Source organism: Acomys russatus, chromosome X (assembly GCF_903995435.1).
Source record: "Acomys russatus chromosome X, mAcoRus1.1, whole genome shotgun sequence".
Lineage (NCBI taxonomy): Eukaryota > Metazoa > Chordata > Mammalia > Rodentia > Muridae > Acomys > Acomys russatus.
Genome location: NC_067169.1, coordinates 41,852,557 through 41,996,735, shown reverse-complemented (window position 1 = coordinate 41,996,735; position 144,179 = coordinate 41,852,557). Strand labels below are relative to the sequence as shown.

General features: G+C 35.7%; 1 protein-coding gene across 1 annotated transcript; it reads left to right on the top strand.

Annotated features, from left to right (window-relative positions):
- The first annotated feature begins 119,179 nt into the window (after window positions 1-119,179).
- Window positions 119,180-119,497, top strand: LOC127185679 (60S ribosomal protein L36-like). The gene has a single exon (XM_051142167.1). The coding sequence runs from the start codon at window positions 119,180-119,182 to the stop codon at window positions 119,495-119,497; it is 318 nt and encodes a 105-aa protein (XP_050998124.1).
- Window positions 119,498-144,179: the final 24,682 nt, after the last annotated feature.

The following is a 144,179-nucleotide window of genomic DNA, read 5'->3' as shown; positions in this document are numbered from 1 at the left end:
CAATTTTACCAGGCAGGATTGGCACACTCTACCAAAACAAGCCTGTCTAGGTATTGAGAGAGGTGGTCTCAACCTTGTAGTCCCTGAAGGCTGTTGGCCTCTGAGGTTTCAAGTAGAGCTAGTGCTCAGGAAATGGTACATAGAGGACATGGGGCAGACCTCTGTTGGGTTTGCCTGGAAGAACCCCCAAAGTGTATTTACTTATTAGGCCACTTCTTTCATCTGAGGCTGACTACAAAAGTCCAACTGTCAACATATTGAAGTCCACCAATCAAAAGTGCCATTTGGCTCACCCAATTAAAATGGCCAATGAAAATTAAACACCTCAACCTATCATGGAGTTTCTTATACCTTGATAAAATATCATTTTTTTCTGTGCCATGTCTGTCTCCTCTCTATCCAGAGACAACATTTTGTCCTTTTCTCCTCTGGGAAAATCATCTTTACCCCTATCCCTTACCTCTTTTCTCATCTCTCCTTTGTTCCCATCCCCTTCTCCCTGTTGCTCTATCTTCCTGGGACAAATAAATGTCCTTTGTGCTGAGAGCTTGGTCTTTCAGGTCCTAAGCCTATACTTTTCCTTACAAAATTGTACTGTGACTCAAATTCCACCTATAGAACCACTGCCCCAATAGCCCAGTACTCATACATACAGACCTTCAGGTACTATCATTCTCCACCTAAAGATGCCTAATTGGTGAGCTTTCCCTAAAGCTCTGTGTACTCCAACATCTGATAAGCACATTCCAAAGAGTTTGCTGTGGTTGGCAAATTTTCTTTCATTTTTTGTGGTTTTGCTCCAGGAATCAGGAGCCCTTCCCCTCTGAAAAACCCTATTGAAAGGTCTGAAATTCTTCCTTCTTTGATAATGACCTACTTCCTCCCAGAGAGCTCTCCTCTTGGCCTCTCAAGAGACATGAGTGCCCTCTGTCTCCTGTCCTTCATCCACAGGCCTCCATTAGTGGTAGAAAGTCTTTATCCGACAAAAAACTCCTTATATTAATGGTTCACTTTAGCACACAGCAGTAGCTTTGGCACCTGAATAAATCTGCTTTCTTTTCTGTCTCCTCTCTATCCAGAAGTAGTCTCGCCCGTCCAGAATAAATACTCCTGACCCCTTACCCCTTTTCCTTCTCCTTTTCTCTCATACTCTATCTCTAGTCTTTGTCTCTTATTCCCCGCCCTCTGTTCCCTTGGAGCAAATAAATCCCCTTTGTGCTGAGAACACTGCCTTGGGGATCCTGAGCCAATACTTTTCCTTTCACAAGGTGCTCTAAATCATCATGATTAAAATTCATATGAACTCAGAGACTGAAGCAGAAGCAGCATGCACATGGCTTACATAGGTCTGAACCAGCAGGTCCTCTTCATACATATTATGACTTTCAGTATAATATTTTAAAATTTCTTTTTAAATTTTTAAAATTAATTTATTCATATTACATCTATATTTTTATCCCCTTGCTTGTCACCTCCTGTTCCTCCCTCCCTCTTTGACTCTATTCCCATTCCCTAGGTCTCTAACAGAAGGGGACCTCTTTCCTCACCATATGGTCACAGCCTATCAAGTCTCATCTTGGTAGCCTTCCTATTCTTTCTCTGAGTGCTACCAGGCCTCCCCATCAAAGGAATGTGGTCAAATATGGGGCACAAGAGTTCATGTCAGAGTCAGTCCCTGCTGTCCACACAACTGTGGATAATTTCCAGTCCCTTGGCTAGATCTGAGTAAGGGTTCAATATTTAATGTATGTATTGTCTTTGGTTGGTGCAGCAGTGTGAGCCAACCCCCCTCTGTCCAGATTCTTCCATCATGATGTAATTATAGGATAATATGACCCTCTGGTTCCTTCTATTTCCCTATTCTCCAGTACTTTTCTCACCTAGAGTCACAATAGGAGGTCCCTGCATCTATCCCAATCTCCTGGTAAGTGAAGACTTTCAGAGGACATACCTGTTGGGCTAGTGTCCAATTATTAGTGAGTATATACCATATGAATCTTTCTGAGTCTGGGTTAACTCACTCAATATGATCATTTTTAGTTCAATCCACAAATTTCTGGATTTTCTTGTTTTTAATAGCTGAGTAGTATTTAGTTTAAATGTACCACAATGTCTTTATCCATTCTTCTACTGAGGGACACTTAGGCTGTTTCCATGTTCTGGCTATAATGAATAAGGCTGCTATGAACATGGTTGAGCAAAGTTTCTTGTTGTGTGCTGGAACATCTTCTGGGTATATTCCAAGGAGTGGAATAGCTGGGTCTTGATGAAGCCCTATTCCCAGTTTTCTGAGAAAGCGCCAGATAGATTTCCAAAGTTGTTATATAAGTTTGCATTCCCACCAGTAATGAAGTAGTGTTTCACTCTCTCCACATCCTTGCCAGCATGTGCTGTCACTTGAGTTTTTTATCTTGACCATACAGATGAGTATAACATAGAATCTAAGGGTCAATTTGATTTGCATTTCTCTGATGACTAAGGACATTGAGCATTTCTTTAAGTATTTCTCAGCTATTAGATGTTCCTCTGTTGAGAATTCTCTGTTTACTTCTGAGCTCCATTTCTTGGTTGGGTTTTTTTGTTTGGTGGTGTTTAATTTCCTGAGCTTGTTATATATTTTGGATATTAGACCTTTTTCTGATGAAAAGTTGGTTAAGATCTTTTCCCAGTCTGCAGGTTGTGGCTTTATTCTGTTGACAGTGTCTCCTGCCTTACAGAAGCTTCTCAGCCTCATAGGTCTCATTTGTTAATCACTTACCTTAAGGCCTGGGCTGTTGGAGTTCTGTTCAGGAAGTTGTCTCCTGTGCCAATGAGTCCCAGGCTCTTCCCTACTCATTTTTCTAACAGATTTAGTGTCTCTGGTTTTATATTGAGGTCTTTGATTAACTTGGACTTTAGTTTTGTGCATGGTGACAAATATGGATCCAATTGCATTTTTTTTACACTTAGACATCTAGTTAGACCAGCACCATTTGTTGAAGATGCTATCCATTTTCCATTGAATAGATTTGGCTTCTTTGTCCAAAATCAAGTGACCATATATGTGCGAATGGGTCTTTGATTCGATTTCATTGATCACCCATCCTATTGATATTCCAGTACCATCCTGTTTTAATTACTGTTGCTCTATAGTACAGTTTGAGATCAGGTATGGAGATTTTTCCAGAGGATCTTTATTGTAACGAATTGTGTTTGCTATTCTAGTTTTTTTTTGTTTTTCCACATGAAGTTGAGAATTGATCTTTCAATGTCTTTAAAATTGTGTAGGTATTTTGATAGGGATTGCATTGAATCTGTAAATTGTTTTTGGTAATATGGCCATTTTTGTTACATTAATTCTTCTGGTCCACAAACAAGGGAGATCTTTCCATCTTCTGATGTCATCTTCAATCCTCTTCAGATATTTGAAGTTTTTTTACATACAAGTCTTTCACTTGCTTGAAAAGAATTACTTCTAGATATTTTATGTTGCTTGTGGCTATCATGAAGGGTGTATTTTCTCTAATTTCTTGCTCTGTACAATTGTCCTTTGTATATAGGAAGACTACTGAGGTTTTTTTAGTTAATTTTGTATCCAGCCAATTTGTTGAAGGTGTTTATCACCTGTAGGAGTTCTCTGGTGGAATTTCGGGGGTCACTATTTGCACTATTATGTCATCTGCAAATAGGGATAATTTGAATTCCTCCTTGATGATTTGTATCCCCTTGATCTCCTTTTGATGTCTTATTGCTTTGGCTAGAACTTCAAGAACTATATTAAAGAGATATGGAGAAAGTGGGCAGCCTTGCCTGGTCCCCGATTTTAGAGGAATTTTCTTGAGTATCTCTCCATTTTCTCCATTTAATTTGATGTTGTCTGTTGGCTTGCTGTATATAGCCTTTATTATATTTAGATATGTGCCTTGAATCCCTGATGTCTCCAAAACTTTAAGCATGAATTGATGTTAGATTTTGTCAAATGATTGTTCTGCATCTAAAGATTGTGTGGTTTTTCTCTTTAAGTGTGTTTATATGGTGGATTACATTGATGAATTTCAGTATATTAAACCATCCCTGCATGCCCGGAATGAAGCCTACCTGGTCATGCTGAATGATATCTTTGGTGTGTTCTTGTATTCATTTTGTGAGTACTTTATTGAGTATTTTGCGTCAATGTTCATAAGAGAAATTGGTCTGAAATTCTCTTTCTTTGTTGAGTCTTTGTGAAGTTTAGGTATCAAAGTGACTGTGGCCTCATAGAACGAGTTTGGTAATGTTCCATCCATTTCTATCTTTTGGAGTAGCTTGAAGAGTATCGGTATTATCTCTTCGTTGAAGGTCTAGTAGAATTCTGCACTGAAACCATCTTGTCCAGGCCTTTTTTTTTTGTGGGGGCGGGGAGTGTGGGCTAGGAGACTATTAATGACTGCTTCTATTTCTGTAGGGGAAATAGTACTATTTAATTAGTTTATCTGATCTTGATTCAATTTTGGCAAGTGGCATCGATCAAGAAATTTGTCTACTTCCCTTAGATTTTTAAATTTTGTAGCATATATGCCTTTGAAGAAGGATCTTATGATTCTTTGTATTTCTTAGGTGTCTGTTGTTATGTCTCCCTTTTCATTTCTAATTTTGTTGTTTGGATAGTGTCTCTGCCTTTTCATTAGTTTGGCTAATGGTTTGTCTGTCTTGTTGATTTTCTCCAAGAACCAACTCCTGGTTTTGTTTATTCTTTGAATTCTTCTCTTCGTGTCTCATTTATTGATTTAATCCCTGAGTTTTATTATTTCCAGATGTCTACTCCTGTTTCTGCTTCTTTTTTTCTAGGGCTTCCAGATGTGTCATTAAATTGCTTATATGGGATGTTCCCAATTTTTTTTATAAAGGCACTTAATTCTATGAATTTTCCTCTTAGCCCTGCTTTCAATATGTTCCACAAATTTGGATATGTTGTTCGTTCATTTTCATTGAATTTCAGGAAGTCCTTAATTTCTTTATTTCTTCCTTGACCCAGGTTTCATTAAGTAGAGAGTTGTTTAGTTTACATGTGTGTGTAGGCTTTTTGTTATTTCTCTTGTTTTTGAAGTTCAGCCTTAGACGATGGTGATCTGATAGGATACAAGGTATTATTTCAATCTTCTTGTATCTGTTGAGGCTTCCTTTGTGACCTACTATGTGATCAATTTTGGAGAAGGTTACATGGGGTGCTGAGAAGAAAGTGTAATCCTTTGTGTTTAGGTGAAAATTTCTGTAGATATCTGTTAGATCCATTTGATTCGTGACATTGGTTGGTGTTGTTAGTTCTTGATTTAGTTTCTGTTTCAATGACCTATCATTCGGTGAAAGTGGGGTTGTGTGTGGGGATCAATCTGTGGTTTAAGCTTTGTTAATAGTTCTTTTTCAAATGTAGGTGCCCTTGTATAGGGAGCATAGATGTTCAGAATTGTGGTGTCATCTTGGTTAACTTTACTTTTGATGAGTATGAAGTGTCCTTCCTCATCCCTTTTGATTAATTTTGGTTGAAAGTCTATCTTGCTTCTTGTGTCCCTTTGCTTGGAATATCCTTTTACAGCCCATTACCCTGAGGTAATGTCTGTCCTTGTGGGTGAGATGTGTTTCTTGAATGCATAAGAATGTTGCATCTTGTTTATGCATCATGCAACCAGTCTGTGTTTTTCATTGTAGAACTGAAACCATTGACATTTAGAGATATTAATGACCAGTGACTGTTAAGTTTCTTGATTTTGATGTTGGTTGCAGTAGAGAGTTGGTGTGGTTGCATTTTTGTGGCAGTGTCGCTATTTCTCATGCAATTTTTATTGTAGCTTGTCCCTTTGGGGTGGAGATTTCCTTCTAGTAATTTCTGTAAAGTCAGATTTGTAGATAGGTACTGTTTAAATTTGTTGTTGTCATAGAATATCTTGTTTTCTCCATCAATGTTTATTGATAGTTTCACTAGGTATAGTAGTGTGGCCTGGAACCTGTGGTTTTTATGTTTTGCAGGTTCTCTGTCCAGGCCCTTCTGGCTTTTATGGTCTCTGCTGAGAAGTAGTATGTAATCCTGATAGGTTTGCTCTTATATATTACTTGGCCCTTTTCTCTTGATGCTCTTAGTATTTTTCTATGTTCTGTATATTTTGTGTTTTGATTATTATGTAACTGGAAGGTTTTCTTTTCTAGTCTATTCTATTTGGTGTTCTGTACGCCTCTTGTATGTTTATAAACATCTCCTTTTTAAAATTGGGAAATTTTTCTTCTATGATTTTGTTGAAAATATTTTCTGGGCCTTGGAGTCAGGCATTTTCTCTTTCCTCAATGCCCATTATCCTCAGGTTTCCTCTTTTCATGGTGTCCTTCATTTCTTGGATGTTTTGCATGAAGAATTTTTCAAATTTAGTATTTTCTTTGATAGTTGCTTGAAGATCTATGATTGCATCATCTATTCCCAAGATTTGTTCCTCCATCTCTTGGATTCTGTTAGAGAAGCACACCTCTGTGTTGTTCACTTTCTTCTCTAAGCTTTCTCTCTCATTTTTCTTCTGTCTGTGTCTTTTTCATTGTTTCCATTTTCATCTTCAGATCTTGAACTGTTTTATTGATTTCCTTTATCTGAATGTTTGTGTTCTCCTGAATTTCTTCCAGTGCCTCTTATAGACCTCTTTAATGTCCTACACCTGTTTGGCTGTGTCTTCCTGCATTTGTTTATTGATTTTATTTATTTCCTCCATTATCATCCTCATTACTAAGGATTTGAAGTCATTTTCTTGTATTTCAGTTGTTCCTGTGTTCTCCAGGTTGCTTTCTTTGGGATAGATGGGATATGGAGATGCCATATTATTTTGGTTTTTGTTGTTTATGTTTTCTATGCTGGCCTTTAGTCATCTTGCTGTCTCTGATGTTGGGACGTAGCTTCTGGTGTCTTTCACTGGTCATTGAGAGCAGTTTTTTGGAGAGTGATTATAGTGGTGGTAAGGGAACTCTTACCTGGCATAGGCTGGAGACCTAGGGAGCAAAGATGGTAGTGAAGATGATATGCAGTGTCTGATCTACAGGGGGACCATGGACTGCAGGAGCTGGGGATCAATGGGTGAGAGAGATACTCGCAGTGTAGACCATGGGTGAGTCAGATCTCTGGTCTTCCATTGGCCCATGGAGGATGACAGCCCAATCCCTGGAGCCTAGACCAGGCACAGCCTGAGAGCTATGAGTTTTGACCTTGCTTGGCAGCATGAACTCTGTATTTGGGACTGAAATCCTGGCAGGGAGGTATCAGAGCACCTGACATAGGAAAATATTGGGGAAATGGGTGGATCGGTCCCCAGAACACCCCCCCAACCACCCTGTGCCAGTCCACAGAAAGTCCAGGTGTCACAAGGGGACCCAGACTCCTGTGGCATGTTGTGCAACCACAGTGGCGTGGTCTCAGACTGGGGACACCCACCACAGCAGCACAGTTTGAGACCAGAAATGATACCAGGAGTCACGGACCACAGCAGCTATCTGAGCAGGGCTGGGCAGGAGCTTAACTGTTGTCCCCAGAGGACTGCCCTGGCATAATTGCTGACAATGGACCCAGCTTAACCAGGCTTCACAGCCTAGTATGGACTCTTGGGAGAAGCTGCACAGGCCAGAGGGGATAGGGCAAAAATCTAGCCAACCAACAAGAATCAGAAGTCAGTAGCTGTTCTCTCCCTGGCAGGGAGAACCTGTTTGGAGCAGGCAGAAACCTAAACAACTTCTAGAAGCCAGCAGTGGTTCAGGCACTATAGTGTGATCTCAGCCTGGGACCCAAAGCTCCACGGACAGAGGGCAGGGTATTCAAACCCAGCCAAAGACAGGATAACTGGCTCTATATACACTACCTCAAACTGATACTGGAGCTGCAGAGTACCAGCACCCACCTCAGCTGACTCAGTGGTGATCCCAGGGTGTTGAACAAAGTCTCCAGGAACCTGTTTAATATTTTTATGCAATGGTGATTGCCAAGTCAGCATATGAGTAGATTTCTGATTCTGTGCCTTTTCTTGGACCCTTTTCCTTCTGTTTATATCGTCCAACTCTAATGAGATTTTTTGTCTTATATTGTTATGTTTTATTTTGTTATACTTTATTATTAAAAGCTTATTATCTATTCTTAATGATAAACAAATTTGGATCTGGATAAGAGAGGTGGTGTGGTAGAACTTGGAGGAGTAGATAGAAGGGAAACTATAATTAGGATATATTATGCAATAAAAATATTTTTTTGATAAAAGGAAAAATCAATCATGAGGAAAGTGCAAAAATAATAACAACTTTTAAATCTCACAGGATTTTGATATACTTTTCTTTTCCGTTTCATAGTCAGTCATCAATATCATGATTAGAACCAAAATTTTTGAGGTAAATGAAATATAAATATGAATCCAATATACAATTTACTCAAATACAGTGCTTAAGTGGTCTTGGTGATTGAAACTGAACCAATCTTCACATACTTTGTAATTTTTGTTTAAAAATATGTGCTTGCTCTTGAGTCCTATTATGGCTGCCAGTCTGTGGCAAGAAGAAGAGTACTGGGCATTGGTTTCCACAACATAGAGGTCAAAGCTTCATACTTCAGTATATTTGAGTCTTCTTTTTTTCCTTTAATGTAATCAAGGCTGTTTGCACTTGGCATGGCTGATTGTTAAGTAGTGGAATCATTGATTGTATTTTGTCATCCCAAGGAAAACTCACCCAGAAAACTGTAGACTATAACTTCTGGCTTCTAACCTATTTTGTTTATTTAAATTAACATGTTTATTTACTCATTCACTTTACATTCCAATCATAGTCTCTTCCCTCCTCTCTTCCCAGTCCCACTCTCTCTCTCTATCCCTTTTCCTTGTATGCCCCTCCACTACCTCTCAGAAAGGGGGATACACCCCCACCTATACAACCCAGCACATCAAGTTGCATCAAGACTGAACACATCCTATAACTGGGCGGCTAGTCAAAGGAACCCCTCCTGGGGACAGGGTCAAAAAGCAGGAAAATAAGTGCATGTTAAAAAAATCCCCTGTTCCCATTTCTAGGGGACACATATGAAGACCAAGCTGCCATCAGGTACTTATGTTTAGGAGGTCCATACATGGTCCGTGGTTAATATTTCAGTTTCCCCAAGCACCCTGAGCCCTCATTAATTGACTCTGTTGGTCTTTTTGTGGAGTTCCTGTTCCTTCTAGGTCCTTCTAGCCTCCCCCCAACTATTCCACGAGGCTCCGTATGCTCTACTTAATGTTCGGCGGTGAGTCTCAGCATCTATTTTGATTCATTGCAGTATGGATTTTCTTAGAAGACAAATATGCTATGCTCCCGTCTGCAAGCATAGCAGAGTGTTGTTAATAACGTCAGGAATTAGCACTCTCTCATGGGATGGTCATGCACTCATTTAACATTGCCTCAATCTCTACAATTTCTTTATCCCTTTACATATTGTAGATGGCATAAATTTTGTGTCAACGTTTTTGTGGGTGTTTTGTTGTTCCCCTCCCTCTACTAGGAGTTCTGTCTAGAGGGAGGCTCTTGAGTCTCCATGTTTGCCACTAGTAGTGGTTCCAACTAAAGAAACCTCCATATCCCCCCAGGAACCTACCCAGTTGTAGGTCTCTAGACTGTCTCAAAGATGACGCAGGCCATAATTTTTTTCTCTCTGTAAGCCCTCTGTCACCCACTCTCTCCACATCAGTTCTTCAACCTTGTTTCCCTCAGCACTCCATTTCCTTTTCTGTTCCTTCTCTTTGAGTACTTCCTCTGTTTATTCTGTTTCCCCTTCTCAGTGAGAATCACGCATCCTCCCTTGGGCCCTCCTCATTACGTAACTTCTTTGTGTCTGTGAATTGTAGTACGGTTATCTTGTACTATATGGCTAATATACACTTATAAGTTAATACATACCGTGTGTGTCTTTCTGGGTCTGATTTACCTCATTCAGGATGATATTATCAAGTTCTATCCATTTGCCTGAAAATTTCATGATTTCTTTGTTTTTAAATGAACCACAGTTTCTTTACTATTTCTTCAGTCGAAAGGCATGTGGGTTGTTTACAGCTTCTGGCTATTATAAACAAAGAAGGTATGGACATAATTGAGCACATGTCCTCATTATATGATGGGTCATCTTTTAGGTATATGCTCAGGAATAGAATAGCTGGGTCTTGAGGTACAGCTAGTCTCAGTTTTCTAAGAAGCATCCAGATTGATTTCCAAAGTGGTTGTACAAGTCTGCACTCCCACCCGCAATGGAAGACTGTTCCCCTTGCTGTACATCCTTGCCATCATGTGCTCTCACCTGCATTTTTTGAAAATCTTAGCCATTCTCATGGGCGTAAGATAGAATCTTAGAGTCATTTTGATTTGCATTCTGATGACTAATGACACTGAGCATTTCTTTAGATGTTTCTAGGCCATTCGTGATTCCTCTGTTGAGAATTCTCTGTTTAGCTCTATATCCCATTTTAAATTGGATTATATTGGTTTGCTGGTGTTTAATTTCTTGAGTTCTTCATATATTTTGGATATTATCTCTCTGTCAGATGTAGAGTTGGTGACAATCTTTTCCCAATCTGTAGACTGCGTTTTGTTCTGTTGACAGTTTCCTTGTCTTACAGAAGCTTTTCAGTTTCAAGAGGTCCCATCTAATAATTGTTGATCTCAGAGTCTGGGTTGTTGGTGTTCTGTTCAGGAAGATGTTTCCTATGACAATGAATTCAAGACTCTTCCTTAGGTTTTCTTCTAATAGATTTTGTGTTTCTGGTTTTATGTTAAGGTCCTGATCCACATGGACTTGAGTTTTATGTGGGGTAATACATAAAAATCCATTTGAATTTTTTTCTACATTTAGACATCCGGTTAGACAAGCACCATTTGATGAAGATGCTATAATTTTTTCAATGTATAGTTTAAGCTTTTTGCCAAAAATTAAGTGTCTATAGTTGTGTGGATTTATTTCTGGGCCTTCAATTCAATTCCATTGGTATAGCAGTCTGTTTCTATCCCAGTACTCTGCAGTTTTTATTACTGTTGCTCTGTAGTACATCTTGGAATCAGGTACGGAGATAACTTTAGGACTTCCTTTATTGTACAGATTTGTTTTAGCTATTCTGGGATTTTTGTTTTTCCATATAAAGTTGAAAATTGTTCTTTAAACATCTGTCAAAAAGATGTTGGCATTTCGATGGGAATTGCATTGAATCTGTAGATTGCTTTTGGTAAGACAGTCATTTTTACTATGTCAATTCTATTGATCCATGACCATGGGAGATCTTTTCATCATATGGTATCTTCTTTAGTCTCTTTCTTCAAGACATGAAATTCTTGTCATACAGGTCTTTCACTTGCTTGATTAAAGTTACACTAAGATATTTTATATTATTTGGGGATATAGTGAAGATTAATGTTTCCATAATTTCTTTCTCAGCCCATTTATCCTTTGTATAAAGGATGGATTCTGATTTTTTAATTGAGGTCCAATAGATGGAGGGTACAGGGTACTAGGCTACTCTGCTGTGTTTGCCTTGTGGCCTTGTGGTCTCTGGGGCGGGCGGGGCTGTAGGCCTTTGTCTTCCCCAAGTGACAACCAAGGGCCTCCAGTGATCGAGGCCCTGGATGAAGACCAGGAAGTAGTGGCGTCGAGAAGGGGCAGGTCTATCTGATGCTAGGTTTTCTAGGAAGACAGAAAAGACTGGGAATTATGGTGCACAGTTTCTCACTTGGTCCTTGGGGTCTACTGGCCTCTAGGAATGCAGGTAGGGATGAGTTCTATTAGATGGAGGGTGTAGAGAGCTGGGCATAGCTCACCACTGCTATGTTTGCCCAGTGGTCTGGCGTAATCAGGAGGATGGATTATAGAGATCTCACCTGTCTTTACCGGGTAGCTGCCAAGGGCCTCTAGGGATGGGGCACTGGACTCAGACCCAGAATCACAACCTATTTTCTTTTCATAAATATATTATTTGTGGGTAGAATTACAACTTGTAGATATTATATAGTGTCAAATAGAAATAGTCTTTTGATTGTAATCACTTTGAACAGATTTTATAGGATAATTATAACAATAGCACCTAACCTATATAGTATTTGTGACTTTTTTCTCTGGGAAGATATCAATCTTTGTATTGTGTGAGTTTTGAATTTAATAATAATGGTAGAGGACATTTGGCACTGTATTTAATGGAGGAATTATGGCTAAATGAAATAAAATACATAGAGGACTGCAAAGTATTCTATTTCCTATCATTCGTAATCAATAGTTAACTATTGACATGTTTTCTGAGAACACATAAGATATTAAACTGTTAAGATGATTGGATTTCTGTGGGAAATGTGAAAGCCACAAACTGCTGTCATGGCTTCTGTCAAGTGTAAAGAGATGATTGGCATACACATTGGGAGTGGAAGTGTACATGGAAGAGTGTTAAACAATGTTTCATTGTAATTTGTGACCAGGTGAAGCTTGTACATATAAACCAAAAATTTGTAAAGTTAAAAGTGAATATGTAAGATATGTACAGAGCATTAGCTGATTCTCTTTCAGAAGAAAAAAGCAATTTGACTAGGAAAGGTTTTAAATGATGACCTAAAGAGCAGAGATTTAATCTTTTTGGCTCTGCAGCCAGATTTTAAGAGGTGATAACACATTCTCACAATCTTCATAAATCTCTAAGACAATTTTATGGTACTATAGTTCAGTTGCTGAATTTGATCCATTACTCAAATGAAGAATTCCCACATGAGTTTAATGTTCTTTCTTTTACCTTTATTTCTTTCATATATTCTGCCTTACAGTCCTGACCTGATGATTTAAGGTAACAAATATGCCAAAGTAATGCATCATGCTAGTATATAAGAAGGGACTAAAGGAAAACAGAAATGCCCTAAGACTTATAGTCAGTAAATATTGGCAAGGAATGGAACAAACAGACCCAATAACATAGCCCACTGGAACTCCACAAGTTAAACAAGGTCTCTGGGAAATATAAACCTGCTATTTCTAGACTGTCATTAAAAGTAGTGTCCATTAATCTGTATTTAAACATTTATTGAGTGCCAAGTATATGCCAGTTATAAGTAGTTCACACTTTCATGCAAAATGTTCTTTGAATAGGTTTACAAGAAAAGTAGCATTTACTTAACTCACTTTGTTCTCTTGTTAGTCTATCATTGTAAAATAGCTAAGCAAGGTAGAGAAAATGCAATATAATAGAGCTGATAGGAACCTATTTATAGAATATACATTTACATTAGTGAATATTATTTTTATTTTGTGATATCCCCTCTTTGCAACAAACTTAATTTGCTTATTATGATCTTTATGCCATCTGACGATTGTTACGGGGTTCTTCTTTTTAACAGAGTCATTTTTCTTTGCTTTTATATACTACTAATCTTAGTTTTTACCTATAATTTGTATTGTTAACAGCTGCTTTGTCCTTAAATATTCATTTATATCATAATTAAAAATTTAAGATACTAATGTGATGGCACACATTTGAAACACCAGTACTTTGATGGCTGAGTCAAGAGTATCACTTTCTCTACATCAACTTGGTCTGATAACAAGACACTGTCTCAACAAAACCAAAGTAAACATAACAACAACAACAATAACAACAACAACAGGCTACATTTATTTTTTAAGCATTGAATTTATTTTTTGATTATTTATTTTATTGACTTATAGCCTGATTGCAGTCTCCTCCCTCCTCTCCTCCCAATCTCACCCTCAAATCTTTCCTCTCCCATCACTCCTTTTTCTCAGGGGAGACCTTCCACCATGGGTAACAACCCATGGTGCATCAAATCACAGCAGGAGTGAATGTATCCTCTCCCACTGAAACCAGACATGGGAGCCCACATATGGGGAAGGAATCCAAAGATAGGCAATAGAGTCAGAGACAAACCCTATTCAAATTATTAGAGGACCCACATAAAGAACAAGCTGCACATCTGCTACATATGTGTAGGGACCTAGGTCTAGGTTATGCAAGCTCTTTGGTTGGTGGTTCAATCTCTGTGGACCACCATGGGCCCAGGTTAGTTGACTCTGTGGTGCTTTTGTGATGCCTTGACGCCTCTGACTCCCCCAATCATCCCTCCCACTCTTCCACAAGACTCCCTGGCCTCCTCCTATTGTATGGCTTTGAGTCTTAGCACCTGCTTCCATCCACTGCTGGATGGAGGCTGTCAAAGGATAGTTGTGTTATGCTCCTATCTGCAAGCATAGCAGAGTATCAATAACAGTGATAGGGGTTGGATCTCTCCTATGGGGTGGGTCTCAAGCTGAGCCAGTTGTTGGGTGGTCATTCCCTCAATCTTTGCTCCATCTTCAACCTTCATCTTAAATTTTCTCTGAGTAGTGTCCGACAAGAAAAATTCAGTATCAAATAAAATAACCATCTCTTAGTAATAAATAAAGTGACTTGGAGATGATCAAATACATACCGTAAACAAAAGTGGCAGGGATTTTACATATTAACAGTTTGGTTACTGAAAGAACAACTATGAATTATTTTCTATAGATTTATTTCTTCTTTTAAAATTTGATGTGTGAGGGAACAAAAAATGTATATATATATATATATATATATATATATATATATATATATATATATATATGAATATTTAATGGAGAGATGGGAAAGATAGAGGAATGGTGCAGTGAGTGAGAAGTAGAGAGAGCCTGACCTAGATTTATGAAAGAAGGATGAAGTGGATGGGTGAACATGTTGCTGAGTAGGGCTTACAGGGTGTTGTGCAGCAGCCTGTAGCTTGCTCTCTAACTCGTTTTCCAAATGTACCATGTAGCTGCACAATCACCCTTGTTCTGAGCAGCAACAGGATGTCCAATATAAAGAATGGTTCATTTTCTTGATTTGACCTCTTTGAAAGACCATTTAGTTTCTCTGGAAGCCACTTTAGTATCTATGGTCCACTGCCCCAGGCTTTGTTGCAGTCAGAGGTCCTGTAGATGTCTGTGGTCATATAGCAACTGGGAGCCATGTGATGTCCCTGGCTGGAGTTACCACTGGACCATCACCTAAGGCCATGATGATGTCCATGAGCCATGCTACAGCTGATGGCCAAGCCTGAGTTTGTGGTCCTACTGCAGCCAGGGTCTGTATTGATGTCCATGTCCTGCTTTTCCACTGAATTCTATGTGGATGCCTATAGTCTCTGCTGCATCCTGAAGTATGTTGATGTCCATGGGCTGTGCCGCCACCAAAGGCTATGTTGAATTAAGTGGACTGCATTGCCACCTGAGACCCTGTTGATGTCCTTGGTCTTTGCTGCCTACAAGGACTATGATGGTGTCTGTGGCCCATACAGCAGCAGAGGACTGTGTTGATGTTCTTTGTCTGAGGACTGTGTTGATGTTTATTGTCTGTACTGTTATTGTCCCTGCTTTTGCCAGAAACCATGTGAAAGTCCATGATCTCTGCTTCTGTGGCTTTTAAAGGACAAGGAAGCTAATTCTGGCATGGTAATTGATGACTGAGGACTCATATTTGAGAAAGAGAGACATAGAAGGCTTCTGTGACAACCCCTACCTTAACCCCATCCCATGCCCTAGAATAAAAGTAACAGAATAAACAGAAATCTATTGAAGGGAATGCTTTAAAATGGGAAAAAAGATGCTCTTCCCCAACTGATGGCTTCTGGTGGTACTTTGGGGATTGGGGGAAAGAGCTGAGGGGAGAAGAACAGTTTTCTTTAAAGGGTTTGCCATGGGGAGTTTGAACATGGTCCAGTTTCAATTGGAGTAACAGTTTATGGGCAACACATTGGAATATATTGTCTATCTATCTATCTATATCTATATCTATATATATGTATGTAACACCTATCTATTATGGTTTCTCCTTCTTTGGGGGGTAACAAAAGTTATGTGGTAGTTCTAGGAAGGCTGGGGAGTGAGTGTGCTTGGGGTTCATGATGTAAAATTCCCAAATAATCAGTAAAAGAATTATGAAAATCATGCCTGTGCTCTTGCATGAGTTTATGTGTGCCACATGCATGTAGGTTTTCCTGAAGTCAGGAAAAGAACACCAAATTCCTTCTTAACAGTTTTGTGCTACCTGATACAGGCTCTAGAAAGCACACCTGTAGCATCTGGAAGTAATCTCTAACTCTGGGCCATTCCTTAGTCCCCTGAATAGTATGCTTTATGAAACAAGCTACTAAACTCTAAATAGAAAATAATTAAAGAAGTAATTTTTGAACTCAGATACATTAAATAAATTGAAAATATGAATATTTAAATCAGAAGAGTTATTAAGATAGAGACAACCATTTGAAATTGAGTATAATGGTAGCTGAAAGAGAGAGAGCTGAGCAAAGAAACATAAATAACAGGGCTTTAGAATGACATATGAATAGCTGTTCAAATTGGTGTTTCATAGGGTATAATTGCTGTAGAGTACTATGCTTCCAACTTGATCTGATCTTCTGAGAGAAGTTTGTTTAGTGTTTAGAAAGTAAATATATAGGTAAATGAAAGCATAACATATGGATATTCCCTTTTAGAACATTTCGAAGTCAGTTACCTAGGACTGAGAATGAGCCATGGAATATAGGGAAATTCAGCATAGGATACCATTTGGTTTTTAAACTTGAGTAATGAAAGCACACTATGCCAAAACAATCAAATAAGAATTGATTACATTCCATTTTAACTTATTATTTAAAGTCTTAAACAGGGTCCCTGTAGTCCAAGCTAGCCTGGAAATCTGTATAGAATCTGGTATAACATTAGACTCAATTTTTTTGTCTCACTTTCCAAAGGTAAGCCTCTAATATACTGTTGCTCTTCTGATAAGACAATGTGCATTTTAAAAATATTTCTCTACTTCAATCTTTTTAAATTTTTATTAATTTGTTCAATTTACATGCCAATTGTAGCCCTGTCTCTTATCTCCTCCAGGAATGACCCTCCCTCCCTCTTTTACTTTCCCCTGTTCCTCAGAAAAAGGAAGCCCACCTACTTTAACATCTGACCTCAGCATATCAAGTCTCACCTGGACTTCCTGTATCCTCCTCCTTTGTGACCTCACAAACCTGCCCTTCAAGGGAAAAGTGATCAACAAGCAGGCACCAGAATAGTAGTCTCTATTGTGGTACCCACAAGGAGACTGTGCAGTCTATCTACTACAACTGAACAGAGGTTCTAGCTCCTCACGATTCATGTTCCTTGAATGGTACATCAGTCTCTGCAGCACTGCCTCCTCCACCTGGATTTGTTGGCACTAGGTACTATTGGTGTCCTTGTATAGCTCCTGTCCTCTCCAGGTCCTTCTATCCCTCAACTCTTCCATATTGTTCTCCATCTCAAAGTTGGGCTATGAGTCTCAGCATCTGATTGTATCTCCTGCTGGATGGAGTCTTTTAGTGGACCTCTATGGTAGGCTCCTGTCTTGTTCCTTCTCTTCAACTGCTTCCAGTGTCTATTCTGTTTGCCTTTCTGAATGAGAATTAAGCATTGTTCCCAGGGTCCTACTTTTTTATTTAGCTTCTTTAGGTCTGTGTATTGTAGTGTGATTATCCTACATTATGTGTCTAATATTTGCTTATAAGTGAGTACATACCATGTGTGTCTTTCTGGGTCTGGGTTACCTCACTCAGGATGATCTTTCTAGTTTGATCCATTTGTCTGCAAATTTCAAGATTTCCTTGATTTTAATACCTAAGTAGTATACCATTGTGTAAATGCATCACAGTTTCTTTATGACTTCTTCAGTTGAGGGACATCTAGATTGTTTCCAGATTCTATTATGAATAAAGCTGCTATGAATGTAGTAGAGCAAATGTCTTTGTTCTATGGTGGAGCATATTTCAGGTATACGCTCAGGAATGGTATGGTTGGGTCTTGAGGAAGCCCTATTTCCAGTTTTCTGAGAACGAGCCAGACATTTCCAAAGTAGTTGTACAAGTTTTCATTCCCACCAGCAAGGGAGGAATGTTTCCCTTTCTCCACATCCTTGCCAGCATGTGCTGTCACTTTAAGTTTTGATCTTAGCCATTCTGATAGGCATAAAATGGAATCTGAGACATTTTGATTTGCATTTTCCTAATGACTAGGGACATTAAACATTTCTTTTAAGTGGTTCTTGAACATTCAATATTTCTTTGTTGAGAATTCTCTGCTTAGATGTATGCTCCATTTTTTATTGAAATATTTGGTTTGGTGGTATTTAATTTCTTGACTTCTTTATATATTCTGGATATTAAACCTTTGCCACATGTAGAGTTGGTGAAGATCTTTTCTCAGTCTCTTGGCTGCTGTTTTGGTCTGTGGACAGTGTCCTTTGCCTTACAGAATCTTTTCAGTTGCATGAGGTCCCATTTATTAATTTTTGTTCTTAGAACCTGAGCTGTTGGTGTTCTGTACAGGAAGTTGTCTCTTTGCCAATGAGCTCAAGTGTTTTCCTCATATTTTCTACTAACACATTTAGTTGTCTGGTTTTATGCTGAGATCTTTGGTATAACTCTAAACAAGCAAGTGAAAGACTTGTATGAAAAAAACTTCACGACTCTAAAGAAAGAATTTGAAGAAGATATCAGAAGATGGAAACATCTCCCATGCCCATGGGTTGGTAGGATTAGAATAGTAAAAATGGCCATCCGACCAAAAGCAATCTACAGATTGAATACAATTTCCATCAAACTACCAACACTATTCTTTATAGACATTAAAAGAACAATTTTCAACTTCATATGGAAAAACAAAAATCACAAATAGCTAAGACAATCCTATTTAACAAACGATCTTCTGGAGATGTCTCTATTCCTGATCTGACGCTGTACTATAGAGCAACAGTAATAAAAATGGCATGGTACTGGCATAAAAATAGAAAGGTGGATCAATGGAATTACATCAAACACACAGAAATAAACACACATGCCTATGAACATTTGATTTTTGACAAAGAAGCCAGAACCATACAATGTAAAAATGATAACAACTTCAACAAATGATGTTTGTTTAAATGGATGTCTATGTGTAGCAAAATTCAAAGGGACCCTTATTTATCACCCTGCACAAAACTAAAGTCCAAGTGGATTTAAGATCTCTGCTACTATTCATGAATTATTACCAAAAGGATAAATGTAGAAATATTGAAGTCACCTTATTGCTATGACTTACTTCATTATAGTTTTGATGTCCATTTTATGAATTAAAGTTTTTGTTTCATTCTGTTTATTATCAAAATTTGACAATGTTTCTCCTCTCAGCTTCAAAAGACATCATTATAATTGGTGTTTTTTCTCAATTTGATCAGACTTACTTTTACTTCTACTCTGACAAAAGTTATTAATATTTATTTGACTGTGGAAAGCTCAAGAGTCTGCTAGGAAAAACTGTCATGATTTGGAAAGATGTTCCAAGTACCAATAGCAAACAAATTCTTTTTAAAAACATATACTATTAAATACCTAAACTATTAAAATTTTTCTTTGTATTTTTCCTAACTAGGATTTTTTAAAATTTCATTTGTGTTCCGTTTGGTCTTTGTTTTGTACCATTTGACTTTCATATTTGTATTGAATGTCACTCACATATAAAATATTACCTATAAACACTGAAATGTATAAATTGAAATTAATGTAAAGTAAACTATATATTTGTAGTTATTAGATTATAATATTAAAATAAAGTTAAGCATTTTATAAAGAGTACCATAATATGCTCAATGTATATTGTTAAATATATGCCAAATTTCTTAACTTATAACCAAAATGTACACATTTATAAGATTAGTGGTAATAGAATCAAGCATGCATCCATCTGCTCTTTTAAAAAGTAAACATGACTTTTGAATTCTCTTTAGGCATTTCCTTCCTGCTATCTAGCTTCATTAGCAGCCACAAACATAAGCCTAATATATAATCAGCTCTATCCTTTTTGGGGCTTTTATCATATAAATTTTAAGTTCTAAAGTAAATTTCTTAATTTTGCAATCTAGAAATCTCTGCATTAATTAAGTCATAATTCTCTACATATTCATAATTTCATTTTCCCCATTGTTTCATAAAAAATTGTGTTATTATTGGTATTATATTTAAATAATATTTCTTCTTGTCTATCAATTAAGTATAGAAATTCATCAGGTCTGGTGACATATACCTGTGATATCAGAACTGAAGAGGCAGAGAAGTAGGATAATCATGAGTTTTATGCCAGCCTGAGTTCTATAATAAAATTTTGTCTCGAAAAAACTAAAAAAATAAATGAATTGTATTCATAATACTCAAAATGGGAAATGTTTTAGATAGAATTAATATTTAAAACTTGCAGAAAGGAACTTATTTTCAAGTAAAAAGTTTTTACTATTTATTTTTCAAAATTAACCGTGGGGCATAGATATAAATATGCTTTTATTTTGATCCCAAGTATGGGATGTGAAACAGACTTGTATGAAAGAATGTAGCATTTCTTCCACTGGAAACAAATTTGGAAAAGAACAGGTGATTTTTTTTCCATTAGAAGATGAACTGCTTCTTGAAAGGGGCATGGTCTTTGCCAACTAATAAACATCCAAGTACGGACTCTGAAAGGATATATATGTTGAGCCCCAAACAAGAGGCTGGGCTTTTTTGGGCTTTTTGGTCTTGGTTGTTGGACATTTTTGCTTGTACCTCAGTGCTTAGATAACAAACATGTACATCATACCTAGGTTATTTTTTAATGGAGTATATCTTTCAGTGAGTCCTTAGAAACAAAACAATTATTATTATTATAATTTATTCACATTACAACCTGATTGTAGTCTCTCCCTCCCATCCTATTGTTACTCCCTTCCATTTTCTGCTATATTCCCCTCCCCTAAACCTCCCCCACTGTCTAACCACAACTTATCAGGTTCCATCTGTATAGCCTGCATCCCATTCCTCTATGTTCTCATAGGACTTCTACCCTAAGGGCAGAAGTCAAATCAAAGGCACCAGAGTCTTTGTCAGAGGTAGTCCCCTGCTCCACCCTACCCCTGCCACGTGGAGAATGAGCTGTCCTTTGGCTACATCTGAACAAGGGTCTAGGTCCCTTGCTTGCAATATCCTCAGTTGTCTATCAGTTTGTGCATGCCCCCCTGGGTCCAGATCTGCCATCCTGATAGCCTCCTTGTGGAGCTCCTGATAACTTCTCCCTAACACCCACTCCTGTCTTTCTATCCCCTTATTTTTCCATATAATTCACAGTTCTTCACACTAAGTCCAGCTGCATGTCCTAGTATCTGTCCAGATTCCCCATTGTGCAGAGTCTTTCAGAGGGCATCTATGATGGGCTAATATCCATTTAGAAGTGAGTATATAGTATGCCTGTCTCTCTGTGTTTGGGTTACCTCACTCAAGATGATCATTTCTAGTTCTATCCACTTGCCTGCAAATTTCAAGATTTCCTTGTTTTTGATAGCTGAATAGTATTCCATTGTGTAAATGTACTCTACGGTTTCTTTATCCATTCTTCAGTTGAAGAAAATCTAATTTTTTTCCAAATTGTGGCTTATATGAAAAAAATCAAGTCTCTAAAGAAAGAAACTGAAGAAGATATCAAAAAATGAAACATCTCCCATGTCCATGGATCATTAGTGTCAACATAGTAAAAATGGCTATCTTACCAAAAGCAATCTACAGATTCAATGCAATTCTCATCAAAATTCCCACACAGTTCTTTACAGTCTTTTAAAGATCAATTCTCAATGTGGAAAAATTAAACACACGCACACACACACACAAAACAAAAACAAAAACAAAAAAACAGAATATCTAAAACAATCTTGTACAATAAAAGATCTTCTGGAGGATCTCTGTTCCAGATCTCAAGCTGTACTATAGAGTAACAGTAACAAAAACAGCATGATGCTGGCTCAGAAATAGGCTGGTTGATCAGAGTAATCTAATCAAAGACCCAGAAATAAACCACATACCTAAGGACACTTGATTTTTGACAAATAAGCCAAATCCATACAATGGAAAAAAGATAGCATCTTCAACAAATGGTACTGTTCTAACTGAATGTCTACATGTAGAAAAAAGCAAATAGATGAATATTTATCTCCCTGCACAAAACTAAAGTCCAAGCGCATTAAAGATATCAACATAAAACTAGACATAGTATATCTATTCAAAGAAAAAGTAGGGAATAGCCTTGAATTCATTGGCACAGGAAACAACTTCAGGAACAGAACACCAGCAGCTCAGGCTCTAAGATCAATGATTAATAAATGGGATCTCATGAATCTGTAAAGCTCCTGTGAGGTAAAGGATACTGTCATGAGAACAAAATGAGTGCCTATAGTCTGGGAAAAAAAAAATCTTTACCAACTCTACATAGGAAAAAGAGCTAATATTTAAAGTATATAAAGAATTCAAGGTATTAAATTTCACCAAACCAAATAACCCAATTAAAAAATGGGATATGTAGCTAAACAGAGAATTATCAACAGAGGAATATCAAATGGCTGAGAAACACTTAGAAAGATGCTCAACATCTATAGTCGTCAGGGAAATGCAAATCAAAATGACTCTGAGATTCCATCTTACACCTACCAGAATGGTTAAAATCAAAAACTTGTACAATCATTTTGAAAACAAAGAATATTTTGTTCTTCCTGCCTATCAGGTTTGGCTAACAACTGCTCATTCCTTACATGTCAGCTTATATACATAGTTTGTTTTTCTTGGTTACATATGTTTGTTATATACCTTTTGAATACTTAAAAATTTACCTTGATATCATTACTTTACAGAGTAATCTTTAAACTAATTTTAAAAATTTCACCACTATACCATAAACTTCACAATGGCATTTAAGTTTTATTATCTGCATTGTTTGGCATAGTGCTCATTATATACTGGTCAAGTGAATTAAATGAATACATTATTTAGTGGTTTGGTTATAGTCCTTGAAGCTTTTCAGATAAAAATCTTCAAGTTTCAGAATTCTATTGGTACTTCAAATTTACTTCAAATGTATTTTTATAGCATCATAAAACAGATAAGTATAATTTCTCATGATATTCTTTAGATCTTCGTCATTATTACTATGTTCGTGAATGTGTTTTATAATAAAATTCTCCTAGTTTACAAGGGTTTGTAAAATATATTGATATATTAATTTAAATTGCTGAATTTCTGTGATGTAAGTTTATGTGGTACTTGTTTGAAGCAGAAGCTGAGAGTTTGGGGCATGGGTTGTTTATAAGATCTAGAGATTATGAGAGGAAGAAGGCAAGGTAGAAAGAGAAGTCCAAACTGACAAAGCCTAAGCTAATCAAATAATTTTGCAATGAGTCATGTTCACCAATATGTCTCATACTGACTGAAATGGCTCCAAGTAGCTCACAACAGCTGAAGATTACCTTGAAAAAACTGCTTCCACACAGACCCAGACACACACACACACACACACACCACCTAGAAAGGGCATATGCAGATTGATCTTGGAAAATTGAAATTATGCTAATCCTCCAGCTATTATCAAGAAAACTTCAAAGATTGAAAACTATTGTATCAATTTAATTCTTCATGAAATCATCTATTTCTGACTCAAGTAGTATTCTCTACTCTAAGCTAATCTATTTTAACTTGTTGGTTTCTCTTTTATGTCAGTCTGTTGGAACAATTGTTCCTCTTACTTAATTCTTCCAGAATCTTCAGCGTTTTTTGAGAGTATGTAATTTCTGGTCATAATAATGCTTCTGTTCTACCATACAACACTTCATATATGCTTCTGCTCCCCCCGTGAAGTCATCCTTTACTCAGTTATTTTTAGTGTTGATGTGGCCATGTCTTACAGGAATTCCACTCTTCCCACTTTGGATGAAAAGATGAGCTGGTGGATAATACCATGAAATATGCACAATAGCCACTTGTCTTGACTCTTACAGAGTTGTTGGTGAATCAAAATGCCTGTTAAATTTACTCCTCCCTCATGTTGAGTTCCCTCTCAACAGGATTATATCATTATTTACATGTCATATTTTATCTGATCCTAGCACTTCACCTGAGTGTCTTAACATTAGTACCTATAGACAGGCTCAAGCTTTGTGTATTAATTTCTATTATAGTAAGTTGATTCTATGATAGAGGAATGATGCAGACCGGAAGTGTCCTCAGAACCAAAACCTCTGTTAAAGACTGAATTTAGCCATAAAAATTAAGTAATGAAGGAGTGAAACTGCAATGCACTTAAAAGAAAAGCCTCAAAACAACTTGGAGAGCTCAGAGCAGCAATGCCTCTTGAGTGTTTTTCTAAGTGTTGCAATTACGCTGGGTCTTTACCTATGCAAAGATGAGCCTTTGACTGCATGGACTATATCCTTAGGTGACATATTTTCCATTGGCTGAGAATATCTGTGGTAAACTGCCATTAGATAGCTTTATGTGTACCAGAATGAATGATTGCTGAGCTTCTAAAGGGACACAATCCAACATACTATCCATGTAGTGGGATTAGTAATATAAATTACCTGCTTGTCCCGCAGTTTAAATGTTTACATCCTGATTGTAGCCCTCTCCCTCATCACCTCCAGATCCCACCCTTCTTCCCTTATCCCCCTCCCTCTCTTCCATAGTTCTTAGAAAGGGGAGCCCACCTCCATTAACATCTGACCTCAGCTTATCAAGTGTCATCTGTATTACCTGTGTCCTCTTCCTCTGTGGCCTGAGGGGGTAAGTGATCAATGTTGGAAGGCCAGAGGGGAAGTGATCAATGTTGGAAGACCAGAGAAAATGTCAAAAGTAGTCTCTACCACCCAGATTGCAGGATGCACAAGGAAACATGCTGCCTATCAGAGCAGAGGTTCTAGGTCCACATCATACATGGACCTTTGTTGGCACATCAGTCTCTGTATTTTAATATGGTCATCCTGTATTAAGTGGCTAATATCTGCTTATGAGTGAGTATATACCTAGCATGTCTTTCTGGGTCTGGGTTACCTCACTCAGGATTATTATATTTTCTTTGTTCAGTTCCTTGTCTCTCTTTTCATCACTCAAAGCTGCAGATCTCTGGCAAATCTAAGGCCAGTGAGGAAATAAAAGATATAGAGTTGAAGAATAAAATAGGATAGCTAATCCTTTTACGTATTCATATATAAAATACTTCATTAAAAGCTGGGACTTTGAGACAATAGTCAATTTTGGCTATGAGGAAGAGGAGAAGGAGGAAGAGGAGAGTGGGAAAAATGAGCAGAAAGAGGAGGAGCTATAATGCCCCTGAAAAGGCTACTTTTAGGTAAAATTTTCATTCACACACAGTGTTTTAAGTAAAGTACTTTTAAGATTGATGATGGTAAATTCTGTATCAACTTGTCACACAACGAGGTATCTAGTTCAATGCACAAATATATATTATATTATTAGTATGGCTTATCATTTAAAACAGAAATTTATAGAATTAATATTAATTATTGGCTAATCTTTCATGATCTACTATCCTTCTTTAATCATTCACAAAGCTACTTAGCTTTCTTCTTCTTAATGCATCTAAATTTGATCTTTTTATTTCCTTAAATTATTTTAAATTTCTCTCTCTCTCTCTCTCTCTCTCTCTCTCTCTCTCTCTCTCTCTCTCTCTCTCTCTGTGTGTGTGTGTGTGTGTGTGTGTGTGTGAGAGAGAGAGAGAGAGAGAGAGAGAGAGAGAGAGAGAGAGAGAAAGAGACAGAGAGAGAGAGAGAGACAGAGAGAGACAGAGAGACAGAGAGACAAAGAGACAGAGAGAGACAGAGACACAGAGACAGACAAGTTGGTTTTTGTCACTGGTGTTTGATCACAGCAATAGAAACCTAAACTAGGATGTTCATACACTGAGATATTCTGCCAGTCCCCCTTTTAATTTCCAAGCTTACATAACATATGTTGATATTGATGTTATCAAACTTCCTATGTTACCAAATATATGATGAAAAGAGCTTGAGTTTGTGCAGGGTGAAGAGGTCACACAATGGAAGACTGAAAGCCAAGAAAGGAAAAATCTGTGTCAGTAAATCTTTTTCACTCATTATTTTCTTCCATTAACTCCTAACTTATAAGATGATATCTCTCATATGCAGTTGGATCTATTCCAAATGTCGATTCTCTCTATAAAGATTCTTCCTGGTCAAATTAAGGAAGAGGAAATTAACACAGTTTTGGTTTACTAATATTAGAGCTATTTGTTGCCATAAAAATTATTTTCATGTTAGTTTTAAAGTATATGTTAAATAAATTAACAATTTCTTCATATATATTAACATGCTAATGTTATATGTTATAATGTTATATATACATTATATAATATATGTTTATATATATACATATATATTAACATGGAGGTAGACAACTCAAACATTTTCTTTACTTATAACTTTAGCAGAACACAATATCAAGCTCATGTTAGATAATTTGAAAGTATATGTATCTTCTTTCTCAGAACAGTAGGTTTTGTTGGGTACCTTAAATTTGTTTATATTTCTCCTGGCTAAAATTATGAAAAGTCTGCAGTTATTGAAAATAATAGTGATATAATTTGGACAAATCTTTGCTTGAGAATCTGGGTAAACATGAAATAGTGGCTTTCATCTTCAAAAGGATGCTGCCTGTATCAGTTAGATTTTTGTCAACTGGACACAAACTAGAGTCACCTGGAACTAGATAATGCCAACTGATGATAAAACTGCTCTGAAAAGGATCACCCAACTGTGGGTAAGACATCCATAAGCAGATAAAAAAAAATAGTTTAGAATGAGCCAGTGTGTGTGTGTGTGTGTGTGTGTGTGTGTGTGTGTGAGCAAACCAGTAATAAAGAATTCTCCATAGATTTTATGTCAAGTTACTACATCAAGTTATTTCCTGATCTTGCTCAAAAATGGAATGTGACCTGTAAGGGTAAGACAAAATAAAGACGTTCCTCCCGAAGTTGTCTTTGGTCATGGTGCTTAGCTCAGCAAAAGAAAGCAAAGTAGAACACTGCCACATCTGTTTATAATATTTCAAATTTTGATAAACATTTTAGTTCTTCAACTAGAAGTTACATAGGTGAATTAAATATATATGTAAATATATGTACAAAACAATAACTTACAGGAAATAAAATTAGTCTAGTGATATTGGAAGCCATAGCTTTTATAAATAAGCATTATGTATTTGTGGTATATGTGATTTGTAGTTATACATACACACATATATACATATACAAATATGTATATATGCACATATATATACATAGTGAGTTCCAGGACAACTAGTGCTACACAGTGAAAGCATGTCTCAAAAATAATGGTATTATGATATGCACAGTAAAAACTAAAATATATTTATTTACATTATTTTATTTAGTTATATTTTAACCAAGAAGAATTGAAATGCACTTACTAATGTTGAGATATATTTCTTATGGCATAGCTCTTACTGCTTTGATGAATGATATTATACACTTTCAGCCACTTTTAATTATCCCTAATAACCCCAAAAGGTTTAAAAGTGTTTTCAACTCTATTCAAAGAGGCTTGATGGTTATTAATGGCTGAGTGCCTCTGGCTGAGAGGCATCTTGGCTTCTAACATGGGTAATTATAGACATTCCTAAGGCTATTAAACTCATAAGGCTGTTAAAACATCTAATGTTTCTTAGCATTGATTATAAGACATGAAATTGCTTGGCTGGGTTAGAGTGTGTTGTATTAAGTATTTAGGTCAAAAGTTCTCTAGACAAAAGCTTATCTATGTCCTGTGATGTAAAACTACATTTCAGCTATTCCATAAACATTAACTATTTGCTACTTTTTGAAGATATAATGTGTCCTTTCATTCTATGGTTGAACAACTTACTCATGTAGCATTTCAATACTTAATGAATAATTAAATAGTATATTTGGATTACATTAATTTCCTAATTATATATTATGAAAAAGTATATATAACATAAGACATTTTAATTTATATATTATATTGGTGCTTGCAAATTTAAATAAGGTGGGCTTAGGATGTAGATAGCTTTTAGAGTGCTTGACTGGCACTCACCAGGTACTAAATTTCATCACTAATATCACACACAAAAACATATATGCATTAACCAGTAGATTATATTTTTAATCTGTGTGCGGCCTTATAGGTAATCTAGACCAATTCTCTCTTTTTCTGAGCATCTGAGCTAGATACTGTTTACCTAATTTAATAAATTTAAACAACTACACAGAAGCATATTCACAACATTAAAACTATATGGAATTATAACTGCTCCTTTTCAATAAAGAAAATAAGCCCATTATGTTAAATAACCCATTCCATATAAAATAACAAAGTATTACATTTTTATTTTCTCCTAAGTAAATTTATTACAGTGGATGATTCAATTATTACTATACCTAAACATTTTTATTCAGAAAGTACATATATAAAACTAATAGTAGTTTGTGTTAGTTCTAACCTGTCAAATTGCTGCCTCTATTTTACAACACATTTATTCTTTATGAATCTCAAATCATCTTGCTCTCTCTCTCCCCAAATATTCTAAACCTGAAGTATCTAATGAATAACATAACTTGATATAAAATAAGGGTATATTGCCCATTATCTTCATTAGGTAAGAGTCTGAGTATAGCTTCTTCTTTCTCCAAACTTCCTGTGAAAAGATAAGAGTAGAAGGAACCAATCAATTTATGCAATAAAAATCTGAAATCAAATAAAATTTTACCATGCTGGTATAATTTTTTTATCCTATGGAAATAGGATAAATATCAGCAAGTCCCCCTCAGTCACAGTCATAGGGAGGGGAGTAAGGGGAAAGTGGGAAGGAGGGATGAATGGGAGGATACAAAAGAGGGGATAACCATTGAGATGTAATATGAATAAATTAATAAAATAAAATTTAAAAAATATCTCACCTGCTAAAGAGAAGCAATTCTGTATTAAATTCTAAAATTAGTAAAGATGAAAATCTAAAATAACTATGGAATATCATATGTTTAATACATAAAATATTGCATAATTTTATGTTTTTCATCATCTTTTTTGCTGTGGTTCCAAGGAGAAAACGCTAGGACTTCACACATGAAAGGGAATTGCTGTACCATTGACAGATACCCATATCCCAGAAATGATATTCTTGTGTCATTTATTTATTCACTCTCACCTCCATAAACAGTTATTTGATCCTGTAATAAATGGTTTGGGGTTTTTAGGTACTCAGAATAAAATGCATGACAACAAATGCCATCAAGTAACAGCGTATCTGGACTAAAGTATATATAATACACAATGACATACATTGATATGTGACATCAGAGAATAGTGACAGTACTTACTATTTAGGACACTTGATTGTGAAAGAACAAAAATGTGTTAGGTCTTCATTCATATATTTCCCTTTCATAAAAGTTAAATATTTTAGAGTGAAGAGATTGGTATTTAAGAAATAATAGTCTAAAAGTTGTTCTTGTTTCACTACCTAGAAAAGGAAGTGACTGAAACCCATGTCATAGAGAGGGACAGTCTTAAGATATGAGTGTACTATCCTATAAGCATTTTCCAAAATAGAGAGTTTATCAAACATGAAGCTACACAAATACTTAAGCAGGATACAGAGAAAGAATTATGAATCCAATGTTCCTTAATTATATGGCATGCTATTATTAAGATATTTTCTCGAAGATGAAGTATAAATTCTATGTAATGTCAGTATCAAAGTTTTTTTTCAAAGTTGACTAGCTAGATTTTTAATGTATATGAATATATAAAGGCCTTAAATGTTTTTAAATGATTATGGATAATGATATGAGACTAGCAAAAGGCCACTGTGAGTAAAAAGGTACAATATAGGGCAAAAGGATGTTGCATAAGATATAGAAGAAGATCGTTTAAAATAAAATGGTCTCAGAATATTTTAATTAACACTAATATTTTGTAAATTAGTAGTTGATAGTTTTTGGAGAAAGGGTGTGACCCCTAGTAGCCTTTTTCTACTTCAGTGAATCATACAGTCATACACATACAATCAGCACTAATTTGATTCAATGGGTTATAAAGAAAAAGGAGAAGTGGGAAAATGGGGAAGAGGAAGAGGAGACAGGCTGTAGAAAGAGAAGGGGAGAGACAGAGGAGCGAATGTTAGTTTTTACTGCCCCTAACAGTTGTGCCACAGTTTTACCAGTGGAGGTATATTGTTTGAGAGATTCATGATATAGCAAATACAGTTTACAGATCGATGATGCTATTGATGTTTTATCTCACCCATCAGCCTACATACTATTTTTTCACATTGAAAATGAGACATCAGGGAGAGACATTTCAGTACAATTTGTTTTCTCTATACTTTTCAGCTAAGATATATGGTATCTTCAGATATAGTACTCATCATATAAGTATGTAGGACAAACAGGGGAAATAGGCAGTCTTAATTTGCGGTGGGGGACTGTAGGGTCTTCCAGTTCATGAAAAGATACGTCACATCTTGCAATGTAGAATTTTTTTGTTTGATGGTTTCTCTTGATCATCAACTTGACTTGATTGATAAGCACCTAGGTGATTCTAAAATCCTATCTTGGCTTCTAGGAAATGATAAGTTCAAGAGGTCTGAGAAAAATCAACAGTTTATTCCACTGAATTATGCAAATATTGAAAAAATATTGAGAGGTGTTGGATATGTATAAGGTCAGTCTTAGTCTGAGGAAGTGTCAAACCAGGAATGAGTCTTTCAATGGTATATCTACTTCATGTTGTTACTCCTCTTTCCCTCAGCTTCCATGAGCCTAATCATTCTATTCCATCTCACTCTCAACCAATTTATTACAGAAAAAATATAGCCTGCTGACCATATTTTCTAAACCCATGAGCCCATATAATTCTTTTCTTCTTTGAGTTTATTTCTAAGGTAATTGTCACAATAAGAAAACAATGACTAATACAATCCCCAAGCATCTAATATCCAAAAAACATCCATCAAACAAAGATAATCTCATAAATCAGAATTAAATCTATAATAACCACAAAATCAGATGGCTAAAGGCCAGCAAGAGAACACAATTAACAAGAGCCAGGGCAGTATAGCACCATCAGAGCTCAGCTATCCTACTGTATCAAGCCTTGGCTATCCTAATACAGCTGAAGCACAAGAAAATGATCTTAAATCAAATCTTATGAAGAAAATAGGGGCATTTAAAGATGAGGTGAATAAATCTTTTAAAGAAATACAGGAAAATACAATCAAACAGGTGAAGGAAAGGAATAAGACTGTTTAAGACCTGAAAATAGAAGTAGAAGTGATAAGGAAAACACAAACTAAGGAATCCTAGAGATGGAAAACCTAGGGAAGAGGACAGGAAGTACAGATACAAGCATCACCCACAGAATACAAGAGATGAAAGACAGACTCTTACGCTTAGAAGATATAATAGAAGAAATTGATACAGTGGTCAAAGAAAAATTCAAATCTAAAAAGTTTCTGGAACAAAATATCAAGGAAATTTGGAACACTATGAAAATACCAAACCTAAGAATAGTATAACTAGAAGGAGAAGATTCTCAGTTCAGAGGACCAGAAAATATTTTCAATAAAATCACAGAAGAAAATTTCCCCAACCTAAAGAAAGAGATGCCTATAAATATAAAAGAATTTAAAGAACACTAAATAGATTGGACCAAAAAAATTACCCCACTATGTAGTAATTAATACACTATATGTACAGAACAAAGAAAGAGTATAAAAAGCCACAAGAGAAGAAGATCAACTAACATATAAAGGCAGACCTATTACAATTACACCCAATTTCTTTTATTTTTTTAATTAATTTGTTCAATTTACATCCTGATTATAACACCCTTCTTTGTAGTCTCCTGATCCCACCCTGGCTACTTCATACAATCTCCATGTCTCCCTTAGTCCTCAGAAATGGGAGCCCTCCTCCCCTATCACCTGACCTTAACTAATCAAGTTTCATCTAGACTAACTGCAACCTCCTCCTCTGTGGCCTCGAAAGGCTGCCCTGCCAGGGGGATATGGTCAATGGGTGGAGGCCAGAAGCTTTGTCAGAAGTAGATCCCACTCCCCATATTATGACACCCACAAGGAGACTCTGCTGCCTATATGTTACATCTGAGAAGGGGGTCTATGTCCACAACATCCATAGTTCTTGGTTTGTTCATCAGTCTCTGCAGCATCCCACTCTTCTGCCCAGATTTGTTGGCTCCTTTGGTCTCCTTATGTGTCTCAGCATCGGCCTGGATCTCTTGCTGGGTAGAGTCTTTCTGAAGACCTCTATTCTAGGCTCCTTTTCTGTCTCTTCTTTTCAACTGTTTCTGGGGTGTATTCCTTTTGTCATTTTAAATGAGAATTAAGCATTCTCTCTACAGTCTTCCTTGTTATTTAGTTTCTTTAGGTCTGTGCATTGTAGTGTGGTTATCTAATATTATATGGCTAATACCTGCTTATAAGTGAGTATATATCAGACCTGCCATTGTCAATATGGGTTAGTTCATTCAGGATGATCTTCTTTATTTCCATCCAAAATGCAAATAGACCTTTATTTATCACCCTGCACAAAACTAAGGTCCAAGCAGATTAAAGATCTCATCATAAAGCCAGACACACTAAATCTTTTAGAAGAAAAAGTGGGGAAGAGCATTGAACTCATTGAAACAGGAGATAACTTATTAATCAGAACACCAATAGCTCAGGCTCTAAGATCAACAGTTACTAAATGGGACCTCATGAAATTGAAATGCTTCTGTAAGGCAAAGGACACTGATGACAGAATAATATGGCTGCCTACAAAGTGGGAAAAGATCTTCACCAGCCCTACATCCCCAAAAGGCCTAATAACCAAAATATGTAAAGAACTCAAGACATTAAACACCATAAAATTTAAAAATCCAATTAAAATGGGGTACAGAACTAAACAGAGAATTCCCAATAGAGGAATAGCTAATGAAGAAATGTTCTATGTCCTTAATCATCAGGGAAATGCAAATCAAAATGACTCTGAGATTCTATCTTAAACCTGTAAGAATAACTAAGATCAAAAACTGAAATAACAGCACATGTTGGCAAGGATGTGGAAAAAGGGGAACACTCCTCCATTGCTACTGGGAGTGGAAACTTGTACAACCAGTTTGAAAATCAATATGATATTTTCTCAGAAAGGATGGAATAGTTCTACCTCAAAACCTATCCATACCACCTGTAGTCATATACCTGAAAGATGCTCCACCATACAACAAAGTAATTTTCTCAGCTATGTTCATTGAAACTTTATTTGTAATAGCCAGAATCTGGAAACAACCTCGATGTCTCTCGAACAAAGAATGGATAAAGAAACTGTGGTACATTTACACAATCAAATACAACTGAGCTATTAAAAGCAAGGAAATCTTAAAATTTACTCCCAACTTCTTAACAGAGACTCTCAAAACCAGCCTTGCCTAGAGAGATGTCTTGCATTCTCTAAGAGACCACAGGTGTCAGCCCAGTCTACAATACCCAAGAAAAATTTCTACTACCATGAATGGATAAAAAAAGATATTCCAAGAGTGCAGTGTGATAATCTGATATATGTATACAGTCTATATAGTCAATACTGTTGTATTTTCTTTTTAAAAATATTTATGCATATGTACCTGTTTATGTGTCTATGCATGATGTGGACATATAGGTTCTGGATACATGGGTACCATACCTGTGTGTGGAAGTCATAAGACAGCCACAAATGTTGATCTTTACCGTATCCCTGTTTGAGACAGGGTCTCTTGTTATTTGTGACAAAATTGTTAGCCTATGAGCTTCCTGGGTTTTTGTCTCTGTCCCTCATCTTGCTTAAATAAGTGGTGGAATTATTATTGTGTACTACTTTACCTGCCTTTATGTAGTTTCTTGTGATTTAAAGTTGGTATTCATGATTAAGCCCCATGCACTTTGCCCTATGAACTATTTCTTCAACCCCAAATATGCTTACCTTTAAAGAAAAAGCAATACCTCCTTTAAAACTAAGATTTGGTTTTTTGAGACTTTCTAACATGAGTACTATATTTACATCATTTCCATTTTACTCTCTCCTCTCCAACTTCTTCCACGCCCTTCCCTTCCTTACCCGGTTTATAATATCTTCTTTATTATTGCCCACTCTGTGAATACAGTCTTTTTCTATATACTGTTTTATTTGAGGAAACTCTACTTATATAGTAGCTACATAAAAATACAAAATTTGAAAACCCACCAAAATATGAAGTGTTTTTTATTCCTTCAAGCAAGATAAAGATTTTTAAGAATACTTCAAATGAAAGTAGAGGAATACAAAAGTATTAAAAAATATGAAGTCCTTGAAACACTAAATTTATATATAAACCAATATATTTAATAGTCCAAATATAAATGTACTATATGAGTTATATGCTCTAAGCAATAGGACATGTTCCCTGGTAATATCACAATCTGTAGGAGAAGCAGAAAAACAACCATATGGCTTATTTACAATTTTATTAATGCATTTCAAGTTATTGTTAGCTTTGTTTTACTTAATAAATGTTATCAATTGAATCAACAAAAACTTTAAAAAATACATACAAGCTTTAGATTCCTGATTGTAATATACAGTGCGAGATAAGAACATTATTAAAAGGGGAAAGGTAGAAAATTCAAAGGTACCAGAAAGAAAATAAGGAGTATATTGATGTAGCAATTTCTTTAAATAGACTATGTCAAAAAGCTTCTTTAGGAAATAATTAAAGTTAGTTTGAAGATGTAGATAACAATGGACATCTACATAATATTTGTACTGTGATAGTAAAGCCCTTAAAGTATGTGTGATTCTTATGCTTCATACTTTCCATTTATTTTTTAGAACATGATAGGTAAATTATTGACAGTGACTGAAAGCTGTAACTGGGTCATAGACACCCAAGGTGAACTTAGGAATTTACCCCAGAAGTAGTATAGAAAACAAAACATAGTTCACAAGAACCATTGTAAGTTCTGGTAAAAGACAAGGAAATGGTTCTTATAAAAGAAAGCATTTAATTGGAGGCTTGATTATTCAAGATTGAAATGGTAGAGGTGGTGTATGATGAAGAATGTAATCACATCTCCAAAGTTCCTTTTATAATGTAAGATGACATAATTATGGAGTCTATGGATTAATGTCAGAATATCTTGTAGAGAAGGCAAGTTTTTCTGCTCATATCTTAACAGGGGTAGCAGATCCCAATACGTTCACCAATTACAGAATTTTTTTCTCTTATGTACTTCTTCTTTGGCACATATTTCCTTGCAATTTACCAAGTATGTTTCTTTAGTGTAAGCACTAGGTCACTACTGAATACACTGCTGTCTTAGTTTAGATTTTGTTGCTGTGACAAGATACCATGACCATGGCAACTCTTACAAAGGGCAACCATTAATTGGGGCTGGCTTATAGTTTCAGAGGTTTAGTCCATTATTATGGTGGGAAGCATTACAGCATATAGGCAGACATCATGGTAGAGCAGGCAGCAGGCAGTGATTGTGTTCTACCCCGGGCGTAGCATGAGTTTATAAGAGACTTCAAAGCCTTCCCCCTGACATAGTTCCTCCAACAAGGTCACATATACTCAAGCAAGTCCATACCTCCTAATAATGCCATTCCTATGAACCAAGCATTCAAACCCATGAGTCTATGGAGTCAATACTTATTCAAACCATCACATCTGTCACTATCAGAAAGCAAAATATCAATTAGTAGAACAAAATGACTTTAGACTTCTGATATTTTGTTAACTTTTGCATTGCACAGTTATTTTCTATCTTAGTTACTGTTATAGTGCTTTGAAAAGTAATCAAAAAAAAAGGCAATACTTATAAAAGAAAGAATTTAATTAGGACTTGCTTATAGTTTGAGAGGGATAGTCCATGATTATCATGGTGGGAAGTAAATAGTTATATGATGCTAGAACAGTAGCTTAGAGCTTTACATATTGATTCAAAGGCAGCAGACAGAAAGATAGGGACTTGGCATGGGATTTGCAACCTCAAAGCTTACCCTCAGTGACATATCTCCTCCAACAAGACCATACTTCCTGCAACAGGCCCACACCTCCTAATCCTTCCTGATTGTTCAATAACTAGGGAAATAATTATGAAAATATATGAGCCTGTATAGGACATTCTCATTCAAACCATCACATTTGCTAATAACTTCAGTCTTATTTATCATAATCATAATGCTTGATAGCATAATTTATATGTATATTATATTTATTCCAGCTAACTTCACCCATGCAAAAAATGAAGAATATAACTGTGGAATAAAATTGGGCTTATTACTTGTCACTATGATCCAGAATACACATAATGTGTGGTGTCTCTATGTAAGAGTGTTTGAAAATATTTATAAATAAAACATTGGTTAGAAAATCTTGAAGACTGTCCAGGAGTGGAAAATAACTCTAGGTTGGATGCTGTTAAGCCAAGACAATTATTCCATGACAATTATTTTCAAAACCTCTTGTCTTTAAGGATGTCAGGCTGAATATGTGTTAAAATGTAATAGGCAACTACACAACAATCATTCCTATTACCAGACTGAGGATATATTTGGCATTCTAAAGGTGGCACAGTAACCATGTTTATGTGTCATGTTCAAATGATCTCACAGCAACTTATTATTATGTTGGTATTCTGTGAGACTGTTTATGTCAAACCAGAGAAAAACAGAGATTAATGATGAATATTAGGCAAGTGTATGATAATATGGAAGCCTAAGCTACATTGCTTCTTGGATGGGATGCTAGACTTCTAATATTTCAAGAAGCATATTAAGCATTGAGAAAAGTTCACCAAAAATTCACAGAAACTGCAAATAGAAATGTGTTTCTGAAGGCTTTGAAAGAAGACACTAAAGATATTTGTGTTGTTCAGTGTTTTATTTTCATTTTGTTATTTTGGCTGTTGGCTATAAGTAACACTGAAAAGTACAAGAAGACCTAGCAAACATGGTTTAAGCTCTGAATGTGTGTTGTACCATCATCTCTGCATAGCACCTTTTAGGCTTTAAGCCTGAAACCACATAAGATGCATATCCTAACTCTGATGATAATGCTCTTTAACAGCTAAGCTAAACATGTTTTCTGTGTCTCTATATGACAAAATTGGAGAATGTAGGGCTAGCTCACAGGTTGTAGTCTATGCCTTCAAATGATCATTTATGATATTCTTGCCTTAATTTCCTTGCTATTGAGAAAACAAAAACATACAAATTAAAATGATAAAGTTAAGTGCAAGATATCTTGTCATCAGTACAACCTAACATCATAACTATCATTGTAAATTATGCCTCCAAGTACTGAAAAACATTTTTTTCTGAAGTATTTATAATTTCTGTATCTTCATTAGAGTATATCTATGGATGTTTTGAGAAAAATAAAATTTTATAAAGGAGACTGTGAAGGTGAATATTAATTAAAGAAGAGACGGTGTATAGATAGAGTAACTGGGCATGTATCCATAAACTGTTATAATACATACCCCAGTAAATTGTCAATTTAGATAAGAAAAATATCGAATGATCACCATATTCAAGGTGTCAGCAAAGTGTCATGTAGCAGCACTTTTTACTTTGTACAGAAAAAAAAATACTCATTATTTTTTTAATTGTTCATTAATGTATTAAAATATCACACTTCTCAAAGATGAATAGTTTCAATAGAACAATGTTAAAGCTGTGTAAAAAAGAAACAAACTCTAAGCTCATCCTTAAGTTATTGTTAGATTCTACAAGCATAAAATTGTTCTGTCAAAGTGCTTTTAAAGTTTCTGACAGTTCAGCCACAATGTATTGGCTTAATTGTGAACCAGTGAAAAATAAAGTCCACACTTTGATTAGTATTGTCTGATACTTAAATATTGAGTATTCATATTTGTAGTATCATATCGAGTTAAAACAAAAAAGAAGTTAGGAAAATTTCTCGTGTTTTTTAACTTAAATATCAGCACAAGCAAGAGCAATAACAACAACAAAATGACATTATTGTTTAGGAATTTGTCAGACATAAAAGCAAACATAAGTATACTATGAATGAAGTAAGAGAGGCTAATGGATAAGAATCAATGAGTTATTTGGTTTGTATTGTATTAGTAAGGACTTTATATGTTTGTCTCAGCTTGAAAATGTCACAGAGACATATTATATATATTATTAGATTATTGCAACAAATTGGGCAGATTTTTAGTTATTTTAACTTTGAAATATTGGCCTGGCCTACATTCCAGCCAGGTGGCCCATTACTTTTCCTTTATAGTCTCATCCTGGTGTCTTCTTCTTTATCTGTGTCTGGCTTGCAACCTCTTCTCTCTCTCTGATCCCTACCTGGGATCCCCTCTCTCTCTGCCTGAAATTTCCACCTCTTAATCCTGCCTCCGCATATAGCCCATCAGACTTTTATTGAAACCAATCAGAATGTTTTGGTAAACAATGTTTACAAAACACTGAGGCAGGAGATGCTTCCTCAAATTTACAAGACCATAGTCCCGTTTGTAATCATATCTGCATCAACACAGAAATTGGCATTTGAATAATATATGGATAATCTTTACACAGTGTATAAAAATATCACTCTAACATTTTATTATATGTTTAGAATATTAAGCATATGGAGTGCTGATTTTTACACATCCTTAGCCATCAAGGAGTTATAAATTAAAAGTACTTGGTGTTTCACCTTACTGAAGTTAGAATGGCTAAGGAATAGCTATGGTTAAAATGTGACAATAGATTTTTGACATAGGCATGGGGAAAGGGAATGTTTATACTGCTAGTGGGAATGTAAACTGCTGAAATCACTATGAAAATCATTGTGAAGATTCCTCAGACAGCTAAAACAAACAAAAAAATAAAAAATATGTCTACCACATAATTCAGCTATATAGCCCACAGACATATCCTCAATGGATTTTATATCCTACTACAGAGATACCTGCTCTTTCATATTCACAGCTCTCTCCTCCTAATAGCCTGATAATGTAAATAGCCTAGATAGCCTTCAACTATATAATGGATAATAAAAATTAGTAACAATATTATTTACTGTTAAAAATAAAATTATGGACTTCACAGGAAAATTGATGTAGCAAGAAGGAATCACTCTGAATGAGGTAACCCAGGCAAAGCAAGTAGAGTGTAGGAGGGGAATGAGGAAGAGAGAAGGAGAGGGAGAGACAGAAACAGAGAAAGAGAAAGTGTGAGAGACAGAGAGAGACACACACACAGAGGGAGAGATATGGGCCTATTTGAACATTCATAGCCATTAAAGAAGTAAAAATTAAAATGACTGTGGGATTTCAACTTACCTAATGTGGTGGTTTGAATAAAATTGGTTCCATATGCCCATATACTTCAATGCTTAGTTACTCCAGAGTGACAGTATTTGAGAAGGATTAGGTGGTATGGTTTTGTTGGAGAAAGTATGTCACTGGGGGGGGGGTGTGCTTCGAGGTTTCAAAAGCCCTTGTGGGACTAGCATCCTCTTTCTTTCCATCTGTGGATCATGATGTAAAACTCGCAGCTATTTCTCCAGCACCATGTGTGCCTATGTACTGCCATGCTTTCTGCCATGATGATAATGGACTAATCACTGAAACTGTAAGCAAGCCAACAATTAAATATTTGCTTCTCTAGAGTTGCCTTGGTCATGGTGTCTCTTCAAAGCAATAGAACAGTGACTAAGACAATAGAAATATGACAAAAGATGCTGAAGTAGACATGGGGAAAGGGGATGTTGGATACTTTCTCTCATTTGTGGATATTAGCTTTAAATCTTTACATAAGTATGTTTAGTTTGGAATACCCATAAAGGTCAGGGAATTATGATACATGGGAAAGGCAAGGATTAGAGACAGATAGAACTCAGTGGTATAACAGTTTAAATGGGAATAAGAAAGGTTAAATTAGGATTGGGGTGGAGGAGCAGAGGAGAGGAGAGAATGCTTGGAGGGATAAATAAATCTAAAAGACTTTCAAAAAATCACATGGAACACAACTACTGTAGAACATGTGTGTAGGTGATATTTTATGATATATGTTTATATTAATATATATTAAACATTATATTTTATTAATTCTTATCATTATATTATTTAAATAAAATGAATAGTTTAATATAATACACACACATACAAAGTTAAAATGGATTTAACCTATAACAAGAAGACAATGTCCTCACTAGACACCAAAAGCTAACAAATAAAAAGTCTAGTGCTAAAAATAGGTTACTATTTTTTACAGATGTTGCCCAGTGATGTCTTATAGATCCCCATAAACACTATAGGCCATTACCAGTGCTATTAATTAGCCTTTGAAATTTTACAGCAAGACACAATTAGTGAAAGCACCATTATTAGGGCTAAGAACTTATGGTTAGACAGGTGAAAAGCCCTAGGGTAGAACCTATCATAGATATTCAGCTTAGTGGATTCATCATTCTATCCCACACACCAATGTGTCCCTCAGCTTTCATCAGATAAGCTTCTATTTGCAGTAGATGGCAATTAATATAGAGACCCACAAATTTTCAAGGTATAGAGAATAAGAGACTGAAACACTCAGGCATAAATGGGACATCTGTATCGAATGCCATCTTTCCAAGCCTCAGGGAGCACAGAAGATGAGGGAGCAGACAGATGTAAAAGAGCCAGAGTCAGTGGATGACTACAACAAAACAATCTTGTCTAAATACAGCAAGACAGCAGTACTCTCATGGCAATTGTGACAGCATGCACAATTGCACATTACATGTACAAGCTCAAGCCAGAATAAATCCCAGCATCAAGGCAAGGAGGTATTTACCAGGTCTTACTCCTAACTGAGGAGATATTTACAATTGTTAACTGATGAGAGAGGGGAAGTTTTCTTTGAAGGTAGTCCCTGGTAGATTAATCATTCTCCAATAGAAATCCACATATCCAAGAATGTATGGACAGTAAAAACTGGACTTGATGGTTTACAAGAAAACAAACAGGACACAATGTTCTAAGGATATGGAGGTGGGCAGCAGATATAGGAGGTGTTGGGTAAAGGGTTCAATATGATAATATATATTGTATGAAATTCTCAAAGAACTATAAAAATAGTGAATTAGAAAACTTGTTTCTATTTAATGTTTAGTAATTTTTATTTATTTTGTGTGACTGCTTGTGTATGGGTAAGTAGATATGCATATGCCATGCACATATATGGAAGTCAGAGAAGAGCTTTTGGTAGGACTGCCAAGAGGGAGCAGTCTTATTGAGATGCCTCATATCTATAATAATCATCACTTTGTCAGAAATATCCATTAGTGCCAAAATAGTTATATATATATATATATATATATATATATATATATATATATATATATATATATATAATGCATATATGTGTGTGTGTCCATAACATGTATATATTAATATAATGTAGATAAATATATAACATCATAATATAATGATGTGTATGTTTCACAGTGTATGCTACCACATTGCTCCATTTTTCTAATCTTTGGTATTTAAATATTGTTTAGTCGTTCTGTATTTATTATTCTTTTCTAAACTAATGCAATAATCCATTCACATGGAAAACTTGACTGAACTTTCCTAAAATTTCCCCAAAGGCTTTTTTACTTTTGCTTTGGGAGAAAATATATCATTTTAATGTTTGCATATAAGGATAGATAGATAGATAGATAGATAGATAGATAGATAGATAGATAATAGATAGATTCTACAAGGTAAAAGCATTCTATTAAAATGCTGTGAAAGGTTTTAAAGGTTTCATCTTAATTTGTGAGTTTTACAGATATAACAACCAGTATAAATTCAGCAGTAGTGTCTGAAATCATATTGCAATACTATGTATTCAGTGTACATGCCTTCCTTCTTTAGTAGGGTAAATTAGCTTAAGAGCAGATATCATATATTTGTTAAACTTCCTTTGAAATTAGAACTGTACTCGAAATTACAATGCAATCACTATAATTTATTCTATAGATAAATAATTGAATTAATTAATGACATCCAATGAAACTTCAAAATGGCTTTAGTTCCATATATAATTTCTGTATTTTACTTCCTATTTTGTGTAATGTCATTTTTCTCAAAAATCTGGTAGTCATACTTTTCAATTTGATAGATAAAACATCTTTAATCAGGGCACTGTGATATGGTTCAATTGTTAAGGCCTTTTGTTATTTATCTTAATGACTCAGATTTAATCCTTGGAACCTTACAAAAGAAGAAAAGAAAATGACACACACAGGTCATCCTCTGACCTTCACAAGGCACCATTGATTGTGCACAACACCCACAAAATAATAAATAAATATTTCTAGAGTATACTAGAACTATACAATTTGCTTTTTGTTGTATAATCACTTGTTAGATGCTTGCTTTTCAAAAACCAATAAGGATGTAACTAAATTCAAAAGATATAATTTCATTAATATTCTAAAATAATAATCACATCTGAAAATTATTATAAAGTATACAGAATCTACTATGATATTCTCCAGATTCTACCAGCTATTTCTAAGTGTCAAATATTTTGCCTTAGTACTGATCCTAATTTTTATAGGCAGTTTATAGTTGGAGGTATACAGAACATATCTTTAATCTATGTCGAGGTTATCCCGCTTAGTTTAATTGCCCAATAGTTGATACTTGTATTTGACTCTCGCGCAAGTACATGTTCCAAAGCATGAAACTTTTCGGAAGTGAGGATTTTATAATTTTCTTCCAACTAGACAGTAAAATACTTTACAAAATATCTGATCTAATATTTTCATCTCTTTATAACATTATCTCATTCTTTGCAACATGAACATAGAAATATTCACTGAAGATGGCTTTAAGTTCCACACCTTTGTAGCAAACCGTTTAATTCATTTATAGTCCTTATTTGTATCATGTTTTCTCCTGTGAGGTGATTAACATAGTAAGAGAAACATTGTTCTGTGTCTATAAAGCTTTGGAATAAAATTTCCTTTATTCTATAATATGTTACAGTCTCTCCTATGTCAGTAAATCAAAACATTGGGGTTCTCAGTTTATTTGTCCCTGTACTATTCTTCAAAACACACATCAAAACAGTTCACTGTATGTTAATATATGGCTTATGTACAGAACACAAAGTTTAAAAAGCATTTATTAATGTAAATACCCCACTCAGAAACTACATTTGAAAAATTATGTGACAAAGAAAAGTTTCATTTGATAAGGCAGTGAAAACAATGCAAATATATTTCTTATGTTTAGTATTGTATACCCATACATAAAGCTAATTAATAAGATGAATAACTGTACAAGCCAGGTTATTACTCATCATCTACACTGTGTGGTATATGCAGATATATGCAGCAGTAGCTGGACATTTTCTGTATAATCTAGGGGTTTTACAGAAGGCATTTATGAAGAGATAGCCTTTAATCAGAAACTTGAGAGGTTTGAAGACAGCTAGCTACAAAAAAGGGAAAATTTTAAAGTAACAAAAGTTCGTAAATGCAAAGGGTTTTAAGGACAGGGTGTTTTTTATACATTTATTGTCACGAAGTTAACTAGTTTTGATGGGGTATAATAAGCTAGGGATGAGTTTGGTAAGAATCAGATTGTATAGAAAGTTAAGAATGCCAATGGAGGCTATGAAGCAATTTTAATCAAGGGATATGAAATAAGCAAGATTCCAGGAATAAGACAATATTTACCTAGGCTAGGAGAAATTTGAACATACTTGAGAAAGGCTTCAGCATTAATATATGGATAGATTTAGGGAGTAAATAAAACATGTACAAAATACTCCTGTATTCTAATTTGAGCCATTACGAAAGGAATCTTTCTTATTACTTAGACAGGTTGGAAGAATAAAGGTGATATCTGTTGTTTTGTTTTCTTCTTTAGCGTCACATTTGATAATAAAACATCCTGATATTTTCTTGGGGATTTATTTTATCACCTTGTTGTTACATCACACTGGTTTCTGTTGTTCTTTGTTTGTTTGATTGATTGATTAGTCATTTTGGTGGCTACCTTCAGTTCCTAGATTCAAATATGTATAAGTGATGCATGCTTGACTTACCAGCATTTTCAAATCATCCATCAAAGTCATTGACTTAGTTGCAATATTGGACTTAGTCAAGTGCAACCCTGAGAGTTTAGATTGGGCAAGAGGTCCTTATTTTCTAGTGAGATTAAGTAAGTAGGATTTTAGGTTGGAATACCTAGAGATCATTGTGCTGGAGAAAACATCGCAAAAAACAAGGCCAATGCAGAGACAAACCATACCAGGAAAGAAAGTAAAAAAATTAAATTCTGACAGAAAAACCCTGTTTTCAAAAACAAAAACAAGCAAACAAAAAATTAAATTCCGAGCCTATCATCAACTCTCTGAAGTCATCAAATTAAGTTTACGAGAATTTTAAGTTCCCCATACTGAAAATTTGTTTTCACATGCTTGAGCCTTCATGAATTGGATGTCTTATTAAGGTGAAATATGTATTAGGCATATTCATTTGGAACTGCTTATTTAGGTTTTTCAGATTAAAACACAGGATGACAGTTAAATTTAAATTTCAGACAAATGTGTAAATGTAGCACAAATTTTTCTCCTTTTAAATTAAAATAAATTTAATTTGTTCATTTTACATCCCAATTGTTGCCTCCTTCCCCATCTCCTCCCAGTCCCATCATCTCTCCCTTATGCCCTCCTCCCCCTCCTTGCTTTTATATTTTAATCCTTTCTTCAGTTGAGGGGCATCTAGTCTCTTTCCAGATTCTGGCTATTATGAATTATACTATTATGATTGAGCAAGTGTCCTTGTTGTATGGTGGAACATCTTTCAGATATATGCACAGGAGAGGTATAGCTGAGTCTTGAGGTAGCACTAGTTCTAATTTTCTAAGAAAACACCAGATTGATTTCCAAAGTGCAAGAGTGTTCTCCTTTCTCCACAACCTCACCAGCATGTGCTGTTAATGGAGATGTTGATCTTAGCCATTCTGATGGATTCTCTGAGTCGTTTTTATTTGCATTTCCTTGATGACTAAGGACATTAAGACTTTCTTTAGGTGTTTCCAGGCCATTTGATATTCCTTGGTTGAGAATTCTCTGTTTGGCTCTGTACCTGAATTTTTAATTAGATTGTTTGGTTTGTTTGGAATACTACTCAGCTATTAAAAACAAAGACATTTTGAAAATTTCAGGCAAATGGATGGAAGTAGAAAAGATCATCCTAAGTGAGGTAATATAGACCCAGAAAGATATGCATGGAGTGTACTCACTTATAAGCAGATATTAGCCATATAATACAGGATAATCATACTACAATCCACTGACCTAAAGAAATTAAATAAGAAGGAGGAGCCTACCTTAGGGAGGATGTTTAGTTCTTATTCAGAAGGGGGAATAGAACAGACTCTGGAAGTGCCTGAAGAGATGGAACAGGACAGGAGCCTACCATAGAGGTCCTCTGAAAGACTTCACCCAGCAGGTGATTTATGCAGATGTTGAGACTCACAGACAAACTTGAGACACAGTGCAGGGAGACTCATGGAAGAGTTAGGGAATAAAAGGACCTGAAGTTTACAGGAGCTCTACAAAGGGAACAACAGAGCAAACAAATCTGGACCCAGTGGGATCTGCAGAGACTGATGCACCATCCACAGATCATGCATGGAGAGGACCTTGTCCACCTCTTCAGATGTAGTTGATAGGCAGCACAGTGTCCATGTGAGCTCTATAATACGGGAGGGATCTAGAGTCAGAATATAAAGTGAATCAATTAAAAATAAACAATATTATTAAAAATTATTTCAGACAAATTAACATTTTTTTAATTTAGGTTACAAATACTGTGTTTAGATACTCCTGTGAAAAATACCAATTGGATAGTTATATGTACAGATGAGGCACTTTAGAAAGAAACCAAGGATTTTGACGACTAAAATTTTTCATAGTAGTAAAAGACTTCTAAGGTATGAAACTACATAATTACACTTGATAAGTAAGGCAGATGGAATTGAAAGTTTGTTCAAACTAAGCATATAGGCAACCTGCTCTATCAATCTCAAGTATTTTAGGTGAAGAAGGATATAAAAAGATTTCTGAAATAATCAGTGATAAAAAGTAGAAATAGAATTCTTAGGAAATCAAGTAATAAATGAGCGTCAAGATTTTTAAAATATTTTCAGCAAAGATAGGTAGATATCTCTGGACTTGGATATCCAGTTCTAAATATGACTAGTACTTCAAACCTTCTTCATTTTTCCATCATCTTCTGTACCTGTGCAAATGCTTGGGCCCCTTTGGATACTTGAATATATCTAGAAACTTACTATATAGGTGCTACTTTTATAATTTGGTAACTTAAAAATCCTGCTTCTGTTGTTATACAATGTTATAAAAAAATTCAGACTTTAAAGTTTATGGTTAGAGACTAAAACAGGCACAATAGGCCCTCTATAACTACTGGTTCTATATCTATATATTCATTCAATTGAAATTGAAAGTATTGGAAGAAAGCAGAAAAATAATAAACATTTAAGGACATTTTTACTTGTCATTCATTATTCTCTAAGCAATACAGTATATTGTGAATTTGCATAACATTTTCATATATTTAGATATAAGTAATCAAGAGATGATTTATAATTTACAGAAGGATATGAGTAGGTTATATGCAAATGCTAGAGTATAGAGTATAAGGGACTGAGCAAGTACAAATGTTGATATCCATGGGGGTCCTAGAGCCAATATCTTATAGATCTCTAGAGGTGATTATATATATGATGAAAAATTATTAAATACAAATGTTGTCTGTTTACTGGTGATAACACGAATATAAATGACTCTAGGGAAAAGTACACTTTGACCATACCATAGACAGAGTGAAAGTGTTGGCACTGGCAGAATCAACTAATTTTCTCTCTACTTCACTAGCTTCTATCCCTCAAGCTCTTTCTTTAGATAGCCACAAGTCATCCCCTTTACCTATAATTAATGTCATCATTTCTTCTTGTAACTTAGCTGTGTTGTTGTAGGATAGCTTATTAACTTGTTTTTTGTGACTATCTTTTCTAATTTTAAAAAACTAGACTATATTACAAAATAAATCAAGTCATTATAGAAAGAATGGAAAATGAAAAGATTGAAAATCAAAGGCAAACGTGTTGACCTAATATCAGTCCCAGATAACATTACTAACTAAAATAAAATGAGTAAATGTTTTTTTAAAAAACATATCTAGAAAATCCTATACTATTTAGGACATAGTGGAGATGGGAATGGTGGTGCATGGCTGAAATCCCAGCATTCACAGAGGAAAAAGCAGGTGAAACTTTGTAAGTTCAAGGCCAGCCTGGTCTACAAAGTGATTTCTAGTCAGACAGCCAGGGTTACACAGAACAGAGAAGCCTTGTCTTGAAAAAACATCACCACCACCAGCAACAAAAAAGACATAGTGGTTGTTTATCTAAACATAATTTTAAGATCTAGAAAACTTACATAGTGCCACAGAATTTCTAGTAGGTTATTCCTCTTGCTTATAAATTATTCTTCTAAAATTTTCCTCTTGAGTGATCTATGTGGGAATCTTGCTTTTAGTAATAATTTGAGAAAGTTTCTTAATATGCAGATCTGGAGTTGCCAAACGAAGTGAAGAGCAATTTATGGTTTGGCAGAAAATCAGTTTCCCATATTTGAAAATACCTTTTTGCTCCTATTATATGAAGCAGGAAGTTTGTGATTATTTAAAAAAACAAAAATAGAGAGATCCAAGATGGTGGCGAGCAGCGTAGACTGTGTTTAGAAGCTCCAGTAAATGATTCAGGGAATTGCATGGAATGTGGAACCAGGAACACCAAGCTCCCCACCCCACTACAGCGGGAGTACTCCACAGTTTGAAAGGGCCAAAATATAGAAAACCTGCGTACCCCTGCACACGGGAGGAGCACGGATTTTCTTGGACCAGCACACAAGAAGAACATTTGCTCAAACATGTTCATATCAGCCTTATTCATAATAGCCAGATCATGGAAACAGCCTAAGTGTCCCTCAGTAGAAGAATAAATAAAGAAACTGTGGTACGTTTACACTATGAAATACTACTCAGCTATTAAAAACAAGGAATTCCCGAAATTTGTGGACAAATGGATTGAACTAGAAATGATCATAATAAGTGAGTTAACCAAGAAAGAGAAGGAGTCAAATGATATATACTTACTTATACCTGTATACTAGACCAAGGGATATGTCCCATGAAAGTCTTCACTTACCAGGAAAGTGGAACAGAGGGGAGGACATCCCACTGGGAATTTAGGTGAGAGAAGCATGGGAGAATGGGGAAACAGAAGGATCCAGAGGGCCCTAAAAACCTACAAAAAGAACATTATGATGGGCAGATTTGGGCCCAGGGGTTCTGCTCAAATTATGGCACCAGCCAAGGATAATACATACAGATATAGCCAATGGACAGGACATTATCCACAGCTGAGTGGAGGGTGGGGTCTGACTTTCACACAAACTCTGGTGCCCCATATTTGACCACATTCCCTGGATGGGGAGGCCTGGTGGCACTCAGAGGAAGGATAGCAGGCTACCAAGTGTTTGGAGCCAGCCTGGGGTCATTCAAGGCTAAAAGTTACTGGCTATGAAAAAATACTGATGCCCCGTTCCAAAGCTAACTTCCTTCTTTCAGCCTCTGCATAACTTCCTTCTTCCAGCTTATGCAGATGTTGTTTAGCAGGTTAGCTCGGGACTTCCTGAGAGATAGTTAGCTAGACATTCTCGGGCCCCTCCTACTGCTTAGTTCCTGCCCCCACCCCATATAAGCTTTTGCTTTTGATTCAATAAATGGACCTTGATAGGAACGCTTCTTGGTCTCGCCTCTTTCTTTTCCGTCCCATCATTTCAGGTATGGCTCCCCTCGCAACCCCGTAATTACTGGTCCTGCTGGATGGGACAAGTGGCGCCCCAATGTGATCACGAGGTATGAGCCCTCTACCGTGACAGAGACCCTTTGTGGGCAATAGTTCGAAAGCCGCCTCAGTCAAGTTTCTCATCGAGGTCAAACTGAAAGATCTTCCGATCGTCTCCAGTGTGGGCCTGCCACTCACAAGACCTCTCCGCACTTAGGTAAATGTTCATCTCTGTCAATACGATGGGTAAAAGTCTCTCAAAGGAAGTGCAATTTATTCGCCACCTTAAAAGTTGTCTCAGGGAAAGAGGGGCTGGAGTTAAGAAAAAATACCTTGTATGTTTTTTCTTATTTGTTTCCCAAGTCTGTCCCTGGTTTGTCATTGATGGTCCTAATATTAATCCTGACTGTTGGGACCGTGTTTGTTGAGAGTTAGATTCCTATTCTTCCCAACATGGTCCTGAGACGATTCCTCTTCAAACTTTTAATTACTGGACTTTAGTTAAAGATCTTATCTCTTCTGATGCCCTGACATTTCTTCCGCGGTTGTTTCAGCTGAGGCCTTCATTCGGCCCTTATCTCGTTCCTCCTCCTTGGCCTCCCTGGAGTCGCACCGCTCCAAGTCGTTACAACCCCTAAAATCCCCCTGCCCTTCTGTTATCTTAGACATGGGGGATGACCCTCCCACTTCCAATAAGCCTTTATATCCTTCCCTGCCCAAGCTCTTTTTTAGCAGATGATGCCCCCACTAGCCAGGACCCTGCAACCCAGGCTTATCCTGTTGTTAAGACAGTCCCCACCTCGGATGATTTAAGCCCCTCTGAGGAAGCCCCTTAGAGGAAGAGACCGCCAAGTACCATAACCCAGATTGGCCGCCCCTTTCCTGCCCGCCCCCTTATCCGCCCCCTCCCTTTATTGCCCCTGCACTTCAGCCTCACCTTCCCGGTAAATCCTCCTTACATTTGGCTAAACACAACTTAAAACTACAGATTCAAGACCTTAAAGAGGTTCTTACTCTTCAAAAAGAATACTCTGAACTTTCTATGGAGGATCAATCCCTCCAAGATGCCCTCCGACAAGCTCTTCTACCGCCTGCCCCCACAACAGGGGCCACAATTCAGCACCCCAAGGCCTCCTCTAAAAAACACCCTATGCTAGCGTTTCCTGTGATGACCCGGCTTCAAGCCAATTCCAATGAGTCTTCCGGCGCCGAGGCCTCTACTGAGGATTCTCTGCCACAGGGTGACGAGACAGCTGATGATTTAGAAGATACTGATGGTCATGGCTCAGATGATGAGGAACAGGGGGGCTCTGACCCCTCCCCTTCAGACCCCAACCCAACTTTTTTTTTCAATACTTTTTAAAAATTAATTTATTCTTGTTATATCTCAATGTTTATCCCATCCCTTGTATCCTCCCATTCCCCCCCCCATTTTCCCATTATTCCCCTCCCCTATGACTGTTCCTGAGGGGGATTACCTCCCCCTGTATATGCTCATACCCAATCCAACTTTTAATCCCCTAAAATTCAAGATCCTAAAAGAACTCCATAGTGCGGTTAAAAACTATGGGCCCACTGCTCCCTTTACTCTTTCTCTGCTTGGTTCTCTTGCCCCCGAGGGCTACCACATCTCAGGGGAATGGCTCAAACTTGGCCAATCGGTCCTCCAGCGTGGACAATATTTACTCTGAAAAGCTGATTTCATAGACTGCTGTCAAGAAACGGCAAAAAATAATCAAAGAAAGTCCACTTCCTCTTCCTGGACTTTGATAAATTAATGGGCCGCTATTCTTCAGAAACAAAGCAAGTGACATTACTTCCCGGGCTTCTTGGCCAAGTTAAAAATGCAGCCTTGGGGGCATGCATGCTCTTCCAGAGAAGGGCTGTCTCACTACCCCGTTGACCAAAGTAGTCCAGGGCCCCCATGAACCTTACAGTGATTTCATTGCACGTCTATTTGAGACTGCAGAGAGGGTCTTGGGGCCAGACGAATCTAAAAATAAGCTTTTAAAACAACTTGCTTATGAAAATGCTAATAGTGCTTGTAAAACTGCCTTGCACAGCCATACAAGGGGTAAGGATATTAATGATTATATCAGACTCTGTGCTGATGTTGACCCCTTTGCCCATAAAGTGTCTCAAAGTGTACATCTGGCAATAGGAGCCGCCCTCCAGGTGGCCCATTCTGGCCCCAAAATTTCCTTACCCTAGACAAAAATCACAGATCAGCAGTGGATTGCTTATGGCACTTATGCCCAAGCCTTATGGAAAGATCCATTCACCTCCCGGTGGCAGGGTCCCGACCCTATTCTTATCTGGGGAAAGGGACATGCCTGTGTCTATGACTCAAAGGAGGGGAATGCCTGTTGGCTGCCTGAGCACCTAATTAAACAGATTGATTCACCCAGGGAAGAACGCCCTGAGGAAAGGCTTTTATTATGCTTTGCCATTTCCTGCTCCTGGCCTGCCTCGGACGTGCAGCCTCTTACTCTACCACTCATCAAACACCCTGGCCTACTTTGGAAGTGGATTTATGTATGCTGGCATTGGGGGCCAGCGAGGCCTGGGGAACCCCCTCCCATTATATGCCCCAAGATAAGCCATTGGCTCTCCAGCCTAAGAATGTCCAACCAGGATGTAATGGACAAGTGCCCAGGCACTTTTTGGGACTAACATCCATTTATGTGTGTCCCAGGGTACACAGAGACCACTCTCTTGGTCACAAATGTGGCTTCTCTAGTGACTTTTACTGTGCCGCTTGGGGATGTGAGACCATGGGAGTTACCTATTGAAAACCTTCATCTTCTTGGGATTATATAACTGTTAAAAGAAAGGACCGCTCTGGCACACATGACTGTAGTAAATGGTATAACCCCCTTGTGATTACCTTTACTGACAAAGGAAGGAAGGCCACATGGGAGGACCGAGGCCTAGAGTGGAGCCTTAGGTTATATACAATTGGATATGATCCTGGCATCACATTTAAAATTAAACTACTCAAGACCATTCCCCATTTAAAACCAGTGGCCATTGGCCCAAATCCGGTCTTACAGAACCAGCGGTCTGTTACGGGTGCACGCCACCCAACAGCCACTGTTACACCCCATACCACCCTGTTTCAACCAACCATACCTCCCGGTCCCTCATCTTCTGTTAATATTATCCTGACCATGGCTAATGAATCCTGGTCTGCCATGCACTCTATTCGTCCCAACCTTGCAGATGATTATTGGTTATGTTACCATGCTTCCCCTCTTTTTATGAGGGCATTGCTATCCTTGGCGATCTTACCATTACTAATGACTCCTCCTTGGTTCGCTGGAACCCGGAAGCAAGGGAAGGCATGACCCTGGCCCAAGTCTCAGTCATGGGGCTCTGCATCAGGGGACCCAGGATGCATTTACCCTCCATTATTTTCCCTTTTTGTAATCAGACCCTTGAGGTCAGTGGCAGCTCCACCTATCTGGTAGCCCCAAATGATACTTATTTGGCATGTTCCACTGGCCTAACCCCGTTTATTGTGTTACAGCCCTTCCTACAATAATATGATTACTGTGTGATTGTTCAGCTATTTCCTCGATTAACAGTTTATTCTACAGATAAATTTCTCAACTTCTGGACTCCTCTGGGTATACCGTCCAGGGTCAAACGCGAGCCTATTATGGCCGCAACCATCACAGTCCTACTGGGGCTCGGGGCTGTTCGAGCCGGGAAGGGCATTTCCTCTTTAGTGATCTCCAATCAAAACTATCACCAGCTTAGTGCAGCCATAGATAAGGATATTGCTGAAATACAGGTTGCTATGGAAGCTTTAAAGGATTCGCTTTCCTCCCTTGCAGAAGTGGTACTGCAAAATAGGAGAGGGCTAGATTTTCTGTTTTTACAACAAGGGGGATTATGTGTAGCACTCAAAGAAGAATGCTGTTTCTATACCGATAAAACCGGGATCGTAGAAGATAGCATGAAAAAGGTGAGAGAAAGGTTAGAATATCATAAGCAGGAGTGAGATAGAGCTGAATCCTGGTATAAAAACTGGTTTTCTGCTTCTCCTCTTCGGATTACCCTCCTCTCTTTGCTACTGGGACCTCTTATAGGGTTCTTGCTACTAATATCTTTTGGACCCTGGACTTTCAGAAAGATCACTGACTTTGTCAAACACCAGATAGACTCTGCCATAAAGGGACCCACCCATGTGGAAGTTCATTACCACAGGCTTGAATGACTCGACCCCAAAGCGGATGACCATGCCACTCCTGATAATGTGGCTAAAAGTGGCCTCGACTTCAACAAGCTGAGAACTAAGGCCTTGAGTCATTTATTCATTTGAGAGGGTGCGAGGCTAAGCACTGCAGGGAACCATGCCAGACACCACGGTAGATTCCTGAGGAGCACGCCTGACTGCATACAGGCTGACACGCATAAAGGATGTTACTATCCTTTTCCTGTCCCACGCAAACGCATCTGGGAGGTTGGGGACATGTGTGACCTGAAAAAATGGCCACGCATTGACCTCTTAATGCAACGCCCATCTCAAGGGGGGTCAGGCCTCTCCTCTCCCCTCTCTTTCCCTCTCTCTCTCACTCTGCTTCTACTTAATAAGGAAGGGCAAGATGTTCGGAGCCAGCCCGGGGTCATTCAAGGCTAAAAGTCTACTGGTTGTGAAAAAATACTGATGCCCCATTCCAAAGCTAACTTCCTTCTTTCAGCCTCTGCATAACTTCCTTCTTTCAGCCTCTGCATAACTTCCTCCTTTCAGCTTATGCAGATGTTGTTTAGCAGGTTAGCTCGGGACTTCCTGAGAGATAGTTTGCTAGACATTCTCTGGCCCCTCCTACTGCTTAATTCCTGCCCCCACCCCATATAAGCTTTTGCTTTTGATTCAATAAATGGACCTTGATAGGAACGCTTCTTGGTCTCACCTCTTTCTTTTCCATCCCATCATTTCAGGTATGGCTCCCCTCGCGACCCCGTAGTTACTGGTCCTCCTGGACGGGACAACCAAGAAGAGACTTGATACCCTATGATCATATACAGGGGCAGGAGGTCCCTCTCAGTCATAGTCATAGGGGAGGGGAGTAAGGGGAAAATGGGAGGGAGGGAGGAATGGGAAGATATAAGGGATGGGATAACAATTGAGATGTAATATGAACAAATTAATAAAATATAGAAAAAACAAAAAATAATATTTATTTATAGGTTCCTCCTTAAAAATAAAAGAAAAATGTGGTCTTCCAACTTCTTATATGGAGTTAGGTTCTGTGTTCTGTCAGCACTTAGGCTTATACCTTCTGTTACTATTACTAAATCTGGAAAAAGTCCACTTTAATTGAGAGAATGTAAGAAGTCACACATTCAAAAAGAAATAGCACATTGAAAGAATTTCTATGCAATTATTCTTTTCAAATGTTTCAATGAACTATAAGTATTCTTTTTATGAAGATAAGGAAATCTGTTTGCTTATGTTGAGAAGGAAGGGAGAAGAGACTGGTGGGAGATGGATCTTGAAGGTTTTGGCAGGTAGAAATCTGATTTTATGTTGGGCAAGCTGTTTATAAACAGGTTATTTAGATTGCATTGATACACCTTGTTTTAAAGTATTTCCCCAATTTTTACTTACTCTTTACTTGACTCTCTCTAAAGTTAACTTGTTTGAGGGATAAGGACATGGTCATAATTTGAATACTATATTAAAAGATAATTTCCTATCATTATAAAGAAGATAATCTATTACCTTCACTAATGAAAAAAACTTATTTGAGCAAAAAGTGTTATTTTCTAACAGTACTAATTTCTATTTCCTTATTATTAGTATTTCTCTTATTTTGTATTTGTTTGTCAAGTTGCATGAATATATCAGAAGGCAGAAGCACGGCTAGGTAAAGTTATGTGAAAGAACATCTTTATTTAGGATTATAAAGGATGTGAAATCATATTATTGACAAACTCCCTAGTGATGGACTCAAAAAAGACTAGTTTTTCCATGGGAAAATTATGTGCGTATTTTGTGACAATAAATTTTTAATATATATTGTGAGAAATCTCTGAACATTTTCAGAAGAGTCATGTATTTTGTACAAAATTCTTACAATTCTTTTAAGATGTACTTATTTTTATTTAATGTGTATGAGTGTTTGGGCTGCATATATGTAGCTATGTTCATGTGCATTATGAACATGACTGGTGTCTATGCAACTGGGGTTAAAGATGACTGTTAGCTGCCATGTGAGTTTGAGCAAGAGAACACAAATCATCTGCAAGAGTAGCAAGTGATTTTTAACCACTGGGCCCTCACACAAGCCTCTCTTAAAGGTTTTCCTGTTTAAATTAAGCACATTTACGTTCCAAAGTAAATATTGAACCACTCATACATTTTTCCATTTTGTTTTTCTGTTTTAACTGAATGCATTGATAGAATTTAAATTTTTCTGCTGTAGTTATAAGATTGGTGTAGTTTTTATTACATCCCAGGGTTTTTTTCATTATCAGATGACATTTTTTATCATGTTGTTGAAAAGCTCTGTCTTTGTCTCCAGTTAGAAATAATCATTTTTGTATTAATGAATAGAGTAATATAATTTTGCCAGATAAATGGATAGATTTTTTTGCCATGTTTTGGGCTTGTTTATCTCTCTCTCTTTTTTTTTTTTTTTTTTTTTTTTTTTTACTATGAAACATTTTATAAAGTAACTCACTATTTACTTTCTTTTCCATTCTAATATAATATCAACTAAAATTTAAAAAGTATATAATACATTTTAAAGTCAAAGTGTAACATTGATTCTCCAGGATGAATTGGTGAACCTTATTTTACAATATTTGCATTTATTTCAAGGCTAAGGAAAATGCTACAAATTATAGATGTAATTATTACAGTAAAATTGTTTCCTAAATCAGTTTTCAGGAGAAGTTTTATGCTGTTATTTTTAGTGATGATATAAACTTGGCTGTTGAACTGAGAGATTACTTCAAACTGACCTGGAAAGGAGACCCAGTCAGTAATGCTTGAATTATATTAATATGGAATGACCAATTATTTTAAGACTAATTTGGTCTTTAATATTTTTGGTCAAGAATCACAAAGTTGGCACTGGTTTAAATAAGCAAATTAAGAACTATGATTTGTCTCTATTTTTTCTAATTATTCTTATTGTTACTGTAAACTTTGCCTCTACTTGTTTATTTTTGTTGGACTCTTATTTAGACTTTGTGAATATAAAACTAAGTGAATTCAGAATTTAAGTTATAAATTTTGAATAAATTATACATGGATTATTTTGTTCTGATAATATCAAATCTTTCAAAATCAACTGAAATTGTGTATGTCTCTTTCAATGGTGTACCAAAATGGTAGTTTTCCTGTCTGTGTCAATCAGGTAAGTGTCAGTACCCAAGAAAAGTGAAAGTCATTGGTTATTTAAATTGAATATTAATATTTTACTATACTATTAAGTTCTTATTTCTCAAGTCATTAATACTACTAATTTTCAAAAAATAATATGGACATCAATACCATATAAATCTCACCTAGGCTAGTGATGTAGCTTAGTTGGCCGATTAGTTTCCAAGCATGCAGGAATCCCTTGGTTTGAAACAAGTCACATAATCAAGCAAGGTGGTATACACCTGTAATTCCATCACTCTAAAGTTGGAGACAAACAGACTCACATGTTCAATGTCATCCTTATGTCTATAACAAGTTTATGGCAATTTTAGGATTTTTGTAACCCCTCCTCAAGCAAAAACCTTTAAAAATACTCAATTATAACATCATTTTAATTTTCCTCTCTTGTATATATTATTATTATCTTTGTTGTGCTTTGTTTCTTTCAATTTTATTGTATGAAATTGAATTATATTAATGATTTTGAATGACTTTAGTTTTACAAGCAGAGTATATTTTCACAAACTGAATAGTAAAGATCATCACACCATAGTTGAATTAGCCAGACTTAATCACATAAATATTGTAATCTGTATTTCATCCATGGGTCCTAGAGCTTAAAAAATTCATACATGAGAGCAGAATCAAGAAAAGGAGGAAGAAAACTAGCAGGAAAAGGAAAGAAAATAGTCAAAAAAAAAAAAAAAAAAAAAGAGAGGCATGGTGAGTCAATTGTTGTTAAAATGCACTCTATACGTCAAGAAAACAATTTGATAATCCTAGTACTATATAGAAAAATATACACCGACTAAAAAATATAAATCAAGACAAAACAAATGCGAAAAGGAATGAAACAACAATTAAATAGAATGGAAAATTATGTAACTTTGCATGGAATAAACACTATAGTACCAGGAATTTGAATAGCTTCAGTGCCCACCCTTAATGAAGCATTTTCTGAAAGCTATCCACTTTTCTAGGTGTTCCATATTCACTAGGTCAATTTTTGCAATAGGAAAATAAATGATAAAAATTGAGAATTTTCTAATGGTCACAATGGGAAAGTCACCATATAAAGATGACGAGTCACTATAAATTCAGACATTTTAAAGTAAATTTTAGGGACTAAGGAGATAGATCAAGAGCTAAGAGCACTTGTCACATAAGCCTGAGGAGCTGTATTTGATCCTAGGAACTCACATAAGAGACTAGATGTGGGACATGGAATTAATTCCTGTATTCCTGTTGCAAGATGGGAGGCTGTTGACAGGAGAATCTACTGAAAGTCTATGTTACACCCGTCTAGTGGCAGAAACAAGAGAAAAATCTGTCTCAAAAACTAAGTGGAAGGAGAGAAACAGGTAAGACCTGAAAAGTTGTATTTAATAAAAATTTTAAAAATTCAAGAGTGTTACATTTACCTACTGGAAAATGAAAATTTGAAAAATATTGACTTGAATGAAAAAAGAATATCAAAATGAGATTCCAGAAGTAAATTAAAGGAAAACTCACCCCAAGGAGGTTAACTACACCCAAGAAAACACAGGAAATAACTCTGCACAAGCAAAAACAGAAGAAGGGTAGCACACACAAACACACACTAACACCATCAACATAAAATTAACAGGAATTAACAAGCATAGCTCATTAATATCTCTCAATATCAATAGATTCAATTCCCCAATAAAAAGATACCTCTAAAAGAATAGATAAAAAACAGAGTCTATCTTTCTGCTACTTACATGAAATACACCCCAGCATCAGATAGACATCAGAGAAAAGAGCTAGAAAAATATTTCACAAGGAAAAAAACCCAAGAAACAAGCTGAAATAGCCATTCTAATATCTAATAAAATAGACTTTCAAACAAAATTGACCAAAAGAGATAGGCAAGGACAATTCATATTCATCAAAGGAACAATACACCAACATGGTGTAAAAGTTTTGAACATCTATGCAGAAAACAAAAGAGCACCCATATTCATAAAAGAAACATTACTAAAACTTAAATCATACCTTAAACCCCATGTATTAATAGTGGGAGATATCAGCACTCCAATCTCATCTATGGACAGGTCATTGAGACAGAAAGTAAAGAGAGAAATAATGAAACTAACTGTTATGAATGAATTGGACTTAATGGATATCTACAGACCATTTCACCCAAATATGAAAGAATATATGTCCTTCACAGTACCTTATGGAACCTCCTCTAAAATCAATGATATGGTCAGCCACAAAACAAACCTCAACAGATACAATAAAATTGAAATAACTCCTTATATCTTATCAGATCACGATGGATTAAAGCTGAATTTCAACAACAGAAACAACAGAAAGCCTACAAACTCATGGAAACTAAAGAACTGTCAATGCAATGATCACTGGATCAGGGAAGAAATTAAAGACTTTTTAGAATTCAATGAAAATGAGAACACAGAATACCCAAACTTATGAAACACAATGAAAGAAGTGCTAAGAGGAAAGTTTATAGCAATAAGTGCCTTCATAAAGAATTAGAGAAATCTCACACTAGTGACTGAATACCACACCTGAAAGCTCCAGAACAAAAACAAGCAAACACACCAAAAAGGAATAGACAGAAGGAAATAGTCAACCTCAAGGCTGAAATCAATAACTTAGAAACAAAGAGAACAAAAAAAAAAAAAAAAAAAAAAAAAGAATCACTAAAACCAGGAAATGGTTCTTTTCTAAAAAATCAACAATATATACAAACTCTTAGCCAAACTAATTAAAATGCAGAGAGACAGTATTTAAATAACAAAATCCTTAATGAAAAGGAGGACATAGAATAGCCAAAGAATCATTAGGTCTTATTTCAAAAATCTGCATGCCACAAATTGGAAAATCTAATTGAAATGGATAAATTTATATATAGATACAACTTACCAGAGTTAAATCAAGATTAGCTAAACTACTTAAACATTTTTATAATCCCTATGAAATAAAAGCAGTCATCAAAATTCTCCTAACAAAAAAATCAAAAACAAAACCAAAATAACAAAAAAGCCTAAACTAGATGGGTTTAGTGCAGAATTCTACCCTAATTTCAAAGAGGAGGTAACACCAATTCTCCTCAAACTATTCTACAAAATGGAAACAGAAGGAACATTGGAAAACTCATTTTGTGAGGCCACAGTCACCCCGATACCTAAACAACACAAAGAGTCAAAGAAAGACAATTTCAGGCCAATCTCCCTTATCAATATTAATGCAAAAATACTCCATAAAATACTGGCAAACTGAATTAAGAATGCAGAAAAGATATCATCCACCATGATCAAGTAGGCTTCCTCCCAGCAATGCAGGGATGGTTCAATATATGAAAATCCTTCAATGTAGTTGATCATATAAACTAACTAAAGGAAAAAAAAAACCCTACATGATCATCTCATTAGATACTGGAAATGTCTTTGACAAAATCCAACATCTCTTCATGTTAAAAGCACTGGTAAGATCTGGCTTACAAGGTACATAATTAAACACAATAAAGGCAATATACAGCAACCCAACGCCCAACACCAAATTAAATGGAGAGAAACTGAAAACAATGCTGCTAAAATCAGGGACAAGACAAGGCTACAAATTCTCTCCATATCAATTCAACATGGTGTTTGAAGTTCTAGCTGGTACAATAAGATGACTAAAGGAGAACAAGGGGATACTAATTGTAGAGGAAAAAAATCAAAGTACTCCTATTTGCAGATGGTATGATTGTATGTCTAAGTGGCCCCCAAAATTCTAGCGGAAACCTTCAGCAATGTGGCTGGATACAAAATTAACTAAAAAATAATCAGTAACCCTCCTTTACACAAATGATAAATAGGCTAAGAAAGAGATTAGGGAAGCAACACCCTTCACAATAGCCACAAAAATATAAAGTATCTTGTAATTCTAACCAAGCAAGTGAAAGACCTATATGACAAAAACTTCAAGTTTCTGAAGAAAGAAATTGAAAAAGATATCAGAAGATGGAAATATCTCCTGTAATCCTGCATTGGTGGGATTAATGAGTAAAAGTGGCCATCTTACCAAAACAATCTACAGATTCAATGCAATTCTCATTAAATTCCAATACAATTCTTTATAGACCTGGAAAGAGTAATTTTCAACTTCATGTGAAAAAAAAATAATAAAAGCCAAAACTATCTTGTATAGTAAAAGAATGTCTGGGGTTATCACCATCACTGATTTCAAGCTGTACTACAGAGTAATAGTAATAAAAAAAACCCATGGTATTGGCATAAAAACAGATAAATACATCAATAAAATTGAAGTGAAGTACAAAAAACAAACTCACACACGTAACTAAGGATACTTAATTGTTAACAAAGAAACCAAATACCTTATGATGGAAAATGAAGCATCTTCAACAACTGGTGCTGGGTTAACTGGATGTCTGCATGTAGAAGTATGCAAATTGATCCATATTTACCACCCTGCACAATATTTAATCCCAAGTGGATTGAAGCCCACAACATAAAACTAAATCTAATAGTGGAAAAGTCAGGAATAGTCTTGAATGCATTGGTTCCGTAGACAACAGCTCAGGCTCTAAGATCATCAGTTAAGTGTGATCTCTAGAACTGATAAGATTTTGCAAAGCAAAGGACACTGTCAATATGACAGTGGTAGCTCACAGACTGGGAAAAGACCTTCACCAACTCTGCATCTGACAAAGGGCTGATATCCAAAATATATAATGAACTCAAGAATTCAAACCAAATAATCCAATTAAAATTTTGGGTATAGAGCTAAACAGAGAATTGTGAACAGATGAATATCTAATGGCAGAGAAGACTTAAAGAAATATTCATTGTCCTTAGTCATCAGGACAAATAAAAATGACTCTGAGATTCCATCTTATACAATCAGAAAGGCTAAGATCAAAAACTCAAGTGACAGTACATGCTGGTGAGGATGAGGAGAAAGGGGAACACTCTTCCATTGTTGGAGGGAGTGAAAACTTGTACAACCACTGTACAACCTCAATCTGGAGGTTTTTCAGAAAATTGGCAATAACGAAAGACACAGCCATACCACTCCTGGGCATATACCCAAAAGGTATTCTATCATACAACAAGGATACTTGCTCAACTATGGTCATAGCACCTTTATTGTAATAGCCAGAACCTGGAAACAACTTCGATGTCCCTCAACTGAAGAATAGATGAAGAAAATAGGCACACAATGGAATACTACTCAGCTATTAAAAACAAAGACATCATGCAATTTGCAAGCAAATGGACAGAACTAGAAAATATTATCCTGAGTTAGGTTACCCATACCCAGAAAGAAAGGCATGGTATATCCTTAGTATATATTAGCCATATATTACAGGATAACCATGATACAATCCACAGACCCAAAGAAGCCACAAAGTTTCCATAGGAAGAAGCTTGAATCACACTCAGAACAAGAAATAAAATAGACACCTAAAGTAAATGGATGACAGGAACTAGGTGGGAGAGAGGATGGGGAGTGTAATGGGGATGGGCATCAGGTTTGTGGAGAGTGGGAAAGTGGGAGTGAGGTAAAGGATAGGGAAAGAGGACTGATATATGTGCAGGGGCATCTCTGGACAAGGAAAGCTGCAGAAAGTCTATGAGAGTGACCCTAGCTGTGACTCCAAGCAGTGGTGGTTAAGGAGCCTGAAGTGGCCACCTCTTGTAGCCAGGTAAAACTTCCAGTGGAAGGAGAGAGACACCAACCTACCTAAAGTGTGTCTTGCCTACAATAATTGTAGAAGTAAAGTTGGAGCAGAGATAGAGGGGATAGCCAATGACTGTCCCAACTTTATACCTCCTCTATGGGAGGGAGCCAACTCCTATCACTATTAATGATATTCTGCTATACTTGTATACAGGAGCCTAGCATAACTGTCTTCTGAAAGGCTTTATTCAGTAGCTGATGGAAACAGATGGAGAAACCCACAGCCAAACAATAGGCCACTCTTGGGGAGTTCTGTGGAAGAGTGTGAGGAAGGATGAAGGGAGCTGGAGAGGTAAAGAACATCACAAGAAGACCTAAAGAGTCAATTAACCTCAGCCCAATGGGGCTCACAGAAACCGAACCATCAACTAAAGAGCATGTATGGACTGGCCCTAGAGCCTCTAAACATATATAGCAGATGTGCATTGTAGTCAACATGTGGGTCCCCTAACAATGGGAGTAGGGGCTGTCTCCCATTCTGTTGTCTAACACTGGATCTCTTTCCCATTGTAGGGCTGCCTAATCAAGCCCCAGTGGGAGAAGATGTGCTTAGTCTTACTGCAACTCGAAGTGCCAGGGTGGTTGATATCCCTTGGAGCCCTGCCTTCTCTGAGAAGAAGGAAAAGGGGGAATGGAGTGAGGGGGCATGAGGATGGGACTGGGAGGAGAGGAAGGAGGTGATTGGCATCAGGCTGTAAAGTTATTAAATCAATCAATAAATAAGTAAATGGAGAAAAATAAATCTAGCTGAGTAACTTATGTTTACAGACCAATTTTGAGTTTTGGTTGTGATTTTGTATTAGCAAGTTTCATTGGGAAATGTTAACTCTAGACCTCATAACAAAAAGGATTTACTAAATTTTTAGGCACTTTTCTTTCTAGGTCAAACATATTATATGTATTTAATGTTACTTATCATTGATGCATCTGTGTGTGTATGTATGTATGTATGTGTGTGTGTAAAAGCAATCAAAACTTGAGGTATACTAACTATAATATATTGGAAAAATATTAAAGAACTTGTAGTCCTGAAAGAAAGACAGATAGGTGTTCTGGGATCAAGATACTTTAAGAGGTCTTGGAAATACCTTCTGGACATTTATCGTAATAGTTATTACTCAAGCCAAATAAAACTAATAATGTCTTTCAATTTAGGTCACATATATTATTTGGTGATTGATGTAAATTTAAAAGACCTTTTTAAATTTATAACTGTCAATTTCAACAGTTACTATTTTTCTAATAATTCTATCTTAGTCAACATTATAAGCTCTTTATTCAATAGATACTCAATTGAAAAATATAGGTACAAAATATATTTTAAACATGAAGGTGACATCTTAGTGGAAAATGGCAGGCACTTATTACGGACTTTTTTACTATTACAAATTAAATGAATGGTTAAAAGTGCCAAAGGAACAGAATATTGCTTCATCTGGCTTTTTGTTCAATGTGGATTGCCAATGTGGGAGAAAATCCTTGTAAATCTTAGCGTTTCTCCCACACAACCACCTACACAGATGATCACTTGACTTTCACGCTAACAATACATGTGTTAGTAGAGCTCTCACCATCTGCAAAATAAAGTAACTGCAGCAGACAGTAGTGATTGCTTATATATTATGATTAGCATTTTATATTTACATTTAAAGGGAATAACTGAAGCTGTTAAATAAGGTCAGGCATTGTGATAGTTCCTCCATTCAATGTCAGTGGTTACCAGACAGAGGTATTAGGGAAGTTGGCTTTGGACATTTTTATAGTTATAATTATCCTGCACCTAAGAATGCAGAGTTAAATTCTGACATACTCATTTCTATTCCAGCGATAATACATTAGATAGAAATCTTTTCTACAGTGCCTCTATTCTTTTAAAGACATATTTATTTTCAGATTTTTGCTCAAGCCCATTTTTGCCAATGTCAAATGATGCACATCATTAAAAAATAAGTTTCCAGTCATTAGGTTATACGGCAAAGATCCCAGGTGCTTCTAGCTTACAAGTCCCTAATGTTTGCTGAGTAATCATGTGCTTTCATATATAGGAAAGGGGTAATCTACAATGCCTGACCTATAGTTACTATAAATCCAAACTAATGTCCTAAATAGCATTTCCTAAAATTCTGTGATGAAGCATGCATGTCCTTTTCTATGCCTATTTCTTACAGAATATTTTCAAAAGGTAGTTCATTGTGGCTAAAATAACTATAAATTAGTTTGATTTTTATTTTTTCTTCTAAAACAAACTATAGTTGCAATAATTTAATGTTTAAATAAAATTAAAAATACAAGGAAAATAAAATGTCGCTTATTCAAAGCCCTTCGTTTTTCATATGATAAAATTGCTTAAAATATTTATTATAATACATGAGATTGACACATATTATCTTTATTTCACCATCATTGGTCAACTTTTATACTAATGGATATGTTTTTAAATTAAATTCATTCAGTTGCAAACTGAGTAAAATCCCTTTATGCAAATCATAGTATGAATAATACAATAAGTTGTGACTTTATGTAAAATATTTCTTGAAAGGTGAAATCAGATACCATTGTTTTTTCCTATTGATTTTTTAATTTTCGGAAATAGACTTCTTGTAAACTAATACAATTAGAGTGAGTATAGTAAAATATGATAAAGAAATCACTTTAAAATTTGCATCTGTGACATGATTAGCCTGGAAAGTGTCACTATAACTCAGAAAGAATTCGGATTTATATGGTACTGATAAGCAATGTGGAAATGTCAATCAAGGTCAGGATCCTATCAGTGAAAAACTAAAAATGATACACCTTAAGGAAAAAGTACAACCCTTACAAAGGAAATTAAGCAAGACTCATGATCTAATGCAATCCACAATAATCAGTATACCAAGAACAAGGAAAGAACTGGAAAGAACTGAAATAGGAAAAGACAACAATAATAGCATTGGTATTAACCAAATGTTAGTAAAATCTAAGACAGATTTTAAAACAAACAACCAAAAGAAAGCTGCTTTGATAATCATCTAAGACCACCTTCAAACAAAACAGCTGACTGTAGTCAAACACACCAGTAATTTCAAAACTCTATTCCAAGTATTTATCTTCAGAGCAATTTCTTTGACTAGGATATTTTGTGTAGAAGCTTGTCAGTAAAATATATCATCAAGGAAATGAACATGATCCCATGAATTTCTGTTTCTATTCTAGAAGGTAAAATTCATTTTATTACATAAATTAAATTAAAATAAGTAAGTTATATTGCTGACAATCATTTGTACACACCTACACACATTTATATAGCTAGAATCAATGTGTATATTTTATATTAGGTTAAACTTCTTTATTTATGCTCTTAAAATAATTTTATATGCATATGGACCTTATCACTATAGCATAATATGGACTGAGACTATTATGTAACGAATCTTTGAAAACACTCTAGGGAGATATAAAATCATCAATAAAATAATATCTTTGTGTAATACAAATGTGCATTCCATACAAAAAGTAATTTGAAGTTGTCTAAATACCAATAAAGATCAAGAGTTGGGCAAATTTTTATCTAACTGTGGGTATAAGAAAAACACACTGAAATCAGAAAATTAGCAAGAAATGGTGGAATTAATAATGTATTATGTTAAGTGAGATAAGCCAGTCCCAGAAATATAAAACTTGTACATTCTATGTTCCATATAGGCCGTGCTCTTAATGTTTGTACATTCTTATACAAATTGTTATGAAAGAGAGTATAGGTAATCAAAAGGTATTGGAGATACCATGAAAGGGAACCAGAGATGCTGAGGATGAATTTGAGGCAAAAGAACACATATGACTTAAAAACAGAGAGAAAATTATTGGAGGTTGGGGAAAGGAGGAGAAAAGGAAAAAAGAAGAAGAAGGGAGGCAAATAAAAACCTTTCCTTTGGAAAATGTCACTATAATATCTGACAATTTGGGGAATTATACAAAAATATAAGAAGAAATTTGGCTATACCTTATACATCGAAACAAATCCATGAAATAAGACAAATTCAGGGGTTTTGGTATTGTTCTAAAAACTGACATTTGAAAATATTATTTGACTAAATTAATTATTTGATTTTCCAACTTAATATTTCTCTATTGTGCATATGCAAACCAGTTCCTCTACAGAGTTAAAAGCTATAATCTTTACAGAGTGAGAAATTGCATATGAAGAAATAATTATCTTTTTCTTTTCAATTACAGTCAATAATCTGTTTTATTCTCCAGATGGGTATGGTTTAGCCTTTAGGAGTAAATTAATGTCTTGTGTTATTTTCTTAGCAGTATCCTAAAAATGTAATACTATCATTATAATTTGAAACAACCTAATTGACATTGATACTCATTTATTTCCAATAATCCTTGAAAACTTTAAATTGCTCTGATAGAGTTCTGAGTCATCTTTCTTATATGTGCTATTGCTTTCATGCAAGAATATATTTATCATATATTATCTTTATAATATTTTATTACATATTATAGATTATACTTTTTAGCTCACCAGCACAATTTAATGATTGCCTTATTCAACCATTTTGAACTCATACTGAGAAATATTACAAAGAAAAATAAAATCACTCTATGTGATATTCCTTCCTGTACATTTTATTTCTTTCTGTGGACTCAAACTCCAGTATCTATCTCTCTTGCAATCAACCCAAAAGACTTCGTTTAATAGTTGCTGTAACATAGTTAATGACGAGTTACCAGTTTGTGCTTATTTTGTAATGTTTTCTTTAAATATTTTAAAGACATCATTGTCAATTATAGAAATTAAACGACAGAGATTCTTTTTCTCCCTTCATGGTTAGTACTTTAATACCACAGCTTTTTGGTCTTTATGGTTTCAAAAATTATTGGCAAATTATGAAAGTCTATCAAAAGGATGCTGATGACACAAAACAATTGCCCTAGGTGGGAAACAATGCTAAATGCTAATGGATTGATAAAGTGACTTGGAATCTACAGAAGTAATTTTTGAAAATGGAAGTGTAAGGTGAAGTGGAAGAGTATTCTTATAGGTATTCAACTCTAGCTAAGTAACTTAGAGAACATTTCCAGAGGACATATTTTAAGATTTTATATTAATTATTTAATTATTAATTAAGTGATTCACTTTCCATCCTGATTGTATTCCCCTTCTTGTTCTCCTCCCTGTACCAACCCCTTCTTTCTTTCCCCTTCCCTATTCCTCAGAAAATAAGAATCTCCCCCCCCCCACCCCACAGATCATCAAGTCCTATCAGGACTGAGTGTGTCATTTTCCCCTATGGCCTGATGAGACAGCCCCACCAGGGAGAAGTGATCAAAAAGAGGTCAACAACGTCCATGTCAGAGACAGCCCCTATCCCCTTACCAGAGGACCCACATGAAACCTGAGCTGCCCATTGACTACATCTATGTAGGGGGCCTAGGTCCAGTCAATGCATGGTCCTTGATTGGTGCTTCAATCTCTGCAAGACCTTCTGTGTCCTGGTTAGTTGGCTCTGTTGGTCTTCATGTGGAGTTCCTGTTCCATCTGGGTCCTTCTAACTTCCCCCCTCCTACTCTTCCACAATGCTCCCTATGCTCAGAATCTGTTTTGATCCATTGGAGGCTGGAGCCTCCTAGGGGACAGCTATGCTAAGTTTCTGTCTGTGAGCATAGCGAAATATCATTAATAGTGCCAGGAGTTGGCTTTCACCCATGGGATAGTTCTCAGGTTGAGGCAGGCACTGGTTGGACATTGCTTCAATCTCTGTTCAATCTTTATCCATGCACATCTTGTAGTTAGGGTGAATTTTGGGTGAAAGTTTTTGTGGATGGGTTGGTGTTCTCCCTCTACTAGGAGGCCTTTAGAGGGCGTCCTCTTTAGTCACAATGACCTGTAGGAGTCTCTAACTGAGTCCCCCTCATATCCTCCCAGGAGACTCCTCTGACTTAGGGTCTCCAGCTTGTCAAAGATGCCCCTGCCCACAGTTTCTCTTTTCTCTGCAGGCCCTCTATCCTCCTGCATCAGATCTACCTACATCTGGTCTCCACTCTCATTTCTGTCCATGTTCCCTTTCCTTCCTTGTTTCTATTTCCCTTTCTGAGCGAGATTTAAGCATCCTCCCTTTGTTCCTCCCTGCTTTATATCTGCTTTTGGCTTGTGAAATGTGGTATGTTTATTCTGTGCTGTATGGCTAAAATCTGCATACAAGTGAGTAAATACCATGTGTGTCATTCTGCATCTGGGATACTTCACACAAGGTGATCTTTTCTAGTTCCGTGTTTTAAGAAGTCAGTAGTATTCCACTGTGTAAATGTACCACAATTTCTTTATCCATTATTCAGTTGAGAGACATGTAGGTTGTTCCCAGGTTTTGGAAAAACCAGTGATACAAGGTATATACATAAACACAGCTAAGGCAATATACAGCAAGCCTATAGCCCACATCAAATTAAATGGAGAGAAATTTAAAGCACTACCATTGAAATTAGGGACAAGACAAGGCTCCTCATTCTCACCATATCTCTTCAATGTAGTATATGAAGTTCTTGCCAGAGCAATAAGACAACTAAAGGAGATCAAGAGGATACAAATTGGAAAGGAGGAAATCAAATATCCCATTCCACAAAAAATATGGTGTATACATATATGACCCCAAAAATTCCACCAGAAAATTCCTAAAGCTTATAAACACCTTCAGCAAAATGGCTGGATACAAAATTAATTTTTAAAAATTGGTAGACCCAGCTATTCCACTCCTTGGAATATACCCAGAAGATGCTCCAGCACACAACAAGAAAATTTGCTCAACCATGTTCATAGCAGCCTTATTCATAATAGCCAGAACATGGAAACAGCCTAAGTGTCCCTCAGTAAAAGAGTGGATAAAGAAACTGTGGTACATATACACTATGGAATACTACTCAGCTATTAAAAACAAGGAATTCCCAAAATTTGTGGATAAATGGATTGAGCTAGAAATGATCATAAGGAGTGAGTTAACCCAGAAGCAGAAAGAATCAAATGGTATATACTCACTTATATCTGCATACTAGCCCAAGGGGCATGTCCCACGAAAGCCTTCACTTACCAGGAAACTGGGGCAGAGGGGAAGGCATCCTATTGGGACTCTAAATGAGAGACGCATGGGAGAATAGCAAAATAAAAGGATACAGAAGGACATATCTCCCATGCTCATGGATCAGTAGGATTAACATAATAAAAATGACCATCTTACCAAAAGCAATCTGCAGAGCCAATCCAATTCTCATGTAAATACCAAAACAATTCTTTGCAGACCCTGAAGGAATAATTCCGAACTTCATATAGAAAAACAAACAAAAAACAAAAAGTATCAGAATAGGTAAAACAAGCATATACAATAAAAGAACTTCAGGGGGTATCTCCATCCCTGACTTCAAGTTGTATTACAAAGAAATAGCCATAAAAACAGCATGGTACTTGCTTAGATACAAACTGGTTGATCAGTGGATTCTAATCCAAGACCCATAAATAAACCCACAGGGCTATGTATACTTAATTTTTGACAAAGGAGCCAAAACCATAGAATGGGTGGAAAAAGAATCTTCAACAAATGTTGTTGGTCTAACTAGATGTCTACATGTAGAAAAATGCAAATAGATCCATATTTATCACACTGTACAAAACTCAAGTCCAACAGGATCAAAGACCTCAACATAAAACCATATACTCTGAATCTAGTAGAAGAGAAAGTGGGGAAGAGCCTTGAACTCATTGGCACAAGAGACAACTCACTGAACAGAGCACCAACAGCTCAGGCTCTAAGATCAACATTTTTTTGAAAGCGTGTGTGTGTGTGTGTGTGTGTGTGTGTGTGTGTGTGTGTGTGTGTACATAAGTTCATGTGCCAATGGAAGTTAAAAGAAGGTGTCAGATCCCCTGGAGCTTCAGTTAGAAGAAATTGTTAAGTACCAGATATGGAGACAGGAACATCAAGAGTTTGAGGCTAGTCTCTGTCACATAACACATTCAAAGACAGCCTGAGTTACATGAGACTATTTCTTGAAAAGAAAATAAAGAAAAATATTTTATTTTAATGTCTTCCTTTTTATTAACACTTTACATATTACCTGAACTTGAAAAGGTAACTGATTTAACATATTAAATAAAGGTAAAAGAAGGCCACAAGATTTGGTTAGTAAATGATGCTAAAGAAATGTTTCCTCATGAGGACAGAACAGAACAGTATGAACTCATATAGAGGCCATTTTCTATTTTACAATCAGGCTTGCTATCTCTGCCTTTTCATTAGCTCTTTCAATGTTATAAAGCTGATACTATTTTTAAATTGTATGTATCACTTATTGTTGTGTTTGACATTGTAGACACTTGCTATTATTCTTTGATTATAAAATGTCTCATAGGAATAAGGGAAGAAACAATGTTTTTACCCAAACAAGCAGATTATTTTTACTCTCACAATTATTTTGAGACCCTAGGAGGCACTCTGTGCTTCATGATGAATGGAAACTCCTGCAGGACTTAACATTGGTGAGTCACCACACAATTAAATTCAGAATCATGTTGGGAAAGGGAGTCAAAAGGATACATAATATACAGCTTTATAAAGGAAATTCTGACAAAACAAAATAGTTAGGCAAAATTTAGAAGATAAGATATAAAAGTCAATAGCCCACAGGAAACCACTAGACTATTAAAAACCATCTTATTGAAACACAGAGATAAATATATTTTGAAAGCTTCACAGCCAGCTATTCAAGAGTGTTTCCTGTGCACTTTATCTCTTCCTCTACTGCTGGATATTCTGGTCTTAGCGCTTATTACTTTTCTCAGATGAAGTATGGAATGAGAAACAAATAGTTTTTACTACATTCAGATGTTTGCTTGTGTGGTTATTCTACCACATTGGTGTGTTTCTTTCTAACTATCTATTTAAATATTTATTTATCCACTTGGAAATGTGTTCAGTGTTGTAGATCTGTTAAAAAAAAAAAACAAGAGAGCACATATCTCTAGTTTTCTATTCTTAAGAAATATTTTTCTAAATAATAGCATAATGCATTTTCAAAGGAAATATTAAAATTATCATTTCCAGGGATTGATTAAATATCATAGTAATATGAGCTTTTATACAGCCATATATATTTATGAATTTATAAATAAAATCAGACAACAAATCTATATGTACCATTTTATAATTATATCAACATAATACCTTTTTATATGTGAAGTATAAAAATATTTTAGATGATCATTTCATAGGTATATATGTATATGAAAATCCAGAAGTCATGTTCATTATAACACTAATAGAATTCTTCCATATTGGTACAATTTTCATTAACTTACTCATATGGGGATGGATTTTTTAATCAATAAGCATGCAGTACTATGTGTAGTAAATTTTCTATTATAAAACTATATAGATAACATGTACGTATGCTTACATTTAAACAATGTCAGCATCACTGCTTTTTAAATGTGCTTTTATCATTGCCTTATTTCCTCAACTTAATTTTATTATTTGATAAGATATTCCATCATAAACATAGTCAATGGTAACTGAAAATGCCTAGATGTTTGGGCCTATGAGATGATGCAACACTAAAGATGCATCATACAGAAGTAATGAGCTGAGTTTTATCCCTGGCATCAACATGGTGGAAGAAGAGAACTAACTCCTAGAAGTTGTCCTTTGACCTACACACACACACACACACACACACACACACACACACACACACACACACACACACAAACTGACACGCACAATACTGATACACACAATGCACTTCTGTAAAAAAGAAAAGATTAATTTTTTTATAAAGATGATGTTGAGGTCGTGATAATGGTGAATCCAGTAAAGTTAATCTTGACTACAGTGTTTCACAGTCAGTGAAACAATTCTAGAAACAATCTGAAGCTGCGTCTTCTAATGAAACAGTTTCAACATGTACTCTGATCCAGACTTTTGACTTATTTTATATATCAGTTTTCTATAGATGTAATTCTTCCCTAAACCTCTTTCATATTGTACCTTCTTGACCCTCAATTAAACTTGTTTTGGTGGCTTTGTTGTCTTTCTTCTGATCTTATCAGTTTTAGGAAATTTTCCTCTCCATGTTTATACTTTTGCTGTCTCCCTTGAAAGACCCCCAAAGGGAGGCCCTCACTCAAGCCTCGTGATGGCGCGCACCCAAAGACACACAAATGACCATCTTGCTGTAAATGCATGAGGTAGTTTATTGGCAGAGCTCCGGGTCGACACGTATCTCACGCAGGAGACAGAGGGGTCGACCCAGACCCAGGGGTTTGGGGTTTATATGGACAAAGGTCAGGGGGAGTATGAAGTTTTGGCGCAGCCACACACGATTGGTTGTTTCAAACATTTGAACATCAGCAAATTGCGTAGGCAGATCTGGGGTAAGGTCGGACTTAGTCACACGGAGCAGTCCTTGGTTCCTGTTTTCCTCGGAACCCTAGGGTAGATGTTTATCTGAGCTAACAACACATCTGGTTAAACTCAAACATGGAACATTGTGTGTGGGCTTCAAGGGGGGATTAAGCAAACACCATAAGATCGGATGTGGGGTCTTAGCTTATGACTAACTCGACCATGTCCAGTACCTGTTTCTCTCAGGAATTTGTCCTTGTGTATCCTCTCTATCTTTTACGGCCAGCCGATCCCTGGAACACTCAATAGGCCTTTGTCTCTTAGCTCCGCATTCTTTGTGACTTATCATCTGGGACCTTGGGCTAGCATACCTTCTGACCTGCACTTATGAGTTAGAGAGCTCTGCTGTTCTGATTGCTTTAATGCTAATTAAAAAATTTCCCTTTCATCCTCATTTCTTCCTTCATATTGCATTCTAAACAGTTATATCAATCACTTATGTCTTATTTTCCATTTAAATCGAGCTAGCCTTTCTATTTCCTTAGAACCAAAATTCCAAGTGCCTTATTTTTCCCATTTTTGTTAAGTTCAAATGTATCAGGAAAGAAAATAGATACTTTAAATAAGAAAGACCCAAAGGTAAAGTCCTAGTGAAATCACTAATTTAAAAGTGAATGCATTTGAGATGAATTTGGATAATGCATCTAAATAAAAGGAAAGGGTGGGGAATGAAACTGAATTGCAAAGGTACAAGTAGCTCAGTGTAATTGGAGGTTCAACAGAAACTGGAAATTCATGTGAAATGAAGCATGGAGAAAATCAATAAGTGGCTTTGCAAAGAAGTTCTTATTTTTATCAGAAATTATTAGAAATCTATTAATACAGTTTAGTAATGAAACATGTCCTGTTGGAATATGCATGTAATCCAGGCATTGGAAATGAGAAGCAGGAAGATCATGATTCTGAGGTTTGCACTACCATAGCTAGCCCCAAACAACATGATTACTAAAGTACATTTCAGCCCAGTTCAATATTTTTCTGTTCTATAATGAAATGAAAACTGCCTCTACCTCCAAAAGAATGAGGTCTGCAATCACTAAAACAAGTTCAGAATTTTAATTTTGATCCAATATTAAAAGAAAAGTAAAGTGAATATGTAAATCTTAATGAGAAAAAATTTTAAATTTCAGTTCAATTAAAAAACAGGGTATATATCAAAGCAGAGAATTCTCAAAAAGGGAAAATCAAATGGCTGAAAAATACTTAAAGAACTATTCAACTCTCTTAGTCTTCAGTAAAATAGAAAACAAATTTACTTTGAGATTTCATATTAAACCACTCTTAATGGCTAAGAGCAATAACACAAGTGACAGCTGATGCTGGTGAGACTGTGGAGTTAGAGGAACAGTCATCCATTGCTGGCTGGAGTTCAAACTTGTACAGCCACTATGGAAATCAGAATAAGTATGGCAGCTCCTTGGGAATCTGGGACTAGTTCTACTTCAAGATCTAGCTATAACAATCCTGGACATTTACCCAAAATATGCTCCACCATACCACAAAGATGCTTGCTCATCTATGTTCATAACAGCTTTATTCATAATAGCCAGAAACCAGAAACAACCAAGATGGCCCTCAACCAAAGAATGGATAAAGAAAACGTGGTTCATTTACACAATAGCATACCACTAAACTATATAAAAATAAAATCATAGGTAAATGTATAGAAATTTTAAAAAATCATCATCTCAAATGAAGTAACCCAGACACTGAAACACCAAAATGGTGTGTATTCTTTTATATGCAGTTGTTAGCTGTTAAATCATTATAAGCTATGTTCTGTAGAATCACAGAGATTAGGTATAGAGTAAGGGACAGGTGAAGGAATGGAACACTCTAGGAAGGGAAAATAGAATAGATGTTAATAGAGGGGTTGATGAAGTACTAGAACTGGAGGATCAAACAGGAAGTAGGAGAGAGGCAGTAAGAAAGCGAATAGAGGGAGGAAAAGCTAAAACTAAAGACCATTTGAGGAATATAAGGAAACAATATAGTAGAAGTTTCCTAAAACGGACACATATATGAAGGTGATCTAAATAAGCATACCTTTCAGGCAGTACATAGTAGGATCAAAAGGTCTGTGGCTATGTTGATATTTACTGTTTTCTCTTGGTATCTTGAAGAGTACCTATTTGTATGTACCAAACATAATAGAACAAAAGGGTAAAGCCTCTATATAGGCCCCAGCTTGACTTCTCCATGTTCAATTAGTTGCGTAAGTATGAGTTGCAATGGGCCTTTTTTGCCAGGTTCTGGTGAGCAAGCTATAGCCTTGCAACAACCTGGTGTGACGGCATTTTCCTGGGACTCCTTTGTCTAACAACATGAACAGATGTAAACAAGTAAAGTAAGCTCTCACTACTGGAAGCTTCATCATCTCTTTTGATTAATTTCGGTTGGCAGCCTATTTTGTAAGATATTGAAGTCACTACACCAAGGTGCTTCTTGGGTCCAGTTGCGTAAAAAAGCTTTTGCCAACCATTTACTCTAATGTGATGCTATCTTTGGTGTTTAGGTGTGTTTCTTGTATGCAGTAGAAAGATGGATCCTTTTTACATATCAATTTTTTTTAAACTATGTCTTTTTATTGGGGAATTTATTCAATTGATGATAGATATTAATGACCAATAATTGTTAATTTTTGTTATTTTATTATTTTTGGTAATGATAGTGGTGGTAGGGAGGTAACTGCATATATGTGTGTGTGTGTGTGCATGTGTATCTGTGCATGTGTTTTCCTTCTTTTGATTTTGTCAGTATAAGATTATTTATTTCTTGTGTTTTCATGAGCATAGTTACCTTTCTTAGGTTAGAGTTTTCCTTCTAGCATCTTCTATATGGCTGGATTTGTAGACAAGTACTGTGTAAATTTGACTTTGTCATGGAATATCTTCTTTTGTTCATCTATGGTGGTTGAAAGTTTTGCTGGGTGTAGTAGCTTGTGCTGATATCTGTGGTCTGTTAGAGTCCGCAAGACATCTGTCCAGGCCATTCATTTTGGCCTTTATTGTCTCCATTGAGAAGTGGGTTGTAATTCTAATAGGTTTGCCTTTATATGTTATTTGGCTTTTTTTTTCTCTTGCAGGTCTTAATATTCTTTTTTATTCTTTACATTTAATGTTTTGATTATTATGTGATTTGGGAGTTTGTATGGTTCTTTCTTGGTCCAATTTATTTGGTGTTCTGTAAGATTCTCATACCTTTTTAGGCGTCTCCTACTTTAGGTTAGGGGAAATTTCTTCTATGATTTTCTTGAAAAAGTTTTTCTGGTCCTTTGATCTAGGAATCTTCTCACTCTTCTATTCCTATTACTCTTTGATTTGGTCTTTTCATACTTTTCCATATTTCCTGGATATTTTATGTCAGGAACTTTTTAGATTTAACATTTTCTTTGGTCATTGTACCAATTATTTCTCTCATATCCTCCATGCCTGAGATTCTGTCTTCTTTCCTTTATTCTGTAAGTAATGCTTATGTCTGTAGTTCCTGTTCACTTACATAGGTTTCCTATCTCCAGGATTCTGTTTGTGTTTTTCTTATTGCTTATATTTCCATTTTCATGTCTTAAAATTTTTATTAATTTACTTCACCAGTTTGTGTTGTTCTTAAATTCTGTTGAAGTTATTTTTTTATAAAACAGGCTATCACACAATAATTGAGAAACTTGACTCAGCCTGCCGGGGTTCGACTAACGCTTGGGAGGAGAATTCTCCTGAACAGGGACAGAAAACAAGACATGAAGAAGGAGAGCAAGTCTTTGATCAGCTCTCAAATATTATTGTTCAGGTAGAAGGTTTTATAAGGCAGGGGGCAGAGAAGCATATTGCTATGGCAACCCAGCTACAGGCTATCTCAAGATGTGAGAAATTTCAAGCAGGTCACAGCATTCTGCCACACTGAATATTTTGCCATCTTTATCTAATCTAACTGCTAAACTACAACAGGGTGGCTCCATCTAAATCTTATCTTTAGTCTAACTGCTGAATCATGACAGGGTCAGCTGGTTTCTGGTAAATGACAGACTGCTGGAGAAATAGGAACCTAGGCTCTGACAAGATGGTTGAACATTGGCCATATGGCCTGTCCCCAACATCATCTTTTATAATACAAAGCTTCACAACACAATCCGAGCCGTCTAAGTCTGTTCTTAAACCTCTATGCTATTTTGTCTGACTCACAGCAAACATCCCACTAATACTTCCACTTTGTAGTTTTTCTCATCTCTAACTCCTTCCCTCTGACTTTTCTTGGACATCTCCCCATGGCTAAATCCCTTGCAAGATGCCCTACTTCCTTTTCTAACTCCTCCTTCTCTGGCTGGCAGGGAGTCCAGCCCTATTCTCCTTATCATTGATTGGCTGTAAGCTACTTTATTGACACATCAAGGGGAAAATTGGGAAGCAGAGTTTATAAAACACTTAGAGAGGAAATAAGAATCTAAACTACTCAATAACCTCATGCCTAAAGAATTCTTTAAGGGACTTGTTCATTTTCTCTTTCAGAGCCTCTATTACCTTCATGATATTCTTGTCCAGCTGTGTTGGAATATACAGAACTTGCTGTAGGATATCTGGGTCCTGGTGGTGCCATACTGCTCTGTGTGTTGTTGACTGTGTTTTTACACTGGCCTCTAGGCATCTGGCCTTGAGATTATTATATGTTTTGTTGCTGATGTCTGAATTTATCTTTGTTGGATGAATGTATTTTGAATATTTCCCCTGCTTTCTGTTTTTTTTTTTTTTTTTTTTTGCAGGTCTTCTGGCTTGAGTGTCCTGGGGTTCTGTTGACTAGTGAGTCTTTATGGTCAGTAATGCATCTCCATATGGGTTTTGAGGCAGGTTTTAGTTGACATTGCATTGGGGATCTGTCAACTGTTGTTGCCTCTGATGTTCTGGATACCAGTGTGGCCTATGGGATTTCCTGGTGCTTCTATCACTAATGTGGCCTTTGGTAGAGTTTGGAGTATTCCAGCCCAGGACAGGTGGTGCTGTTGAGGACTGAGGTACTGGTGAGGCCTTCAGTAGATCAAGAGTCTTCTGCCTCAATTGTGGCCTGGGGTATGGAGGCCAGGGGAGGGAGTGCTGTTGAAGACTGCTTGGTGGAGTTTAAAAGATATTTGTGGGCAATGGGTGGTGTCTTACTTGTGTTTCCTAGCAACACATTGACTCCCAGTAGAGCAAGTCTTCTGCAGGTATTGTAGGCTGGGACATGGAGTCTAGGAAAGGAGCTCATAGATTTCTTTATGATATTTACTCATTTCCTCTTCAAGGATCTGCATCATATTCAGAAAGGCTATTTAGAGTCTTTGCTTCTGATTGTGTTATACTTTAATAATCATGTCCTTCTGTGGAAATGTTGCTGGCATCTAGTGGCAACATATTGTCCTGGCTGTTACTGATTGTTTTTAAAGCTGGCACCTTAGCATGTGAATGTGGGAAGATTGAATTGTAAGTGCTGAAAACTGGCTTATGTTTTCTTGGGTGGATATTTAATTCCATAGTTTCTGTTGCCTCCCTGATTCTTAAGAGAATGTGGTTTCTGTGAGTTGCCTTGTGTGAAATTCTCCTAGGATCCTGATATGTGTAGCCATTGGAGAATCTTTGTTAGATATGGTTCTAGGTACTGGGAGCTAATACTTAAGAATGAGGATGACTGTGGGAGCTGATTTGGTCCAAAGAGGGAAAAGAACCAGGTGTTCCAGTAAGATCTGCCTATTTCCCTCAACTAAGGGTAGAGAATGAAGAGAAGCCTGCTACAGAGCTGGAAATGAGGCTTGTGCATTGGATGTGGAGGAGCTGAGTAAGAAGTAAAGATCTACAGTTATTCTACCTGCTTCTATGGCTGCTGTGTCCTACCTAAATTATGAGTACTGAACAGAAAACTGTCAAAAATATTTTGACATAACCTTCCTTTAGCAGAATACTTGCATATTTTTATAAACTTATAAATCACATATGCTTCATTCAAAAGTTTTAGTGGATTTTAAATTCATTTGAAAATGATATGTGTCCATTAAGCAATATAAATTTGAGGGGAAAATTCCAGCTATTAAGAGTACTTTCTGTCCTTCCACAAGAACTAACTCTAGTATCTCATTTCTGTCTGTAACTCCAGTTCCAAGGCATTCAATATCCTCTTTTGGCCCCCGTGAGTACCCTTGTACTCTTACACAACCACATGCATACACACATTAATGCATATGCATACACACACACATACACACACACACACACACACACACACACACACACACACACACACACAAACAATGCCAAATAGGCGTGATGGTCTATGGCTTTAATCTCAATACCCTGGAAGCAGAGGAAGATATATCTCTGAGTTCAAGGCAAGCCTAGTCTACATATAGAGTTGCAAGTTAGTCAGGTTTACATAACGAGACTATATAAAAACAATAAGTACCACCTTTATTTCTTAGACTAACTTATACAAGGACAAAAGTCAAAATACCTTATATTAAAGTCCAAAAGAATGTAGACTGAAAGAATAAAAGAACAGAAGACAAGTACAGAAACAATTTTGTAACTTAACTTTTTGCCATAGTGTCTAATTAAATCCACACATAAATCTTTTCCCTTTAGTTAATACAAGTAGTTTTCTGAATATAGAATCAAAAGACTGTGATCAATTAATAATATACATTCAAGGTTAATAAAATAAAACCACAAAATCATTCATTTATTAAGTTCCATGAGGAAAAAATCATGGTCCTTCATATATTCACGCTTCAGAAGAAATACAATGAGATATTGTTCTCTAGAATCTCTTATAAAAACTGTCTAAAATCATTTTAATTGATTTCAAAATGTAGATAGCTGAAAGTGTAGTATTATAACATGAAAAAATGAATACACACTGTAAGCAGATGAGATAATTAGGCCCTTTTTTCTTCTGCAAAGGAATTATCATTGCTTTAATCTGAATAGTGATTGTTTTACAAATGATTATTTCTTTGAAATCATGGAGTATGTACTTTAATAATTCCATTCCTTTCCCAATCGTCCCAGGACTTCATCTTGTTAATCTTTACTGTCTTCGGTAAGAGTCAGCTTTTAAGTTTCACTTTGTTCCATGACTTGACATACTGTGAGGTCTGTTTGCATTTTCTAATATCTGAATGAGAAATTTTAACCTGGAGATTTACAATTATAGTTGCACATTTTGTTTTTCAGTAATTTATGTATACCTCTTTTCTTTGTTCTTTATTTATGATATTTCAACTAATCAGATTTTTGCTTTAATTCATTGGTGGGTTTACTAATTTTATTATTTTTACTCTCCTAAAATGTGTTGTCATATTTTCCTTCCATGATTTTTTTTCAAACCCTTCAGACGTTCTCTTCAGTTTTAAATTTTTATTTAGCTTTTATTACAAGAAATGTTTCATGTTCTCTATTTGCACTTTTAATAGAATTCTATTTTACATCTTGGATGCACTGTTCTTTATTATTTTCTGAGGGTTAATCATTTACAATCTCATTGATTTTGAATGTTGCGTATGTATATTCTAATTTCACTTTTTTCCAGTGTGAAACTCATCAAATGCCAACTAAGTCATTACTGTATGTTTATGAGACACTTGAAAAGTTCTAGTTGTCATAACTCTGGGATTATTGCATGTATAATCCAGCTTTTATTAAGGGTCCTACCAGATGGTAGTATTAGGACACTTTTGTTCCTCTGAGGAAATTAAAATAATCTTCTATCATGCATGGTGAAAATGCACCTAACTGCTTATGTTTTGTGAACAACAAAGGAATAGAGAGTTCCCCAAAGTTCTGTCATTAAATGTAATTTCTCCCAGTTTTAGCTATGGGAGTTTAGCTATGTAGTTTATGACCCACAAACTACAATTTTCACAGTATATAGTATTCTCAGCACTATGTCTCTGTGGCTAACTTTCTCCAGAAATACGTCCCTCCTCAAACTAATCAAAGTTGACAAAAGGGAACAATCGTTGTTAACTTTGTAGTGTAGTGAAGGTATACCAGAAGGGATTAAAAATCTCCCAGAAAAGACTTCTCAATATCCTGAGAATCCGGTCTTGTCCGACAGCTCCCACTGTCAAGGTTTGTGTTAATTTCTGTTTCCAAGACACTCAGGAAAATAGAATATTCTAATATTGTTGCCATCATACATCAACTATCCCACCTCCATGTTTCTTCTGTCTTTTAGCATCTTTGAAATGGTTAGTGTTTTGTCTAGACATATTGTTATTGATTTTGTTGGATAGCAATGTTTTTACAAAGCTTCATTTCTAGTTGAATGACATTTTTGGAGAAGGGCATATATAGTGATAGGATCATTACCATTTTATATCAGAATCAAAATAGTTTGTATTTATTTTTTATTTTTCCTCAAATTTTAAAGATATATGTTTACCAAAAATGGCTCTTATTGTGAAAATATTGTGTAACAATTTCTTCTGAGATAAAATTCTTCCATCTTAGAAAGAAACACCTTATTAAAACACAGGGTTCCCTGAAAGGAGGTGAAAACTTTTAACCTTTAGCTACACTTGTTAGGCTTAGGAAGTAAACAATCCAATAGCTTTAGAAATTCCGTGAAACCGACTAGATATAAGAGTCTATTCCCTAGCACAAGCATAAGATGCAAGAGCGTCTAAGAGATATATGCCTGGAAGTGGCTCAAGCCATCTCAACTTCTTGAAACAGAAACTCATCAACCCAGTAAGCTCTCTGCAAGGTATCCAGTATCTAGATTTTGTGAGCTGTCATTGCTGAAGGGGTGGCTTTATGTGATGCATTTCTGAGTAACTTTTGCTATTGTAATTAACTCCTTACCAATAGTCTTGTAAGTGACTCCCCAAATTCTGCTTGCTGCACCAAGTTGGACTTGAGACCAACTTACTCTGGTCTGTCCTAGCTTCCTTATGTAAGGTGAGCAGAAACTTGTTTATATTTTCCTAGTAGATGTGTCATACACCAGAATATAAATAACAATTATTTTATTACCTTATATTTTTAAATATTAATGAGAAATAACGAATCAAGTCAGGAAATTTCTGATCAAAATTCTCTTTAATGCAGATGAGTAAGACTTTCTATAGTAAGGTCAATAGGATCTATTCTGATCCCTCTCTCCCTAGCTCCCAAGGCAAGAAGAACACAATAGCCTGGATAGCTCCCTATTAATGAGTAGTTCTCTGTAAGGATTTCCTTAATCCTCCAGGTTTTTCTCAGTAGGGACTTCCCTACTTCTTTCAAAGGTAAATAGTCCAAGGGTGGCCTGGAACACAAAGACCTCCTCTGGCCAAGCTCAGCAACCTAAGCAGAGGATTTCTGTCATGGCAGAATTTAGTATGGCTTCCCATATCTGTCTCTGCGTCTGAGTAGTGGGTTCACAAGTATGTGCCACTAAGCCCAGCTTTTAATCTTGCTTTTAAAAAGCAGTCATTTTTATTTACTTGACTATTTCCTTACAAAACATATCTCAATTCATCTCTGAAACTTGCTAATAGCTCAATTATTTAGATACTCTTTCTTTTAGTTTTCAATTTGGCTTGTGCATGAGATATTTTGCTGCTACAGTTTCTCAGTGATGTACTTCTATGGTTTGACTTTTTATATACAACATACACATATTGGTTCTTATTTTCTGGTTTCTTTGTTGCCTTCTTTTATTATTTTTCTCTAGAATATCTGTGATTTTTTTCATTTTATCTTAACTTTGACAAATGCTTTAACATTATTTTAGTTTACTGTTTTACCATTGTATAAACTCTTAGAACATTTTTGTGTTATTTCCCTATTAAATCTTTGTTTCTCTATCAGATAGCTTTGTAATTTGTATATATATATTCTTCTGTGATTACATGTGATGACTTTCATTTTTACCTCAAGCAACTCCAACCAATGCTATTAAGGCCATTTTCTGAAAAGGCTACTTTTCCCCTCATTTTCTTTGTTAATGGGAAAGGGGAATTAACTGGAATCATGTGATGGTTATTCTTAGTGGTCAACATGACTCTATTTGAAACTAATTAAGAACAAAATGAATGGCACACCTGCAAGTGATTTTGTTCTTAAATCATGTGAAGTGGGAAGACCCACTTCTACTCTAGAACTTTGAGGTAGGAAGATCCATCTTTAATTTGGCCCACACTTTCTGTTGCAAGCCTATATGAAGAACATGAAAGAAGGAAGCACTCTTTCCATCTCTCAGTCTCTGTCTGTGTCTGTGTCTGTGTCTGTGTCTGTGTCTGTGTCTGTGTCTGTCTCTGGGTATCTGTCTGTCTTTCTCTGTCTCTCTTTCTCTCTGTCTGTCTGTCTCTCTCTCTCTTTCTCTCTCTCTCTCTCTTTCTCTCTCTCTCTCTCTCACACACACACACAAATCTTTAATGGCATTATAGCCTATTTCTTTAGGATTCTGTTGTATACTGAGGACCACTTGAGATAGTCAGCCTTGTTGCCTGAACAACTATGGAATTCTTGAACCTTCTGTTCATAAGCAGCCACTGTTGAATTAGATAGACCACAACCCATAAGCTATTTGTATACATCACCTTTCTATATAGAGAGATTTATTCTCTAAATTATATTACTTTAGAGAACCCTGACTAGTACACATAAACACTTATTCTGCATGAAAATTACACATTTGAAAATTGTGTTATTAGTAGAAATGTCTAATTTTCTAAAAAGGTTGAATTTTCTAAGGCTAATGTTATGATATAAATATGAAAATCCACCAAAATTCATACTGAATTCTTGTTCCCAGTTTTGGAAGGCTGGGATAATCTGAATTTTTTCTATGTTAAGGCCTAATTGGAGGAAGCAGGTCACTTGTTGACTTAGAAACTTATACTTGGCATGATGATTATTCTGCTTTCTGTTTCTTGCCCACAATGAATTGAACAGCCTAATCTACATGCGTAGCTTCCAGTTTTAATCTTCTAGAAGTGTAAGCTGTTCTGCTTGCCTGTGGTACCTCATACTCAGCAATTAGAAATTTCCTCACAACTTTATTGACACACACTTGCTAGAAACCTTACCAGCATCATTCCACATACATCTTGACACATTCAGATTCTATCTGACAATTTTCAATTTTATAAAGGGTTTCTGTTTTACTTTTTACATTATTATGAATTTTCCACATTTCATACCAATTTTTTCCTTTTATTATGGATGGAAAGGCTTAGAAAATTAATGGCTGGGACTAAATCATTATCTCACATTTTATATCTAGGTACTGAAGAGATGGCTCTGAGGTTAAGTGTTTTGGTGAGAACTAGTGATTGTTTCCTAGGATCCATGTCTACAGGATCACAGTCTCCTCTTATTCCAATTGTAGGGAATCTCACACCTCTGTTGGCCTTGTTGAGCACCTGCACACATGTATTCTTCCACCCACTCCCACAAATAAACAAAAATGAATAAAGTCTTTCCTGTGATATGGCTCAGTGGCTAGAGCACTGGCTTCTCTTTCAAAGTACTTGTGTTTGATTTCTAGTACCCACAGAGTGGCTCACTACTGTCATTGCAGTTGCAGGGGCACCTAATGCCTTCTTCTGGCCTCTAAAAGCACCCAACACACTGACGGTACATAGACATACATGCAGTCAAATCACTCATACATGAAAAATAAAATAAAACAAATTGAAATAAAATTTAAAAATTAGAAATAAGGCTTAGAAACTTCTGTAGAAGGGGAAGCAATAAGAATGTAAGAACAAAAGGAGATAAAGGACATAAGGAAACAAAGCCTTCTGGATACAACAAGGCTGGTGCACATATGAATTTAAAAAGAATGTGGTATCAAGCACACAGGACCAGTATGAGTCTGCACCAGATAGAGTTCTAGAGTTGAAAGAAGTGGACATGTGCCCTAATCTCTAACCCAGACACTATCTCCAATCAGAGCAGCCACTAACAAATGAAAACTTAGTTTACTCCAAGAGAGTCTCACTGGGGAAACAAACCACTCATAAAAGTAGGTCCCATGTCTACCAACACAAAACCAACTAATTGGCATCTTTGGAGGTGTTAAATTGGGGCACTTTTTTCTCTTTTATTCTACCTTAAAAGCCCTTTGAACATATAATATAACTTATGTTTTTGTATTTTATGAGTTTCCTGTGTGTGAAAATGTGTGTGTTTCTACATCTATATACATTTCTTGTGCTTCTTGCTTTACTCTTTTTCTTGTTTTGTTGATTTGTAATATTTCAATTTTTAAATTTTTATTTATCTTATATTATTATTATTATTATTATTATTATTATTATTATTATTATTATTATTATTATTTTGATTCCTTTTTATTCTCTAAGAGGATATAGAAAGGGTGTGCTTCCAGATGGAAGAGGAGATAGGCAGGAACTGAGAGTAGTAGGGTGAAAGGAAATGTAATAAGAATATATTGTATGAACAAAATCTATGTTCAATCAAAGAAAAAATTAGAGCAAAGTATACTTCTAAAAAGCTACTTTTTAGAATAATATTTCACTTTACTCTATATTCTTGGTCCATTATGAAGCTATTTTTGTATTGAGAAAACTTCAATACTTTTTGTTTCAATACTGCTTTTAAATAATACCATTCAGGAAACCTGGCATTCATTATAGCTTTCTAGATCAAGCTATTCTCTATTGATCCAAATTCACATCAACAATCGTCTCAATTTTTATTGTCACTCTGACTACATACCAGACATAATTAAGATTAACAGATGTGGTTTATTTAGCCTTGTGTTTTCGATTCATGGCCACTTGTCCTTGTTTGCTTTGGTCCTAAACTGAATCAATATACCATGCTGGGGAGCAGGTGGAATAAACTCTCATTGTTGGGGACGGGCTATATGGCCAATGTTCAGCCATCTTGTCAGAACCTAGGTTCCTATTTCTCCAGAAGTCTGTCATTCACCAGAAACTGGCTGACCTTGTCGTAGGTCGGCAGTTAGACACCTGTTGTGATTTATTGTGGGGGCTAGTCATTCCAGACCCCCGAGCTACTCCTTTTCCGGTGGGACTACTGATAAGATCAGATTAAGGGCCAGCTGCCTGCGAGCAGCAGTTCCAGGAGCTTTTTCCTGACTAACCAGATCCTTCACGACTTTCCTGAAATTTCTCTCCTGCAATTAGCAGCTGTAAAGGTAGATACCTACCTGCTGAAGCATTCCAGAGTTAGGTATCCATAGCAACCCTTGCTTACGCAAATACTCATGCCTCTGTGCCTATATAAACTCTGTAAAAATTCTCAATAAACGGGGTTTGATCAGAATGCAGACTTGCCCCCTTCTTCGTGTCTAGTGTTCTGTCTCCATACAGGAAAATTTCCTCCCGAGCGTTAGTCGAACCCCGGCGGGCTGGGGCATCTCATGGCTGGGAAGGGAACAGAAAAAGTGAAGGGGGAGGTGCCACAGTATCTTTATGACTTGCAACTAGGAAGATTCCCAAATAGTCTTAACCTCTAGGCATTCCAAAGTGTTTCAATAGTGAAATGGTCTGGGAACACAGTGAGCTTTTGAGGAACACTTATCTTTATCACAGCATGGTTATTTACTTTGCAGATAAGCCTTCTGTTTAATCTGAACATACCTTTTCACTGTTTCTCAAGACAGCATTGTTTCTAGTAACTTAGGTAGAATATTTTGTCTCAGTACATTTTTATTTTCAATTTTCATACTTATCTGTGCAACTACAAGTTGTTACTTTCCTGTCTGACTCAATAAAAAACTAAACTGAAAAAGTTAAGTTGCTCTCATTTGCTTGACATTCCTATCTTTGGTAGTCGAAGAAGGCTCAAATTGGTGTAAAAATAACTTTAATAATATTCTAAATTATCAACATATTTCATGAATACAAAAGATTCTACCAATAGCCCACCATTATTTAGATGATACAAACGCTAGTCTGATGAAATTTAGTAGCATAAACTGACACAAATATTAACATCTATATAATAACATAGACATACAAAGCGAAAAACAAAATCTACTAGCATTTATATAAACCAATTATCCCTGCTGCTACACAAATTTATTTTTAAACTGCTTTATCTCAAAGTGAGTAAGTAAAAATATGAAAATAAAATGTAGGTTTTAAAGTCATATGTGAAGTGCAAGTAGATAATTAATAATTTATCATTCTTTACCTCTAGAAAAATTCCAAATTAATCTCAGCAAGTTTTCCTTGCTTCTTGTCGATAAACAATGTAAATGATAAATGAAAAATTTTTATATATTAGATATTTTTTTTGATTTTATAAAGCTATCATGTTCTGATAAATTTACTTTTCTAGATTAATATGACAGTTGAGATTATAACTTCTTGAAAGTGAAGTCTCAAATTCTAAGAGTTTTAATGAGGCTAAATCAATTATCTTACACAACTAGAGAATACACAGGTGTGGTGGCCTGATTGACAACTAGGAACACACTGCTTCTGTCAGATGCTTTGTGTTAGATAGCATCATTCATCCCTTGTTGAGAGTCTTTTACCTTTCTTATAAAATATACAAGCCTAACTCATTCGCTCAATATATCTGACAAAAGTATTGTTTAATGCTATCTGTGCTGCTGTTAATATCTTTGATCTGGTCTAAGAGAAAGTGGAATTTAAGTTTTAAGTGAGGTAACATCAAACATCTACATGTTTCTCTACACGGTCTGGATATGTCTGTAACTGTAGTTAATCCAACAAGGGGAATCAGTATAAGATATTGTTGCTCTACACTTGGACAATTCTCATTAAATGCCAAGCATCTTCAGACATTTCTAAAGTGTGTCTAATGTCAAATCAGTGCTAACCGTCACAATTGTGCCTATTCGTGAAAACAAGGGTTTCAGTAAAAAACACAAAAGCAACCTTGAAAAAACTGAAACATGGTAAGATATGATGTTTGAAATGCTTTTCATAATCTTGTTTTGATTAGCTTTATGGAACAAAAAGAGTATAGCTTTACTTTGGCTATGTATATGAATACATGACATTAAAATATGTTTTTCTAAACTAAGACAGATGAGAAATAGAGGCATATTGAAGTTAGAGTTCTTTATGATATAATGAACATTTAAGGAATGAATTATAGAAAACAGACATGTTTAGTGACAAAAGCCAATACACTCCTCAACAATTATTGTAAACAAATGCCATGAAAGATTATCAGTTTTGTTAACTATTAGAGAATTGATAAAAGATTGAATCAAAATGAAAGCACCTATGAAAATTCAAATATAATATTTAAGGGATTGAAATGTCACATGGAAATTGTCATTTTAAGTAGATACATTCCCAATATATTTGAGAGACAATGGGATTTATAACTTCCCCCAAAATCAATAAATTTCACACTAAATGTATTATAGCTCCCAAGATAAGTTTCTCTATCTCTTTTCTTCATTTTATCCTCAGGTCCCAATCTCATGGCTTCTTGTTCATCTTCACTATTCACTGAGCATTTTGTTATTACCACTTTCAACTGTAATTTCTACTTCACTTGGTGTTTATGTCCTGGAAATTTCCTTCTATTGTATTTCATTTTATTAAAAAAAAGTTCAGTGTCTTCTCATGGAATGAATACTGAATAAAATGAAATAATCAATATTCCATATTTATAAGCAAAATAGAAATCCCATTGCCCATAGGTGAATAAATATTCATATAACAGAAATACCTAAGGCTTTACAGCCAAATTGGCCTTCAACATACCCTTTATTTTCTGTAAACCCCAGCAGAGCTTCTTCCTGACTTGAAGCTCTGACCTTCTTTCATCTAGAATGTTTGCTTTAGAAAAGATGGTATTATAAATTCCTTTTTTTTTTTTTGCCTCTTTGAGATGCGAATATATTTTAAAAATATTAAATATTAAATGTATAACTGAGGAATATATTTCTTTTAATTTTAAAAAAGTTGTATTTATAAGGAAATCATTTTGTAATTGTCCAAAAAGCACTGAAGGAAGTCCCCAGACTCAAAAAACATGTAAAAACAAAGAGTATTTATTCTCCAGAAACAACCTGTATGCACGCATCAGCCAACCACACAAAACAGTGGAGACCCCTGGCCAAAGGCCTTTTTCTAGGGAACTAGAGGGCTTCTAAGAGGGTGTACTATCTTCTCATTTGATTGGGTGGACAAAGGAGCAATCACAGGGAGCATAAACTGATAGACTAGGGCCAAATGGCTGGTCACCAGAGTTACAGTAGAGTTACTGGGGGCATTAGACTGTATTTGATTACATTAGCAGCCAACAAGCTGAAGTCTTTCTGGCACTGGGAACATCCTGTTATATGACTCCAACTGGGATTGGCTGGTGCTTGCCTGTGTCTGTATGTGACTTCTGTTATGGGCATTTTAGCAGTGTTGGACCCTCTTAATTTATGAGTTCATAGTATTTGCATCTTCCTTTTCCTCCAACTCTTCCCATGTCTTTCTATTGGCCTACTCTTAAATTAACAATAACAACCTCTTATTCTATATTTACTCTTATATATGTTTATATAACAGAACATATATGATATATTACATATAAAAACAGAACCTATGGAATCCAATTAGTATTACTCTTATTTGCATATATTTAGGGCTGAGCACTTAAGACTATGGTCTCCACCCAAAAACAAAAAACAAAAACAAAACAAGAAAAAGGAAACTGATTCTTCCTCTCTCAGCAACAATTGACTGCCTGTGATTTCTCAGGTAGGGTTGGGATCCTGTGAGATTTTCTCCTGCTTTGTGTGTGTGTGTGTGTGTGTGTGTGTGTGTGTGTGTGTGTGTGTGATTATACTTGAATACTTTTCTTTCTTTAAGTTTGTCCTGGAAATTTTTACAGAAATTAAAATCCTGTCGTGCCTATGAGAGTGTGAAATTATAATTCTTATAGGATCTCATCAAATCTGACATATGGTAACTTTACAATTTTGTTCTTGTCATGATTTCATACCAGTCTTAAGAATTTATGTTGTAGGCAATTATTTTTTCTGGACAACAATATTGATTTGCTATTGTCTTAAAAGAAAAAGGATTTGGAAATTCATTTCTACCAATGTTTCTCTTTTTACTTTCAATTTTTGATTTTGTTTTTCGCTCTATACCTAAGATGACAACATAATTTATCACTGAAAGCAGGACTTCATTAAAAGAACAAGAAGGTCTCATTACTAATTATGTGAGTGAAACAGACATAAATTAGGATTTTGAAATATGGCATCTATAACTTTGTTTCTTTGTAGATATTTGCAATCTGCAATGTTTGTTCTTAAGATATGAACGTCTAGGGTGATATTGATGTCATAAGTGTACTTTTGAGAAGTTTATATAATATACTTGAAGACCTACTTGTTGATGTATAAAATTTAAGTTTAATTGTATTTAGAGAGCAGAATGTTTTTTTCAGTTCAGAAAGACTGATTAAAATAATAAGTAAATTCCAATAGGAAATCAGAGGGGAAATACTCAGGCTAGGAGGAACAGTGGCCACTCTTTCCCCACACAACAAGGTGAGAAGGAGGTTCCTACATCTTTCCTTATCAAAGCGGACCACGCTCTTCACCCTGCAGCACTATCCTAGGGGTTGGGCCTCATATTCTTGGAGTGCAGTAAGTAATTGTAGTTGGTATCCAGCTCACTGTACCCCAGCTCATCCAGAGTATCTTGGTGAGCATACTTCAGGAAGAATGGGAGGATGAAGTTTGGCACTGGTAGCAACAACCACAGTGGTTTCTAAGAATGAACATTGAACCAAACAAATATAACTGTCCAGGTGGGTTTGTAAACAGAAGAAAAGATGGAACCAGAACCTTGCAAGGCAGGAAAGAATAAGAGGAGAGTAGACAAGGATATCTACTTATTAGTTCCCTATCAGAAGAAGGGAAATAGCCTACAGAAGAAATACAGCAGGTGAATTAGCACCCAATCAATTTAGGTAGAAGTCAAAAAATAGGACATCACCCTGGAGATAGGTGATAACTCCTATCTATTACTGCATTAGGTCCTAGGTGAAGGCAAGTGGGATGGGGCCAACATCAGCCTTAATTCCTATAGTTCAAGGGACTTACACAACCTATTATAGGATCTATGTAAAGTGGGGCAGAAGTAGCTGAGAAACCCACTTGGTGATAGTTTGTTGGGGGACATCCTGGGATTTAAGCATCCGATGGACTGACTGACTATACCTGCTGCTGCCAGGCCAGCCAAGGGGGCTTGTTAGACTGAGATGGGGTTGGGGCTCCTGAAGGCCAGGGAATGCAACCCAGAAAGTTCTATAGTGAAGTCAGGAACAGCAGAGCAGAAAAGATCCAAAAAAACAAATAACACAGAGAACAATATATCTAAGGGAGGTTAATAACAGGAAAGGCTGTGGCTAAGGGGGAAGTTAGCCTTGTCAGGAGAGGGCAGTGTATGGTAGGGAGGAAAGTACAGGGACTAAGCCAAAGCCTGCTCTGGTAGGCACAAGAGAGCCTGAGTGGTATGCAGTGGTGGTGGGCAGGGGCCTGGACAGGGTGTCTTGTCCCAGGTGAATGCTGCTCCTTGATTAAGTGGGGCTGAAAAAGGAGGATCAACTGGGAGAGGGTGATGGAGACAAGCAAAGGAATACTAAGAGAGACAGCTGAAATTAAGAAGAATTTGAAAGGTAGTATGAAAACCTAATACCATAGTACAAATTTCTTAAAAATACACACACATAAAAAGAAGATCTAAATTAAATAGCCAAATAAAAGGGGAGACAGAGCCTGAACTGGACATGTTTTCTCACCAAATAAAGCTTCCAATACCAAGGTTGGGTGACATTCAACTGAATTGTTGGCCAAACTACCCAGGCTGTTGCCAAGAAAGGCTCCTTCTAAAATGTGAGAGCAAGGTCCATTGTTGAAAACAACAGCTATGAGTGCCACCAGGCCTCTGCACCAAGAGGAGGTGGTCAAATATGGGACACCAGAGTTCATGTCAGAGTCAGTCCCCGCTCTCCACATAACTGTGGAGAATGTCCTGTCCATTGGGTAGATCAGAGTAGGGGTTCAATGTTTACTACTTGTATCTTCCTTGGTTAGTGCAATAGTTTGAGCAGACCCCCCTAGGCCCTGATCCACCCATCACAATGTTCTTCTTGTAGGTTTCTAGGACCCTCTGGATCCTCCTTTTTCACCATCTCTTATTTTTCTCTTACCTAGAAAGAATAAGCAGGCTACCAAGATGAGACTTGATAGCCTATGATCATAAAGTGGGGGAGGATATCCCCCTCTGTCATAGACTTAGGGGAGCAGAATAGGTTGAAAGCAGGAGGGAGGGAGGAATGGGAGGATACAAGTGATAGGATAACAATTTAGTTGTAATCTGAATAAATTAATTAATAAAAAACACATAAGCTGAAAAACTTTAAAAAAAAAAAGCAACAGCTATATAACCCATTGAACATGGAGAAATAGAATTGGTACCTACATATAGTCTTCATCCTAAAGACCAAGCATTTTTGGTATAGGAATGTACTCTGCAAAATACCAAAGGAAAAACATAAACACAACACTTTTAGTATTCTATTGCTGTGAAGAGTCACCATGACTCCAGTAATTCTTATAAAGGAAAGTATCGATTGGAGCTTGTTTATAGTTTCAGAGGTTTAGTTCATTATCAGGATGGGTAGCAAGCATGGTAGGAAGCATGGCAGCATACAAGCAGACATGGTGTTGGAAAAGGAGCAGAGAGTTCTACATCTTAATCATTAGGCAGAAGGAAGAGAAAAAAACCTCTGGGCCTGACACAGGCTTTTGCAACCTAAAGCCCACTACCAGTGATATACTTCCTCCAAAAAGGCAACAGCTCCTCCAAGTCCATACTGACTAATAGTGTTACTCTTTTGTGGCCAAGCATTCAAATATATAAGCTTCCTGCATTTAATGAGAACAAATACAGAAACACTGAGCCAGATATTATGCCAAGACTAAGAGACTTGGAATACTCAGTCCTAAATGGGATGCCTTAGTCACATCTCTCCCCCCAGGGCTTAAAGATCCCTATGGAAGGGTATGTATGAGACTGAAACACCAACCAAGGACCATGCATGGACTGGACCTAGGCCTCCGACAAAGATGTATCTGATAGGCAGCATGGTCTTCATGTGGGTCCCCTAGTTAGGGGAGTGGGGGCCATCTCTGACATGGACTCTGTTGCCTGCTTTTTGATCACTTTCCCCTGGTGGGGCTGCTTAAACAGACCACAGAGGAAGAGGACACACTCAGTCCTGATGTGACTTGAATAGCTGGGGTGTGTGAGTAGGGAGGGGCTTCCATTTTCTGAGGAAAGAGGACTCTGACTTGAAGTAGTAATGGGGGAGGAGAGGGGGGCTCTCTCTGGCATGGACTCTCCTGGCAGTTTTTCAATGAAATCGCACTGGTGGGACTGCCTTGCCAGGACATAGTGGAAGAGGGCACACTCAGCCCTGATATGACTTGATGAGCTGAGGTGGATAGGGAGGGGGGACTGCCCTTTTCTGAAGAATAGGGAAGAGGGGAGGAAGAGAGGGAGGGTGGGTGGACTGGGAAGTAAGAAAGGATGGTTCTATGGCCATGATGGAAAGTGATTAAATAAATAAATAAATAAATAAATAAATAAATAAATAAATAAAAATGTAAGAGACAATGGAGATGGAGGACACAAAAAGACAAGGCCCTTTATACAAGCATGATCAAAGCTCATGTGAACTCATAGACTGAGGTAGCATTCAAAGAAGCTGCACGGGTCTGTAGCAAGTCTTCTCATATGGATCATGGCTTCCAATTTTGTGTTTCTATGGAATTCCAGAGTTGTGTGAATTAGTGGATCGCTGATTCTTGTGCTTTCGCTTTGGCTCTTCATTTTTTTTTTCTGTTTGTCTTGTCAACTCCCTGTCTATTTTTCTTTTATTACTATCCCTTAGAAGTCTGTTTGTCTTGTAATAAGAAAGAGAAATGGAGTAGATACAGATGTCAGAATGTGGGGAGGAACTGGGAGGATTAGAGGGAGGAGTGCCCTTAACCATGATATACTATGGGAAAAATAATTTATGCTTCAATAAAAGGGAAAAAAGAAAGAAGAAATCTATGTGGTTTTACGATGGGCCATTATGCTTCACTTTAATGCCTTCAGCACCATTCTTTAACTTGTGCTTTTTAAATAATATGAATGTTTCTACTTTTCACTTCTTTTAACTATATAACACATGTCTGTTCAACATTAGCTCCATCTTTTAATGGGTTTGAGGCTTATCATCTTGTTTTGCAAAGGTTTCCTGATAGAATATTTGTAAATGGTTTATACTGTCAACATTTTTGCTTGCTTTTTTCTTTTAAAAATTTATATTATGTCTCTTTTTGATTCAGAATGCCTCTTACATTAATAATGGGATAAAATTACACTGTCAATTTTATTTCATATAAATATATATAGTAATATTTGTTACCGTGGTCTTTTCTATGCTGATTACAATTTCAGAAAAGACCAAATGTACTCTAATACCTAAATTAATTATCCTGTATTATATAGAGAGACTTTTAACTTAATTTGTAAATTATACAGTATTATTGAACTATATATTGAATTGATCTGCCCTGTCCAAATTTTCTTAGACTACTTTAATACTCTTTTTGCTCTACATACTCATTCACACTTTATTTTTAAATCAAATGTCTCCTGTTTTAATTAAAATTAAGTTTCTATTTCATCTTGGCATATTTAACTTAAGTCACCTGTCATTTTTCAGAGCTTAAGCCTATTCTCTAAAATAATTATCATCTAAGAAACTTTAAAATATTCTTTTTAAATATAATCATAAATTCACATAAACTTACAGATAACAATAAATGCATCTCTTACCTCCTTTCTGCTAAGTGGTATAATGAACACAATTATAATACAATTTAAACCAGGAAAATGCTTTGGTATAATCATGCATGTATCTAATTTATGTTATTACTAATTTGCATAGATTTGTATGCATAGATTTGTATAATTCCTATCTTAGGCAAGACACAGAACAACTCCATTACCCCAAAGATCCTCATGTTACTTATTTTTTGCTTAGGACAGCAAAGTCCTTATCTCCATCCCTGCATTCTTGACAACATTGATGTACCCTTCATGTATAGACTTTTGTCTTTTTGACAGTGCTATATAAATGTACTCAAGCAGCATAGGCTTTTTCAGGTCTACATTTTTTACTGTTCATGATGACCTTGCGATGCAACAGACTTTTTCTGGAGAAATGTAACACACACACACACACATACACAGAGAGAGAGAGAGAGAGAGAGAGACAGACAGACAGACAGACAGACAGACAGACAGACAGAGACAGAGAGACAGAGAGACAGAGATAGAGACAGAGACAGAGATAGAGACAAAGATAGAGTTTATTCACCTCAAATTAAAAAACCCACAAAAAACAAAATATAGATAACACTAAATTTTAACTTGGTAAATCAATTAGTTTTATTGTGGTTACTTACAGAAATGTGGGTGCAGGACTAACTACAGGAAAATAGATGACTCAAAGGCAACTACATCACCAAACTCCAACTCCGTGGTGGTTGACAGCTCACAAAAAGCTAGGAGCCTAGAACGTAGTGCATATTGTTGGGAAATTCAACAGTTTGGAGAGCATCCTTACCAGGAGCCTTAGTTTGCCTAAGCCTCTTCCAGGAAGCTCAGGTGGTCTCTGCTTCTTTCAAGCTGCTTGTCTTGTTTGAAACTCTTCTTGGCAACTTGGCATCTCTGAGAGTGACTCCCAGCAGTCTTATCTGTTTTCTGCCGGAGGTGGGGAGGAGTGGGGCTAATGAATCTGGTCAGTTTCAAGGACACCCTGAAGCTATTTTGAGTTGCTTACTTCCTATTTAAAGGAGCTTCCCTGAAGGATGCAATGTTTCAGTCTGGCAGAAAACTACTATACAATACTCTAAGATCTATTCGATTTTTTGGATATAAAATTTTTTTCATTTTTAATGAAATGTATTTGTCACATGTAGTATGTATAAATGATCATAGACTATAATGTGGTATTTTAAAATGGTTATATGCTACATGGTGACCAAATAGTAACTAGCAAGTACATCCCTCAATATTTATCTTTTCTTTGTATTGAATGACATTTTTAGGGACTTACTTTGCATTCATACTACTCTTTTATAATTAATTAATTTTATATACCAACTTTAGTTTCCCCTCTTTCCTCTCTTCTCAGTCCCCTTTCCCATCCACTCTTCCTTTGTTTCTCTTCAGAAAAGGGCAGTCTACCCATGGATATCAACCAGCCCTAGCATATCAAGTTGCAGTAAAATGAGACACATCCTCTCTTATTAAGTATGGACAAGGAAATCCAGCAGGAAGAAAGGATCTCAAAGGCAGGCAACAGAGTCAGACACAGCCCCTGCCCCCATTTTCAGGAGTACCACATGAAGACCAAGCTACACAACTGTTATATATGTGCAGGGGGCTGAGGTCAGTCCCAACATGTTCCCTGGCTTGTGGTTCAGTCTCTGTGAGGCCCTAAGGTCCAAGGTTAGTTTATTCAGTCATTTTTCTTATGGTTTCCTTGAGCCCTCTGGCTCCTACAATCCTTCCTCCCCTTCTTTCATAGGATTTTCCAAGCTCCACCTAATGTTTGGCTGTGTGTCTCTGCATCTGCTTCCACCTGTTGTTGCATGAAGCCTCTCTGATGACTGTTATGCTAGGCTCCTGTCCACAAGCATAGCAAAATACCATTAGCAGTGTTAGGGGTGGGATCCCTGTCATGGTATGAGTCTCAAGCTAGACCAGTCATTGGTTGGCCACTCTCTTGATTACTATACCATCTTTACCCCAGCACAACTGTAGGCAGGACAAATTGTAGGGAGGTTCTGTGACTGGGTGGGCACTCTAAAACCTCCATTGGAAATATTTCCTGGTTACAGGAGATTATGGCCTCGAAAAGATCATCCTGAGTGAGGTAACCTAGATGTAGAAATACAAACATGCAATGTGCTCACTTATACATAAATACCATCTATAAGGTAGATGATAATTATGCTACTAACCACCAACCCATAGAAGCTAAGTAACAAGGAGGGCTGAAGGTGGGGGAGGGTGGGGATGTGTGAATTTAATAGAGGATGGAAATAGAAAATGATCATGACTGGATGTGGGTAGGGGACAGGGGTGAAGGTTAGAGATGAGAGCAAAAAGTTTCAGGCAGGGAGAGGATGGAGGACAGGAATGCTGGGAAAGACAACTGGCATGGAGTGGGCATCTCTGGGATGAGGTAAAGTAACTGAAACTCCTAGGAATCTATGAGGACTACCTAAGCTAAGATTCATATAAATGGGGAATATGAAGCCTGAACTGGCTATCTTCTATAACATTCATGCTACTCATGGCAAAATATATCTTTATATATTAGACTATTCATTTTTTATCATTATAAAAAATGCTCCCCTTTTTCTGTGTGCATTGTGTGGTTTGAGTGTATATTGGCCTCTGTTTGCATGTTTATATGCATACAGTAGAGGTCCAACATTGAAGGGGAATGCTTTCCTTAATAGGTTTTTATTTTCTACATTTGTTAATGAAATCAAGACTCTTGATAAACCCAGTACTTGTTAATTCACATAGTATAATTAACCATCTTGCACCCCTTGTGGGTATCCTCTTTCTCCTCTTCCAGAAAACTGTCGTACTTACCCAGTTTTTTTCAAGGATCTGGGCATCCAAACTTGAGCCTTCACATTTTGTTGCAAGTGGTTTATCTATTGAGTCATATCCCTACCCCACAAATATCTTCTTGTCATGTAGTTAGCAAGTATGTTGCCATAGCAGTAGCATTGTCTTTGAATTATCCTTACATAATTTTTTATGGAAGTGCTTTACAATATTGATGAAATCAAATTTATTATTTCCTTTTTCGTCATATTTCCAGTATGAAAACTAAGAAAAATTTAAACCTCAAGCCTTAGGTCTAAAGATATACATTTAACTTATAAATGCTTAATAATTTTATATTTAGTTTTCTATATACTTTGAGCTAAACTATATGAAATGCTGAATTTCATTCTCATACTTAATTTCCTCCCCATATACTTGATTGTTTCCTCAATATTGAATGAAAATGATATTTTTCTCTAGCTAATTGCTTAGGCAAAGTTTTCAAAAATTAACTGAGCATATTTGAGTAGTGTTATATATGGATTGATATATTGTGCTCTGTTGAACTATGAGTCTTTCTTTCTGACTATAACACAGGTTTAGATACTGTTAATATATATTAAGTTTTGAAACTGCAGATCTTCTCCCTTTTTCATTCTTTTTAAAAATTAGTTTGGCTTCATCTAGTTCCTTTGGTTTCTATGTAAGTTTAGAAGAATCTAATGAACTTCATTAAAGTTTTTAAATTTCATGTAAACTTCATTTTGCAGTAGATAGTGATTAACAAAAGTCCCACAACTAATTGACATTCAGTGAATAAGAGATTGTAGAGTGTTTAGCCCTAAATGAACTATTTATATAAACATCATTTCAGGACAAATCACCAGAATCCCTGTATAAATAAGAACAGATATATTGTAAGAGCTGGAGTCATTGGGTGACTACAAAAAACTGAACAAAAAAACAAAGAGCCCCCGCAAACAAACAACAAAACAAATACAGTGTTTTGGGACCATAACAAGGAAGCTGCACTTATAAAATTCCAGTCACTGTGACACCAAATTTCAGCATGTGGTTGAGTGGTGGACACAAAGTCCCAACTCTAGACAGGGAGCTATTAGTGACTGACAATTGATGGAAAGGAAGGCTTAGTATTTTTCATTTTGTTTTGCTTTTGTTTGTTACAGGGTTCAGCCTCTGGTAGGTGAAACACATCCCATTGGATGGCCCCACAGTCAAGAGTATGCAGCCATCACTAATTGGATTAGATAGGTTTAAAAAAAAGAAGACATTAAATTCTGTGGGTATGGAGCAGGGGGTATAGATCTGGGAGGATTGGGAGGGAACATATGATCAAAATACAATGTATGACATTCACAAGGAAGTAATAAAAGTATATTTAAAAAGTTCTTGCTGATGTTTTAACAGGAATTACGTCAACTTAATATCTTCCCTGTATTGACTCTTCAAACATAAAGAAAAATGTTGAGTTGATCACTTAGAACTTCCCTAAATTTTAAAACCAGTGAATCATATATTTTGGCACAGTCTTACCCATGTTTTGTTATGCTGAAATTTTAATTTAGGGCCAGCCAGATGTTTCAGTGGGTATGGGGACTTGCCACCAAATCTGATGATATGAGTTTGATATCTAGAATCCACATAGTGGAAGGAAAACTCTAGCTTTTGAAAGTTATCTTCTCAAATGAGAAGATGACAGAGACAGTTTGCTACCTGAAAAGTCACCAAAATCTCTCTATAATCTTGAAACATCGTCTTCAGCCTTCTGGCCCAATGATTCTGACAAACATATTTGTGAGGCAAGAACTATTGAGGACTTGCTTACCTTGTCTAGACAGAGTTTGGCTGTTGACTCTGCCTACCGAGTTGAAGACCAGGTAGCTTAGTTTTACAATGAAGCTTAGTTGTTTAGAGTTTAAGATGTTTTTAGGTCTAGATAGATGTTTTAAGTTGATAATGACAATATGTGATGGAGGCTGATTTACATTCAGAATTTTAGACTCACCAAGATAGGAAAGACATTTCCTTCAAGGCTGTCAAATGTAAGTAGTCAAAACACTAAGAATGTAACATTTATATAATTCCTGATTATGTCATGGATCTTGCTGTAGTCAGTCTACTGTACATTGTATTTATGTGTAATAATATAAATGTATATGTAAAAATAAAAAATGTTTAATCAATAAAAAATGTAAAAAAAAAGAGAAAGTTGTCTTCTCATTTCCATATGTTCATATGTACACCATGATGTATACAGAGGCCCATCTCCACAATAAATAAAAATTTCACATAAAACAATTGTTAGTGATACTATAGTTTATGTATAGCTTTTCATTCCATCTATATATGGCAAGACTCTGGCATGAGATGGTCTCTATGATATTATTTTAGGGGAAGCATAACAGAGAATTATTTTATGACAAGATCTCACACATAAAATAAAGAAGGGTGATTTTTTCTGTGTTTTCTATTTACTCAGTTCATAAGTTACCATAGTTTTGGGTAGAATACCTACATTTCATCAATGTCTAGAATATTTCTCAGTAAAATTTAAGAATTAAGTATTGACTAATTTAGTATTTATTTTACTTATTTGAGATTATGATATAATTATACCATTTACTCTTTCTATTCCCTTCCTCCAAATTGTCCAATATACCACTCACTGCCATTGTCCAATATAGCCCCTCCCCTCTTCTCTTCCAGGTTCCATTTTTGTCCCTCCTTCTTCCCTGTATCTCCACATTATCTCTGTCTATTCTATCTGCCCTTCTCAGTGAGATTCATGACTCCTGCCTTGGGCCCTCCTTCTTACTTAGTTCCTGTGGTATGGTTATCTTGTACTATTAGCCTGGATATGGCTAATATCCAGTTATAAGTGAGTACATACCATATGTGTCCTTCTGGATCTGGGTTATCTCACTCAGGATGATATTTCTAGTTTCACCCACTTGCTTGCAAATTTTATGATTTTCTTCTTTGTAATAGCAAAGCAGTATTCCATTGTGTACATGTACCACAGTTTCTTTATCCATTCTTCAACTGAGGGACATCTAGGTTATTTCCAGTTTATAGCTATTACAAATAAAGCTGCTATGAACATAGCTGAGCATGATTTATGATGGGACATCTTTTCAGTATATGCCCAAGAGTGGTATAGCTAGGTCTTGAGGTAGTGCTATTTCCAATTTTCTGAGAAAGTTCCCGATTGATTTCCAAAGTACAATTTTGCACTCCAACCAGCAATGGAGGAGGAGTCCTTTCTCTTCGCATCCTTAACAGCATGTGCTGTCACTTGAATTTTTTATTTTAGCCATTCTGATGGGTGTAATATGGAATCTCAGATGTTTTTATTTGCATTTACTGATGACTATTGGCACCTAGCATTTAAGTGCTTGTTGGCCATTCATGAGTCCTCTGTTAAGAACTCTCTGTTTAGCTCTGTATCCCATTTTATATTGCATTATTTAGTTTGCTATTGCTTAATTACTTGAGCCCTTTATATATTTTGGATATTAGCCCTCTGTCAGATGTTGGGTTGGTGAAGAACTTTTCCCAGTATGTAGGCTGTCACTTTGTCTGTTGACAGTGTCCTTTGCCTTAAGAAGACTTTCAAGTTCATGAGGTCCCATTTATTACTTGTTGATCTTAGAGCCTGAGCTGTTGGTGTTCTGTTCGAGAAGTTGTCTCCTGTGCTAATGAGTTCAAGGCTAGTCCCCACTTTTGCTTCTAACAGATTATTGTGTCTGGTTTTATGTTAAGGTCTTTAGTCCACTTGAACTTTAGTTTTGTGCAGGCTGATAAATAAGGGTCTAGTTGCATTTTTCTATGTGTAGACATCCAGTTAGACCATCACCATTTGTTGAAGATACTGTATTTTTTCCACTGTATGGTTTTGGCTTCTTTGTCAAAAAGCAAGTGTCCACAGGTGTATGGTTTTATTTCTGGGTCTTCAATTCAATTCCATTGATCAACCAGTCTTTTTCTATGCTTGTACCATGCAGTTTTTATTACTGTTGCTCTATACTACAGCTTGAGATCAGGGATGGATATATCAGAAGATATTTTAATAAATAGGATTGTCTTAGCTATTCAGAGATTTTTATTTCTCCATATGAAGTTGAGAATTGTTCTCTCAAGATCTGTAAAGAGATGAGTTGTTATTTTGATGAGAATTTTATTGAATCTGTAGATTGCTTTTGGTAAGAAAGCCATTTTTACTATGTTAATCCTACCAATCCATGAGCATGGGAGATCATTCCATTTTGTCATATCTTCTTCAATTTCTTTCTTCAGAGACTTAAGGTTTTTTTCTTATAAGTCTTTCACTTGCTTGGTTAGAGTTACACCAAGATACTGTGAAGGATGTTGCTTCTCTAATTCTTCCTCAGGCTGTTTGTCTTTTGTAACCCAGACCCAGAAAGACACACATGGTATATACTCATTTATAATCTGATATTAGCCACATAATACAGTATAATCACACTATGAAACACGGACCTAAGGAAGCTAAACAACAAGAAGGACAGGAGGACCCTACAGAGAATGCTTAATTATCTATCAGAAGGAAAATTGAATAGACCTGGGAAGCAGTTTAAGAGAAGGAACAGGAAGGGAGCTTACCATAGAGGTTCTCTGAAAGCCTCACCCAGCAGGAGATGTAAGCAGATGCCGAGACACACAGCCAAACTTTGGGATGAAGAGCAGGGAGCCTTATAAAAGAGTTGGTGAATAGAAGGACCTTGAGAGGTCAGGAGCTCCATAGGGAGATGAATGGAGCCAAAAAATCTGGGTAGAGAAAGAGGGTGCTGCAGAGATTGATACACCAACCAAAGACCATGCATAGTGAAGACCTAGACCCTCTGCTCAGATGTAGTAGATAGCACAGTATCTTTGCAGGTCCCACAATATGGGGATTAAGGTCTACTTCTGACATGTACTCTGGTATCCACTCTTGGATCACTTCCCCTGGTGGGGCGACCTCGCAAGCCCACATAGTAAGAGGATACAAACAATTCAGATGAGACTCTGTAGGTTGAGGTCAGATCTTAGAGGAGGAGGACTCCCACTTTCTAAGGACTCAGGGAGGGGAAAGGGAGATGAGAGAAGGAGGGTGGGACCAGGAGACAGTGAAAGACTGGACTACAATAGGAATGTAAATTGAACAAATTTTTTAAAAATCAAAATAATTCATAAATTAAAAAATAATAATAAAGAAAAGAAAATTGTAATTTTGGAAAAGCATTAATGTATAAATTATTTATGCATTAATTATTTCATTTATGATAGGACAAATTTGTTTCTATGAAGCACATCTTTCAGTAAGTATTGTTATATAGACACAACAAGCTTGTACCAACAAGAATTCCACTAAAGCACAAAATCAAATGTGCTTGCGCATTTATGTGTGAATATGTGTCTGTGTGTATATGCGTGTCTGTGTAATGCGTATGTGCAAAGGACATGTAAGGTTAAAAAAGGTCTGCCTTCTGCCCAAAACTTGGCTGTGAGACTCAGCTTCTGCTTTGATCTCCCTGTTGGGTGGAATATTTCAGACGACCACGATGGTAGGCTCCAGTCCTGGTTCTCTCTCTTAAACTGCTTAAAGTGTTTATTCTATTTGCTCTTATGAATGGGAATTAGTCATCCTACCTGAGGACATGGAGTACTATGAAAGAATTGGGGGCTAGCAGGACTCGGAGAGGACAGGAGCACAAGAAAACCAACAGGCTACAAATCTGGGACCAGGGGATAGGCAGCCGAGACCGATGCACCCACCACGGCCCATGTATGAAGAAGACATAGGCCCCCTTCTCAGATGTATCAGCATGTCAGTCTCCATAAGGGTCTCCTAGTAAAGGAATCAGGGACTGTCCGTGCCATGGAAATTATTCCCTGTTCTTTGATCACTTCCTCCTATTGGGGTGCCTTACCATTCTCAGATGAAAAGGATGCCAAGAGTCCTGATGAGACTTGGTAGGCTTGGGTCAGTTGACAGGGGAGAAGTGCTTCCTCTCTCTGAGGAGGAGGGGAGGGGCACGAGGGAAGAGGGAGCTATGGTTGGACATGAATGAGACAAGGAAGGAGGCTACGATTGGAATGTAAAGTGAATACAATTTTTAAGATTCAATAAAAAATGTTCTGACACAATATTATGAGACAAGAAGCATTCAAAGATGCCACTATTTTTTGTTTGGTTGGTTGTTTTGTTTCGTTGCTCTGCTAGCTATCTACTGCTGTATGTGGGGCCTACCTTTAAGAGTAGATTAATTCCTCAGTGAGGCTGTCTTGGAGAAATGTTTTTCATTTACAAGTGGTTTTCAATTGGGTATAGATTCTGGGTTAGAGATAGAGGCAAGTGTTCACTTCTCCTTTCAGGTCTATGACCCCAACTGGTGTAGGCCTGTACTAGCCCTAAGCATGCTGCCTCAGTCTCTGTGAGTTAAACTGTGGATTGGGAGCTCTATGTTTAGAAGGTCTTGTTTCCTTGTTGTTTACCATCCCTTGTGGCTTTCATAGTCTTTCTGCCTTCTCTTCCACAGGATCTTCTGCCTGATCTCTGAGGGGAGAGATTTGATGGAAACATCTCATTTAAAAGTGTTCCAAGGTTTGTCACTCTCTGCACATCATCTGACTGCGGGTCTCTATATTTGTTCCCATCTGTTACAGGAGGAAGCTTCTCTGATCATGGTGGGCAAAGCAGTTCTTGTGTGTTTCTTGTGCTTTTTCTAAGTTTCTATGGCACGTTTTTTTCTGTATCTTTGTTTTTGTCTTATTCTGCTTGGTTTTGCTTTGTTTTATTATTTTATTTTATTCTATTTTATTTTATTATTATCCCTTAGATGCCTGTTTGATTTTTAACAAGAGGAAGAAAGAGGACCGATCTTGGTGGGAAGGGAGGCAGAGAGGAACTAGGAAAAGTCTTGGGATGGGAAACCAGAGTTAGAACGTATTGTATGAACAAAAATCTATTTTTAATAAAAGGAAAAAAGAAAGGCATATTTGAGGTATTAGAAATTTTATTATACCTTTTATTTCAATATTGAAATATTTATATTATAGAATTTCAAAAGCATGAGCAATATGCTACATATCTTATACTTTCCACAAATTAACTAACTACTCTGAATTCCTCTTGTAAACTGTTTCAGTAAATTTGCAATGAATTCAAATACATTATAAAAATTGCTGTTCATTAATCATATTACAGTGCCCACCTTGAGAATAAAGATTTAAAGACCAAAGAGGATTTTTTTCCTAAGAGTAGTTTCATTAATTTGATTGCCAGTGACTTATATATTTTGCTACCAAAAAATTTAATCACCCGTGTCAAAATTTCTTTCAATTTACTAACACAATTATAAGCAACTAAATGATTATTTCTCTATTACTTTGTGTTTGTGAATTAAATTATATTGATATACTAAGGTAGCAATTTGAAAATCTTTAAGGATATGAAACATTCCTATTTGTAAAAGTTTATATGATTTTGTATATGTAACATTTGTGGATTGGTCATATTATGTAACAAAATGTCTTTTATACAAATAGCCTTAAGTCGTTACCCTATGATCATATACATGGGGAGGAGATCCCCCTCAGTCACAGACATAGGGGAGGGGAATAGGGTGAAAGTAGGAGGGAAGAATGAGAGGATACAAGGGATGGGATAACAATTGAGATGTAATATGAATAAGTTATTTTTAAAAAATAAAAAAACTTTAAAAAAACAAATAGCATAAGTCTTGTATATCTTAAGATTTCAGTCTAAATGTATTTCAGTATTTTGTTATGAAATATAATTGTTGTTTGCAGTGGCAGTATGAGTAAGCCCAAATGTAAGTACAGCTTTAAAACTATATACAAAGCAATTTCTCATAATATATTATCATATTTTGTAAACAGAATTTGTAAGATGTGATCTAAAATGTACCAATCTATGAACTTGCAGAAATGGGCAATAGGTACATATCTTTACTATAAAGGTATCACGGTACGTGATCATTTATTTTCTTCCACGAATTAGAAGTCATTTAATGACAAGTACATGTTCTGAGAGAACCATATCAATATTAATGTTTCTTCCATATCTTATAGCAACATTACTAAGAGAAATACAATCATGATTACCTATATAGTTTGAGAAAATGATAAAGTAGATTCAAAATAATTTTTTTTGTTTTGAACTTGTGTACTGTACAAAGTCTTTTTGGAGAGAAAGAATAGATAAATTTGAAAGAAATTCATAGTGACTTTTTATTTAATTGAACAAAGTATCATGAAAATATTTGTGTGATTTGTTAGGAGACATTGAAAATTGAAAGACTTATAGAGAAAACTGACATAGATATTAGAATCTTAAATTTTTGTCATTAGCTGCTTTAGAACTGTAACCTAAATGAATTTTAATAGTGTAGTTCAAAGGACATACTTCTGTGACTGCTAAAACCCAAAAGATTATTTTACAACTATACTTATCTTATGCTATATGAATCAAGAAATTGGAAGTAATGGAAGTGAAGCCATGGCAATTTTCTTATTATATAGCTTTTTTTGTTCATTTTTATTTAACCGATTAATTTTCTAAGGGTAATTAAATACAAGAATGTTATGAATTCAGTTTTTTTCCAAGATATACTATGTATTGTATGGCATAAATAGTTCTGATTTTATACATATTTTGGAGATGTTAGACTAAGTAAGCTTATAACTGGCTTATTACTGTCCTTTACTTTTTAATCTATGTAATGATGATCTCACACATAGGTGGTTTGCCACAGTTTCTACATATATTTGATGATGAAAAATTTGAACTACTTTTGATACTAGTTTTCTAGTTTAGTCTAAATATGTTCTGTTGACTGTATCACAAGTTAAAAAATTGATAATCTTTTGATCATATAAACACCTTCCCCAGCATATTCCATTCCCAGGTAATTTTTTTTTATCATATTCTAAATTTCTTGGATTTGAAACTGCAAAGGTCAACTAATCTTTTTATATATAAGTCTTTGTCTAATTTTACTCTGACTATAAAATACATCCTTAGCCCTAATTTTCCTCATCATAACAACTATGCTATTTGTTTTTTTCTGTTTGTTTGTTGAGACAGGGTTTCTCTGTGTTGCTTTGGCTGTCCTGGACTAACTTTTTGGACCAGGCTGGCCTCGAACTCAGTGATTTGCCTACCTCTGCTTCTTGAGTGCTGGGATTAAAGGTGTGTGCCACCACTACTCAGCTAACAAATGTGTTATTTACAAATGGTAGCCAACAACCAGATTGATGATGCTAATAAGTAAAAGACTTAGTCAAAATCAGCATATTTAAGAGGCAAAAAATTTGGTTCCTTGCCAGGAAGTCTGAATCTGTGATCTAACACTACATATTTGTTTGTTGTTCATAGTCTTTTGAATCAAGGGTTCATGTAGCCAGGGCGGGTCTCAAACTTGTTATGTAATCAAAGACAACTTTCAATTCCTTATTCTCTTGCTTCCACTGACCAAATGCTGGAATTACAGGCATGTCTTGTCTTTTGGTTTCAGTGTAAAAGAGTGAATTGAAGACCTCACACACAATAAGGTAAGCCGGTACTCTATTTTTTTTTTAATTTTTGAACATATAGTCATTTATTTTTACCTCCTTTGTACAAACACCGATGGTCATATAATATTTTTTAAGAATAACTGTTAGAGCTGATGCACCTCAAATATAAATTTTCAACTGCTTTTTTTTTCTAGGAAACCCAGAAATGGATCAGTATGGAGTCTCCTTGGAAACAAAAAGTAAGGGTACATTGTTAAATATTTGTGCATTTTAGGGGGGCAAATTCTACATATTTACAGTGTTTAGCTTTAGCTTTTAAAATAAATATATTTGTAGTCATGGGCATCCTAGACTGGCCTTGAACTTGCTGTGTATCTGAATATAAAATTGAACTGATCCTCCTGCCTCTGTCTCCCCAGCCCTGGAATTACAGGTGTGCATCAACTCACTTCACTTATGCAGTACTGAGGATTAAACTCAGGGATTTGTGCAAGCATTTTTTGTCTGATTTTAAAATTGTTTTACATACACATTTATATCATTACACGTATATACAATAATCTACCTACAGCAACAAAAACTATGAAACAATCAGGAATTATAAAAATGTTACATTCATAGCAGGTATTCTTTTGATGAGCTATTCATACAATCCACAATATTGCCTTCTTAAATTCTGTCATGAACCATTTCAGTGCCATTGTATTAACATGAATATAAAACTACTCTTTGCATTAAAATGTATATTAGTTCATAATGGAAGCCATACTTACTGGATCAGGCTCCTTGCTGACTTCATCTCTGAAATGAGAAGGTATAACCCTTAATGGAATATAACATTTGGCCTGGACTAGTCCTGATTGCTCCTAAGCTGTAAAAGAGGGACTCCAGCCAGAGAGTTCTATTCTACAGGCAAGGGTCTCAGCAGGAAGCTGATCAACTCACATACCAGAAATCCTTTATCATCTCATTAGTTTCCAATTGTCTGGTCCTAGGAGTTCTCACACATCATTTAACTAAAGCCTCAGCTGGTCTTTGTCAGTTCTCATCAGGAGATCTGCATCCCAGTGATATCAAATCAATTTTATATCACAATATAAGTAAAGGTGTAAGTTTGCTTGGCCAGCATCTAGGAAACACTTTGTAATAACTGAAATTCAGCATTTCCAAAACCTGTGTTTTAAAACTACTGCCAGGTGAAGTACCATAATGGACTTAGGAATGCCAATTAATTAGGATACTGTTTCACCTGTCAGAGTTGTTTAGTAATATCCAAGTTAACACCCGTGTGCTGCTTCCAGGTGTGTTGCTCAATTTCTGAACTTTCTTGTTGGCATTTTAAAAGACTTTAAAGCACCTGCCATCAATATTGTCATCTCATTAAATTATCTATGGATGGTTAAAATATGAGTGTCTCTGTTCTACCTTCAGAGATACTGATCTAATTGTTCTTGGGTAAGCCCTGGGCACGAATACTGTTTGAAGAAATTGTCCTCCTGATTCTAGTATGAAGCCAGAATTGAAAACCTTTGCTTTAGAACAGCATCTGTTACTTGAGTTTTTCTATGCTTTAAAGTATTTTCTTTTAGGTCAATTAACAAAGTGTTCCATCAAATAAAATAGAAATTTAATTGAGAGCTTTATTTTTAAGCTAATATGTATTCTGTACTGCCTCAAGAAAAATCTACATTTTATTGATTCTCTTTTTTCCTTGTACTTATTATGGAAGAAAGATTTGTGATAATGTCATAAGTAACAAGTACATTAAAACTAGCAATTATTTATTGAACATCTATCAAGTTAATGTTCATAGGAAATTGAAGTTTCTTTCTAAAAGATATCCTTAACTTTGAAACATAACACTTTTTTGTGAAGGCATATTTATTTGCAATAATAACCCAGATTACAAAAATGAAATAATGCATCAAAAGGTAGAAATAGATAATCTATCAATCTTGTTGGACCAAAACTGGTGAAATTCTCACAGGCCTTGGGAAGAGGAGTACCATCAAAGGCCTGACGTAAGAAGGGATATATTTGAACAATTACAGGAAAGAGGAAGGGATGTGAAGTTATGAAAATTGGATTTATTAGTCAAAAGCCAATGTTGAGAATAATGGCTGACCAAATTTTCTTTGGTAGATTACTGCATCAGTCCCAGTTGTTTCCTGTTCCTGAATCCACAAGTTGCAATAGTTCCCTTCTTTAGCACTAGATTTGGACATGTGACTTACCAGAAATAGGTGTGATGACAATGTCCTTAACTCTTTCACATTTCTGTTTGACTTCTGTGGTGACTTTGGCAAATGTTCTGGCTAACCCAGTGAAGAATGAGAAATATAGAATCTGAGCATTGGACAAAATGTAAGACACTCATGTGCATGAATAAGCAAAACCAAAGTCCATAGAGCAATCCAGCCACATTCTAGTTCATCCTGTACACAAGAACAGCACATTCAGCAATAATAATATTCCCATAAGTAGAGTGGAGTAGTGCTACAACTAAAAGTATGCATCTATAGATCGCTTCATTTCTCCAAGTTTGAAAATATTAAAATTATCCAGATAAGATTATACTTTCAGTTGAATTTTGCACTGTTACTTATTCCCAAATAGTTTTAGGATTGTGTGTGGATATTTAGGGCATGTTGGTATACACATCCTCTTTTGTATGCAGTCAACCAGAGAATTAACTAAACCCTAAGACAAAGCCTTATTTTTAGAAACAATTTAAATTTGCCTCATCACACAGAAAAATCAGAGAGAAGAGAAAAATTTGACTTTCTTACTTTAGGAGTTGCACTTGGAGGGAAAAAAGTAATAATCCTTTCTAAACTTAATTTTGCTCTTTCCTGATGCAAGCATTTTCAAACCATGCCCAATGGCTCTTAATAACAGCTCAAATACCAGTTTTATTGGAGTGTTGATACTCGCAAGAATAGAATCACCCACACACCCATCACATTTTTTACTAAAATTCAAAGGCAGAATGATATTGAATGAACCTTGTGGAATTAACAAGGAGCAAAGCAACAGTAAAGGACTTAAGAAAGTGTAGGGAAACCCACAAACATACTTAATTCGCTCCTAGAGTTCTTCAAGGGTTTTCATTGACTTGCTCCACCTAATAGCAATATAAAAGGTCTGCATTTAAAATAGGCTCATTATACTGTCTGAAAATGATGAAGAGTGATTGAAGATTAACTTTGATTATAAGTACACATCCTTTTGTAGGTTTCATTTTGTTAGACATGCTGTTTGCGATAGCTTTAAGATTCAGTTTGACCAAGCCAGAAGTTACCTGATAAGGAATTCTCAATTGAGAGATTGCTAAAATCTGATTGGCCAGTAGAATAATCTCTGTGGGAATGTTTTAAATTGTGGTAGGAAGGGCCTGTCCACTCTAGGCAGCACCCTTCTTAAGCAGGTGGCTCTGGACTATGTATTTGTGGGTCTGTGTTACCTCATTCAGGATGATCTTTTCTAGCTCCATCTATTTGCCTGCAAATTTCAAGATTCCCTTTTTTAAAAAAATAGTTGAGTATCATTCCATTGTGTGAATGCAACACAGTTTCTTTATCCATCCTTCAGTTGAGGGACATGTAGGTTGTTTCCAGATTCTGGCTATTATGAATAAAGCTGCTATGAACATAGTTGAGCAAATGTCCTCGTTGTATGGCGGAGCATATTTTGGATAATGACCAGGAGTGGTATAACTGGGTCTTGAGGAAGCACTATTCCCAATTTTCTGAGAAAGTGTCAGATTTATTTCCAAAGAGGATGTAAAAGTTTGTACTCCCACTAGATTGGAAGAATGTTCCCCTTTCCCCACGTCCTTACCAGCATGGGCTGTCACTTGAGTTATTAGTTTTCGCCATTCTGAAATGTGTAAGAACGAGTCTCAGAGCTGGACAGATGCTGGGACTCTCATTCAGACTCTGTCCACAGCACTGAGTTGGGAGATGGAAGGACCTAGAAAGGTCAGGAGCTACACAGGGAAACCATCAAGTTGGATCTGGACCCAGGGAAGGCCTGCACAAACTGATGCACCAGCCAAGGACAATGTATACAGAGAACCTAGGACCCTTGTTCAGAGGTAGCTAATGGACAACTCATTCTCCACATGGTGATGGGGGCCTGAGTGGAGACTACCTCTGATCTGAACTCTGGTGTCCACTATTTGATCACTTCTGCTTTGCCAAGCAGCTTTGCAAGAACACAGAGGAATGGGATGCAGGCTATCCTGAAGATCCCTGATAGACTCTGGTCAGAAGGTAGTGGAGGAAGCCACCTTTCCCCCCGCCCCTAGAGCAGGGGAATAGAATGGAAGAAGGAGGGATGGTGGGAATGGGAAGATACAACTGAGGGGATGACAATCAGAATGTATTCTGAATAAATTATAATAAATATTTAAAATTAAAAAAAGAAAGCTAGTTAACCCTTTGTCCCATTTACATCAAGAATAAAGATCATTCTCAGCAATGGAATTATCAACATTTCAGAAAGTGTCCCCATCACTGTGAAGGATCACACAGTCATTGTGAAAAACAACAGAGGAAGCCTCCAGAGGGTTGTAGAATTTCCTTGGAATGAAAAATTAAAGGCTTCAGTTGAAAAATGGTGAGACAACAAAAAGGAACTGGCCATTGTCTGCATCATGTGCAATCATGTTCATAACATGGTTTAGAGTGTTAACCTCAGATTCCATTTCAGGGTGAGGTCTTTGTATGATCACTTCCCCATAGACGTCATTGTCTGGGAGAGTGGATCTTTGCCTGAAATCTGAAATTTTAGGGATAAAAAATATATCCACAACATCCAGATGAGGTCAAATGTTGCTTGTTCTGTCTCTCTAGCAAAAAAAAAAAAGATTATCTAAACCTTGACAGAAATGATAATGAACTTGTTTCAAAGTCAGCATCTCTGATTCAGCAAGACACAGCAGTTAACAACAAGGATATCAGAATATTTTTGGATGGCATCTACGAGTCTGAAAAGGGAACTGTGCATCAGGCTGATGAGTAGGAACCAAATTGCAGAGCACCAGAATCAATATCCTTTTTTATAAGTAATATTTACAGTGTCTTTTGGGACAATAAAAGACATGCATTGAAAAACAAAAACTAAGAATGAGCTTTTCTCCATACTTTCTATTTCAATTTTCTGCTTAAGGTCATGGCCTGATTTCCCGTAATGATAGATATTTACCAATACACTAAAATAAACTCATCCTTCCTCTAAGTTGTTTTTTGCCAGAGTGTTTTATCACAGCAACACAATAAAACTATAAAACATCTCTCTTTTCTTATCAATGTTGAAGAAGTTCATAAACTGCTGCTTCTTTAAGAACTAACTTTATTTCTAAAAAACTAAAAATGTTTTCTTTTTAGTTTTTTTCATTTAATTAGCTATTACAATCAGCTGATTTCTTCTGCTGTCTAAGATAGTTTATTATTTCCCCTTCTGCCTCCTAATGGTGGGCACTTGAATTGAATTTTGAGACTTGTTTAGAGGGACATTTTCTTGATACAGCTTATCCTTAGCATGTGTAAGACTGAGTTTATTTCCTGGCACACACACAAAATTGAGCCTATATACTTTTATAGTATGCATACAGATTTTAAAAATGTTTTTATAATTTATTCATATTACATATTGACTCTTATCCCCTCACTTGCATCTTCCTGTTACCATCCTCTTTCCCTCTTCTGTCCTATTCCCCTCCCCCTTAGACCTCTGAAAGGGGGCCCTCCTCCCCTACCATCTGACCTCAGCCTATCAGGGCTCATTAGGATAGCCTGCATCACCTTCCTCTATGTGCCTGCAAGGCTACCCAGTAAAGGAGAAGTGATCAAATCATGGGCACCAGAGTTCACATCAGAGGCAATTCCAACCTGTTCTCCAACCTTGGAGTATGAGTTGTCCATTGGATGCATCTGAACGGGGGTTAAGGTTCTCTGCACACATTGTCCTTCATTGATGCATTAGCTTGTACAGCCCTCCTCCCACCTTGGTCCAGATCCACTGGCCTTGATGGTATCCTTGTGGAGCTCCTGACCCTTCTGGGTCCTTCTATCCCTCAACTTTTCCATACTATTCTCAATACTCAACCTGGAGTCAGGCTGTGAGTCCCATCATCTGTCCCAATCTCAAAGTGCGTGGAGTCTCTCAGAGGACATCTACATTGGGCTAATATACACTTATAAGTGAGTATATACCATGTGTGTCTTTCTGTACAATAAAAGATCTTCTGGAAGAATCTCCATTACTGATGTCAAGCTGCACTATAGAGCAACAGTAATAAAAACTGCATAGTACTGATACAGAAATGGAATGAAATCAAAGACCAATAAATAAATCCACACACCTATGGACATTTGAATTTTGACTAAGAAGTCAAAACCACGTAAAAAAATTAAAAAACATAGCATCTTCAACAAATGTTGCTGGTCTAACTGGATGTCTAAATACTGAAAAAATTTTAATAGACCCATTTTTGTCACCCTACACAAAATGAAAGTCCAAGTGGATTAAAAATCTCAACATAAAACCAGAAATGCTAAATATTTTAGAAATGGGGAAGAGCCTTGAATTCATTGGCACAGGAGACAACTTTCTGAACAGAACATCAATAGCTAAGGCTTTAAGATCACCAATTAATAAATGGAACTTCATGAAACTGAATAGCATCTGTAAGGCAAAGGACACTGTCATCAAAACAAAACAATAGCTTACAGACTGGGAATTATCTTCACCAAACCTCCATTTGACAAAGGACTAATAACAAAAATAGAAAAAGAACTCAAGAAATTAAACACCAACTGTTGAACTTGGTTTTATAAAACAGTGTTTGTTTCTCTTTTCTTATTTCTTAACCTGGCTATCAGAAAAATAATTGAGATTCTTTTATAATACAAAGCCTTGCAACACAGTCTGAGCAGTTTAACTATGTTCTTAACCTTCTGTTCTAGTTTGTTCTACTCCCAGGAAACATTCCAGTGATACTTGCAATTTGTAGCATTCCTATGCTCCAGCTCCGTTCTCCTGATCTTCGTTGGACCTCTACCCATGGATAAATCCTCTTCTAATTCTCTACTTCCTTCACTAACTCCTCTTCCCCTGGCTGGCAGGAAGTCCAGCACTAGTCTCTCCTACTCATTGATTGGCTGTAAAATGGTTTATTGGCATACAGGGGACAACTGCGGAGCAGTGTTTACAAAACACTAAAACAAGAGATTATCAGAACAAAGATTGCAACCAGATATGGGGGGGGGGGATACAGAAATCATCATTTAAGCTACATAATAACCTTATGCTTAAAACCAGGAAACCAAATTATCCCATTAAAAATGGGGTACAGAGATAAACAGAATTCTCAAGAGATGAATAACAATGGTCAAGAAACACTTAGAGGAATGCTAATGCCCTTAGTTATCAGGGAAATGCAAATCAAAATGAATCTGAGATTCAGTCTTGCTCCCATCAGAATAGCTAAGATCAAAAACTCAAGTGACAGCACATACTGGTGAGGATGTGGAGAAAGGGGAACACTCACCCATTGGTCGTAGGAGTCCAAATTTGACAAACACTTTAGAAATCAATCTGGAACTTCCTCAAAAAAATTAGGAATAGTACTACCTCAAGACTCAGCTGTACCACTCCTGGGCATATACCCAAAAGATGCTCTACCATACAACGTGGAAATTTGCTCAACTATATTCATAGCAGGTTTATTCATAAATAGCCAGAATCTGGAAAAAACCTAGATGTCCCACAACTAAAGAATGGATAAAGAATCTGTGGTACATTTACAAAGTGGAAAATTACTCAGCTATTAAAAACAAGGAAGTCTTGAAATTTGCAGGCAAAGAGGTGGAACTTTAAAACATACTGATGTTTTAAATGTCCTTTCTGTGCCACTTTTTATAATTGTCTGTGGATTTGGTGTGCAATATTTCTTTTACTTCTTATTTCTGTTGTTTCTAAAATTTTCATTAAGAATTTTTATGCGACCAGGCATGGTGATGCATACCTTTAATCCAGCACTCAAGAGATAGAGGCAGATGGATCTCTGTGAGTTTAAGGCCAGCCTGGCATACAGAGCAAGTCCAGGACAGCCAAGGGTACACAGAGAAACTCTGATAGGCTAAGGTCAGGTGGTAGGGGAGGGGGGCTTCTCCTTTCTGAGGACTAGAGGAGGGGCAAGGGACATGAGAAAGAGAGAGTGGGACCACCACGAGGAGATGATGTAGGGGGCTATAATTGGGATACAAAGTGAATAAATTAAAAATAAAACAATTTAAAGAAAAAGAAAATGACCAAAACAAAGAATTTCTATTGTGTGTCTCAGTTTCTAATGTATAGGAATTTATACCACTTTATTATGAACATCTAAATTTTATTGGGATTAGAGTAGAAGAATACAGTATCTATTCTTTAATTGGATGATATTTGCTCTTCTCACAATAAATCATTGATTCATAATATTTTTCCTTAGTTTCAGAGAATAATGCATTTCTTTTAATATCAAATGGAAAATCTGTATTTTCTCAATTAGTCAAGCTGTTTGATAACTTTCCCCCAGATATTTTATATAATTGAATTTCTTTATTTGCAACTTCACATATCAAAAAGAGGTTTGTTAAAATCTCTAAGGATAAAAACAAATTAATTCATCTTTCATGAGTTATAATATACTTTTGTAATTATATTTTAGGTATATACTTAGAAAAAATGAATTTAAGCTGAGTTATCTCTTTAATTTTAATACTGATTTTTATTTTTCACTATATGTATGCATGTGATCCTGTGTGGGTATGTAAAAGTTAGTTCAGGTACCTGAGGAGCATTGGATCTCTGATAGCTGGAGTTATAGGAACCTGTGCATGACTATGTGTGCTAGAAACAGAACTCAGGTCCTCTGAGAAAGCAGAAAGTGCTTTAACCAGTGGGCCAATTCTTCAGTTCCCTAGTTATCACTTCAATTATCACAAAATTTCCTATTTGCCTTAAATTTTATTTTATTTACTATTAATTCAGGAAATAATATTTACGGACTAAGATGCCTAACATTGGCTTTGGGTTACAGTAAAATACTATTGGCTTTGGAGTTAGACTATGCCTAATTTGCTTTCAGTATCTTTGTCAATATTTGCTTTTCTTATGCTTTATCACATGCTAAAATCTTACATATGTATTTTAAAAGCAGTCTGACATCTATTCTGATGGCTATTATTATTACAATTTGTGGTATTTTTATTCTACCATCTTATTTTTCTTTATAATTTAATGGTTTTGCTCTACTTCGCTGTTACCAAATTTTATATTGTTTACCACTTACCATCAACAAAAGACTTTGATAAGTACCTAGGATAATACTGAATTTCTCTTCTAGCTAAGGTTATTGGTTTTTTTTTTTAAGTAAATTTAGGTAATCATTAAAATTAACTGCATAAAATCAATGGAATGCTGTACCTTTATACTGTAAGATATATTACCAAAGAACATAGAAAGGATAGATGTTAATAAGTCTTGGGAATAGAGTCATTGGCCCTAGGCAGAAGCATTTGGTGCACTAGAATTGATTCAGGAAATTAGTTTTTTTATGTACTGTTGTGGGATTAAGGTTCAAGCCATATTTGCCATGTATGTTCCTTTAGACTTAATTTTTCAATATCAGGCTCATTGACTTGTAATCTCCTCTTGATGATCACTCTATTGTTCATCAGAACACACACATACACAAATACACACATGTGTGCACATGGTGGCGGTGGAGAGGCTTCAGCTGCTTTTGGCTGCTTCAGTGGTAGATTTTCATTTACATCTGAAAAATGACATTTCTAGGATAATTTGTTACAATTAATGTTTTTCTTAAAATGACAAAATGTGTAAGGAACCTACAGTGCTACACGGTGTGCCTCCTTTTCTTACACGCTGGTTCATTACAAACAGAAGCTGATGTGAGAAAATTAGCTGAAATTCTCAGGGCAAATAAAGAAGTAAGAAGGAGAGATGTACCTCTGAAAAAATATTTCAGTTAATTGAATATAAACTGAAAAAAGTATTTAAACTTTAATTTTCAAAAGAAACATGTTCAGCATATATAACAATTTCAGTTATTAATTGATTAGTTTAAGTGCATAGATATCAGATTTTGGAATTGCAAAGCAATAGTAGAACATGCCTTATTATCATTCTTAATTTTTCCAAAGAAAGTCTGAAAAACAAGATATTGCAAAGGGAACAATGGAATTGAGGAAAGATTCTAAATGACCCTCATTTTTGACAGGAAAAAATAGTATAAGGGAATGAATGGCAGTAGTTTCTGCTTAATTTATTGAAAATGTTCATATAATTCCCAGGCCTTACACTGTGATATTTTATATTATTCTGCTTTTCTAGAAAGGGTAATACAGTGCATGGAAGCTTGGTATGAGGTATAGGGATATTGAGATCATTCATCTTGCACAATAATTATCCCTAAAGCAAGAGCTGCATGAGGGTATTCCCTTTGCAGCAGAAGGGTCATTTTATCTTAAGGTCATGCCTACCTAAATTTCCCCATTCCCTGATGTTAGCATCAATAACCCATGCTGGGATTAATACAGCGTACCTTCCTAAAATAACCTTCTATTACAAGGTTGGATAGTTTTCAAAACCACCTTCAATATCAATCTTATATAATGATGAAAACACAAGGTTAGAAAGTTTGGATTTGATATGAATCTATGAGATTCCTCTTCATTATAATATGGAATGGTAATGATTCAAGGTAATAGGAGAATCTATTGCATACTACTAATTACTGCAAACTACAGATGAAAGACAAAACTCACAAATTAAGAAAATTCTTCTTGGGCAAATAACAAAGAACTAAGTTTAATTGTTGGGGCATACCATCACGTAAGATTCTGCACTGATTCACAAAGTTGGCACAGTTTTAGAAATGATTTACTTTAGTAGCTTCATATAATTAGTTTATGTCTATCTTGGGAAATGTATATTACCAATTATTCTTCATATAAAAATATATGCCACATAAATTGTGCTAGGATAGTGCAAACATTAGAAGTAAATATACTTGGGTTCAAATCCTGGCAAGAATTTGGAAAAGATAATTATCTAGGTAATTATAATCAATTTGTAAAGGATTATAATGGCATATTTCCTTGAGGATTGATGGGCGTTTCAGTGAGATTACCTCCATAAACCACACATCAGGCAATTGGTACTAGGATAGCTTGTTTTTCTTTAATCTCCTCAGAAACATTTTTTAAAATATTAAAAGAGTAAACATGTATAGTTTATAACTACTCATAATTTATAAAATTTTGATAGTAAGAATTTTTTGAATTTTAAAGTAACCTGTGATTTAAATATTTACTACAATGTCAAAGTAAGCGTGAGGAAAATACCATTATCATTTTAAAATATGGCTTATACATAAAACATATATAAGCAATATGAAAATGATAAATGCAAAATTAAAAATATATAAAATGTGCTGACATTTGCATATCACATTTTGTATATAACAAGTGCATTACATATATTATATATTGAATTATATATTTTTATAGTACGTATTATACTGAATATATAGATATATGTAATCACACACATGACATTCATCAATGTATTATATAACATGTATTATATAAAATATAATTCTATTGCCATCGAATATTTTACTTTCTTTTAAACATATATGAGTTAATAGATTATGTTTTGTTTATTATATATTACACATTAATTTTTAACATAAATTTTATATTACTTTTTATATGTTTATACGTAAATATGTGATTTTAAATATCTGTGGGTATATAGTTTAAATTAGCAACTATTATTATTATTATTGTCTTGTATTCTTCAACTAATGGAGCATACTTTATTGAGTAAGAGAGTATGCCAATGCATTTTCAAATATTTTCATTATATTATGACCTATGTTTTAGGAAAAATAGTTTGAATATTTTATGAGTATTAAATGAAAAATATCAGAGTATAGTTTAGAAATATGTATATATTCTTATAGTATCCTATGTAAAGATTGTTTCTTTATTATATGTTGTTGTTAATTTAAACCCTCCATCCGTACCAGCACTGTGCTTCTTTCTCCACCTATCCCATGGCAATGGCCTCCATTCTTCTCTTCCTCTGCTGTCCTTTCTCCTTTCTATGATCCTTCACTGCCCAAGCCCATAAACCTTTGGTATACATACCTTCTTGTAGCCCTGCCCAGTTATCGGCTTTTATTGGTCAAGAATACTTTTTTAAGGTAAGGTTAGAGACACCATTTTAGGGTATATGAGAATGTGCTCCTCAAGGCAGCAAGCAGCCTTTGGGAGTCAGTAATTACCATCACAATACATCAGACCAACTTGCAAGAATTATATATGCAAACGATAATGCCCTTTATATGTTTCTATATTTTGTTACCATTTGAAATTTGCTTGTTATTATAATTATTACTGTTACCAATAGACAATGAAATCTACTTTGTCCATTAAATAAAAATTTCTTCCAACTTCCTGTCGCGGCTGCCATAAGAGAGCAGCAGCCATGGCCTTGTGCTACCCCAGCGCCGTGGGCCTCAACAAAGGCCACAAGGTGACGAAGAACATCAACAAGCCGAGGCACAGCCGGCGCCGCAGGCGCCTCACCAAGCACACCAAGTTCATGTGGGACATGATCAGGGAGGTGTGCGGCTTCGTGCTCTATAAGCGGAGTGCCATGGAGCTGCTCAAGGTGTCCAAGGACAAGTGCGCACTCAAGTTCATCAAGAAGAGGGTGGGCATGCACATCCGGGCCAAGGGGAAGTGGGAAGAGCTTTGCAACGTGCTGGCAGCCATGAGGAAGGCAGTGACCAAGAAGGACTGACGCCCTCAATAAACGTTTGTGCGCAGTTTAAAAAAAATTCTTTCTAAATCATGTGAAGATTTCCTTTGTTTATATATCAGAAGTGATAAAGCAAAGCATTCTATTTGAATTATATTTATAATATCAAGTACTCTACGATGACAGAACAGGTACATAAATTTTAGTAGTACCTAAAACAGTCTGTGTTCTTAAAACAGTTCGTAGAGATAAGATACCTAGAATTTTGACTTGTTCTTGACTTCCTGGGTCATTAAACCTTACTTTTTGACATAACTTCAGACTTTATTTTATTTTAACTTTAATACAAAAATTTTTATCTTTCTGCTCCGCATAGTGTTTACAGACTCTCAAAATGTCTAGAAAGTGTCTAATGTAGTAATAGAATATGTTATTATTTATCTAAAAATGCATATTATCAAGGAAAATGTAAATCCAGAATGACTCTTCCAAACTTTGTTCTACATGTGTGTGTGTGTTGTGTAGTGTGCATGTACATGAATGTTTTCATATGTAGGGACACAGGTGTTTGTATAGGTTGAGCCATGACAATTTAAAGGCAGGCCTACATTCCAACCCCCCATTTTACATGAGTTTTGGGGATCTGAACTCTGGTCCTCAGGTTACCTGGTAAACACTTTAACACTTAGCCGTCCCCCAGCCTGATTCTAAACTACTATAATTTTTGCCATACAAATTTCATCCTCACCATTTATAAAAACTCAGATAGATAACACAAGATGGCATAGAATGAGTTAGGAGACACATAAGCTAAGGTGGCATATGGATGGGCTTTAAGAATCTCATTTTGGCACTTTGACCTTCTGCAAGTTATATCACTTCTCTGAGACTTGATGTATATTTATTATTATCTTTGGTTTTCCACCTAAAATAGTTTGTCTATATATAATACACACACACATATATACACACACACATATATACATATATACATATATATATTGCACTGTATCAATCTTAAATAATGTGAAGTCCATCAGTTTCTATTTATACTCATTTTATTTTGTATCATCTCTCCAATTATTCTCCTTACATCACATCCTCATCTACAATCCTGTCTTTGTTGAAATCTGTTGCTTCATTATTGTTTGAGTGTATGTGATAAGGATTGAATATATAATCTGGTAAATGCTAAGACTATACTCAATCACTGACCTATGTTCTCTTCCACTACATAAGATTCCTGATAAACTAATATCAACTAACTACAAGCTTTGTTTTTTTTAAATAATATCTATTAACTTTTAGTTATATATGTGTGTGTGTGATAGTAGTGTGTGTGGGGTTATATGTTCCTGACATGGGAGCAGGGAACTGAACTCTGGTTCTCTGCAAAAGTAGTATGTACATAAGCCACTGAACAATTTCTTTAGCCCAACCACAAGCTTTCTAATGTTAATACTAAGTATTATTCTTTATCACTAAATTCCAAGTAACCAGGCTTACATACTTTATAAAAGTGAAGACAGAAAACCATGGTCCAAGAATTTTGAACTTACATAGTTCAGAAAATGAATTTATGAAAGTGAGTTTTATGCACTTGTAGTATTCCAGAATCTCAGAGATTATGAAGATACATAGAAAACACTGTTTTGATAAAAAGACAGCATTCTATATTACAGTCTATATTAGCTTTATATATATATATATATATATATATATTATATATTTTTTATTTTAGTTTTTTGAGATGGGTTTCTCTGTTATTTTGGCTGTCCTAGACTTGCTTTGTAGACCAGGCTGGCCTCTAACTCACAAAGATCCACCTGCCTCTGCCTCCCAACTTCTGGGATTATAGGTGTGCGCCACTGCACTTGGGTATTTAAATGCTTGAATTTGAATTGCTTTGTAGAAATTAAATGTAGCTGATTAATTTTCCAAATGTTGGTAATATTAATAAAATAGTCTGGCTTTTAATTTAATTAACCTTAACAATGTTAAAAAGCAAGAAAGTCTGACAGCTTTAATTATGTTTAGTATAAAACTAAAACTTACACAGTTTACTATTGTTTAATAACAACAACAAAACCCTGTAAATCAGTAATATCATTAAGCTTTCATCACATGACAATATAAGCTATATGGGTTTAATACTATATAGATTCATAAAGATATTACTAAGTGAAATTAAGACTTACTTGGTGCAGCAATTGGTTCTGTATAGATAAAAAAGCAAAAAATAAAAATGAGAAAATTTGACATAAGGGCCAGGAAATATTTAGTGGTAGAACATTTGTTTTGCATGGTCTGAAAGTACTAGGTTTGATTGTCATTTCGTTCCAGCACCAACAAACAAGAAAACAAAGAAACAAATAAGGACAAATACAATGTTATTCAGTGTTAATATTCTCCATATGGAGATTCTCTTGAACTTTGGAAAGTTATAAAGGGAGATAATGTTTTTATGTATGTATAGTCTTCAATTGTTTCCAAAAGTTCCTCAGTGTGTAACAACAAATGTGTGCCATCTATGATAGAATGAGAAAAAGAACAAAGCGCAGAAAATACATTAATATATAATATCCATGCTAGAAATAAGTACTCACTAATATAATATTTTATTAATTCCTTGAGAATTCTGTTTCTCATTCATTTTTATACCACATTCCTCCCATAATTCCTAAATATATACCCCCAATTCCCTAATCCTTCCCAATGTTTGTCTTCATTTGCTTTAGTAGCCCAAGTCAACCTACCAGGGCCACACCCTTAAAGAAAACTGACTTTTCTTCCCTGAGAAGTGGTTCAATAATTCCTCAGCTAGGACTGGGGACTCATGAGCCTCACTGCTCTATTCTAGAAAGTTGACTGGCTTGTATAGACAACACAGCTTCTGTGAGTTCATAAGTTTAACAGCAGCTCTGTTGTGTCCAGAAGATATTATTTTGTTCGTTTGGATCTTATAGTCTTTCCTTCTGTGATAGCTGCTGAGCCTTGGAGGCAGCAGAATGTCTCATTTGCTGTTGAGTACTCAACCATATGTATTCTTTGCACTTTGATTAGTTGTGAGTTTCTGTGTTAACCACTGTGCACTGCACAAAGAAATTTCTCTGATGAGTTCTGGGAGCTGCACTAATCTATGTGTATAGAAACATAAATTTAGAAGTTAATTTGATTCTATGTCCATTTAGCAGAATATTACTAGTATATTTACCCTTGGTGCCTTTAAGCATTTAGTCAGATTTGCAGTACCTAAAATGTGTTTCTACACATGGAATGGGCCTTAATCCATTCAAAAGGCAGTTTGTTACTGCCATAACATTCATAACATAATTGCACCAACGGGCATATTTTACCACTCTGAAGATTAGTGTAATTAACAGTTTCATGGCTGGGTACAAGTCCTGATTACTTTTCCCCATACACAGACTAAACTGCACTTTCTGGTACTAGCCAGAAAAGAGAAGATTTTCTTGTCAGTAACAATTTGATTTTTCAATGTCCTGTGACCAAAGTATGTGGTCATACCATAAAATCCTGTTGGACATCCAAAAGCAACACGAATAGCCTTTATTTGGGGGGAGTCCCTCGGAAATCTCTAGCTAACAAGATTAGAGGAGATATCTTACACCTAATATTGGGATTTTTATTCTTTAACATATGGATTCTAGAGGAACATTATCTTTTCCTTAGGTCACCTACTCTTAAACCTTTTCACATAATTGTATATATAAATACTGGAAAGGATGTGCAGACAGGAAACCTCCATGCACTGTTGGTGTGAATGAAAACTGGTGCAGCCGCTATGGTTAACAGTTTGGCAGTTTCTAAGGAACTACCACACAAACTTGCTACACCTTTCCTGGACATATATGCAAATATCTCCCACTGCAGACATGCTTATCCATGGCCATAGCTGCTCTATTCACAATAATTAAGACATGGAAACACTATAGATACCCATTAACAGGTAAGTAGACAGTGAGGACATGATGCATACAATAGATAATTATTGAGCTATAAAATTGATATTATTAAATTTGTAGATAGAAGAATAGTACTATAATACATTACATTGAATGAGACAACCCAGACCAAGAAAGACAAATGTCACATTATTGTTTAATTTGGATTACCTGTAGAATCCAGAAAAACCAGAAAGGAACTATTAGTGGGGAGCGGGAAGAAAGATATTAAGGAAAAGGGATAGTAGAACAGAGGGGCATGAAGAGAAAAATAATAATAATAAGGAGGGAGATTAGGGAGGCAAGGAGTTGGAGATAATGGCAGAAGTGTAGAAAACGGGATAATGAGCACTAAGGATGTTTGCCAGTAAATAACTTAAAAGGCCAAATTCTTTAATTGTAATACCGCCCCCCAAAACCTGAGATGTTGGAAAGTGGATTCCTATACTATTGCAAAACTTTTGTAAAAGGTGCCCATATAGTTCCAAATTATCAAGAACATATTTTAGATCTATTTAACTACATTATTTTCTCATATGGTAAGGCTGCCTTCTTAGTAGTGCAACAAAAGTAGGAAATGACCAAAATTCACATACAAAATTGCTATGCAAGAGCATTCCATTTTCTCTTCATTTCCCTGTTTTCTCATGCTCTTGTTACAAAGAAAAGGCAATATGACTTCCCTTAAAGGATTATTTACAAATTACTTCTTCTCTCCTGATCCATATAAGGACACTGCAATACTTGGAGCATTCCCAAATGTAGCTTTATCATTTATCTGTGGTTTGAGAAAATATATTAAATACAAAAGCAGACTAAAGGATATAGAATCCTGACACTGTCTCAAACAATTTTGTATTATACAAAGATAACCCAATAAAAATTTTCTGATAAAGATTATAAGGCAAAGGGGTCATATGAATAAACAATGAAAAGGGGATTATATAAGCTCAAGTAGTGTAACTATCTGCCCAAAATAGTAATTCTATTTACAGGTCACAACCAGTTGACAAACCTACTATTGCTTGTACCTATTCTACCAGAAGTAATTTCATTTAATTGCTTTGTTAATTTGATTCCAAAAGATTAGCATATACTAAGTAGAAAATGGCCTGCCCCTGTCTTCTAATGTATGCTATCCTCTGGCATATCAAAAATAATTTTCTTCCCCTTTATAATAATATATATTTAACAGCATAGATTTTTCTCAAAAATTAATACTAATTAACAGCTGGGTGTGGTGGCATACACCTTTAATCCCAGCAGTTGAGGAAGAGGCAGGCAAATTGTTGTGAATTTGAGGCCAGCCTGGTCTACAAAGCAAGTTCAGGACACCAAGGCTAACATGGAGAAACCCTATTTTGAAAAACAAAAAACAAAAAAAGAGGAAAACCAATGCCAATTAACATTTTCAGTATTTAGTAGTGTCATACAGTGATTTGCCCTCAAAATGTGTGAATTTTCATTTTTTAAAATTTTTTATTATTAATTTATTCTTGTTACATCTCAATGGTTATCCCATCCCTTGTGTCCTCCCATTCTTCCCTCCCTCCCCTTTTCCCCTTATTCCCCTCCCCTATGACTGTTCCTGAGGGGGATTACCTCCCCCTGTATATGCTCATAGGGTATCAAGTCTCTTCTTGGCAACCTGCTGTCCTTCCTCTGAGTGCCACCAGGTCTCTCCCCCAAGGGGCATGTCCCATGAAAGCCTTCACTTACCAGGACACTGGGACAGAGGGGAGGACATCCTATTGGGACTCTAAATGAGAGAAGTATGGGAGAATAGCAAAGTAGAAGGAACCAAAGGGTCCTAGAAACCTACAAGTAGAACATTATGATAGGCAGATTTGGGCCAAGGGCAGATGTTTATATGAGCTAAGGAAACGTCTAGTTAAACTCAAACCAGGAACATTGTGTGTTCCTGGGGGAATTAGGCAAACACCATAAGATTGGATGAGGGGTCTTGGCTCATTACTCACTCGATCATGTCCTGTACCTGTTTCTCTCAGAAATTTGTCCTTTTGTATCTTCCCTATCTTTTACGGCCAGCCGGTCTCTGGAACACTCAATAGGCCTTTGTCTCCTAGATCCGCATTCTTTGTGACTTATCATCTGGGTCCTTGGGCTAGCAAACCTGTTGACCTGCCCTCTTAATGAATCAGAGGGCTGAGAGCTCTGCTGTTCTGGTTGCTTTAATGCTAATTAAAAATTTTGTCTTTCATTATCAGCTGTAGGAATTCTTGGTCAAATATTAAGAGTTACTTATGTTTACTAGCTTATGTGCAAATAGAGACATTTTGATTTATTCCTCTCCAATTTATACCCCTTTGATGTCGTCTAGTTGCTTATCGCTCTTGCTAAGACTTCAAGTATGACATCAAATAGATATATTAAGAGAAGAAAACCTTGTTTTTTTTTCCCCCTGATTTTAGTGGAAATTTTCTATGAGTTTCTCTCCATTTAAGTTGATAATGGCTATGGGCTTGCTGTAACCTGTCTTCATTGTGTTGTTGCCTGTTCACTGTATTCCTAATCTCTCCAGGACTTTTTTGTTTGTTGTTGAGGCAGAGTTTCACTTTGTAGTACTATATGTCCAGGAACTCATGCTGTAGACCAGGCTGGTCTTAAACTCAGAGATCCACCTGCCTTTGCCTCCAAGCTGCTGGGATTAGAGGAACATGCCACCACATCTGGCTCTCTGCTGTACTTTTATTATAAAGGAGAGTATGCTTTTGTTAAAGACATTTGTTGAATCTAATGAGATGATTATGTGGTTTTCCTTTCATTTTATTTATATGATGGGTTACTTTTATTGATTTTATATGATAGACCTTCCCTGTGTATTTGAGATGAAGCCTTCTTGGTCATGGAAAATTATCTTTTTGATATATATTTAAATTAGGTTTGCAACTATTTTATTGAGTAGTTTTACATCTGTGTTTACAGTGGAAATTGATCTGTAATTCTACTTTGTTGAGTCTTTATGTTGTTTATTGATCAGGCGACTATAGCCTCATTAAATGAATTGGGCAATGCTCCTTCTGCTTTATTATGATAAATAATTTAAGGAGTTTGGGCATTAACTATTTGAAAGTCTGGTAGAATTCTGAATTAAAATGATATAGTCCTGTGTTTTGTTTTGTTTTGTTTTGATTTAGTTGAATGCTGGGAATACATGTATGCACCACTGTGACAGGCTCCTACATTTCCTTTTTAACAACATATGTTTGTAGTAAAAACCTATGGAGCTTTCCCATTGGAAACTGCAAACAATCATTTATAGCTAGCATAAATTTGGACACATTATCCTTTTAAAGTTATATTTAAAATTTTATATGTATATCCCCTTAAATCCAGTAATTACAATTTACATAATTAATTCTGAAGATAAATCCACACAAATACAAAATGACACATGCTATAGGATGTTCATTGCATTGTTTTTTAATTTACGACTAACACCTAAATATTATAATGTTCATAAACTAAAAAATGGGCTAGATAATTATTACATAAACATGCCATCTGCCCATTACAGTGCATGAAGAAAATATACATATTGTCAGAAGGAAAGATATCTAACAAAATTTGAGCACAAAATTCAAGGATAATGTTGCATACCATGGTATTGCTTGGATAAATATATTATCTATTTAAACACACCTATCTAACTATATAACTATTCATAATTGAGACTGATTTTTATATTAGTTGATATATATATATAGCGAGTATAATCACATTCCATATTATTCAACTGATAATGAAAAATTGGTATATTATCTATCTGTCTGCACTTATGCATTGACAAAATGTGGCACTAAGAACAGAGCTGAAATAAGTGACTCCCATTGAAACTCTTGAAGTAATCTATATAGACAAGCAATGGTCTGAAAATTATCTATAGTAGTCAAGCAAGTTGTTTTTTTTGTTTTGTTTTGTTTTGTTTTTTTTACTTTTCTAAGAACTAAGTATATTTCAGACTCAAGAACTACTAGGTGAGCCTAAGTCAAAGCTCAGAGGACTTATGATATACTACACTCCCAGATATCTCAGATAGCTAGATAATGCATAAAAAAGTAAAGTTGGTGTTGATTTGCAGTCTGCATAGTCTATAGAGAGATACAACATATTATACTGGGAGTAAACTTACAAGAAAATTATAGGTTATATGTAAACTTAGTATTTGGAAATATGCTTAAAATATTTGTTGGCATTTTATTTAAAAACATATATAAATAAACATAATTTTATATCTTGAGAAGTTTCTCATCTATTCTAGAGAATAAATGGACCCATTGAGCCCTTGGGTAGATTTGTGAAAATATACAAAATTAAGACTGGTTTTCATAATAAATTACAACAAATTTGATTGTTTAAAACAACAAAAATTTATTCTTTCACAGTTTCAGTGCCTAGAAGTCTAAAATCAGATTTATTACTAATATAACAAAATCCTGACTATGTCATACTCCCTGTGAAGACTCTTAAGAAAAATCCAGATTTTGTCTCCTACAGTTTTTGGTGACTAGCAATACATTCTTTTCTATGCTTATTGTATCATTTTTCCATAGTCACCACACCATCTTCTCTCTATATTAACTCATTTCCTGCCTTTCTATGAAAGGATATTTTATGAACATATATATTCCAGCAAGATAAACCAAGAACATCTCCCCGTCTCATCATCTTTAACTTAACTGCATATGAAGATTCCTTTTCTGCAAATACAGCTTCCAAAGATAATAAAACAAAATCATTGGAGTCCTTTATTCAGCCCACCACATCAATATAGTTTAAATTAGAATATGGTAGTCCTTTGCAATTTGAATCATAGCACACTTACATCATTAGTTAACAAAATAGTTTTGGGTGTTATGAGCTTTAAAATAGATTTGGCTTAGTATTATAGAAAAATATCTATGTGTATGCTAGTTTAGTAGTGCTTAGTATTGCATTTTATGTTAAAAGCCCTCTGTTCACCTATTTTCTACTAAATGTGATGATAAATTGCTTTGATAATTTTGCGGGGAAGACTTATAAACATTGCTTTTTGGTTATTTATTTCTATTCCTGGCAAATTTTAGTTCTAGAATAAACATTGGGCTCAAGTATATGTAATCACTTGCTTCAACATTCTTTTTGTATAGAACTTTTCTCATTTAGTTCAAAAACTAATTTCTAAAAACTAAAAACCCTAATCCTCTTTATTTTTCCACTACCATTAGAAAAATCTATGTGTATGCTTTTAATATACAAAATAATTTAAAAAGTAAACAATATCGAATGTCTCTTCACTTTTTTCACAAATGAAAACCCAAATATTCTGTTGGCTTTGAACTTTTTCAAACCTACTTTATTTATTGTGATTTAATGCTTATACCTCCTCTCAGAGTCAGTTACTAGAGTCAGTTGACAAACACCATGCCCTCGCAAGAAGCAGTTCCTTTCCTAGTGGACAAACATCACTTGTTCTCTCACACGTCTGTTTGCAGAGGCAAAACAATGCACACCCTTACACAAGTCTGTTTCATATTCCACACATGAGATCAAAACAAAAACATGCTTACACCCACTATACTATTCCATAATCATGTACATCCCTCCTAGCAATATGACTATTTACTTTATCTATGAGCTAACAAAACCACTAACTAGCTTCTCTGAGAAATCCATATAGTAATATAAAAAATCCTTTGTGTATTGTGTAGTATATGTATTATGTTTCAATAAACATATAAAGTCAACAATGCATTGTATGTTAAAACTAATTTTCTATTTCACATAATGCAGTCACATGGTATTTTGTAATACTTAATTTGGGATATTTGTATAGATATTATTGGTCTGAAATTTTTGTGTATGTGCAGTGAAGTGTTCTTAGTAAAGTAAAAGCAAATTACTACAGTTTGTTCTAGAAAAAGGTTGTAAAAATTTTATATTCTAGTATAGCTTAAATAGCCTATGAACTTCATTATAATATCCAAACACTAATTTTATCTTTTTTCAAATGTGATATATATATGTATATATATATTAAAATATCTTTCCAATTTTTTCTATATTTATTGGAGCTCATTAAAATTTTTGTTCATCTCAGTCATTAAAATGTTTTCTTACAAAATAATATTTTATTTGTCTTTAAATATGTGCAAATATATTTTTATTAATTACTCTTCTTTAAAATTATATGAATGTGTATGAATATTTTTTCATCTACTTATACATGCTGTCTTAAATAGCCCTCACATCAAAGTTCCTCCTACTCTTTAATCCATGTCAGCTGGTTTCTTGTTCTGCCTCTTGACCCAGGGTTAACTTTATTAAATCCTGTGTACAGATAGCTCTTCGATTAAAGGTGTGTGGTAGGGCTCAACCATGCCAAACAAAAGACAGTTTTTTGGTTTTTTTTTTTTTTACAGTTCATAATTCTGTAACAAAGAATAGTTTGGTTTTTTTTCTTTTAGAGTCAAATCAGACACCAACAGGAGACATATAGTTATTTAGAATATTGGTGTTTCATTGTGATGCTTATGAGAAAACATTGCTATTACAAACTCTTTTCTAAAAGTTTCCTTGTAATGTATGAGTTTTAAATGAATAAAAGCACTTACTATGTTTAAAATAATTTTTGAAAGATTTGAATTTGTAGTTTTTGAGTAGTCATTTGCAATATTAAATGTAAAACTTCTACAATTATGCTAGAAATTGGACATGGATAGATTTGAATAACAATCCAATTACCTATAATAATATAATTATATATCAGTGTTCTGAAATTATGATGTGTCAAAAATATAAGCAGCGTACATGAAGGCTCATAATCCCCTCAGATTCTTATATAGCATTTGTTTTGCAAGCTGTGTTTAATTGACTTGTACTTATTTGACATCAAATAATGGAGTACAAATACAGCAAAAAAAATAATCTTTCCTTTAAAAGCGTAAAAGACTGAATACACATGGTGGTTACTGAGTCTTTTATACTTTCAAACCTTATAGGATGGGGACTGCATATCTGTGTTGTAATCTGACTGCATGACCCTACAGATGTGTTTTTTCAGAGTAATTTCTTTTCCCTTTCTATGATGGCACTTACCTCTGTGCCGTAGAAGGCTTTGTGTGTGTGTGTGTGTGTGTGTGTGTGTGCTTGTTATCTTCCATGCCATATTTGAAGCATAGTGTCAAAAGCGTGGAGTTTCTTTATGGGTTATATAGTCATGGAAATTTTGCAGTCCTGGTTTATAGTTCGTCTGTGTTTTTGTGAGTTGTTTTTATGAAAAATTTCACATCTTATATCACTCAATGATAGGAGTGTTTTGAGAAACACAACTTCAGATGATGTTGATTTTGTCACTATGCAAACATAATACTGTCTTTATATGAACTAAGATGGCTATGCTGCCATTAAGCAATGCGATATTATGATATCTCTGTACTACATATAGTTAGTTGATTGTTAAGTGAAATATGTTCATTCAGTGTAGAACTATACTTCAAAAGCTGAGTTCATATCTGATTCAGTTTGTTTCAGGTTTATTTTCTATGCAGAAAAATAATTATGCTTTAAGATTCAGGTAATTTATTTATAGGTCTTTATTCTTATACAAAGCCACACTTGACACAGGTTCTGGGACCTAAACATGAGTCTACAATAACAGCATGACCTCTTAAATACTAAGCCCTCTCTCCAGCCCCATCTTATCTATTTTTAATAAAAGTAAATATTCCAGGATTTTATTCTCTATTACCTATGGATTAGTTCCAAAAGCTAGCATTATGACACTTTGGATATTAACTAAAATTAAAAGTGGTGTTTCTGAGAAGAGAAAATAAATCTCTTTTAAAATTTAAATGCTGCAAGCTATGGAAAACTTGAAATAACTATTTCCACATTAAAGTATTTTGACATCTGTTATCCGTCCTCATAAATATTTATAATTTCTATGTCAATTGAGGGAAATAATAAAATAACAATAAAAGTTTAAAATCTGATCTATTAAAATTCTTTTATCATTTATAAACTTGATTATTTTAAATTTATTCATATAATATCCTGATTGCAGCCTCCTCCCTTTTCTCCTCCCAGTCCTATTGTTTCACCCTCTTTCCCCCTTCCACCTTCCCCTAGTCCTCAGAAAAGGGAAGGCTTATTCCCTTACCATCTCACCCCAGCTTATAAAGTCTCATGAGCACTGCATTTGTCTTCTTCTTCTTTGGTCTTGCATGGCAGCCCCACCAGGGGGAAGTGATCAATGAGTGGGCAATAGGGTCCATGTCAGAGGCAGACCCTACTCCCCATATTATAGGACTCACATAGAGACAGTGCTGCCTATAGATGACATCTGAGCTGTGTCTCTAGGTCCTCTAATGTGCACTGTCCTTTGTTGGTGTATCAGCCTCTGTAGGTCACCGTGGGCCAAGATTTGTTGCCTAGATTGCTCTCCTTCTGGAGCTCCTCTCCTGTTCAGGCCCTTCTATCTCCCAACCCTTCCCTAAGTCTCCCTGTGTTCTGCCCAAAGTTTGGCTGTGAATCTCAGCACCTGATTCCATTCCCTGTTGGGTGAAGGTCCTCTAAGGTAGACTCACATTCTTTTCTCTCCATTCAATCACTTCCAGGGTCTATTCTAGTGGCCCTTCTGAATGAGAATAAAGCATCCTCTCCAGGGTCTTCCTTGTTATTTAGATTCTTTAGGTTTGTGGATTGTAGTGTGGTCTTATGTGGCTAATATATACTTATAAGTGAATATATACCATGTATCTCTTTCTAGGTCAAGGTGAACTCACTCAGGGTGATCTTTGCTTGTTCCATCCATTAGCCTGCAAATTTCATTATTTCCTTTATTTAAATAGTTGAGCAGTATTCCATTGTGTAAATGTGTCACAATTTCTTTATTAATTCTTTGACTGAGGGACCTCTAGGTTGTTTCCAGATTCTGGCTATTATGATTAAAGCTTCTATAAACATATTTGATCAAGTTTCCTTATTGTATGGTGGAACATCTTTCAGGTATATACTCAGGAGTGGTATAGTTGGGTCTTGAGGTAGAGCTATTCCCAGTTTTCTGAGAAACTGCCAGATTGATTTACAAAGTGGTTCTAAAAGGTTGCACGCCCACCATCAATGGAGGAGTGTTCCACTTTCTGCACATCCTTGCCAGCATGTGCTGTCACTTGAGTTTTTCATCTTGTTCGTTTTGACAGATGTAAGATAGAATCTCAGAGTCGTTTGATTTGTATTTCCCTGATGACTTACGATGCTGAGCATTTCTTTCTTTTTTTTTTTTAATTAAGAATTTCTTCTTTTTATTACTTTATTCTTGTTACATCTCAATGTTTATCCCATCCCTTGTATCCTCCCATTCCTCCCTCACCCCACCCCCATTTTCCCATTATTCCCCTCCCCTATGACTGTTCCTGAGGGGGATTACCTCCCCCTGTATATTCTCATAGGGTATCAAGTCTCTTCTTGGCTACCTGCTGTCCTTCCTTTGAGTGCCACCAGGTCTCCCCCTCCAGGGGACATGGTCAAATGTGAGGCACCAGAGTACATGAGAAAGTCATATCACACTCTCCACTCAACTGTGGAGAATATTCTGACCATTGGCTAGATCTAGGAAGGGGTTTAAAGTTTACCTCGTGTATTGTCCTTGGCTGGTGCCTTAGTTACAGTGGGACCCCTGGGCCCAAATCTGCCTATCATATTGTTCTACTTGTAGATTTCTAGCCATTTCTTAAGGTATTTCCCAGTTATGTTGAGAAGTCACTGTTTAGCTCTGTACCTCATTTTTCAATTGAATTATTTGGTTTGGTGGTCTTTAATATCCTGAGGTCTTTATATATTTTGGAGGTTAGCCCTTTGTCAGATGTAGGGTTCACAGATATCTTTTCCCAGTCTGTGGACTGTCATTTTGTTCTGTTGACAATACTCTTTGCTGTACAGATTCTATTCAGTTTCATTTATTAATTGTTGATCTTAAAGCCTGAATTTTGGTGTTTTATTCAGGAAATTATTTCAGGTGCCAATGAGTTCGAGGATCTTCCCCACTTTTTTTCCTAAAAGATTTAGTGTGCCTGGTTTTATGCTGATGTTTTTAATCCCCCTGGAATTTGAGGTTTTTGCAGGGTGATAAATAGGGATCTATTTTCATTTTTCTACATATAGACACCTAGTTAGACCAGCACCATTTGTTCAAGAGGCTATATTTCTTCCTTTGTATGGTTTTGGCTTCTTTGTCAAAATTCAAGTGTCCATAGGTGTGTGGGTTTTTTTTTCTGAGTCTTTGATTCAATACCATTGATTCACCAATTTGTTTATATGCCAATAGTAAGTAGTTTTTATAATTTACTCTATAGTACAGTTTGAGATCAGGGATTGAGATACCTCTAGAAGACCTTTTATTGTACAGGATTGTTTTGGCTATTCTGAGTTTTTGTTTTTCCATATGAATTATATAATTGTTATTTCAAGGTCAGTAAAGAACTGTTCTGGATTTTTGATGGAAATTGCATTGAATCTATAGATTGCTTTTGGATAGTCATTTTTAATTATGTGAATCCTACTGATCCATGATCGTGGGATATCGTTCCATCTTCTGATATCTTTTCCAAATTCTTTCTTCAGATACTTGAAGCTTTTTTTTTCATACAAATCTTCCAGTTGTTTGGTTAGAGTAACACCAGGGTATTTTATGGTTTTTGTGGCGATTGAAAAGGATGTTTTTTCTCTAATTTTTTTCTTAGCTAATTTGTCTTTTGTATACAGGAGGGATACTGATTTTTTGAGGTGATTTTTTTTTTTATTCAACAACTAGGTTGAAGGTGTTTATCAGCTGTAGGAGTTCCTTGGTAAAATTTTTGTGGTCACTTACATATACTATCACATAATTCACAAATAGTGATACTTTGACTTCTTCATTTCCAATTTGAATCCCCTTTATCTCCTTTAGTTGTGTTACCACTCCATCTAGGACTTCAAGGACTATATTGAAAAGATACAGAGAGTTGACAGCCTTGTCATGTCCCTGATTTCAGTAGAATTGATTTAAGCTTTTTGTATCTTTAGTTTGATGTTGGTTATAGGCCTGCTGTATATTGCTTTTACTATGTTTGGATATGTGCCCTGTATCCCTGGTCTCTCCAAGATTTTTAACATGTGTGGGTATTGGATTTTGTCACATGATTATTTTGCACCTATGGAGGTGATCATCTGTTTTTTTTTTCTTCCTTTAAGTTTTTTTTTTTTTTTAATATGAGGAATTACACTGATGGATTTCCATATATTGAACCACCCTTGCGTGTCTGGGATGAAGCCTACTTGGTCATGATGGACAATATTTTTGATGTGTTTTTGGAGGAATTTTGGAAATATTTTATTGAGTAATTTTACATCAATATTCATAAGGTATATTGATTTGAAGTTCTCTTTCTTTATTGGGTCTTTGTGTGGTTTAGTTACCAAGGTGATTGTGGATTCATAGAATGAGTTTGGTAATGTTTCTTCTGTTTCTATTTTGTGCAACAGTGTTTGGAGCACTGGTGTTAGAAGGTCTAGTAGAATTCTATACTGAAGCCATCTGGTCCTGGGCTTTTGTTTTGTTGGGAGACTTTCGATGGCTGGTTCTTTTTCCTCAAGGATTATGGGACAGTTTAAACTGTTTATCTAATCTTTATTTGATTTTGTTAAGCGGAATTTATCAAGAAAATTGTCCTTATCATTTAGATTTTCAAATTTTGTGGTATATAGGCTTTTGAAGTAAGAAATGATGACACTTTGGATTTCTTAGACACCTTTTCTTATGTCTCCCTTTTCCTTTCGTCTTTGGTTGATTTGGATATTCTATCTTTGCCTTTTGGTTAGTTTGTCTAAGGGTTTGTCTATCTTGTTTATATTCTCATAGAACCAGTTTTTGGTTTAGTTGATTCTTTGAATGCTTTCTTTGTTTCTGATTTATTGATTTCAGCCTTGTGTTTGATTATTTCCAGTGGTTCACTCCTCTTGAGTGTGTCTCCTTCTTGTTTACATAGAGCTTTCAGGTGTTCTGTTACATGAGATGTTGTGCTGTCATTTTCACTGAATTCTAGAGTTTCTTTCATTTCTTTATTTCTTCCATGACCCAGTATTCATTTAGTAAAGAGTTGTTTAGTTTCTGTGAGTTTGTTTGTTTTCTCTTGTTTCTGTTGTTGAAATCTAGCTTTAATCCACAGTGATCTGATGAGATACAAGGAGTTATTTTAATTTTCTTGTATCTGTTGAGACTGACTTTGTAACAATATATATGGTCAATTTTAGAGAAAGTTCCATGATGTGCTGAGAAGTAGGTATAGTCTTTTGTGTTTGGGTAAAAAGTTCTGTAGTTGTCCATTTGATTCATGGCTTCTGTTAGTGCCATTATTTCTCTGTTTATTTTCTGTCTCAATAACCTGTCCATTGGTGAGAGTGGGGTGTTAAAGTCTCCCACTATTATTGTATGGGATCAATGTTTTATTTAAGCTTTAGTAATATTTCTTTTAAGAATATGAATTCTCTTGTATTTGGAGCATAAATATTCAAAATTTGAGATGTCATCTTAGTGATTTTTTTTTCTAATGAGTATGAAGTACTCTGAAGTATCTGGAAAGCCTCCACTCAGTAAGAGTGAGTAGAGCTGCACTGCCCAGGTACTAGAAGGCATGAAGCTGAGGCTGAGCCAGTGGGAGCCCAAGAGTTTTCCCAGAGTTTATCTAGGTGACCTGGTGATGGACCCATGAGCTCCCCACATGGTAGGCTTTTGTCTGGCCTGGGAAATGTAGATATTTAGGATTTGGGGGTCTACCACAGGCCTGTCTGTTGCTCTACTTTGACTGCTGTCCTGCTGTTCATATATCTTGGATACTTGGTGCCTCCTATTAAGTTTATTTTCAACACTGATAAACAAGTTACCATATATTGTTCTTTCCTTAAATTTTTGGTTTCCTGTAAAAAAAAATGTAAAATGAAATCATTTTGCAAGTTCTGTTTCAGCTTAGAAACAACATATTATTTGTTGCCTTCTAGTATCACCAGATTATTCATTAAGTAAAAAATATAGGTAAACATAATGTGACTTTATTATTCATTATGGCTCTGTTGAGTGGTTTATTTTCTTTACCCATTTTTCAGTCGATTTCCCCATTCATCTTTCAAGGTTGTCTCAAATGTATTACTTTGTTAAATATAAGGTTTCCTTAGATAACTTTGGTGGTGATAAGCAATTCTTTCTTCTTTCTATGCATTCCTGTAGTAATTTCCACATTATTTTAATGATGTATTACTTGGAAGTATAATCACTTTCTATATGGTTTATCTCTACCAAACTCATTTTGTGATTTAAGTCCTTTTGTATAAACATATTGAGACAGTAGAAACTCTAAGTAAATTAATGATGGAAGCTCTTGAATGGATGAGTTCAATTATTATGAGACTAGATTACCGTAAAGTGATATTGGCATCTTATTTCATATACATATAGATATACATATATATGTTAGTAAATAAGCTATCCTCAGCTATTTGGTTATAGCAACAGATATAACACAAGTCAGTACTGTAAAGTTGGTCTGAGTCTTCTAAAATACTAAATACAAAGGTGTTTTTTAATCATTCCAATTTAAAAAGCATATATGTATATATATAAATTCTTTATACATATGTGTATATATGATGAGTGTGTGCATGTGTATGTTTGTGATCATGCATTGCCTGTCTATATCAAATCATGAACGTGAGTTCAAAGGACAGCTTCAGGAGTCAGTTGTTAATTTCCATTTTTTGTTCTACAGGGATTGAAATCAGGTCCTTGCCATTGGAGTAAAGCACCTTTTCTCACTGCGTCATACTGTAGGTCTAATGTTATTTTAATTAATTTTTAAAATTATTTGTATTTTCAAGGTATATGTCAACCACTAATATATGTGAAGTATAAAATAAGTATATAATAAGCACATTAATTGTTCCTTATGATACCTCAGCCTTTAGGAATATGATTCTTTTTCTTAAATAGCTGTACCAAGTGAATTTGGTGCAAGTTTAGCTGAACCTTTATTTCTGGAGCCATTTAAATCACTAATAACAGATTATGTTAGAATTGTTTCATGTTTTATGGACAGCTGGTGTCCTTGAGTACTACTGAAGGCACTACTTCTTGATAAGGAGACAGCACAAAATTGCTTCCTTCTTTAACAATGATACTTATTATTATTATAAAGGTTTTTGCTGTCATCTTGCCATTGAAAATCTTGCTTTCATTAATGTATGATATCAGTTTCCTTTATGCCATGTCTTCTTTGTCACAGAATTCAAATTTAAAGGACAAAAGAGGGGGAAGAAATAATACTAACAATTAGTATTCATATAGGGTTTAATTACATTTTGCTAATATGCAAATTATGCCTATGTTGCAAAATAAGCTCCCAGATTAGTTTATGATTAATTTTAATTATGGTATTTTGTTCTTCTATGATTAATCTCTTTTGCTTCAAATTTTTCTGTTACTTACTAACACATGATAGTATGAGAAATACTTTGTTAAAATACTAATTTCTTATATTCTTATTTTTGAAATATTCAAATGAGAAAAGTAAACTAAAACTGAGAATCTGACATGAAGAGAAAAAAATCATGACCTACCCATAGATATGTAATACTTTATTGTCATTTTAATGCCATAGGGGCAGATGAGTTATTTATAGTCACCCAACAGTCCCTTATCTCTGGCTTTTTTAGTTTGCACTCTAGATTCACTGTCTGAATGGAACATGATAGCAAGTGAGATCCTTGGATTAACAAACAGACATCCTTGTCGTAGATAACCTGTGAACTTTTTTTTAGTAATACAGCCTTCCAGCCACATCTCAAAAGACCACATTTTGTAAACACATGTTCATTTCCATTGATTTGATCAGATATCTAAGTTGACAACAAAATGTTATTTTTTTCAGAAATTTTAGGATGTATTCTTATATAGGTTGTTAGCTTTTCTTTTTGACTTTTAATGCACAGCTATACAAATTGGACAAATCCTTTAAAAAGCATGTTGGGTGATTGTTCAGGGAGTAAACTGTCTCAGTCATTTTGTTCATTTTGGAAACTGCTAACCTGTACTGCTGCTTCACTCAGGAATTTAAATCTTATTCTTTCTCAAGTCTCTGAGGGTGTTGAAGAACAAATAGTATAGTTTTATAATCAAATTTAGTTGGTTAGGGGATAAGATCTATTTAGATCAAGATAAAAGAGTTAAGTTAATAAAGATGAAATTGGACAGATATTGAATTTCATTCAGAAATTTAGACCCAACAAGACAGGAAAGATGTTTACTTCAAGTTTGACAAATACAAATAGCCAAATCAATATGAATATAACATTCATAAAACTCATGATTATCACATGGTTCGTCCTGTTTTATGTATGTTCAATAAAATAAATGTATATGGGAAAAAAAGTAGGGAGGAGAGAAGTTACTTTGTAAAAGTAGCCTTGGTCTTCGTGAAGACAGTTCCACTAGTCCCTGTCTACTGTCTGTTAGTGTTCACTTGGTACATGGTATACCTTTTCACTAATCCTATCTCACCATCATTCTCTTTAGCTTTTATTCAAATAAAATTATTTATTTAAGAAAAAAGCATCTCTAGTTGTGAAAAAGATTGATTAGAAGTTCAGTTGATAATATTCATAAATTTTGCAATTAATATTAAAAGAACATACCTTTTGTTTAAGGATATATTTGTAAAAGAAAGATTAAATTAAGCTTCTCTTTCATTTTTTCCAAGTATATTTTTCACTTTGAAATACACCTAATATTCTGACCATTGGCTAGATCTGGGAAGGGGTTTAAAGTTTACCTCCTGTATTGTCCTTGGCTGGTGCCTTAGTTTGAGCAGAACCCCTGGGCCCAAATCTGCCTATCATATTGTTCTACTTGTAGGTTTCTAGGGCCCTCTGGATCCTTTTATTTTGCTGTTCTCCCATGTGTCTCTCATTTAGAGTCCCAATAGGATGCCTTCCCCTCTGTCCCAGTTTTCTGGTAAGTGAAGGCTTTTGTGGGACATGCCTCTTGGGCTAGTATGCAGATATAAGTGAGTATATACCATTTGATTCTTTCTGCTTCTGGGTTAACTCACTCATTATGATCATTTCTAGCTCAATCCATTTATCCACAGTTGAGTGGAGAGTGTGATACGACTTTCTCACGTACTCTGGTGCCTCACATTTGACCATGTCCCCTGGAGGGGGAGACCTTGTGGCACTCAGAGGAAGGACAGCAAGTAGCCAAGAAGAGACTTGATACCCTATGAGAATATATAGGGGGAGGTAATCCCCCTCAGGAACAGTCATAGGGGAGGGGAATAATGGGAAAATGGGGGGGGGAGGAATGGGAGGATACAAGGGATGGGATAAACATTGAGATGTAACAAGAATAAATTAATAATAAAAAAAAGATAAAAAAAAAAGAAATACACCTAATAATCACATTGTACTTCATGAACATTGATTAAGCAGAGACACTGCTAAAATATCACTGAATAGAGATCATAACATTGAGATATAGAAATAATATAACAACCAGGTATGATTGAATCAATGTTCACATAAAGTCCCACCATATACCTAAAAAGCTGGTAGAAATTTACAAACTGATAATATTTATACTTTGCTAAACTCACAATCCTTGCTAACACTGAAATTTTCTAAGCACTGTCTTCATTGTAACATAATTTTACTTTCTCATGACAAAAATTTTATGTTTGAAGTTATTTTATTTTTTAATTAAAAACGTTTATTCGTTTTATATCTTAAGTGTATCCCCTTACCTTATCTTCTGCTGGTCCCACCCTCCTTCTCTCTATCCCTCCACTCCCTTCCCTAGTCTCATCAGTACTGCCTGCATCTTCTTCCTCTATAGCCTGGTAAGGCCACCCTTCCAGGGCAAAATGATCAATGAGTGGGCAACAGAGTCCATGACAAAGAAAGCCCTGCTCCCCATATTTGAGGCCCCACATGGAGATTAAGCTCCCTATTGACTACATCTCAAAAGATGTTCTAGGTCCTCTCCATCCATAGTTCTTTGTTGGTGCATTAGTTTCTGCAGGGCCCCCTGGGAACTGATTTTTTTCTCTATTGGTCTCTTTGTGGAGCCCCTGTCCCCTACTGTGTCCTCCAACTCTTCCATAATAAATTTTGTTAGTTTTTTGAGAAGTTTTTGGTATGTGTTTTGAATATATTTACTATCTTTCCCTCAACACCTCCCAGGACTATGCCATATTCCACCTACCCACCATTATATCTTGTTATTTTTTTCTCCATAATGGCCAACTTGTACTGCCCAAATATTCTTGCATATGGAACAGGGTTGATTTAGTAGAGTATACACTCTTAAAGAACATTGACTCTCTCTTTTCCAATAGCTAATAATTGGCAGTGGTTTCTCAGCTAGAGGTGAGGTTATGTGCCCAACTCCTCTTTACACTGTGGAATTTGGTCTGTCTTGGGCTTACATGGGTCTTATGTACGTTGTCACAACCACTGTGAGTTTATATATGTTATTGCTGTGGTGTGTCCAGAAGACAATGTTTGCTTGCTTGCTTGTTTTTTAGTGGTCCTCGACTTCTGGCTCTTAAACTCTTTCAACTCCATCATTTGTAATGATTTCTGAGTCTTTGAAGGAGAACAATATATATATAGTTATTTAAAGTTGAGCATTCTGCAGCCTCTTATTTTTTATATCTTTACACTTGGCCAGTTATGAGTCTCTTCATTGATCACCAGTTATTGCACACAGAGGCTTCTCAAGTAAGAGTTGAGAAACTCCTTACTCTATGGGTATAATGATACATTAAATATATTATTTTAATAACAGAAAAAGTATGGTATTTCATTAAATGTAAACAATTGTCAGGGTTAGATACGTAGTACATTTTGAATAGCTTATTAAGCATGTGGATTTCTGTCCCAGAGAATAAAAAAATTTTTTTCAAATAAGATATAGTGTATGGCTACCTATAATTCTTCTTCTCAATATATTCATACTAACATAATTTATTGCTTACATAACTGGGATACTTAGTTGTCATCTTAAAAACAAGCCATTCTTTCCAGTAAGAGTAAAAGAAACACCAGAAATGGCTTATGCCTTTGGACAGCATCCCAACTGGAGTATGTACATGGGTAGTTTACTTCATGATCCAATTTCAAAGGATAAATTCATGGGTACTACTAAAGATAATTTTTATAAACTTAGAAATATTGTACGTTTTAATACATTTGCTTTGTCTTCTCATAAGTATTTTCTAGACTAAAATTTGACCATAGTAGCACTATATTAGAAATTTAAGTACGGACTCATTTAATAGTGAAGAAGAATTTCTACCAAATCAATGTTTCTCTATTAATACTCAAGGAAATATTCTTCACATTTCTCTTATCTACATAAAATCTGGCTATTGTGGTTACAACAGTTATCATTTAACAAATATAAGTTGAAAAGAAATACTAAAGTAAAATACATGAAAATCCCTAGTCTGAGTTACTATTTCTTCAATTAAGTGTTTCAATGATGTAAGACATAAGTATATTATTTAACTTATTTATCATTTATTAACAACTAAACAAGAATTACTTCCAGGCTACTGTGTACTTTGTATAAGGCACAGAGATAAATTTTAGAAATTTAAAATAATTTAAATCACACATTGTTTCTTCCATCATTGGGTCCAAAAATTAGAAGGAAAATAATCATCCACCTACCTATTGTAGCTTAAGAAGGCATAACAAATCAGGCTATATAATATTTAACTTCATAAAATACAAGCAGCAGCCCCTTCTATTTATAAGGATTTCACATTCCATATAATATAATAATAACTATGTATTAGTAGTTATGTAATCTTAAGAATTTTATTTATAGCAAAACAAAATCATGATTTATTGCACATATATGTAATCAGAAGAGCAAATGCATACCTATAAATTGATAAATGTCTTAAAGAGACTCATACAGTTAATAGTTGATGCATCTCATTCAATTTAAATTTTTTATATTTTTAGAATATCATTCATTAAGTAACAATATTCAGTAATTGTCAAGGGATTGTAATTGTAAACTAAGAAATTAGTGAAGCAATGAAAACTTTTTAAACTGAACTTATTATATAAGTAAAAGTATTTTACCTGTCAAATGAAACTGCCTAGGCCAAGGGCACTGAGGTATAAACTATGGGAACATATGGCTCAGAAACCTCCCACAAGTGGGCAATTATATTGCTTGCTTGCACATGTTATTTCTTTTCAGAAATATGGCACTTACTAACAACAAATCTTTAATATAGTGAACAGAGCATCAACCACAAAGTTCAAAGTGAGGTCAGAAATCATCAAGTTTAAGTTATTGCCTTTGGAATTGTAACAAACTAAGTAATCAGAACATTTTCAGTGAAAACAAACAAATAAAAATGATGGAAAATATTTTTAAATATTCAGGCTGCATTCAACACTAGATAAACTGGTAACAAATAATTCAGAAGGCAAGAAAAAGCATATCTGAACTGGAACCAAGAGAAAAAAATTAAATAGACATTTAGATTCCAAGTTTACAACAATGGACAGACATGATCTTTGACTGTGGTTCTCATATTGTCTCAAGACCCTGGAGAGAATAGACAAAGCAAAACAGTCTAATATGAAACACCCTTAACTTGAGTTGGAGTCCAAAAGAGGTGTGCCTTAAAAAAAGAAAATACAAAAAACAAAATGTATTACCTCCTAATCTTTCAAAGGATCTATTGAAATATTCAGTTTGGATTCTATTAAGGACCAGGACAGAATAATACATTGTTCTTAAAATTAAATAGCCCACTTTAAAAAAAAATGTAACCCAAATATTTCTTTTATGTATACTTAAAATCTAAGTTACAACGCAATGGGTAATTCTAAAAACCTATATCCAAAGATTTATAGTATATAGAGCACTCTGGAAGGAGGCACGAAGACCCTAGGAAAAACCAGGTTAGAGACTACTCAAAATTTCTCCTTCCTACCTGGAGACATAGCCAGTAGAGCTCAGTAACCTTATCTTTGGAGGAGAGCTTCAGGTCCTAGGATCATCCGTACCAGTAGGTCTCCAGGAATAGCCAGCTCTATAACCTTCCCTCTGGAAGAGGCCTGCAGGACCCAGGATCATCTAGACCTGTAAGTCCTCAGGAACAGGCACATTAGAGATCAGCCAGCCATTCTACTACCAGCCTATGATACAAAAAGCAGAGGAACATTCAGGCCTGGAAGTCCCCAGGACCACCCATGACAGGAGAAGTGAGCAGTCTGCTATTCCTTGAGGACCACTATCAGGTCCAAGTCTCTGCATGCCTCTCCTAGTATTCCTGTCAACATCAGCCAATAGCAAGGGCAACCAGATGGCTAAAGGCCAGCATAAAAACAAAATAAACACCAACCAGGGCAATATGGCTTCACTACAGTAAACCATGAACACACTGAAACAGCAGAAACAAAAGAAGATGACCTTTAACCCAGCCTTTTAAATATGATAGAGGCCTTACAGAGGGTATTGATAAACTCCTTAAAGAAATACAGGAAAAATCTATCAAACAGGAGGAGTAAATGAATAAATCCTTAATGAAATACAGGAAAATGTGGAGAGCTGCGAAGTGCCGCGCCCTAACATGGCGCTGGTTTCCGTCTTCTGCCATCCCGAAGGTGAGTGCTCTCTGAGATAAACAAGACCTTATATGGTA

Coding starts and splice junctions, on each gene's coding strand:
- LOC127185679 (XM_051142167.1), top strand. CDS start 119,180: ATGGCCTTGTGCTACCCCAGCGCCGTGGGCCTCAACAAAGGCCACAAG.